Source organism: Dermacentor albipictus, chromosome 5, assembly GCF_038994185.2.
Source record: "Dermacentor albipictus isolate Rhodes 1998 colony chromosome 5, USDA_Dalb.pri_finalv2, whole genome shotgun sequence".
Taxonomy (NCBI): Eukaryota; Metazoa; Arthropoda; class Arachnida; order Ixodida; family Ixodidae; genus Dermacentor; species Dermacentor albipictus.
The window spans coordinates 26,277,868-26,422,046 of NC_091825.1; the positions used below are offsets into that span (position 1 = coordinate 26,277,868).

The window sequence follows — 144,179 nt, forward strand, 5'->3', positions numbered from 1 at the left end:
ATATTTGGCAAGCAGAAATGAGTTGATCGCAAAGATGTACCTCCCAGTGAGATGCATATGAACCCAAGTTTATCCTCTCTTGGCTATTTAATGTGCATACAACAATTTTAAGTAAATACAGCTGTATTTGGCTTAGTCGCTGCAGCATATTTTGTAAAAGTAGAAGGCTATTTATTATTTCACTGCTTCCATGCAGGAATACCTTTTTTTTATACCAAGAAACACTGACAGCATCGAATGAAATGAAGTGTAGTGTATTTTTCTTAAGAAAGGAAATTTTGTATGCCATGTATCAGATATTAATTTGCCCTCTTGCGCCAAACAATGCGTTATCTCCTCTACTAATGCTGTTGTTCTGTGTATTTTTGCACTTCTCAAACGTATTTTATTTCTGGTTTAAAGAAATGGCAACAGCCAGAAGAATTTGCCATCTTATCCAACACGTTATGAGTGAGACAACTCGCAGCACTTTCGCGTATCTCATTAGCATGTGATGCTATTTGTTGTAATTTTTGTGTCCACTTTCCTGTCTTTATTCATGTTAGTGCTATTTTGCAAAGGTAATACTTTTACATCGAGACAGAGTAGTTCCCGAAAGGCGTGACATGGCTGGAGGCGACAACACACACAAGCTTTCTTTGTCCATATCTCACTGTTGCGCAGTTACTCTGTCATTATCTGCCAACAAGTCTAAGTTCCTCATCAGCTACATTTACTAATTATCTGTTATTACAATTCCATTGACACAGCATTCAAAGTACAAAGGTACACGGGAAGACCGAGGTTTGAAATGATGAAGAGCCGTAGAACCATTAGCTTTGCTGGAGCCAATGTTTCAACAAAGAGAAGGAGATGAGTTTTCTTGTCATGATGGTGGCTCCAGTGAAATTTCCTGTTCTATCACTATTTGCGGTTAAAAAAAGCATCATTGCTCTTGCTGAAGTATTACGCATTATGCCATAAAAAATAGCAGGCTGAAGTTCCAAGAATGTCAAAATTCTGGTGCATTCTAATGCTAGAGCAAAAGCAAAAAAAAACAAGAAGTAGAGAACCACATTGTCATTTTTCACTACACAGTTTGGACAGCGTCATTCCGAGCTTGTACTTTGTTGAATAACCACCACTGGAATTCGTTAATTGAATTATACCTCTGTCACACAAGCACGCAAAAACTCTTTTACCTAAGCGGTCCTTTACCGAGTTGAAAGACCTCTAATTAAAAGGAGTTGCGCTGCAGACACACGGCGCGGGCGATCTCCTTTTATCGTTTCCTTCCGAACACGCTATGGAAAGCATGGCGCTAGATTCTGAAACAAAACCAGTTAGAATAAACCAACGTATTTCAATATAGAAATTAGAAACGTACTATAATATGCTTGTTTTAGTGAATTTAGATACAGTTTATTCGAAAAGGTTAAATTAAAGAAGATTTAATAAGGTAGCTTCAAGAGTCTTCGCAGAAGTAGCAAATTTTACATGTTCGTCTAGCAACCTTGGGCCACTGTTTACATCGGAGTCAACATGGAGGTCGAGAATATGGGGGACTGCACGGACACGAAGGAAAAAGTCGAAATAGCATGCATTTTGGCAAGGATTCTTGCTGCAGAGAGCGAAGCAGACGCCGCAAAGGCAGTCAAAGACCGTATTAAGCGGCAGTTGCTACTCAACGGGTGTACATTTTATGCCTTGGCGCTTCCCACGAGAGTCTGCAACCGATCGACGTGGGCTTTCATCCGCCACGAAAAGTGGTTCGAGGAGACTGTGCCTCACCTCGGTGGCCACAACTTCAAGCAGTCGTTTCGAGTGAACCCCTCAACGTTCCGGTTTCTCGTGGAAAGTCTGCGCCATGTGCTCGAAAAACAAGTTACCAACATGCGTGACCCGATCACTGCGGAAAAGCGTGTCGCCATTGGCCTCTACAAATTGTGCTCTTCTGCCGAAGATAGAACTGTGGCAAACCTCTTCGGCGTTGGGCGCTCATCCGTCAACGTCATTTACAGAGAGTTTTGCGCAGCTGTTGTCTCTGTGCTCGAAAGTGACTGGATCAGAATGATTACTGAAGAGGAAATGCCTAGGCACATCCAAGAGTTCGAAGCCGTGTGCGATTTCCCTCAAGCTGTCGGTGCCCTTGATGGCTGCCATTTCCCTATTTCGCCTCCAAAGAAGTACGCCACCGACTACTACAACTACAAGGGTTGGTAAGTGGCCACGATTTAACTTATTTCATGTAAGTGTTCTGTTTGGGCCCATTTTTATAGTAGTAAAAAAAAGTAACTGACTGACCCATATTTTATTGCTAAGTAAAATGTTATTCAATTTTACCAGCAGCTCTTAAGAAAACGCGTAATTTGGTTCGCAGTCTTGCAGTGTTTAGCAGCGACAATTTTAATGCGACGACGAAAAGAGTTCTCCGCAGGACTGCAACTCCTATACGATGTAGAGTACGCTAACAGCGACCGGTTGTGGCATTATGTGAAATAATGTAATCCGAGCTGCACTCACAGCTATTAATAAAAGCAAACTGTAAAATCGCATCACAGTAACTAAAGGCAGTGAACTCAGCAGTGCCATGCTGCACTAACCTTTATTCACTTTGCACTTTGTTTTTTCTTGCAGGCACAGTATTATCCTACTAGCATTGGTCGACCACAAGTATCGATTCAGATACTGCAATGTCGGTGCCCCAGGACGCTGCCACGACGCACATGTGTTTGGTGTTTCACGGCTGTCGAAGATTGTCAACAGTCCCCTTTTCAAAGCACCTGTTGCCGCAGTGGGTACCACAGCAGTCCCACCGATAATATTATGCGATCAAGCATTTCCACTAACCCCAAACCTCATGAAGCCATTTGGACACCGAACTGTCATCAGTGAAGCTGAAAGGAATTTCAACTGTCATTTATCTGGAGCAAGGAGGATAGTTGAAAACGCATTCGGAAGGCTAAAGGCCCGGTTCCGTTTCATTGCGAAAAGAATGGAGTGTTCTGTTGGCAATGCCCGTTTGGCTATACGAGCATGCTGCGTGCTCAATAACATTTGCGAGCACTTCAACGACAGTGTCCACCCACAGTGGTTAAGTGAGGTGCAGCAGTCCAATGCTACATTTCCACAGCCATCACGCAGAACAGAAGCTGAAATTGGAAATGCATCCGCCATCAGGACAGCACTTGTGGAATATTACAAGCGAAGGAACTGAACGCAAGAGTCCCAAGAATCAGCAACAATTGTGGAACACCATGTCAGTTTTTACTAAAAAACTTCAACATTGCATCTACAAGTTTCTCTTGCAACTTGAGCCCCTCTTTACGGAGATCCATTTCCATTTTGTGCGCATCAGCAAACTGCTCTCTCTGCCGTCGCTGCTCCTCAAGCATCCTTTCTTGAAAGTCGCCAGCCGGTTGCCTTCTCTTCCTGCGGGCACATTCGGAACTGCCACTTGCGAGGTTCCTGGATTCAACCTGTTGTACTGGCGACTCGGAAGGTGAACAATCTTCGGCGACGTCTTCACAAGAAGCAGAGCCGGAATCAAGCATGTCGAAGATCAGCTGCGTTTGAAGAAGGGATCCGAAATACATTGACCACATTAGTTGATGTGTGAAGCGGTAAACAATTAGTTCAGGGTTTTTACTTGCAAGAGAGCTGCCTCTCCTTGCGTGTATGTATTCACGTTTTTTTATTTTAGAGTCTGCATTTTTTTTATTCTCCAAACAGCGCACTGCCAAGCTTGCAAAATGAACAGCGCGTGAGCACAAGCAGAAATGAACCACAGTATTAACAAGAGCAGTCCGCTACACTGCAGGGTTGTGCAGATTATGGGCTTGGCAGCACAGCTGATGCTACATTATGTCTTGAAATTTAGTTGACTGTAATAAAGCATATATAGTCTCCACTATGCATTTCTTTCTTCTTCGACGGAGGCAGTGCTGCTTGTTGTGCTCTCGCTGCACCCAGCCTCTTCCATTAAAGATGTATCGTGAACAGGCAGGGATCCTAGAAACCTATGGACTTCGGAGAAGAATGGCCAGCTCGGCGGTGATGACCCTGTTGTCATGTGTTTCAGGCAGCTCCTGGATAAGAAAACGAAAGAACTAAAATTTTATATACTCAAAATGTAAAGATATACACAGAGCAAAACGTTTGCCGATAGATACAAACGCGACTTGATGGTACAGAAAGCCTGAGAAGCGAAGGTAACCCTTTTTACTCGAAAAAATTTAAAGTTTCTCATGTTTTCTTGTCTGAGAACAACGCTTGCGCATGGTCCGAGAAAAATGCAAACCGTAGTCACATCTGCAGAAATGAAAACATGCAGACGACTTCCTGCTTCGTATTATATGTTGCCGTGAGAAGGCGTACAATATAATGTGAAATGCGCCTGTCCATAAGTTAAGGTTCCCGTTATCTTGTGACGAACGAAATCATGCTATTGACGACCTGCGCGGGTTGTCATTCTTCGCCGCATGTGAAGGCGAATTTGCGTTTACTCAGACCGACTCGCACTGTAAAGGAATTGCAGAAACAGCCTTTAGCGCGTCGTCGACTTTCGTGTGTGCAGGGCGCAGTTCAGCCCTGCAAAATTCGACGCTAGCTGAAATGAAGGGTCTCTGCCTTAAAACCTTCGTTACTACGGCTCCGTCCGCTAGATTAGGGTTCCGTCGCTGCCTACTACGGAAACAACGTTCGATGCTGAGGTCGCGACACCACAAATGAGAGCTTGCAGCTTGCGACCACAGCCTGAAGCCGCTTCAAGGTAAATTTAGCGCTCACAGCTTACTGCTGTGCTTTGTCTTACCTGTAGGTCTGTCCCAGGTTCTCTATCTTGCTGTGCACTTGCGCCTTTGTGCGAGGTACACCCATGCTCGTCAATGCTTGTGCAATGCCATCGTAAACGCCTCCGTTGTGCTTCTGCGCACGCAGCGAGGGCAGGTTGTCTTCCCATAACTTGATTAACGCCCAGGTGTCTCTCTCCGACCACTGTACCCGCGGTTTTCTTTGGCGTGCCGGAGGCTGTTCGTCGGTACCGCTCGCCGTAGCCATGGTCGCAGAAAATGGCGCGAATTTGCATCGTCTGTTAGCGTCACGTGATATTTTCGAACTGCTTACGAGAGTGCCGTGCAAAAAGTGCAAAACTGCGCCTACTTAAGGTTCAACGAAAGACAAAACCCTTTTTTGTGATGTGTACACTTGAAATAAAAATGCACTTTTGCTTCGTTTCTTTATTGCATGATAATTACTGGTGCCCACTGCGTTGGAGGCTACGCCTTTCCAGCCGTAAAAGAGATCGGTGATCTCCGGTTTCGGAAAAGACCGCTTCTGAAAAAGAGATTAAACTTTGGCGTGTGTCTGCGGATGCAACTCCTTTGTGTGAGATGTCTTTTTCTTCAAATGCCTTTAAAGTGCTCGTGTGACAGGGGTATTAGCTTAGTGATTTACTTATGTTAAGAGATGTAGTTGTATTATTGCAGCTTAGAATAATGCATGTAAAAACATACAATGACATTTTAGGATGGCAGACTTCCAGTTGGCTAGCAGATCACTTGATGGTATGAGCGCAGGCTTCAACCGAGCTTCCATGCACAAATCGGTTGCACATTCTTTTTTGTCATTGCTTGGATTTTCATAAACATAAGAACTGTTTTTCTTTGTCGGGGTTCTGTTTGTGTTGTAGGACCTAACTGTTTACGCTTATTTGTATTTGTAGCCATGTTACACAGACAGCTAAATTTTTATTGTGAATCGTGACATGGTAGGACTAAGAACATTTGTGCAGAATTGTTGCAGGTACACTCTGGCGGCTTCTACTCCTGTGTCCTACCACAACCCTGTTCTGCCCAAGGTTACTAGACTAGCTTCAGTTTTAAAACTCGGCGCTGTTGCGCGGAACCGCCATCCACCCGCGCCTTCATGGCGCTGCCGTCGCGCCTGGCTTTGCCGAACACGGGGTCAACGAAAGCTGCCTCAAGTACTGTATGGCTAATAGATTCTCGGGCTATCCTTTAATGAACAGATAAGTGTCACATCAGCCATGCTAACAGCCGTTGGTGTTCTCTGATTCCCGTGTTATTCTCCACCTCGAGGACCAAACCGTTCCCTTGAAATGTGCTTCTCAGACAGAATATTTGGGCTTGCTTGTTGACGTTTCTGTCCATTTTCCCATCACAGATATTCGTTGGTTAAGACTGGCTCCCAGCAGTCCTATTTTCAATGTTATCTGTAGGTGCGTCTGTTCAAAAACACCCGAACATTCTTGTCCCCCACCGCCTCCTTGAAGCGTGCTCTCTTTTCTCCCTCCTCTAGTGCTCTCTAAAGCTCCGCATGCTCTTGTCATGGTGCATCTTCTGTGTTTTTATAGCTTTAGTTCCTTTGACTTTCAGTCAGGTTCGTGGGGCTTGCTACCATCGCCGCTCCACTCAGTTGCGGCGTGTCGCGATGTCTTGTCCGCCTGACAAACTCTACTCGTATATATCACGAGACAGGGACCTTGTGCTCGACGGACTGTTTGGCCACGAGACACTCGGGCCTACAGGGGCTGAAAGTGACTGTTTTGTTTTTGAATGTGGGTGTGCTCTCTCTCGACCTATTTCTCTCCCGCTTCCGCAGAAGAAGTGACGCTGCCTTCACTTTCCGCCTGCAATCTTTTCTCGTCATTGCACTTACGAAGGCGGCAGTTTTCACTTCGGTTAGCAGTTGTGCTCGGGTTTAGGGCTTCATTCTCCGCACTTGTTACAGAGGTATCTGCACAGAATTGCGCTTAAATCTTGGCGGTGGCCGAGCCATGCGCAGGCTTGGCAATATTGGATAGATATTGTGCGGAGCTCGTTACCTTCAACTCGATTGCAACATAAGCCTCTTCCTACGTGATAGCGGCTGACGTCGACTTACCCAGAATATGATGGGTAAAAAGCCGCAGTTATTTCTGCTAGTAGTTCGGCGATTTTTTGTAGGGAAGTGCCTGATGCTATTCTGTATACCACAAAATGGCCGCTGCCTTGGATGGGGTTTGTTCATTGCATGTGGTCAAACACGGTTCCTTCTAGCCGCATATTGTTTATCACTGCCAGATTTGGGGCATAGTCTTCTCTAGCTCTCCTTAACACGATTAGGTATCGCCTGCAGTGCGTCTTTTAGTGATGTTTGCAAAAGTATCGCGGAAGGAACAGTTGCACGCTCTGGGCTTGTGTTCTGTTGCCTTGTCGTCGGACTAGTTTAAAGCTAGCTTTACGCTTGCTGTAGGCTTAGTTGCTGGTTCTTGCGGCGAGTGTCTGTGGCGGTGGCAGCATAACCGAGCTAACGCCTATAGAGTCAAACTCCCTACTAGCTCATCCCGCTTAAGAAATGGCTCATGCCCCCATGAACATGGCTCATATGTTCATAGTTTTGCACACGTACGTAATGAAACGCTGGAAGCAAGCCTAAGACACCTCCGCTGTAATCGGGAATGGAAGACGATGAACGGAGCGAGCGGACGCATCTCACCTGGGCTCCGTGTGTTTTTTCTTTGAACTGCCGGATGTTTGAGTCGCGCCTTAAAGAAAGTGCATCGAACGGATGTATGAACTTCTGTAGACCACCGGAAACCCAAATTCCGAGGTAGGCGACAACTTTTTTCGAATTGAGAGCACTTTTGTGTTCCGAGAGGAGCGTCCGTCGCTGGGCCTAACGTCGACGTCGGCCTCGGCTGGGGTAGCGGTAGGCCCAGCCAGAGCCTCGGTTAAGCCGCAAGCGGAACACCGCACCATCGGTGATTACGCTAATGAGCATGGACCTAAATTGATTGCCGCTGTGTGTGTAGAGGTGGACGGCATCGAAATTTCGCTGGACCAGCGCACAAGATCGGAAGGCTCCATACTGCCGGTGAGAGAGTCAGGCACAAAAGCACGCGTAAGCTAGGCCTAAATCGCGTACTTAAAATAAACCAAGATGACGCCAAGGCCACAACTGATGTCAAAAGCCGGAGTACCAAGCTCGGCGGTGGCACTACAGGCAGCGATAGACGTCAATCAAGGGTAAACCTATAAACAAGGGCAAATTGTTGAAGTGGGTGCGCATGCCAGATTTGCCGCGTGGTGACAAAGATCGTGTTACGACCACGAGGCGGGCTTCACGTGAGCGACGTGATTCGCGCTGAACTAAGTCGTGAAAGTGCAGCGGCCGCACAGATCCCCGCTAATGAAGCAAGTAAAGACGTCGTTTGCCACAATCTCCAGCAAAATATTGTCGTGGTGAGCACCTCCAAGAGAGAGCACGCCGATAGATACGCTGCAGTAGGAAGGATCCACATACGCGGCACGGCGCACGAAGTAAGTACCTACGATGCGCCCCCCCCCCATTCATGGTGAAGATCTCTACAAGGGCCATCCCGCTCGAGGATACGACCCAGGAGATTCAGGACAACGTTGTGCACAAGCATAGCCGAACGGCACCACAGGCAAACTGAATGGATAAGACGTGATAAGTCGACATTGCCTTCGATGGGCACAAAGTAGTTAATTACGTGATATACGGTAACCTGCTTGTGGAGCATACGTTGCACAGAAAACAAATCGATGTATGCTATGCGTGCAAAAGAGTGGGCCACATAATGGACGTGTGGTCACATCCTTCGAACACGATCTGCTGAGGGTGCGGAATCTCCAACTCCGCCGAAAACCACAGATATGTCCCGAAGTGTGGCCTGCGCGGAGGCAAACACCTGACCGCAGACAAGGCCTGCAATACCCGCTTCAAGAAGCCCAACGTCTTCCGCCTGCGACGTTGGGAACGGTGCCGAGCAAAGGAAGATGGCGCCGGGAGAAGGAGCCGAGACAAGAGAGGTCCTGAAGGCCCTCCCAAGCGCATCCAAGCAATGGGGCCGGTCACACATGCCAGGCTGCAGCAGCTACAAGAATGGCGGCGGAAACAGCCACCGGAGTCCCTCCCGATCGAAGATACCATCCGGGGGCGGCAACGGTGGCGGCAGGCGCCTCTCGCCAGTTCAAGGTCCCGTAGTGAGTCAACCGGACGCCGAGGGATCGCTGAGAAAAAGGTAAGCTGGACCAACAGGTCTCCCGTCGCTCGAACCAGCGAAACCGAATTACCACCCTTCACCACCTCCAGAACCCTTAACTCACAAGCAAATCCGCAAAATGACAGTAGGGAAGTGATAGAACTTAAAAGGATCATAGAGCGCAATAACGCTGAGATCCTGGAGCAGAACGCCCAAATAGGGGCGCTTATAAATAAGATCGTAATGCTCGCGAATAACGGCAGCTCGCAAATGCAAGCCCCCAAACCAACAGCACGGCAGAAAACAACGCCGCAGACTTGCACAGGTTGCTGCGAAGGGACCCCCCCCCTCGCCCCGCCTAGGGCCTGCGGCGGGAAAGTGCTGGGGCCACGCAACATGCAGAAATAATCAAGAGACGATGGACGCTGAAAGAGCACCGCGAGCGGAGAGGAAGCACGACCGCAGAGAGCGCGACCACGGCAAGGACACAGATTCCGCGAGAAGGAGAGCTGACGGCCATTTTGGCCGCAGTTTCCCAAATTAACTAAAGGATAGGCAAAATGGACTCCCGCCTCGAATCTGTCGACAGTCAGCCTCACACGCCATCAGAGAAGCACAAGCGCCTAGCGCCGTAATTACCCTCAACATCGGTGAGGAACAGCTTCGCGTCTTTGAAACAGCAGCGGGCCGAAAAAATCAAAGGCGCGATTTACTCGAGACGTCCGGAACGGACGATGCAGAAACCAAGTAAGAAGCGCAAGAAGAAGACTGGAGGGGACACCACCATTATTTACCAATGGAACTGTCGTGGTACTCGTAACAAAGAAGCGGAACTGATGTTACACATTGATGGACAAGAAAACAAGCCTGATGTAATTGATCTACAGGAAACAAACGGGAAACCAAGACTCCGGGGTACGTCACTTACAAGGACCCCACGAAGAACGGAACGACGTTGCTCGTCCGCAGCAGCGTGGCGGCATCCCAGCATGTCACGGCGCAGGGCGGGTACGAGCGCACGCTGATCGAAATTCATGCGAGAGAAATTGGCAACCCGGGCAATTATTCTGTAATGAGCGCATACTGCGGGTCGTCAGGACCGCAGTACGAATTTGACCGTTTCGCGAGCCGGGTGAAAAGGTTGGCGGGAACCAGGCCGCTCCTGATCCTCAGCGACTTTAACGCACCTCGCACTACGGGGGGCTATAAGTTCCAGTCTAAGAGAGGAAAATCATTGGCCAAAGCAATGGAGGATCACGAGATGGCCCTCCTGAACTAGCCGGGCGTTACCACCAGAAGAGGAAACAGTGCCGCGAGGGACACCATGCCAGACCTGCCGTGGTTATCGGGCACGCTAGACGTCTCCTGGCAAAGCAAAAAAGTGGACCTGGGGTGTGACCACAGCGTGATCGGCATCACGATCCGAGACTCCCTATATCGGGCTGTTCTGCGGACGGTGCAGATCACGGATTGGGACAAGATGAGAAAGTTTACCCGAGAACAAGAAGAGGCTTCTGAGAAAGAATAGGGGCAAGCTGAAACACAATGGATCTGCAGCGACTGGGCAAGGGACCAGAATAAGGCCTTGGATAAATTGACCCAAGAAATCTCAACGACGTCGCACACCTTACGTGGACGCCAGACTGAATGGGTGGCCCGACACTCGATAACGCGGCGGTGGAAACGTCAGAGACACAACACAAAGCTGTTCATGCGCATAGCAGTTTTGAACAAAAAGATTGCCGAGCGCGAGGCCAAATTTCGTAAGGAATATTGGCTCATGACCTGCGACGGCCTGCAGGGCAAGCTCTCGACGTGGAAGACGTGGTGTCTCTTCAGGAATCTGAATGACCCGCTGAGTAGCAAAGTGCGACAGATCGCAAACTCACCAAGGATTGAGCACGTGCAAGGGAGATGGCCCCAGGCTCCTGGAAGACTTGAAGGCGAAGTACCTAAAAACCGAGAAGGGCCAGTATCTGGTGCCCGAGAGGCATGAAGGACCCGACAACGAAGAAGTGAACCAGCCGTTTACCAAGACGGAACTGTGGACAGCGATAGATGACAGTACCAAGAGAAGTGCATCCGGCAAGGATGCCATATTTTACAAATTACTCGGCAACATGAGTGGTGCAGTGGCGCGCGGCCTCTTAGAGCACATCAACGAAGCCTGGGAGAGCTCGCATTTGCCGATGGAAAGGAAGGACGCCGAGGTCCGCTTCATTCCAAAGCCCGGCAAGGGCATCCCGATAGACACCATGCGGCCCATCTCTCTCACATCCTGCGTGGCGAAGATATTGGAGCGCATGGTCATTCGCCGGCTGCAGAAGCACCTCGAAGAAACGGATCAGTTACCGGAGACCATGCATGGCTTCAGGGAACATCTCAGCACCCAAGATGTGATGAACCAACTCCACGAACTGGTCATCAAGCCGGCAACGAGGCACGTGCTGCGCGGGATACTCGCCCTCGACCTGAAGAGCGTTTGACAACGTGTCCCACACGAGCGTGTTGCAGAATCTGAACGAGACCAGGTGTGGCCGAAAAACATTAGGCTACGTAAAAGATTTTCTGTCAAACCGAACGACGACCATCAGGATAGGGCAGAATAAATCGCACCCTGTCGAGCTCGATGATAGGGGCCCTCCACAGGGATTGGTCTTGTCGCCCCTGCTCTTCACTGTGGCCCTCCTGCCCACGCCCGATCTACTTAAGCAAATCGAAGGCGTGGACCACGCGTTCTACACCGACGATATTACTGTGTGGACGGCCCGAGCCGGGTCCAATGCCTAGTCGTAGGAAGTCTTGCAGCAGGCGGCAACGACCGTGTACGAGTACGCAAAGTCGTGCGGACCAGCAATCAGAGCTGCTCAATATCCAACCGGGAAAATCTGAGAAGGAGCTGTCGCCGAACGTGATAATCACCATCGATGGAACAATCATCGAGCCAACACAGCAGATTAGGATTCTCGGCGTTCTACTTCAGAGCGACGGGAAGGCACACGCTGCCATCACAACGTTCAAGACTGCCACGGAACAGGTACTTGGTATGATTCGGAGGGTATCTAACAGAAACCGCGTCCTTAAAGAGAATGATGTCATGCACCTGGTACGCACTTTCTTCGTGTCGCGGGTTACCTATTCCGCCCCGTATCTATTGCTAACGAAAGCGAATAGGGACACCCTAAACACGATGCATCGTAAGGCAAAGAAGCAAGCACTGGGCATGCCAATGTACTCGTCCACCCAAAGGCTGCTAGACATGGGTGTGCGCAACACGGTGGAGGAATAAAGTTCACGAGGGTTGCAATGTGGGCTTGTTGGTAATGCATCTTCAAGGGGAGTATGGTAGCGTGATTCAAAGACGGGACAAGAGAAGACACAAAGCGACACACACAGCGCTAACTTGTGTGTGTCCCTTTGTGTCTTCTCTTGTCCCGTCTTTGAATCGCGCTACCATACTCCCCTTCACGGTGGAGGAGCTCATCGAAGCCCACCTCTCTAATCAAAGAATCCGGCTCAGTCACCCGGAACGAGCCGTCCTACGCAAGATAGGATGGCGGATCGAGCCAGTACCCATAGGCGGCCCTTCCGGAAGGCTGGAAGACAACCATTCAGACCAAATTACTTCCCCCGGAACATGACGCCAGGCAAGGACGACGAGAGGCGCACAGCGTGCGCCAAAGCCATAGCCCGGAAGCTGGAAGGGAACGCCAGGCTCCTCTCTGCGGACGCCTTGCTCCGAAAACACAGTGACCGTGCAGCGGTGGTGGTTACGTAAAAAAACTGGCTGATCGTCAGCGGAACCCTGAAGACAACAGACCCCGCAGTTGCCGAAGAAGCGGCCATCGACCTCGCTCTCGCACAGCCGACCGTGGACACCGTAGTCACCAACTCATAGATAGCCTGTGGAAGTTTCCGCAGGGGGGTAATCTGCTCCATTGCCCGAGCCATTTCATCCAAGCGCAAGCCTCCGGGAAGAGCCATAGAGCTCGTGTGGGTCCCGGCTCACCAGGGGCCGTATTCTGTAGCGGTTCCTTTGGGAACCGGTTCCTTTTGGCTGTTGCCATTGGTCGGCGCGTCGATGTCGTCATCTTTGGTGGGCGCGACAAATTTTGATGACGTCACACAGGTTGCCAATCATCTGGAAAGGAACCGCTTCCCTGCTAGGAGTGGAACCGCGGAGAAGTGGTTCGTTTGAGAGTCGCGCACGGGGGCGAGCATGATGTCGAGGGTTGCTAGGGCAACCGTGGCTGCCGGCTAATCTCGCGCCAGCTGACGAGCCGGCACCTAGACGAGACGAGACAGAGATGGCAATGGCGGCTCCTTTGGTTGTGCTGCTGGCGAGTGCCGAAAGAGAATGACGCGACGAGAGGCAACGACGCGAAGCGTTCGGCATGGCCGAATAAGCGTTTCGAAGGCATTTTAGGCTCTCCAAAGACATAAGGTCCGTTCGATTTATCTGCACTACCTGAACTAGTTCATGTAGTGCCACACTCGGCCATTCGTTTTGGCAGTGCAACGTGGCGCCCTCTGAACTACGGCGTTCGTTTTAAACAAGTGCAGGCGTCGTGCAGGGCTATTTCAGGCAGACCCTGCACCGTGTTGCGAGGTGGTGCCGGTCGTGCACAAGCGCTGCAGCCATGGCAGCAGACGACGGCAGCATTTGCGTTGCAATAGGCGGCGTGGCAACGAAGCTGACGCCGATCGTCAATGAAGATGGGAACCGTGTTTGGCGATAGGCGTGCTTGGGAACCGTGTTTGGGAACCGTGCGATTGGCGGAAAAGTATTTTAAATTCAAAATCAAAGTAGCGACTCACGACTTCTTCACAGTACTTAGGAATTCTATTGCGTTGCAACCTAGTTAGCTTCAGCGCTAGAATTGTGACAACATCGTCGAAATCCTCGTCTTCACTGTCCGAGTCCATCAGCTCAATAACTGTTTGAACGATGGCTGCAGATGATGCGCCGCAATCCATAGCGGTTTCCACCATATATCAACCAGCCTGTACGCCCTTCAATACACTTTCGCCTAACCGCGGGCAGGCTGGATCAATCCATGAACAAAAGTCGACGTGCAGCTGGCGAAGCGCCAAGACCAGCAGAAGGCCTGCACTGCACTTCAGCATTTGTTTCAGTTTGGCGCTAGTGTCGCGCTATGCCTGCACTGCTGAACTGGCGCTGCATGAGTGTGACACTTTTTCTGAACTGCCAGGAACTAGTTCACGTAGTGCAAGGTAAATCGAACGGACCTGGAAGGACATCTCGGACATCAAAGATTGCGTGCTGTCGACACTACGATGAAAGTGCTGTGCGCGCTGCGGTTTTTTGCCACCGCGAGCTTCAACAGTGCGTCGGGAATGAAGAAGCGATTGCACTGTCGTAGCCTTCGGTCAGCCGGACCATTACAACCGTCGCCAAGGCCATTACGGTTGTGGGCAAGGAAAATGGATGGGTTAGATTCCCATCCACGGCGCAACAGAAAGCCGCCGTCAAGGAAGGCTTTCTTAGCCGTGGAAAAATTCCAGGAGTTCTAGGATGTGTGGACGGGAGTCTGATAGCCATCGTTCGCCCTAAGAAGCTCGGTCCCGGCGAAACGGAATCGTACTGGAGCCGTAAAGGGTATTACGCCCTCAACTGCATGGTCGTGAGTATTGTTCAATGACAAATATTTTCGATATGTGTTTGCGCGAGTGCACGTTGTAAAAAACTTCGTTTCGTTATTTTTCATCAATTGCCGGTAATACTTGCGTTCCTTTTAGAGAAAGTAGCGTTTGTGTTGTATGTGTAATGATGACTTTGAACTTTGCATAGAACACGGCCGCACTTTTTCAGTACTCTTCAATCACAGTTGAATACAGCCTTTTCGATGCTACAATGTAAACACATTACGCGCGACTTAAACCGGAATAGACGCCGTAGCAGTGAAGGGAGTCTTCGTCTGCGAGCGATCCTAACAGAAGACGAGCCCTTGCGATTCTTATTCGACGTAAAACTAAAGCACTGTGGCCGACAGACTGTAAACGTGAAAAGGAGCATCCCATCAATGAAAATGGTGTAAGGGAGAATGAGAATGTGTGGACACCCATTTGCTCTAACTGTTAATACGGCACATGCTGTTTCCGCGTTTTTTCGCTTGTAATAGGCACTTCGTCTGAAAAAAAAAAACACAGGTGGCACTCTTTAGCAGAATCTTATACAATATGGACGGAAGAAACCAAGGGAATTATTTTGCACATTGTGTTGTTACCGCATGCCATACATGAGCATGTGAACACATGCCAACATTGCATTTGTAGGTTAAGATGACATTGTTATGCCGATCAATAGTTCAACTGCCTACTGCGTATGTTGATATCTCCTTTTCTGTAATTGTGTTCACTGACTGAACAGTAACTGATTGGCAAGTAGTGTTGTAAGCAAAAGGTTGTGCCAGATATTTGTTGCCGTGGCACTGACGCCTTCTCTTTGCTTTCCCTTATGAGGTGTGCGAAGCGAAGCTGAATATCCTGGAAATTGACCCACAGTTTCCGGGATCGTGCCACGATTCTTTCGTCTGGAGGCATTCTGCATTTCGCCGCCGCCTCACTCGTGGCCTGTTACTTCATAGAGAAGTCTTGCTTGGTAAGTGCACCTAAAGTAACAGTGCTTCTTCCACATGTAAAACATACACAGTGAAATAGCTTTGCATCCTAGCAAGCTTTAAGAAAGCGTGATTTCCTAGAAATGTGTTGTGAATGCAGCAGTACCTAATGAACCTGCAGCGACTATTGGGAGAAACAAGGCTCTCTTCAAAGGCAGATATTTGCACCAGCATGTATACAACAGCTGACATGTTATGCTGTTTATTTATTAATTTCAATACACTGAATGCCACGTGGAGCGCTACAGGCAGGGGTGGAATTCTACAGAACACGTCGAAATGGCAGTTCTCAAGTATGGTGGAAAAGGGTTGGTGATAATGGACTCGGGGACCTGGTCCCTGTCCTTGGAACAAAGGAATAAGCGTGTGCGTGAAACTTTCGGCATCGACGTTAGTGATCGGTGTAGTATATATTGTAGAACGGTGCAAGTTGCGCTATTTTGCTTTGTGTTGCAATGTGTACGATTTTTTTGTTGCAGCGACATGAGGTGCTGGAGTGATTAGAAAGGATCAAACGGGTAGCTCGATTTTGGGTACCTTCATGAGAAGAGGTACGAAAGGTACAGCAAGGATCCCAGATACTGGCAGCATATTCGAGAGTAGGCCTTAGAAGTGTTTTATAAAATAACACTTCTGAAGAGAGAAGAGCTAATAAGTTTTAGTGGAAGATGTACATTTAGGGAGGGGCAAATGGGATGAACGGAGCAGAAAACCACGAGTATGAAATAAATATTACATGTCCAACTTAACCTGAAAATGAGATTTGCAGCCAAGACAACAGGTGAAATTGGGCTTTTCTTTAAAATCAGTTGAACTTTCTTTACAACTTTCCGGGAAGGTCAATGTTTGATAGATATTGCAACAATAAATCCAAGACCCGCTCCTGATGTTAAAGGGCCCTGGCGTAGACTGTGTTCTTGCATTGTGCCTTAATGTATCCATTTCGTTCACTGACATGCAACACTTTACAGGGGACTCTGGGTACCCGCTAGAGCCATGGATCATGACTCCTGTGCCTGGTCACCCAAATCGCCTCACGGCAGAGGGGCGCTATAATGAGGCACACGCATCAATGCGAAATGCCGTTGAGCGGTGCATAGGAGTCGTCAAGAGCAGCTTCCGATGCCTGCAGAGGTATCGGGTGCTCCACTACTCGCCTCAGAAAGCAGCCAGTATTGTTGCAGCTTGTGCAGCACTGCAGAACCTCGGCCTTGCAGCAGGCGTGCCTCTGCCAGACGACCCAGATGACGACGGTGCACATGACGACAGCGCACAGGGGCCAGCCCAGGCACAAGTGCCGCTTCAAGTACAGGTGCCACCGCAGGCGCACCCTGTACAGCCTTCTCGAGCTTTGTTTCAAAGAGGCCGTGCGGTGCGCGAATCCATAGTTGGTGTGTTTCGGCTGCCCAGAAATTTGCGCATTGCCTACCTGCAAAGTGTGCGCCGGCGCATTCGCTGGCAAATGAGGCGGAGACATGTGCTGGTGTAACATGTTTTATTTTTCTTTTCATGAAGTAAATAGGCCGTGCACTTCAACATAACACATTGCGTGTGGTCACATGTGGCTAATCGTAGTATGCTGCATAGTGCGGTAGTGAAAAGCACATGATTTGTCTATGTTGAGCATGACAGATACACATGCAGTGACAAATAACCATGTGCCATTATGTTACTCCTTTGCTTTGTTCACTGTGCTTTTGAATATTGTCTCGCAAGGGAATTTTCTTTAAATAAATGTTATTTCCAAGGTGAATGGCAACCAATCTTGCATTGTTGAATATTGCTTTGCGATGCCTATTTTACTGTGCAGTATGCATCGTTCCAAAGCTGAAGGTGTCTGTTCATGTGTGACACACAAGCACAGCACAAGTTACACAGCAACTGAAATGTCGTTCAGAGCAATCTGTATAGCACATATTGAAACGTATAGCAACAAACGAGACATGCCACCACTTTTTGGAGCAGGATTTCTTTAAATAACAGACACTCATGCTTACTACTGCTTTGCTTAAACTCAAGAGTTGCTTCAACATTGCATTTCTTGCACACGTGATTTCACATAATGCACGTAATTGCTGCTTAACAAGGTGCAACTACGCTATAAAACAATATAAACAAAATCATGACAATGAAACATTATTTTATTCATTGGGTACCTGCTTCGCCATTCAGGCATTACAGCAGGGCAGCTGCAACTCATATAAATGAACACTCAAAATTACATTCATAAAGCTTGGAAGAAATCATCATTTGAACAAATACAGACGGTGTCAGGTGGTAGAGTATTTCAATCCCTTACAGTACGAACATAGAAAGAGTAGCGGAAAGCGTCGCTTTTAACCCTCTATTGCATGGCGTCCCATATTTGGCAAATACCAGTTACCATTCTGTTTCGTGTGTGTGAGATTCCCAGTGGAGAATGTGATACCATCAGAGTAAATCTCATAGTTATGTGCACTTTTAATGGGCAAGTGCTGCAATCTCTTGAGTGAAACGCAAAGCAGAGGTGAAGTAGATATTGGGATGCGACGTGAAACTCGGAGGGGGCAAGCACGAGCAATTGGTTTTTTTTCTCTGAAAATTTCGACCGCAGAAACATAGAAAAATTATTTTGGCATATTTCTTTGTCTTGTCAATTCAAGGCAGTTACTATTTTTCTCAATTTTGCCTGCAACTACAGCAGAGAAACCGAAATCGGTGTGTGCCATATTTGGCACAGTATGAACTTGACATACAAAATATGGTAACGTTCAATAGCCCGAAGTTGCAGGTCACTCTATCACAAGATGGAATTTTGACGATCGGTACGGTAAGGGCGAATTGTCTACCAAACAGCCGCCTGAAAAGCGAAAAGGAACTGAAATGTAAAGGACGTGGTGGTGCTTCAGAGGCACTCACAAGCGCGATAGATGACGTGGAGTTATCGTGTGTGCGTTGATACGATAACCGCGCCGTGACATTTCTGTCGAGCTTTGTTAGGAGAGATCCAGTCCAAAAGACTAAGCGCTGGTTTACCTCCGCCAAGGTGTTTCGCGAAATTGATTGCCCCAGCGAAGTAAAGGTCCATAACAGGCACATGGGTGGTGTTGACCTGCTGCACTCACTGTTTGGACTTTACTGCATACATATTAGAGGTCGAAGAAATGGCACTTTCGAAGTTTCGCGCCTATGCTATGCAACTATGCCTATGCAACCAGTGGGCATGGCAGCGGCACATCAGACATGTTGACGAACCCGTTTCGCTACGCTGTGCAGGTTCTCGCAGTGGCTCTGGGCATGCAGTCCATAATGCTGGGCTTTGCGACGACAAGGCTGCCTACAAATGATCTTCAATCCAGCGGCTTAGACGGAACGGCACGTGTGGACCAGTGTTTCATCACGGAAATCAACGTTGCACCCGTGACAGCATCTGCGACTGCGCCAAAGCTAGTCACATCTCATCACGTGAACGTTCGAGACGGTATAAAAGGCTTCGACGCAGCGACTGCAACCAGTGGGCATGGCAGCGGCACATCAGACATGTTGACGAACCCGTTTCGCTACGCTGTGCAGGTTCTCGCAGTGGCTCTGGGCATGCAGTCCATAATGCTGGGCTTTGCGACGACAAGGCTGCCTACAAATGATCTTCAATCCAGCGGCTTAGACGGAACGGCACGTGTGGACCAGTGTTTCATCACGGAAATCAACGTTGCACCCGTGACAGCATCTGCGACTGCGCCAAAGCTAGTCACATCTCATCACGTGAACGTTCGAGACGGTATAAAAGGCTTCGACGCAGCGACTGCAACCAGTGGGCATGACAGCGGCACATCAGACATGTTGACGAACCCGTTTCGCTACGCTGTGCAGGTTGGTGTTTACTTACCTACACAAGGCTACCGTAATGATGACCGCTTTTTGGTGTTGCTGCCGTGCCTGCCCAATATTGGTGATTTCTTTTCATGTATTTTGTCATTTAAACATATTCTTTTGCTATGTGGTGACGTTGAGGCCAACCCAGGCCCAACTCAGCGTGAAATGTTGATGGAACTTCTTCAGGGGCAGAGTAACATGACTGCATCTATCAATGATGTTCTGGCAAAACAGGGGAAAATGGAAGCTGACATTGTAAGCGTGTCCGAGAGAATCAATGGTTTAGAAGCACAGATGAACGTAATAGCTGAGTTAAAGGCAGAAATGAAGGAATTGAAATCTACAGTAGTGAAACTTGAAAGTAACGTGTCATTCTTGACATTCAAGGTCGACGAACTAGAAAACAGAAGTCGAAGGAATAATTTAGTTATATTTGGCATACTAGAAGAAACCACTGAAAGCCCTGATGAACTTACAAATACAATAAGAAACGACATTTTTTTGGCGAAGCTCGGCCTCACTGTTAACAATATTGAAAGGTGTCATAGAATTGGGAAAAAGAAGGGAAAGGCTCGTCCAGTTATAATCAAACTGCTCGACCACCGAGATAAAGTGTCGATACTGAAGGCGTGTCCAAAGCTGAAAGGAAGTAAGGATTCAATATCGGAGGATTTTTCGAAAAACGTGCGCGAAACAAGAAAGAAACTTTGGCTGAGCTCAGCACAAGAACGAGCAGAAGGCGCGAAAGCTAAGCTGGTCTTTGACAAGCTAATCGTAAACGGCACACTGTACGGGTGGAATGAGGAGAAGGGAGGGCGTTTCAATATAGCAAAAAATAAGAAGTGACCTATAATATTAGATAGGCGGAACATCACCATCCTTAATGTTAACTGCCGCAGCATCATGAATAAGATCGAGTCCTTTGAAGCGCTGTTGGTCTGCCACGATCCTGATTTAGTTGTGCTCACAGAAACGTGGCTGAACGAAGACGTTTTTGACAGTGAGTTCGTTCCAAGAAACTACAACGTTTTTCGAAAAGATCGTGATCGAAGAGGAGGAGGCGTAGCGGTTCCTTTCAAATCTTCATTACATGTTATAGCAATGCCTGACGTAACAGGCGTGGAAAGCCTATTTTGCAAACTTTACATAAATAAAGTCTGCTACCTTTTAGGAGCAGTTTACAGGCCTCCGAATTCACCTGCCACAATATTTGAACAGCTTAACCAGTATATGCATCGCCACGTAAAGCCTGAAGACAAACTGATTCTGGCAGGTGATTTTAACCTTCCCAATCTGCCCTGGAACACCTTTTCGATAACCAGTGCCAAAAGTGTCGAGAATGAAATGTTAAACATTGTGTTCAACTTCGACCTCTTGCAAGTTGTAAATGAGGCAACCAGAGTTCAGAATGGCTCTGAGTCAGTCCTTGATCTGTTCCTTATAAGTGGGAATATTAAAGACAAAGTGATCTGCAGCGTTACCTCCGGCATTTCAGATCACAAAGCAGTAGTCTTGACGTTAGAGGGCGTCGCATTGAAGCAGCGAGGCAATGTCAAGTTGTTTCCTAATTTTTCTAAAGCAGAAGACGAGTCGATTCTTGATACTCTCAGTTTTAATTATGACTCTTTCAGAAACAGCACTTGTTCGGTAAATGATTTGTGGCTTTTCTTCAAGGGGGTAATTCACGAATGCATTCAGCGTTTCGTGCCAAGGATAGCTAAAAAACATAACTTTCGAAATCCATGGATAAGTCGAGTAACGCTGCAGCTGCAGCGAAAATTCAAACGCCTAAAGAAGAGGGCGAGAACGACAAACAGGTCTGACTTGAAACTAATGGTCGAACAGATATCGGAGGAGGTGAAGAACAAGATTGCGCATGATAAGAAAAACTATTTCGATATAACACTGCCATCCATTATCAAAAGGTCACCTGAAAAATTTTGGAGATTGGTGAGCCCGAAGTCTCGCTCTAACGACGGACGTGTAGTTTATGGTGGCTGCGTGCAGGATGGCGCAGGGGCTACGATGGCATTCAATAAAAATTTCAGAGACATATTTACGCAAGATGACGGCCGTCTTCTGCCTTTTGAAGTGTCCATACCTCCTATTCCTGATGTTGTAATAAGTGAACATGGCATTTTAAACCTGCTGTTGAACCTTGAAGTAAAAAAATCTCCTGGACCAGACAATATTCCAAATGCTTTCCTGAAACGTTATGCTGAGTGGTGTGCAAAATACTTACATGTTCTGTACACTAGGTCTTTAAACGAAGCTGCAGTACCTGATGATTGGCGGGATGCCAGAATCGTGCCTTTGCACAAATCTGGTGACAAAACACTCATTCAGAATTACCGTCCAATTTCGCTAACCTCGACAGCTTGTAAAATATTAGAGCATATTATTCACAAACATATAACTGCTTTTATTGAAGAACATAAGTTACTTACCTGCATGCAGCACGGCTTTAGGCGAGGATTTTCAACTAATACTCAACTTGCAGAAATCATTCATGACTTTGCAGCAGCCATAAACGAGGGTAAACAAACAGACGTAATCTTCATAGATTTCCGTAAGGCGTTTGATAAAGTCTCGCATAACAAATTGTTGCATAAGCTAAGCTACGTTCTGCAAAATAACAAACTACTCGCCTGGATAAAGAGTTATTTGACTAACCGACGTCAGTTTGTAACACTAAATTCAGCCAGTTCAGATAAGGTGCCCGTTGATTCCGGCGTCCCCCAAGGATCAGTTCTTGGTCCGCTTCTGTTTTTACTTTACATAAATGACATTGTGGATCACATTTCTGTGGGTATTAGGTTGTACGCTGATGACTGTGTTCTGTACGAAAAAATTTCCTCTGTTGACGATCAAATTAGACTGAATGATGCCTTTAAAAGCATAGTAACATGGTGCAATGATTGGCAAATGGAAATTAACTTCGATAAAACTGTCTTTATGAGAATATCGTTAAAAAACAAGCCTTTATTGTACAACTACAATACCGAAAACATCATGCTTTCTGAAGTAACCGCATATAAATACCTTGGCCTCTGGATTACTAACACTCTCTCGTGGAACAAACATGTTGACATTGTCACGGCAAACTGCCTTGGAAAACTATTTTTCCTAAGACGCTCTCTAAAATTCGCTACGCCTCCTGTGCGGTTTCTTTCTTACAATGCCATCATTCGACCAATGTTGGAATACGCAATTGTCATATGGGATCCCTTTACTAAAAGAAACATTACTAAACTAGAAAAAGTTCAAAAAAGGGCAGTACGATTCATATATAATTCGTATGGTCGCACTTCAGTTACGGAGCTTCTCAGGAGAAGTGGATTGCCACCTGTAACACAAAGGAGCCAAACATGCCGTTTAAAGTTTTTATTTCAGCTCATAAAGGGGCACTACAACATTGATACATCACGATTTATCACTTTCTCTACTGGTTATGCTACACGTCATCGACACTCACGGACAATAACACCGTTAATTACTAAAAAGAATTGCTTCAAATTTTCCTTTTTCCCCAGAACTATTGTTGAATGGAATAATCTTACTAATGACGTTGTAACTCAATGCTCATTGCCATTATTTGAATCGCACCTATGTTTATGTAGCGAGTGATTTACTGTGTTATTCAGTAACTGCTTGCATTTGTACATCGCGAGTGACCTATGTTATGTATCGCTGTATATTTACTTGGATGTTTTTCACTTTGTATCCACCCTGCTAAGGTCCTGGTAACAGGACCGCAGTATCAATAAATAAATAAATAAATAAATAAAATGCTAGACTTATCGGAAGTAACAGCATGGGTATTGTACAGGAGGGTGCAGGAGCAGCTTAGAAGACAAGTACTACCGCTGGCTCATTTAAAAGCAGAAATTGCAGAATGCCTTACCTCGCATAACAAGTGCCTACCCAACTAGGGACCAGGAAGGACTTCTAGGCAGGACATCTAATTCCAGGTTCAAGTCAAAAAAGCACAGGGACCAGCGGCCGCAAAGCCACCCAAAGACGACCGATCTGACCAAGTCGGCCACTGGCCAGAATTTGACGAGAAGAAACCAAGATATAAGCGGCCACCTTGCACAAACAAGTCGTTGGTAAGATAAAGGAAGTGCAACATTCATCTGTGCCTGAACGCAGCAAACAACTGTTTCATTTCATTCCCCACATCGCACTAAAAAGACCACGATCGAATGCTTTCGAGAAATTCTAAAAGATGCAGTCCATTTGTTTATTACTGTTGATATGAAAGTGTAAGTCTGACGTGAATTCTAGTAGTTGGGTTTCGCAAGCAAATCCTTTTTGGAAACCATGCTGTAAATGATGATGTAATGCCCGAAGTGGTGCCATGAATGTGACTTCTGGGGTAACCCAGAAGTCACAGGTACCTATTCAGAGGAACATCCGTTGAGAGCCACAGACATCTGTCTTGAGCGAAGATACTCGGCAATTCATGCGATAACCTTCTCATCCAATTTGTAAAGTCGAAGTTTAGCGATCAGTAGACTATGCGTAACGACGTCAAAAGCTTTTTTGAAATCCACAAATATACAATCAACAATTTGTTTCTTGTCGACTGCTGAGACTAGCTCATGAGTGAATGCAACCACTTGTGTCGTACACGAAAAACCCTGCCGAAACCCATGCTGACTAGGATGAAGAAGGTTATTGTTATCAAGATGAGACATGATGCAGGTATACACATGTGCCATAACCTTACATACATAAAATGCTAGTTAAGGATACTGGTCCGTAATTCTCAACTCTGTCCCTCTGTCCACTCTTATGAATTGGCACCACTCGCGCTAGTTTCCGATCACCAGGAACAACGCTGCTATTTAAGAAATTTTGAAATAAGCGACAGAAGTACAAAGATGCCCGAGCAATTTATAAGGAATGATGTAGGGATATCATCCGGACCACACGCTTTTGTTCGTTTCAAACTCTGTAATAATCGCTCGATGCTCGTCACACTGAATACAACCTCAGACATTTCGCCGGCTCTGACCGGAAAATCAACTCTATTAACCCCACTAATGTTTGAATGAGTAGCCTGAAATACTGATGAAAGGTATTTAACAAAAATGTCGACCTTACTTGACGCAAGCGATAGTAAATAGCTTGACGATTTCCGCTCAAGCTCGGGCCATCTTCTGAGCGGCAACACAAGCGCGCGACCACACATCAGCCATAACGGCGGTGACTGAGCGAATCGCGACAGCACGTCGACTTGGCGTTGACCTATTGAAACCCATGCGCCTGATGTTCACCTCTTCGTCGGGCTCAAAGAACGGCGGGCAGACCCCGATGGCGCTCGCCCGCCCTCGCGGTCCGGGCAGGCTGCCTCCTCCGGTTCCTCTGTGATTAACACGTTTGTTAGAATATGGTGCGCAAAAGCTCCGTCAACGAGTGTGCTTACCTGGCTGCATCACGGCGAGCCTTATACACGTCTTTCTTCTACACACCGCGCCATTGGGCTGCAGTTTTCACTGCCGGGCCCTCAGCGTTCACCAAGGCAGTCACTTGCTGCCAGAGCTCCTCCTTGCGCGCTGCCATCAGCTGTTGACCCAGCACACACGACGCCTTCGCAAGGTAGGGGTGCTCTTCAACAAATGACACGAGTATATCGCTTTGCCTCGCTGAAACATGAGGACCCAGCCGCGTAACCTTCTTCGAGCACATCGTTTTGGATCCGCGGCACGCAAACTGGCAAGTCCAAAACGTAAACAAGGCGAGGCAACTTGTTTGCATAACTTATGGCACACCACCTAGCGACTGAATAAGAAAACAACACAAATAAACTTACAACTCCCAGTAGCGGTCTGTGCCGCAAGCTCACATTTATTACTGAAAATATATTTGCACGTGTTCTATACAAACCAATGTTTTTTTTATCAAACCAGCATCATCCTTCAATTGCTATAGCATCCCCCAAGTACAAACAAAAATGATGACGTGATCTTCCGGCAGACCGCCGCTCGTTGATTGGTTCCCCTCACGCCGCCCCGTTCCACTCTTTCTCCGAGTTACGTAATCCAGACGTAACAGCCAAAAGGAACCGGTTCCCAAAGGAACCGCTACAGAACACGGCCCCAGGAAACTCCATCGCCGACTACCATGCCCGAGAAATGTCGATCCAGGCCAAGAACGAGCCAGAAGAGCAACTGCACCCGGTTATCAGCTTTCGGGATATTACCCGGATGTACCAAGAGGAAAGGTGCAGACTGCCAGAACCGCACTCCAAGCTCACCAGGCAACAACAGACGATCCTGCGACGAGCGCAAGCGGTATCGCTTGCGCATCCTGTACTGATGAACCTCATGTACCCTGCGGAGCACGATGGGCTCCGTCCTTTTTGCTAAAGAGAAAAGGGCACCCTGCTACTCGTCTTGGCAGAGTGCACAAAACTCAACCCCCCCCCCCCCACCCTCCTCCCGTTCCCACCAACATCCCCAATCTCCAACCCTTTGAGCGATGGGAGACCTTGTTGTACAGCCTCGCCCTATTGATTCAACTCGCACTGACGGAGAGGGGCCAGGAGCTGCTAGGAACCCATGGGTGCGGTAATTAGGGAACCACCCCGCCTGGTGCCTGCGTGCACCAACGATTTATTTCAGTCCCAGTAAATGCTGCTTCGTCATCATCCGCTGTGATAATGTAGACATTGCTTATACCCCCGTAAACGTGGCCCATATGATCATAGTTTCGCACACGTACATAATGAAACGCTAGAAGCAAGCCTAAGACAGCTCCGCTGCAATAATGTCGATATAGATTAGAACGGGATATCTCTACATTGCAAAGGTCGAGGGCACGAGCATTAGCCGCCCGTCAGCGACGCTCACCGAAAAAGAGTTTTCGAATGAGATAGATAGGTCATGATGCCACGGTGGTGCTATTCTAGGCTGTATCTATATAAAATCATGTTTCAAGAAAACATTTAGTTCGAAGTAGCACCCTGTGCGTTGTGCATGCTCTTCCTTTAGTCCGCCTCTTCGTAGCGCTTGTTTCTTCAAGTGTGCAAAACCAGCTCGTCCACATCAGGCTTCTGCTGCAATAACCAGCCTGACCCCTTGAAAATGTTCTTTGAGCTCTACAATGGATGTGGCTTATAATAGTGTTAAAAAATATTACCTGGCACTTGTAGCTATGCGGTACCTAATGGTGGCTTCAGGTTAGAATGCGGCACTTTTATACCATACTCAGTCTCCTGACGCGCTAGCGACTATTAGTGGGCTGAAAGTTATGCCTGCGGAAAAGGAATTGGACCAGTATGGATAAAAAGATATTACGATATAGTTCTTCATAAAGCTTATTTCAGCCAGTTATGATGCTTAACATAATATTGACGAACGCGAGTTGAAGAATAACGAAAGCGTCCTGATAATGCCTAAGACCACAGAATGACAAAAAGTATGTTGAATTATAAGCAATGGTTAGGTGCGGTTATTGAAGGGGCTTGGCTTTTGTGGCTGTTGCAAAATGCGCTGGTGCAGCTGACTGCTAAAGAATTTCGAATATAAAATTTTGGACGCCTGAGGTCGACAAGGCAATGGAAGGCCTCATGTTGCCCTGGAAGGCGCAGGCAAGCAATTCTATCCAAACAAGAGAAAGGCATAATGGTTATTCGCCTGTTCACCAACGCTTTCTATTCGTTTATATTATTACTGCGGAGTCCCATCAGGCATTGACGTGATGACCGGCTTTGAAAATAGAACAAAGACTCGTGCGATTCCAGGAATGTGTGTTTAAAGAAAAGGATCTGAATCACACGCCTGTTTTGCAATTCTGCGCACCCGCGATAGACACCAAGAAGGCGGGCGCGTGCTTCCTTTCCAAATCACTCTTAGCGACAAGTTATTTAAAAAGCTGGTAATTCCTGCATTGTAGGATACCAACTTCAGAGTACTGGTCCCTTCTGGATGAAAAGCAGGTGCACTTCACAATTGATTATAGAGCGAGGCATACTTTGCGTTAAAGTCCGCGATTTGACCTGCCGTCGGCGTGGTCATCTTCATAGGTTGTCTCTGTGAGTACACTGCTCAAGTTACAAGAACGGCTTGTGTCACGTTGACATGTGCGCTTTTGCCAATGACAGTACTTTTCAGTCACTTGACGTGGTGGTGCGAAGTTTCGTCCACTGTCAATATTGTGGAGCGATCACTTTCGGTGATACTATATTCTATGCGAGAGTTCGCATGCCTCCGTATCAAATGCGTTGGAGTACAGGGCCTAATGCAACGCTTGCGTATAAAAAAAATTAAATCATGGGCTTTAACGTGCCAAAACATCTTTCTGATTATGAGGCATGCCGCAGTGTAGGAGTCCGGAAATTTCGACTACCTGGGGTTCTTTAACGTGCACCTCAATCTAAGCACATGGGTGTTTTCGCATTTCGCCTGCATCGAAATCCGGCCGCCGTGGCCAGGACTCGATCCCCCGACCTCGTGCTCAGCAGCCAAACACCACAGCCACTGAGCAACCACGGCGGGTAAAGCCACTTTCTGATTTCGAGGCACGCCGTAGTGGAGGACTCCGGAAATTTTGACCACTTCAGGTTTTTTACCGTGCACCTAAATCTAAGTACACGTCTGTATTCGGATTTCGCCCCCAACGAAATGCGGCCGCCGTGGCCGGCATTCAATCCCGCGACCTGGGGTTCTTTAATGTGCACCTAAATCTAAGTACACGAGTGTTTTCGCATCTCGCTCCCATGAAATGGGGCCACCGCGGCCGGCATCGTTGGCGTTGTGCGAAGACAGCAAGCTTTGCGCAGAGCGACAATTGCTGCCCGCTGTATTACCGCATGACTTATTGGTCGCTGAGGATAGCAATATGGGCTTGTTTGTACGGCATGTCTTATTTTGTTAAAGCCAAAGCTTGACAAGGAAACAGAAGGCACATCTGACACACACAGCGCTAACTTTCAAAAACAGATTTATTTCTTGTTCTCGTCGCTATATATACACACTCGAACGGTCATACAGCACGTTTAATATGCTGGAACAATCAACAAAACATATAAACTTGGAACCACACGTAGGCAGTTTCTTGACTCACATATTCACAAACATGTACATGTTTAACGCGAACAAAGATAATTAAGCTCTTCTGAGGATAATGAAATGGATGGTTTGCTGACGCATGCGTTGCCGAATGTTGATATATACCTGGCTTCTATTATCAAGCGCGTCATTTCACACTTGCTTCTACTCATGATGACTGTTTCTTTAAATCTTGGTTTGCATTTGCATCTCTGACAATGGATGGCAAGAAAGTCGTCAGCGGCTTTCTTGCCATCCATTGCCAGAGAAGGCAGTATTCTCGAGGCTCTAGGGAGACATGAGTAAGCCTCGCCATTCCCAATGTGGTTTCAGCTGTCTGATGCGAGCAGGGCACCATTATTTAGTGATCTTGCAGGGAACCAACATTTGCATCATGAACTTTGATGTCACGGTCTCTGTGCGATGAAAATAATGCCAGTACTGCATGGTAGCTTTGTTGTCATCAAGTAGAGCACAACAATGGCAAGCGTAGCATTTGGTGCGGCCGCTTTTAGTGTTAACCAAAATATTTTGCAGATAACTGAATATCCGCCATTGTTTGGTGCTCTTTGAAAAGTTGCAAGAGGACCAACATATTTAAGTAAAGAAAGTATTTGTCATTGAAGGGAGCATGTGTATTTTTCGGGGAAAAATGGGACAACTGCCTCCGTTATGAGCTGGACCGATTTTGATGGCAGTATATTATTCGGAAGCGTCATCATGACCTTGTTTGACAGGAAAAAAAGCGGTTGGAGGGGGGGGAGGGGGAGGTATTGTGGGCCCATCCCACAGCAGCGGACTCTACCAGGCAAAAAATTTAACAAACCAGCATGCTCCTACTTTTACAGGGGGGGGGGGGGGGGGTCAAATCTGTGTCTGCGTCAGGAGTATGATTCCACCATAGCATACTTTGGCATTTATATTTTTGTATGAGCTGAGGTGAAACCGGAACCTACTTGCCTACCACAGCATGCCTCCTTGGAGCCAACGAATGCTTTGCATGAAAATGAAATGACACAACAGAACCCTATAACGTAAAGCTATTACGATCTGTTATTCCAATCTTCTGGCGCGAAATTTACGTAAGCGGCGGCGCAAGCATCGGGCGGTGATTTGCAGCGTTGTTTGAACAGGCCAGTGAGGCACTCCTTTTGTTTACAGGAGGTAAGGTTTGTTTGCTTTCAAAGCGAATAGATCGCCCTACTTCATAGGTTTTCCATATCTAGTTGGCTAACCAGAGGCTGCGTTGGTTGTCCAGAGGCGACATGCATTGTAACCATGTGCCCAAGCATACGGTTGAAGCGGTCGTCAACCCTTTGGTTATAGAGGGATAGACAGTAGTTATGTGATGAACAACGTGCCACTGATCAAGTCTGGCCTGAATAATTTTGGAGAAGATGAGATGCCAGCGATCACTGAGCAGTTCTGGGGTGGACCATTAGCCGCAACAAAAAATACACGCAGAATCTCATGAGCCAGATATCGAAATGATAAGTACACATTTCCTACTAATCAGTTGCGGTTCCGTTGTCGTATGCTACTCTGTTTGGTATAATTGCGACAAACACCACGAAATAATTCTGAAACAGAAAAGCATGGTTGCAACACCCAAATGTTAACTCAGACCAGCATGTGAGGACGAAAAGGAAGCGAGTAGTAGTAATGTTAAGTCACGTTAGAAAGAACTCGCGGTGTATGTGCAGGTGGGATCAAGTGACGAGATAGATTTTGCAAATAAACAAATATATCTAACATTTGTTACATACAGTGTATCTTGTTCGGTGGTTCTTGTCGCGTTTCTTATTTACCTTTAAATTGGATGATGGTGTGTTTGTATGGTGCCGCCGCTTCGTGGAAGACGAGCACTGGCCGATGCGTGCTGTAGTACGTGACGTAATTAAGCACTCACGTTTGGTAGAACTCGCGCGTAGACGTGGTCGATGACGCTGCCTCCGCTCGATCCGCATCATTGTCAACCGTGATAAGCCATACCTGGGTGGCAGTTGCGTACGGCGCCGGCGACTCTCGGCTACTAGTGGGTTGAAGATTTGCGGCGTCGGCAATTGTAGCAAGAATGAAAGTACTTTCAGACGTAGTTGGACTTCCCACACCAGTGGTACGGCTCTCGAAATGGTTGGAAAATTTCGACAGGTCCTGAGTATGTGCACTGCAGACCACTGTTGAAGTATGCGCGTCTTTCGGAACGCCGACTTTGAGGTATTACTCATGACGACTGATGGCCGTCTGAGTAATAATTGTATCGATGCAATCGGTCATCGCAAATAGCGATGGGGCGCGCTTGATGTCGCAACGTGCGAGTTTTCGGTTGTGTCTGGTCTGGGTGAGAAAGTCTAGAAGGAAGGCAACACATGGGCTCAGAAGCAATGAAGTAAAAGTCAATGGAGGGAATCGTAGCCGTAAGATTCACCGGCCGTGATATTGGGCATTTCTGTGATACCTTTGACTGGTAGCCTCCAGCCTCCAATCAGAGTCGGGCCGATGCGGCGTTCCGCGATCTCAGAGGCAGAGGAAAAGCACGCAAGCAGAACATGCGACTCGTTCTCGTAGGACAAAACGACAGAGGTTAAACCACGCCGCTGCAGGAAACGTCTGATTTCGCAAACTTGAAGATTGCGGCACCAATGGGAAAAACGACTGACGCTTTTTGGGACGAACGTCCACTGGGTCGCCAGCAAGCAGTGGCCTAAATTATGGCGGACCGTTCCCAACAGCGGCGATGCATTACTGTGGGGACGCGTGGAAATGCTTTGATGCTAGGCGATTGCTCCGTCGAGCGGATTCGGAACGCCTCAGAGCGCGCGACACATGAGGAGAGTGATCGAAAACTAGCTGAAAGGAAGGCGCGCTGCCTCTTTCGACCAGACAAGTACAACGCGTCTCGCGAGAGCGCTCTTTGGCAGCTGAAGCAAACGAATATCTCTAACCATTTGGCAGCGAAATTAGTTACTGGGTAATCGATATTCTAATGAGTGGAGAATTGGGTTGCTGTGCTGAGGCAATTCGAAAGCAACGGTTCGATCGATTTGGGTCCCTGAGTAGGTGACAGTGATTATATGCTTTTCCGTCATTTTAAAAATGAGATAATTAGAAAAAAAGAGTTTATGTAGATACCACAGACTAAGGGTACCTATGCGAGCGAAGGTTTCTGTGCTGTTTGCGTCGATTGACGGTAATTGTAGGTGACCTATATGACGAATGTTTGAGTTCTGAGCGCTTATCGCGATGCTAGAGCGGTGAGTTGTTGTCAAACATTGCCTTGCGAGCACTACTTGTGCTTCTTTACGCAGGAAACAGAACACATAGCGATACGAATTTGGTTAAAATGATGTGCGCGATTGTTGATAACCTGTGAAGGTTAGTACTGACATTGCCTCACACGGCGCATCGGATCATTGCAGAAGGGGTAAACTTTAATTAAAATATGGTGATTTACGTGACAAAAGCACAATCTTATTTTCAGGCTTACCGTAGTCATGACTTGAGAATAATTTCGACTACTTGGGATTCTTTTGCGTGTTACCTAAATCTAAGTGCCCAAGCGTACTCGGATTTCCCCTGTTTGGAATGCGGCTGTCGTTGTCGTCATCAAACTCATGGCCTCGATCAAAGCCTTATGGCTCGCAACATCACGTTTGCGAGACATACGCCTGCTCCACTTCTTCTCCTGGCAGTGGGCGGCGTCTCCACGTACCAGGTCGCCGGCCCTGTGAGACGAACGCGATGCCCGCGATGTTCGCAAAACTCCTCCTCTCATCGCCCTTGCTTCGCGATGGTTAGGCAGTCGGATAGCCAAGGCTCCTTGCATTGTGGCGCGGTGAACTGCCATAACAGTGCCGGAGACACTCGGAGCCTGCAGCCGCTTCTCAAGTCCGATAGTTTTCCAGGTGAATAGTAGGTAAATGAAGGGAGTAGTCATGCATAGCCGCCATCCGCAGAATAATGTAAGACGGAATGCGAAGTTTGCAATGTCAGGTAATGCTTCCTAATTCGGGGCAGCGTTGTTGGTTCGTCTTGTGTCTCAGTCACAACAATGTTCTCGTGACGACGAGAATATAACTGCCACTCTACTTCGAGTTGCTTGCATACTTCGAGACGCTTAAGCAGCCGGTATTCCGAAACGCTTTCGCTATAACCAAGCGATAGTACTTGGCATGATGGTTGGCTGCGTTGCACAATTGTTCGTCTATAAAGAATTCTGCAACAACGGATGTTTTTCCTTGAAAAGAGAGAGACATATGGAAAGTCAGACCTACAAATGTAGTGTGCCAGTTGAGATTTGTGCCCTTTGAACACAAGAACGGATAGTCACTCTATCCAAAATGACTGAGGCTATACGCACGACGTCGTGTTTCTTACCCGGAAGTGGCTATACGCACGACGCGATTCGCGCGCCATCAGACGGCGTGCGCTGGAACCGTCTGGAACCGTCGCCCATAGCCGTCGCCAGCCGTCGCCACTCACGTCAAGCACGCGAAGGCGACGCAACGTGTTTTGTTCGAGCTTTACGCACGTGTGCTTTCTTGCGGTAGCATGGAAGTCGGCTCGAGATTTGACAGCTTCTTGGAATTTGAACGGGCATTTCGCGAGTAAAGTGGCTACACGCACCCGCGCCATCGGACGACAGACGCTGGAACCGTCGCCGGAGCTTGAAAACCAAGTGACCGCGGCTGACGCTGCGTCACATCTCGCCGTGCTGCTCTTCCGAAGACAACACCGTTTTACTAGATACTCGGTGCTGAAACGGAAGTGGTTCGCCTTCGTACGAATGGCTCGACGCTTAACCTTCGAGCGGCGGGAAAGGATCAGTGCAGCGATGAGCAGTAACTGTTCAGGCTGCTGCCAGTAAATCACGCCGGCAACGACATTCTTGGCAGTGTCAATTCCCTGTACATCGCCGCTTCTGGTTAACTCGCGCCGAAACCGATTTAGCGCTTTAGCGCTGCAGTAGCAAACTCGGCTGTAGTGCGCAACCGCCAGTCGGTCTCGGGAGTTCCCGATCCACAACAGCTACTAATTTTAGGCCCCGATTGCTACCTCATTAAAATACCAGCTCAACCTCCCCTCCCGTCTATTGTAGTGACGTGCAAGCTTGCGCTATGAATGAAGGCAGAATAGATGGTAATGCAAATTACAACCTAAAGCCGGACTCTTTGTTATGCAGCTTGGAAACCGATCTAGATAAGCTTTTTCCAGCCATGCATGCGTAGTGTGACAGGCTACTTAGGTCTATTTTTTTCCAAAGATGAAACAATGACAGGTCAAACACTCCTTTATTTAAAGGAAATGCTGTCTTTACACTGACAGTGAGCAGTCTGGGCAAAACCAGAGTCTTCCTATGTCCTGCTTCTTGACTTGGACGCAAGGCCTGCTGAACAGGTCAAACACTCCTTTATTTAAGTGAAATGCTGTCTTTACACGGACAGTGAGCAGCCTGGGCAAAACCAGAGTCTTCCTATGTCCTGCTTCTTGACTTGGACGCAAGGCCTGTTGAAGGACAAAAAAAAGAAAAGTAAGATAATGCATGTGGCAGGTTTAAGGTTCAACATTACCAGTGAAACCATTCCAGGCAACGGTCGCAAGAAATCATTTTGATTTCTCCATCGTCTTTTCTCTTGCACTGGCCACAGAGCCATAGCTCTTCCTGCTTCTTTGTTGCAACTGAAAATATGCAAATACCATTGAGAACTGAAGTATAAGAAAAAAAAAGAATGCAGCACTTACTTGATGACATTAGTGAAAGCCATGCATCCGGAGTGAAAAACTTTTTGATCTTAGGCAGGCACACGTTGCAGTCAAGGAGGGCACTAGGCAACAGCTCAGGGCGAACTTCAACCTCACTTTCATCTAAACGACAGCCTTTTTCAAGCACCCGTCTTGTAGCATCCTGGACGGCAATACCAGTCAAAAGCACTGCAGAATGAAAAAAAAGTACACATAGATGCACGTACTGACCACAGATTCTTGGAGCTACAAAAAACTTGGCTTTAAGACAGGCGAAGAGGAATGTAACTGCATTGGCTTTTAAAGACTATAGTCTTTCTTGGGCTACTTAAACACAAAAATTTGTCGGTCCCTTGATGCGTGCTGTTCCAACAGATGGTGCGGGAGCAGTGCAAAGTCAGGAAAATTGAATTGCATTGAACAGTCCATCTGTTGAATTCATCATGAGAGAAGTGAGAGGGGAGGGGAAGAGCGTGATAGGTGGAAGCGGAGAATGAGTTACATGGTAGGGGTGGCAGAAGACCATCTTTCCACATTTGCAGTGAAGCAAGCAGATATGCGACCAAATTAAAGAAAAAAATTGCTGTTTTCTTACACTGCTCTTGTGACCTTGGGGACAACTCTTTAAAAGGCACTGGCTGGTGTTCCTTCCTGTCCCTTTTCAGCTTCCGTTGACGAAGCCTTTTCGCTGGACGTCCTCTGCTCTTGACTACAGGAAGCTTAAATAGGCACCCATCTTTGTCGTCCTGCTGTGCATCTTCCTGGTTTTCTGGCATTTCCTCTTGCTGCTCGCCACAAGAATCCTCTTCACGAATTCTTTTTGTGCAACCATCTTCTTCCTCAAGCATATTGTGCCGGTTTTTCAGCATTTCCTCTTGCTGCTCTTCACAAGCATCCTCTTCATAAGCCCTTTCTTCAGGCAGGGAACTTGTTCGAGGAAGCTTGTCTGTGCTGTCTGATGATGCACCACGGTGTGTCATTCGCGGAGAGTTCTTACTAGAGCTACCACTGCACGCATTGGCTTCTGGAGAGCCCACAGTGACATCACTGCCCTGCAGCCAAGCCTTGTTCACGTCTTCAAGGACTTTGAGCCGACTTGCAAATACTTCAGGATGGCAGTCTGCAAGAGTGTCGGCAATGGCTTTTAACGTCTGCATAGCGAAGTTGAAACGCTGGTTTCGATTCATTTTTTTTAAACATGGTCCAGGTATCGACAAAACTTCAAGACTTTCAGAAGCATGGCTGTCTTGATTACTAGTCTGGGCACAATGAACAAAATTTGTTTGATATGATTTAAACCATCGCTTATGTACAGCTTTTTCAATGTCAGGCTGAACACTCAACTTTGTACAAACGGCTAGAAAATGCCGGCAAAATAGAGCCATCTTTGAAAAGGTGGTACAAATGCATGTTTGATTTTTCAAACAAACTTCATGCGAAGTGTCACCACTTGCAGATGCAACATGGTACTTTGCTGGTGACACCTCCTTTACCTCCGGGTTAGTGTCCCGCATTTTTGAAAACTCTTTGCTGACAAGAGCACATGCATATGGTGTAAGAACTTGTGCGCATTGCTTTTCGACCTCTGAAATTTTATATGAGTAAAACTGACATGTCTTCAAAAGAGTGGCTGTATGCAATGTCTTTTGCTGTGTGGCGGCTGCAAGGTTTACCAGCTTGCTGAGAGCTTCACTAAGCTTGGTAGATGATGTCAGGACTGTTTTAATGATGCCATTGTGTGCTTCGACCCGATTTGTAGTGTTATTTCCTGATGTGAACTCCTGGTCACATAGGTGACGAACCCACATCTCGCGTATATTGTCCCAGTTCTTCATGTAGTAGTCAAGTGCTTCTTTGTTTGCGTACCTCTCAAACTCTATCCTCGCCTCTTCAAACTGAGCAGTTGTTGGGGCGTGAAGCATTTTCTTGAAGCTTCTTACAATGCTTTTCCGTTCATCGGCTGATTTTGCAAGCTGATTTGCTGCAGTTTGAAAAGCCTTGACAACATGAAATTGACAAAGCTGTATTGCTGGCTTGCTGGAAAACGCACTCCGGATTGCACTGATGGCTGTAAAGTCTTTGTCAACCACAACCACCTTTGTTTGCTCAGCACTTGAGTTTTCCCTTACAAAGATATCGAGCATTGCTGACACATTATGGTATTGCTCGGAAGCAACAAATGCGTATGCAACAACTTGACTGTTGCCACATCCATCCTGTACAAGGAACACAAATAGTGGCATCTTTAGCTTGTTGGTCTTGTAAGTTGCATCCAGCAAAAGCACCTCTGGAAATGACTGGTATGCATGCTGCATGAGAGGGGTCTGGATGAACATGACTTGAAGCTCCTTGTTTTCATCCGTCACAAGCACAACCTTTGCATTATGCTTGCTACGGCAATTCTCAATTTCTTCGACAAGTTGCTTGGCTTCGTCGGTACCTTGAATGCTTGCCCGCACATTGTGCAAGTCCTTCGGCAGCACTGTTTTCCCTGCAATATCACGTTCTGGTTAGAACTCATTCATAGCTCCAAAACAAAGCAAGTAATTTAGCTTCAATCCGTTAGAAGCCAAACAAAGTTAAAAGCTCTGAAAACACTTAGTCGAAAAAATTTTTCCAAAGTATGAAACTGGGCTTGTCAGCTGCCTAGCACAAAGCAAGAAATGTGCTCTACATTCAACACTTTTGCCCTAATTATTTTAAGATAAGACGCGCAGTATGAGAACAAAACGAAGCATAACATTACTATAAACGACAAAAACAAATTTTACCTGTCTTCTCATTCAGCTTCCCCGCAATCACGCTTGGCAACACATTGAGCTCCATGAGCGGCAGCGCGTAGTTCTTTTCTTCGTCTGTAAGACGGCGGTTCTCTGGATATGATTGAAAGAGCTCGTTGCTTACTTCATGACTGTGATTGCAGTCGACTTTTGTGACTTCGAGCTGCTGGGTCTCGCGACGTGCGGCAATGACGACTGTCGCAGGGCAGTTCTGCTTCATCGTCCTGCGCACGAAACACGTGTTTAAGCGACATGCACGCAACGGCACTTCGATAACTGGCGTGCTTCACTACGATACTTGCCTTTGCCGAGGTCGTATGCCTGTCCCCGTGCACCGTAGCTCCCCTCCATGCTTGCACACGTACGTGGCATTCGCGAACTTGAGCTTGGGGTCCAGTCGTTTTAAACCGCTAGACAGGCGCGCGTTTACTACTTCGGTCTTTTTGGAAGCTTTAGTGACGAAGAGAGCATTGTTTCGTACCTGAAACTCGCGAAATGCCCGTTCAAATTCCAAGAAGCTGTCAAATCTCGAGCCGACTTCCATGCTACCGCAAGAAAGCACACGTGCGTAAAGCTCGAACAAAACACGTTGCGTCGCCTTCGCGTGCTTGACGTGAGTGGCGACGGCTGGCGACGGCTATGGGCGACGGTTCCAGACGGTTCCAGCGCACGCCGTCTGATGGCGCGCGAATCGCGTCGTGCGTATAGCCACTTCCGGGTGAGAAACACGACGTCGTGCGTATAGCCTCAGTCATCCAAAATAGCAGCAGTGGCGTGAACAGCACTGGATCATCCGCATGGACTGACAGCAATATCTTTTTGCTGCAGGTTCGGTAATCCGTTCATTCTGATTATCCGTCTTCTATCTACATCCTGGGTGTACCTCTGACGTGCGGTCAAGTTTCGCCCTTCTGCCGCTATCCCCAGCGAAGCGCCGACCCCAAGATGACACGTCCAGACTGTTCCTAGCTGTTCGTTTGCTGAAACATTTTGACGTCATTAGCGAAAAGGCTACAAATACCGGGACCTTGTCGGACACCGACCAAATGGCAGCAGTGGCGTGAACAGCACTGGATCATCCGCATGGACTGACAGCAATATCTTTTTGCTGCAGGTTCGGTAATCCGTTCATTCTGATTATCCGTCTTCTATCTACGTCCTGGGTCTACCTGTCACGTGCGGTCAAGTTTCGCCCTTCTGCCGCTATCCCCAGCAAAGCGCCGACCCAAAGATGACACGTCCAGACTGTTCCTAGCTGTTCGTTTGCTGAAACATTTTGACGTCATTAGCGAAAAGGCTACAAATACCGGGACCTTGTCGGACACCGACCAAATGGCAGCAGTGGCGTGAACAGCACTGGATCATCCGCATGGACTGACAGCAATATCTTTTTGCTGCAGGTTCGGTAATCCGTTCATTCTGATTATCCGTCTTCTATCTACGTCCTGGGTCTACCTGTCACGTGCGGTCAAGTTTCGCCCTTCTGCCGCTATCCCCAGCAAAGCGCCGACCCAAAGATGACACGTCCAGACTGTTCCTAGCTGTTCGTTTGCTGAAACATTTTGACGTCATTAGCGAAAAGGCTACAAATACCGGGACCTTGTCGGACACCGACCAAATGGCAGCAGTGGCGTGAACAGCACTGGATCATCCGCATGGACTGACAGCAATATCTTTTTGCTGCAGGTTCGGTAATCCGTTCATTCTGATTATCCGTCTTCTATCTACGTCCTGGGTCTACCTGTCACGTGCGGTCAAGTTTCGCCCTTCTGCCGCTATCCCCAGCAAAGCGCCGACCCAAAGATGACACGTCCAGACTGTTCCTAGCTGTTCGTTTGCTGAAACATTTTGACGTCATTAGCGAAAAGGCTACAAATACCGGGACCTTGTCGGACACCGACCAAATGGCAGCAGTGGCGTGAACAGCACTGGATCATCCGCATGGACTGACAGCAATATCTTTTTGCTGCAGGTTCGGTAATCCGTTCATTCTGATTATCCGTCTTCTATCTACGTCCTGGGCCTACCAGCCACGTGCGGTCAAGTTTCGCCCTTCGGCCGCTATCCCCAGCAAAGCGCCGACCCAAAGACGACACGTGCGGACTGTTCCTAGCTTTCGGTTTGCAGAAACATCTTGACGTCATTAGCGAAAAGGCTACAAATACCGGGACCTTGTCCGACACCGACCAAATGGCAGCAGTGGCGTGAACAGCACTGGATCATCCGCATGGACTGACAGCAATATCTTTTTGCTGCAGGTTTGTGACATCTGTTTACTCCTTTTGTAACTTCGTCACTACACTTGAAATTATGCCACACCACTGCTGCCATACGATAGCATACCAGTGTTTGTTGCAACTTACAGTTGGTCATCATGGCAAAAATAAGCAAAGAATTGGTATGTGCCCTTGAGGACCTGAAGAGAGAAATTATGATCGACCTCAAGAATTTGGAAGATTCTCTGGAACGAGACTTTCGAAATGAACTCAGAGAAACAAACGCTAATCTAAAGTTTACTGATGACAAATGTGATGATATGGTAACTAATCTGAAAGCAGTTCTAGAAGAAAATAAACGCTTGCGCACTGAAAATGACAACCTAATGTCACGTAGTGATTAAATAGGAAGTCAAGCGAAATCGAACGAGTCTCGAATCGGTGACTGCGAACAGTACTCGCGAAACGCCAATATAGAAATAAAAGGTATACCAGTGAATGGTAATGAAAAACTGACGGAAATCATGATGAAGCTTGGTGACTGTATTGGGGAACCCATATCACCGTCTGATATTGACGTGTGCCACCGGGTTTCAATACCAGGAAGCCTAACTGCAAAGAGCATTATTGTCCAATTTGCACTCCGAAGGAAACGAAATGCTGTGCTGGAGAATGGAAGACGAAAGCGCCTAATGGCTAATAAACTTGGGTTTTCTGAATCTTCCCATTTACGTCAATGAGCACCAGCGTCCTGAAAGAAAGCGCCTCCTTGCGCAGTCCATTGCCAAAAAGCGTGAAACGAACTGGAAGTTTGTTTGGGTGCATGACGGACACATTTATGCCCGCAAGTCTGAAAACAGTGCCAGACTAAGGATCACTAGCTCGAATGATTTGAATAAAATGAGCTAAAAACATAGATGCCCTCATGAGATGCCTCGAACTTCCTCCTATCGCAGATCTAGATAGCGTTTACTGTGAAAATAGCATTGCTCTTTTTAAAATGAACTGTCGTTCTGTATGCAACAAGGCCGATGAAATACATAGCCTGTTTACTTCCCTTAATTTTACGTTTCATGCAATATTTTTTACTGAAACCTGGTACCACGATGATTCAACATACTTTGTGCTAGACAATTACACTCACTTTGCTAATAGCAGGGAAACTCGAAGAGGTGGTGGTGTATCCCTGCTAATTGTGAATTCGCTTCCTGCAACAATACTTGAGAAATTCACGTTCTGCGCTCCGGACTGTGAGGTGTTTACCGTTCAGAGTGACAAAAATATATTTTGTGTTGTCTACCGCCCTCCAGACGGAAAACATGAAAATTTTTTTTCATCGTTAGAAGCACTTTTTCATTGTGTGTCTGTAAATGAGCACGTGCAATACCTTTCCAGTGAACAAAGAACTACGTCAAGCCAAGTACGAATACTTCAGCTATTCGTTCTCAGATAATTCTAGCACGAACCCTCAGCACCGATGGCATCGACTAGGTAAACTGATTGGTGTCAAAGATTGGTGGTGAGGGAATTCGCACTCTCCGGACCGGAGGGGATGGGGCGACAACAAACCCACCCCACGTGCGTTCAGTGAGGGTTCGACTGCTGACCGGCGATAAGGTCCACACCTGATCGACCCTGAACCAGAGGCATGAGACGGAGGGCGACGTACAACACACACATTCAGTTTAATAAATTAAAATCATGCGCGAGACATAATGAAAGAAAAAGAACATACAACTACAAGTGGTCGGTCCTAGCTCGCGGAAGGCGTGCGGGTCACACAACGCACGCCCTGATGCCACTCGCGCGACACTAAGTCCACCACGTGGGAGCTCCTAAGACTCGCGAATAAACAAAACATACGCGACACAAATGAAAAATACAAGTGACAATAAATGCGGCAAAGACTAAACTAACAGGACATATAAGCATAAACAAGCGATGAGTAAATAAATGAAAGATTAAACATGATTACCAAAATACAGTCCGGCGGAAAGTTCTGAGAGCTGCTGAACACGTGGCGTAGGCTTATCTGCGGAGTGTCGAGTAGGACGTCCGAGCTCGGGAGGCGCCGGGCTGCTGCGTCCGCCGTCACCGCACTTCGCTGCCGAAGATCGAAACGGACTCGGGGTCGCGTCTACGGAGGCTACGGCTACGGGAACTCAGGCCGCCGTCCTCACGCCTGCCTGACGTCCAATTCACGTGCCGCTAGCCTCGCTGGTCCAACAACTCTGTCCGCTTGTCGTAGGTCGCTCCACGCTCGTTCTCTCTCCTCCTCTCCCTCTCTCTCGCCGCGCGCCGACTGTGATGTGAGGAACCGGTCTGGGTGCCAGCGGCATCTAGGGAGAGCGCTCCCCGCGCCGGGCACGCCGCGGCGGGGACTGTTGGCGGCGGTGGGGTGACGCCGAGGAGTACACGCACTTTGTGACAATTGGACATCGCTACAACACTGGTCCAAAGTGCATTATGCGTATGCCCGATGGTGCTGTGCTGACAGGCAGGATCTCTCAAATGCTCTTAACGATTTCTTTGTGAATATCACAGATACAGCAAGCTGTCCTAGTAATTCAATGAACACGTCAATTCACAAAGCACGAGGAGTCTCGATGTCGATGTTTATGTCCCGTACAACCGAAAATGAAATAATTTCTGTATTCACAATGCTTAAAAACAGTAGCGCTTTAGCTATTCACCGCTTTCAAATAAAACATCTCAAGCATGTAATTGATTTGTTGGCCCCAATATTAACATGTATATTCAGCCTTTGTCTCAATAGTGGAGTATTTCCTAAGCAGATGCAGATTGCAGAAGTTATCGTGATACACAAAAGGGGCGATACCTCTGAATTGTCAAATTAAATGCCAATTTGTATTCTACCGGTAAGTTCTAAAAGCATAGAAAAATTATTCACACAAGAATAACTAATTTTTTTAGATAAGCATTCCGTTTTGTCAAATGATCAGTTCGGGTTCATACCAAAAAGATTCACTCAGTTGGCACTGCTCAAGCAAAAGGAAGTCATCACAAATGCATTTGAAGACAAGCTCCTTGTCCTCGGAATTTATATAGATTTTTCCAAAGCCTTTGATTTAATGAACAATGACTTGTTAGTAAATAAACTAAACCACTATGGTATAAGAGGGACTCCTAATTCTTTGATATGGTCATACCTTCAACATCGTAAACAAATTATAGCACACAATGATGCTCTGTCTGATGGCCAATACATAAAATCGGGTATGCCGCGAGGCAGCATCTTAGGCCCTTTGTTGTTTTAGAGCGCAGCTCTTTGGCGTCCGTTCCTGGGTTTCGCGTCGTCGTCGGCGTTGCGGCCTCGTAACCAGCTCCACCCCCCTTCGCTGGAGTGGGAGACGAAGGACGCGAGCCGCGAATGGCGGAGACCAATGAGAGCGGCCCCTTCAGAGATAGTGATCTAGGGAAAGGAAGGACGCTTGGTTCTGCAACCCGTCAGGGAGCACGGCGAAGCGTCATCAGGGGAGAGGGAATGGGTAGTGAAAGATGATAGAGAAAGAGGGAGGATGTGGCCTAATAGACTCCACTATACGCGACAGGTGGCAGTCCTCAGTAAAGTTGCCAGCGTTCTAGCGGGCGCTTATAGGGTGTCTATTCCCGTGGAACTTATAAACTCCAGCAGGCTTCGCAGCGCAGGGAGCTGTGGACACACTGGGAACAGCAGGTCAGTCTCTGTGGCCGCTGGAAGGCCGTGGCGTCTGTAGGTGTTGATCACTGTGGAGCGTTCCTGCGCCAAGGATGGGCAAGCACAGAGAAGGTGCTCCAGAGTCTCGGGGTCCCCGCACCTCTTGCAGGCAGGCGACGTGGCGCGGCCCTTGGCGTACAGCCGGGCCGCAGTCCAGGTGCAGCCAGTCCGCAAGCGCAGGAGTGTGGAACGGTCTCTTCTGGAGAGGCCGTTCTCTGGAAGTGGCTTGGGGGCTTTGCCACTAGCCACTCGGGGGTCCGGGTGAATGGAGGTGAGCAGGCACCGTAGCCGATGTCTTGTGTAGTCCGAAGCCGCTACCGCTCTGGTGACAGGGACTACATCATGATGGGCAGCTTTGGCGTAGTTATCTGCCTCCTCGTTACCGGCTACCCCGACATGTGAGGGCAGCCAGTGGAAGGATATTGGGAGTCCGGCGGTGGCTAGAGCCGTTAACTTGGCAAGCAGCAGCACCACTGTAAGTCCTGCCCGCCGAGGGTTGACGAGGGCCTGGAGCGCTGGCTTGGAGTCGCACACGACCGCCACCGGCTGCTGGGGAAGGTGCTCAGCAAGGAGGTCGGCAGCCAGGTGCAGCCCCGCGAGCTCAGCTGCAGTAGAGCTTGCTGCAAACGGGAGCCTACACTGCCTGTGACAGGCGAGAGTTGGAACTGTGCATGCCGCTGCAGCCGACCCGCTGGGGAGGACTGAACCATCCGTGAACACCAGCAGGTGTCCTTCCAACTCCTCCTGGAGCTTGCAGGCTGCCGCCTGCTGCAGGGCTGCGGCTGGTGCTCTCCGCTTGGCTAACCCCCTGAGGGAGAGGTGCACATCCGGAGGTCCGTGATGGGGAGGAGGAAGAGCCACTGCCACAGGTAGTTGAGGAACTGTCTCCTCATAGAGGCGACACAGGTTGCCCATACGTGAAGCCGGCAGGCTCCGGAGCCGGTCTAGAAGAGCCTGGCCGTCTGGTGCGCGATGTAGCCTGTCAATATGCCCCAGTCCCCGTTGCAACATGAGCAGTGACAGTGGCCATTCACCGGCCTCAGCCAGTGTTGCGGCGATCTTGGAGTGCCTTGGAAGCCCCAGGACATTTCTGATGGCCGTCCTGTGCAGAACCTCTAGTTGTGCTTTTCTGGCATGCGTCAGGGAAACCAGCGGCAGGGCGTACAACAAGGACGATGTTGCTGCAGCCTTGTTCAGGCGCAGGGCCCACTTCGTGGAGCATCCTCGGCCTCGTTGAAGGAGTCGGCCAACGGCTGCATGAACACGGCGCACCTTGGCGCTGAGGGCTTTAGTTGCCGGGATCCATGTCAGCCGGTGGTCTATGGTGAGGCCAAGGTACGTCACTGTCTGCTTCCACGGAAGGGGGTCGGCGCCGATTCTCAACTGGTGGACGCTGAGGCGGGAGGCAGCCCTCGGGTGCATCAGTAGGGCCTCCGTCTTTGCAGGAGAGACGGTTAAGCCGATGCTCCCGAGGAATGTCGTCACTGCGTCCAGGGCCCCCTGCAGTGATTTCCGGACGGCTGGAAGGCACCGCCTTGGTCCCCGGACCCAGAGCGCCACATCATCAGCGTAGATGGAGCATTGCGTGTGGTGCCGGGTGTCTGCCGGTAGAGCGGCTGGCAGACCTGCCAGGGCTGCATTGAACAGAAACGGGCTCAGCACCGATCCCTGCGGCACGCCGGTGGTGATGACTCGAGGGGTGCTGAGCGCCTGGCCCACTCGTACTCGGAACGTTCTTCCCGCAAGAAAGGCAGAGACAAAGCGCCTGAGGCTGCCAGTGATGCCGAGGTTATCTAAAGAGCCCTCGATGACTTCGTGGGGCAGGCTGTCAAAGGCGCTCTGCACGTCAAGCAGCACGAGAAGAACCACGTCACCACTGTTCTTTGCATCCTCCAGGGTGGCCACGACATCGGCGATGGAGTCGGCAGTGCAGCGGTGGCGCCTGAAGCCCGTCTGCTGCTCCGGGAAGTAGTGCACCTGCGCGGCGATCCACTCCATGCGTGCCAGGACAATCCTCTCCATCACCTTACAGGCGGCAGAGGTGAGGGACACCGGCCTGTACGAGGAGGGTGCCGCCGCAGGTTTCCGTGGCTTAAGGACTGGTGCCACCACCGCGGTGAGCCAGCTGTCTGGGAGAGCCCCAGTGCTCCAAATGGTGTTGAAGTACTCCAGGAGACGGTCTTGCTCTGCATCTTGCAGGTTCCGAAGCATCTGGAACGTGATTCCATCCGCTCCTGGAGCGCTCCGTCGCTTGCTTTGTCCTAGGGCAGCCTTCAGCTCGTGCACCCGGATGGGCTCGCAGCAAAGAGCATTAATCTGCTCGAGCACCCATTCCGGATGGTGACAGGTGGGGGGAAGGTGCCGAGGCCCAGTTTCTGGCGGAGGCAGGACCCGCTGTACCAGGGGCCGGGCGGTAAACCGGTCGGCTAGTAACTCCGCCAGAGTAGATGCGGAGATGCCCAGGGAAATGGCTGCTGACAGCACCTGTCGTTGTACACGAGGTCCTATCAGCAAGGCCCTCAGCAGGCGCCAGGCACGAGCTCCATCCGGCGCCCTGATGATCGTGGCACAGATGCCCTGCCAGCTTTGGCGCCTGCGTTGCCGGGAGTGTCGTCTGCAGGCGGCGTCGATGCGACGATGTTCCGTCCAGTGCTCCGCCTGATTGGTTCGCAGTGCTCTACGTTCAGCCCTGCGCCTGGCAGCTCGTAGCTGGAGGTGCCGAATGTCTGGTGCTGGTTGGCCCTCCTGCGCAGTGGACCAGACTGTGGCTGCCCGGCCACTCTCCGCAACGAGCTGCAGGAAGTCCGCGGTACTGGTGTCCTGCTGGCACAGCTTACGGAAAGCACTCCAATCGACAGTGGCGTACACGCGCATCCTGGGTGTCTTGCCCCTGAACGGGGCCAGCACGATAGGGAAGTGGTCGGACCCCCAGGTGTCCGGTTGCGGTGTCCAAGTGTATCGGCAGCCCTCAGTGGCCAGGCTCACGTCAATTGCCGTGCTGATGGCACGGGATGTGCGCCGGATGAAAGTGGGAGCCCCGGTGTTTAGAACCTTCAGACCCAGCTGATTAACAACGTCCACAACTCTGCTACCTCGCCCGCAGCAGCGGCGACTGCCCCAGATGGTGTGGTGAGCATTGATGTCTCCGCAGAGAACGAACTCTCTGCCGAGACGACGGGCTAGCTGCAGGAGGCACGAGGGATCCCAGGGCCGGCACGGTCGGATATACACGCTGGCCACAGTGGTGTCAACGTCTCCAAGACGCACACGAACAGCACAGCATTCGAGTGGTCCTCCAGTCAGATCCGCCACATCGACCTCAGCTTGCAGCACACCCGCCCGCACGTACACCGCACAGCGGGGAGGTCCCTGTGGATGTTCTTTGTTGAGACATGGGGTCGCCGTACAGGGTTGCAGCGTGCACGAAGTGCGGCTGCTGTAGCCTACGTAGCCAGGTAGACGCAAATCATCTGCAGTCGCGTACACCTCCTGCAAAGCAAGTACGTCGTAGTCGCTCTGCAGGAGGTGCAAGGAGAGGTCGGCTTGTCGCCGCCGCAACGAGTGCGCGTTCCACTGAAGCACGCTCGGCCTGCGGCGGTGGTTCCCAGCTGGGGCGTTAGCCATGATGGCTCTGCTGAGGAGGCAGCCCACCTGCCTGGAGGCAGATTGAGCGTAACTTGTTGTCGGCTGGCAGTATGTCAGCAACGGCCCGCAGTAGGAGCCTCAGGCTGGTGGCCTCCGACTGCTGCTCAGAAGTGTGACTGGACGGCGCCATGTCAGTTGCGGCTGGGGGTGCGCCTGCTGCATTTGCCAGGGCCGCCTTGCGCCCCAACTTCTCGTGACCTCGCCGGGTTCCTCTCGACGAGGTGCTTTTGGCGGAGCCGGTGGCCACAGCTGCATAGCTGGGGCGCGCCGCCGTCTCCAGTGCATGGACTCCCGAAGCGATGGGAGAGGCTTGTGTCTTGGCGGAGGCACACATTGCTCGAGCTTCACGATGAGGCATGTGGGTCGGCGCTGTAGCCTTTATCGTGGCTATGCGCCTCTCAGCCTGCCACAGCTTGCATGTAGGGGCGTCGGCAGCGTGTGCCCCTCCACAGTGGAAGCACTTTGGCTTGGCTGTGCACTGGTAATCCCTCGCATGCTGACCGCCACAGCGCCGGCACCGCTCCGGCCATTTGCACGTCGCCGTCGCGTGGCCATAGCGCCCACACCGCCGGCACTGCAAGGGCCGAGGCCGCGACGGCCGCACATCAAAAGGCAACCGGAACAGGAGGATGCGGGCCGGTGGGCTCGGGGCGGCAAAGCGCAGGGTCAGGGTGCGACCGCTCCGCTTGACCGCAGTCACCGGCACGACTGAGGTCACTGCCGCCAACAGTGCCTCGTCGGAGAAGTCACCATCGACGCCATGTACCGTGCCCGTGCTCTGGGAACGGTCTGCAGGAAGACGAGCAGTGACAGCGAGCCCGGCCAGCTCGGTCGTAGCAAGCAGGAACTGTAGCCGCGCGGGTGTTGCGGCGTCAGCCGCCACAATGTTCTTTTTCGTATTCACGCGCACCTCCTTGACTCCAGGTAACGCGGAGAGCGCTTGCGCGATGGCGTGGCGAGATGTTCGGTGAAACGAAGCTGCCGCGGATGCCGGCTTGAAGAGGACCGTGCCAGCGACGCTGGGTGCAGACGCGCCAGACCCTTTGGTCCCAGCAGCAGCAGGAACTGTCGGTAGGCAGGAACCAGCGTCGGCAGCGGGCATTGGTGCCGCAGCGGGTCCCGGGAGGTGGGCGGCAGGGGCCACACTAGCGGCAATCCCCTCTCGTGTTGATGCAAGCAGGCGGCGTTTTTGCTTGCGTGAGATCACATTTGTGAAGATCTCTTCATCGTGGAGCTCCGTGGCACGTGGTCTGCTCTGGTTCTGCGTTGTGTTGGCCGTGCCGTCGTCTGAATTCTCTGCAGAGTCCGCCGCCTGCATCACGGCGTTGTCGCAGACGGGCGTCACAGGAGGGGGCGATGATTGGTCAGAACCTGTCGCCGCTAGCTTGCGCGGGGCTTCATCGTCGCTGCAGGACTCGCTCGGGCGCGAGCGCTTGCGCGAGGACGAGGTGTCCATCGTGGCGTTATCGTCATCCGAATCCGGGAGTGGAGCGCTCGATAGCTCGCCGATTTCCGCAGCTGGGTAAGCGCTAACGGTAGCACTCACGATGGCGGCGGAAGTTACGGAGTTCGGCAGAACAACTGGAGTGTTCCGCGTCTCACGTGATGCGAGAACCGACGCAGCAGCGGGCGGGACCAGCGAGGCCGCGTTTGCACCGGCGTCCGCGGCCGCGTTGTGGGAGCTGGCGTCCGGTGGTGAAGCTTGACACACGGTCGTGGCTGGCGTCTCTCGTGCCACGGTGTCGTAAGCCATCGACGCAGCCAGAGCTGACTGCGGCATCGCCCCGGTAATATCATCGGTAGCGGGTGATCCGCGTGGATGCCTGGGCCAGTTGGCGGCCGCGCAGAACCGCCGTGCCTGCTCCTGGCGTTGAAGGGTCTCCTCGCACTGGGGAATCATGTGCCGAAGAGACCGCGGGCACGCGAGGCTCACCGAGCGCTTGTGCTGCGGGGAACGCGTGCCGGACCGCCGTGTTCCTGCAGCAGTTGATATCGGCGGGGTGGACGTGTCCGGCTCCATCGCTGTGACCGAAAGGGTGGCACTATGCGCTAGCGTCGATCAAAAAGCAACAGTTCGCATGTGGTCGACTGTTCCACCAGTTGGCAGCTCCTAAGACACAAGAGCACAGGCAAAGCATCCCTACGGCGTCCGCCCCTTCAGTGACGTGCGCGCGCGATGCTGGTGTCATGCGGACCCTCCTTACGGCTCGATGCGCACTCGTGTCTGGTCTCAGCCGATCCGCTCGTTTCGTACTATCGTCTGCTCGCGCCAAAGCTCTCGCCCGCGCCTGTTTGGTTCTGTTGGGTCGGTCTCGTTCGCGCTTGTTTTAACGCGATAGCGTTAAGGAGCTCGTGTCGCAGAAAAGCCGGTGTCGTCGGCGTCGGGTGTCGGCGTCGGTGTCGGCGTCGGGTGTCGGCGGCGTTGACCGTGAGCGATAAATCACGGCAGGCGCTTCATAAATAAAAAGCAACTTCCAAGATTGGCCCGGCGGGAATCGAACCAGGGTCTCCGGAGTGTGAGACGGAGACGCTACCACTCAGCCACGAGTTCGATGCTTCCAAGCGGTGCAACGCGCCTCTAGTGAATGCGGTGTTGCCTTCGAAACGAGCCGTGGAAAGTTATACTGCGGTGTATATCGGTAATTATGAACATGTAACGTACAGAAGTCACAATTACACGAGTTGCGAAGTGCGTTTCCGCTGAATTTCTTCTGCGCTTTCCGCACACGCAGAGCCATCTTGCGGCAAACACAGAAGACCCCCTCCTCTCAATGTACGGCGCTGCCCCGACAGGAGGCGCGCCGCGCGCGCATTGGGACCGCTGCCAGGCGCGTCGCGGGACTCCCTCTCCCCTGACGACGCTTCGCCGTGCTCCCGGTTTAGATCACTATCTATCTCTCTGCCCGTGCCGATCACGACGTTTGGCTGGCGTAGATCGTTTCCCCTCCGAGACACCGAGTTCTTTGGTTCGTTCCGTTCGCTCAGGCGCACGTTTCGTTGCCGCGCCGAACGCTGCGTTGCTCGACGCTCACCGCGTGATAGGTGGGCGCTAAGTCCGATGCGGGGCGCATCGTAAGTGATCGCTGTGCCGTAGCGCATTGTCGACCCCTTGGCGGGTCGACGGGAACGCTGTCGCGTCCCACTCTTGAAGGCGAAGCTTAAGCGTCCTCCAATTTTTTGGTTGTTACTGTGTGAGATTGTTTCTTAATCTGATTGTATGCGCTATGCGAATTGTATAGTACTTTCTGGAAGCCATGCGGCACCAGCGATCACACTGGAACCTTTGACGAGTCATGTATAAACGCCGGCTCGCTTGATCCGCAGATCAGATTTTCGACCATTACCGACTCTGCTACATGTCTCTCTCAAATTCTTTGCTTCAAAATATCGCGAAATGGAAACACGTATAGAGCTGCGCTCAAATTTCGCATTAGGGAGTATCGTAATCGTCGGATAAATTTTTAGTTTACTTAAATGATATATTTTACACTAAGCTACCGGTGAACCTTACTGCCTACGCTGGTGACCTAACGGTGCTCATTACGGGTAGTAGAGAAAATGACTTATCCTCTACAGGTAATGAGTTTTTGCAATATATGTGTCAGTGGTCGCAGGAAAATTGCCTAAAGGTGAACACAAGCGAAACTAAAGCCACGGTATTTCGAGCGAAAAACAAAGTTGTCAAAGATATTATGCTTAGATTTCGGAACAACTATATTGAAATCGTGCGTATTATCAAGTGTCTGGGAGAAGGCTTCTCGGAATCGCCTAATTGGGATGCCCAAATTAATAACATACGGTCAAAAATGAACTAAGTGAATGGGGTGCTATCTGGTCAACGGTATGTGCTATCAACAAGAATTAAACTGTTAATCTACAACGTTTTCTTAGTTCCAAAACTTAACTATTGCCACACTGTCTGGGGCACAAGTACGAAGCACAATTTATCGAACATTATTGTTACTCAGAAACGTGCGATAAGATTAATTGCTAACATACCATGGTATGTCCACACAGAAAGCTATTATTCCGAGTTTAACATCATTCAAGTGCCCAATCTTTATGCCTTCAGATCAAGTCTTATGCAAAAAAAATTCTATTAGAACGAACAATGCAGATATGTTGACACTATTGAACCTTCACAGCCACGTGCCAATGTACAATGTACGCTGTTGCACCGCTTGGTCTACACCATTTGGTCGGACTGTGTAGCGATTTAATTCAAGCGCCTACAAACTTCCCTGTTACTTTAACACACTTCAACGTAATAACACCTCGCTGGAATAAATATCGAAAAATAAGTTAATTAGTGTTTTGCTTCTCCTGCACTAATGCATGGTGTTTCATTGTGTTTTTTTATGTCGCGCTATTTTTCCTTACATCACACAATGTTAACAAATGCACTAAGGCTGTTCCCAATTTTGTACGTATACTTTCTTGCTGATCCGTACTGTATTTTTGCCCTTGTAAGTTCACAAATTTCGCAATGTATTACAATGTTTCTAGTAATTCTCTCCGTTTGTCATGACTAAGCTGTTGCCTCGTTGTACTGTCACGTGGGGCGTAATAGGGTTTATTTTTCAAGCCACCGCACGCGGCTTTTACCCTTACGTCCGCTCTCATTCTGTATTCTGTGGAAAGAGAGAAATAAAGATTATAATAGAAACAGCGCCCAGCAGAGAGGATGGAAGTGAGCGGAAATACAGAGGTAGCAGCACAACAGCCAACAATATCATTGCCGGAGAGAAAAGGTCTCTGACTGTTGGTTCAGTATCCGGCCAGCTGCATTGCAGGAACACACATCTGTTAGAATAGCATGGCAAGCACTTAAGGTGAATGACTGATTAGAGCAACGTCCTGATCGGTCGATAGAACACGACTTTGCTTTCTTGCTCGCATCGGAAGTACTAGGAGAAAACAATATACACATACTGCCCAACAAATGACCATGATAACCTAAAGTCATCATTTTTATCCTAAATATATTCTAATTTATGGGGAAGCACTTCCAGTACATTTCAAATGTTATTTCACAAACAGTATCCGAAAAGCCCATGGTTAAAATAAAGCGCCATCTTTGTGTTTTAGTCGCGCCAAAGCAGCGGCTACAATGTGAGAGGGGTTCCCGACCGAACGTGTTCTCTCTCTTTTTCACAATTGGCGGATATTTTCGCACAAAGCGCTTTGTGAAATGCTGAAGCCCAAGTGCGTAGGTATGTAATGTTTCGAATAATATATAATATCAAGAAATCTGAAGCCTAAATAGCTACGTAGGAAGTCTGCTACGGGAAAACAAAGCTCGCAATGAATGACACTCATGACTGACGCGAGGATTTTCCGAAATTGGGGACAAACTCTCAACCCCTGCAACACGCTTTCCACCGTATACGTCACGTTTCCCTCCCCCTGACTTCCGAGAGGTATCACACTGCTCGCCCGTGCAGCTGCAGTCAATGCTGATGTTTAACAGGCTAGCGGCTCGCAAAAAGCCTGTTCGTTCGTCATAAGTGAAAGTACTTCGTAAATGTCATATATCCATCGGTCTCTGCAAGCAAGGTGCCATTCCGTAAGCTTCTTTCTGGGCCGCGTACAACATCTTACGTGGAACACTACCAGCACCATGATACTGTCAGCGGTGAAAATTCTCGCTCTGATGCTTCTGGCTACAGCGGCATGGAAGGCAGAATCTGCTCCCACTAATGATGTGCCCCTTTCCGAGATACCCGAAGGTAAAGCTGTGGCGTTGTAATACAGTCGGCTTTCGTCACGTTTTCATTGTTGAATCAATCGTTCAATCGTTTCCGCGTGTTTGATCCATTGTGTTAAGTGTTTATTTGCTGTACATTGACAATTTTTCAGAAGTTACAAGAAAAATTATTTTACGAAGATTTGCACGTACCCTCCGACAACAAAAGTGGTGTGTTTTGGCGTAATGTTCAGAGAAGGCGAGAAGGTAGAGCTGTGTCGAGGTCTCGAGTAGGAACTTAGAGATAGAAGTTTTGAAATGATCATTCAATCCGTTGACAGTCTCAACGTCATTGCGCACGTCACTGGATTTATCGTCGCAAAGTACGCGGTCTATGAGAAAGGCTGTATAGTATAGACGGTACCCGAAGCTCGGCACATGTTTTGGGCACAGGCAAAAAAAAATGGGGGGGGGGGGGGGGAGGTTGCAGTCTGCTCCCATGGGGATGGAACCACCGCGAGACGGGATGCATTGGTACTCCGAAGCCATGGCGGGGGATCGTGACATGTCCGGTGGATTTAATTTGAGATCGAATAGAGAATAACGAGTGGCCCCAGTTGACCGTCATCGTGTGCTATATGGCATGTTGAAGTGCCCTAATTATGGTCACAGAAATAATATGGAAATATTTTTTTCATTTTCTTTTGAGCCATATTTAGCCAGTCACAGGTGTTCCGCGGCAGTGCGGTACTGCTTAGCGCATTGACACCATACACCATCGTTCTGGTCCACCTTCTGCCTCAGAGTAGCATTAGATGAACATTTCGAAAAATATTGCAGGCAAGTAGACGCTGTACCATGTGTCGCAGCTAACGTTAGCCAAGCTGTTCAAAGAAAAAGAATGATTAAAATATCGCGATGGAAGTTACGATTTCAAGATCTGCGGTGAGCGGTTTTCCGAGGCCCGGCGACCGAACACCGTAGCTCTTAACATCGCATCTTCCACTGCAATTTTCGTATCTCGTAACATCGTATCTCATAACATCGTAAAATCGTATCTTCCAATGTAACAGCTTGGCCAACGTCACCTTTCACACCCAATGTATTCACAAAACGGGGCCTTTCAGTGCATAGCCACTGATTGTACTTTCAACATGAGCCCTTCGACAATGAAATCCCGTAACGGTCTCCCAGAACGTTTTGCCCCTGCCGTCTCCCGCATTGAAATTACCTTTTTTTGCCTTCTGCACATGTCTCCGCCTTGCAAAAACACGTTCATCACACCAGCCCACCGCCTCGTCAGCACCAGCGTGAACTACTCGTCCTGCTCTTGCTAAACCGCGTTTCTACTGACAGTTTCAGACTTAATGCTAGTTCGACTGTCATGGCCACATCTAGCTTCGTTCTTTCAAATTTCTTGTCCGATTAGCAAGCACTACGACCAAGTTAGCCTTTATCATCGGGAGCCTATTTTTGAAACCTTTGTAGTTTGGTATTCGTAAGGATAAAGAAGTCACAGTCCTGCCCTAAAGTGGAGCAACGGTTGCAATACCAAATCATTGTACGAAGTAAGGATAGTAGGTTTACCGGCCGCATAAAATTTAAACATTCACGTCTTAATAGTTAACGAGCCTGGTGTCACGTGCGAACACGCAAACAAGAACGCATCTCATCTCAAGTATGACCACTGGCGTGAAGAAGATAGGCAGTGGCAGCGAGCGAATAGACCTTCGCGCTGCCTCTCGCTCTAACGATAAATAAGTGGTGAGAATAGAGCGCACGCGAAGCTATCAACTCTCGGCGCGCCTACAGTTCGTACCCATCGCAGATCGCTTTCAAGTATGACGTGGGCGGTGGCGTCATGCCACGCCGGAGTAGAACCCTCCTTCACCCGCGCGAAATCTTACGCGAGGCGGAAGACGGCGAGCCGAGCTTCCTAACTGCCTGACTCCCTTGCGCGCACGACGTCGAGCCACGAACCTCGGCTCACCCTCGCAGACCTTCACTCGCACCCACAGTATAGGGCGCGACACCACGATACTATCGCACTTGGACTTTCTTTGGAACATAAGGGTGACGCCGGGGACGGAAATGCACCTGGAGTGTCCATGTAACTGTTATCGCATAAAAAATTATCCGGGGATAATTGACTTAGTTATGATGACATAACTAAGAAGTATAGTGTAAAAGGTGCCCTAACTGTGCATGGTTTGATTTGGGCAGGGACCGCTGCATCCTGCCTAGCCTTAGCACGACACCTTCTTGCATATTGATGTTGCTGTTCCTGACGCCGCTGATCATGTTCACGGTGCTCTTCGGAAGTCCTGTTATGCATGCATTGCCGTAGCGCTATCACAAAACAGACGAAATCAGTTGCTATACGTGTTCTTCGTTGATAGGGGAAAGTGTAATGACATCACTCACTGGGGTCAGTTGCCGCTAACTGGCAAGTGAACCTTAAACTTTACTAGGAAACGCAAGAGGTGAACGCTGCATGCTTCGCATTCCATGAACGCGCCTTATCGACAGGAAGGATGCGCCTGTCTGTCGCCAAAAAGTTTTGTCCGAAGGGAAGGAATTTTCTCATTAGTAAAAATTTGCCTGTTATTCTCGAATTATATTCTTCAAATAATAATGAATCCGTTGCCATAGCACGATTTAATATTGACATGATTTCTGCACACAGGGGTTCGTGCGATGCAAGCTGGGTACTTTGAAGGAGACATGAACATGGAAGGGCTCCACGAGACTGACGTGAGCCTATTTATTAGAACGTTTATTAAGCAGCCGTACCAGAATGTTCGCCTTCATTATTTGGCGTGCGTGAAGTGTTCCTTCAAGGGCTTGGCTACTCCAAAATTATTTAATGGGGAGACATAAAATAAGCGTGTATATTTAAAACATATAATGGTCTCCAACTCACGCAATGAAAGTGGTTGGGCAGTGAAACTGTAAAGGACAAGTAGGACGATTACCAATTGGGACATAAGCTTAAAATGTTCATGTGGCGATTCACCTAATCATTATCCTAAGATGTTTTGCCGGCCTGCGACTTGGCTTGCGCCACTACGCCATGCAACCACAGACCAGAGAGAAGAGAAATTCGCAATGTCTCGTAGGCACCCCGTTTTTCAGGCGTCCTCACTACACGTCGCCTTGCCATAGCACTGTTACAACCCTGTTGTTAGGCGGGTTCCTCTTTTACGCACGAAAGTGTAGTTACGTCACCCTCTGCTTCGTATAGCACAGTTAAGCTGCCACCGTCGTGGCAGCGTCCACAACAGCAAATATTTCCGGGAAATATATGTGGACAGCACCATATACTTCGCATTGCATGTAGGCGCAGGAACACCTTATCATCAAATATGCGGTTTGGACGCTTATTTTGGCTTTGATCTTTAATTAAACCTATGTTCTTCTGTATGTTGTATGCGTGATTCCAAAGAATATATGCACTATTCGCTTCACTTTGCTGAGTGCTTGTCGCCTCTGCCTTACGTGGGTCTCAGCTATTGCATTTAGGGTAGGAGCTATTGATGATGATAGCTTTTGTCGACGTTACGCCAAGAAGAAATCCCGGTTATTCTAGCCATAGACAGCTTCCCTGTAAAAGAAACGGCGAGTAGCTATGCAAATGACACGGTGGTACTTGCTTTGTAGCGTTTATGCATCCTACCTTGGTGTACCTATTTATTGGTGTATATATACTCGCATCGTCAGCACGAGACCACCACCAGGCACCTTACTGAGATGTGGGGAGCTTCGCGGCCGGAACGAAGCCTCCCTTCGCCGCCGGCCAAGAGGGGAAAACGCGCTTTCCGATCGCTCAAGGTTGCGCGGACATAGTAGTATAGCTCTAGCGTATAGGAAAAGCTTAAACAGGTGCGAGGGCGGCACGCATAGCGTGGGAAGCTAGCCGCCAGAATAGCTATCACAAGGACTGCTGCTGACGAGGGCGAAATAGCTTCGTGTAATTATAATAACCCTAATAGGACTACTTTCGAAAGAACAAAAGAAAAGAAAGGAAACGGCCCAGAATGCTATACCACGAGAGCTATGGCTGATAATTTTCTACATATATATGTATTCATCTCATCTATGGGCTCTAATGCACGCGCTGTTGCTTTGTCTCTGCGTGTAGCAGTTAAGAGAGCCAGTTTAAGGGCGGAGAAGAATGAAGGAAAGGAAAGCAAAAATAGCAGCGATGTGGTTTTAAAGCACACCCGTGGTAGAGAAACGGAAGGCGATATAAGCGTGCGTGGCTATGATACGCACACAAAAAACTGCCTTAAAATAGTTAGACTTGAGGGAAATCTTCGTTAATAAACGATAGCACAGCAATCAGCATTCGAATATAATTATAACCCTAATAATAATTGTAAATATTCATCTCATCTATGGGATCTAATGCGTGCGCTGTTGCTTTGTCTCTGCGTGTAGTAGTTAAAAGAGCCAGTTTAAGGGCGGAGAAGAACGAAGGAAAGGAAAGTCTCTAAAGTAAAATTGCAGCGCCGTGGTTTTAAAGCGCAACCGCGGTAGAGAAACGGAAGGCGATATAAGTGTGCGTGGCCATGATACGCACACGACAAACTGCCTTAAAATATTTAGACTTGAGGGGAAAGCTTCGTTAACAAACTATAACACGGCTGTGTGTTACCAGTACTCACATATGGGGCAGAAACGTGGAGGCTTACGAAAAGGGTTCTTCTGAAATTGAGGATGACGCAACGAGCTATGGAAAGAAGAATGATCGGTGTAACGTTAAGGGATGAGAAAAGAGCAGATTGGGTGAGGCAACGAACGCGGGTAAATTGAAATCAAGAAAAAGAAATGGGCATGGGCTGGACATGTAATGAGGAGGGAAGATAATCGATGGTCATTAAGGGTGACGGACTGGATTCCAAGGGAAGGGAAGCGTAGCAGGGGGCGGCAGGAAGTTAGGTGGGCGGATGACATTAAGACGTTTGCAGGGACAAGATGGCCACAATTAGTACATGACCGGGGTAGTTGGAGAAGTATGGGAGAGGCCTTTGCCCTGCAGTGGGCGTAACTAGGCTGATGATGATGATGATGATACTCAATGTGTTTTTGCTGAAACATTTCGTGAATAAACGCCTATATTGAGATCCTCGACACCAGAGATAAATTTGCTGTTTGAGGTCAAGGGAACGAATGAAACTATCGAATCTGTGCAGCGGACTGCAACCACTGACAGTACGAGACTGTGGCCTGGGGGAATCATACCGTACACTGTGGATTCCACCCTGGGTGAGTGCGTTCCGTCACCCTCTATGCATGCGATAAGGTCTAGGTCATGTATAACATGCTTGTGCTGTGACCTTAGCATCGAGTGTTTCGGTCAATAAGATCCATTTTAATAACAAGAAAAGACACTACTTTTTCATTATATAAGACTTGCATTTAAACATTTGCATATTAAATGTTTTTGCAGTTACACGTATAAACAGAACAGATCAAACCCAATGCTGGAAGCTACATGACGTGAGGAATGCTTGAGTTAGTGGTGTAGCAGCGGTTGAGAATGACACGAGCAAAACATCGTCGTCTGTGTATTAGCTGAGTTAGCTGTTTTTGCCACGAAGAAGGAGGCGATGTATGCCCGTGGAAAGAAGAATCTTGATGATATGTGTATGCACAGAGAAGTACGACAGATGTGAATACATATAGCTTGCTTATGGGCACATGTGGAATTGTCAAAGTAGTCAATTCGGGCGCACATGCCGTGCCATATATAGAGAGATAATCAGCTTTTATTGAGCCCTTAGTAAAGGTTGGTGCGCGCTGGCACCAGACGGGGTGGAACCTTCTTCTCAGGTCCCATATGCGTCCAGCAGTTCGTGGCTCTTAGCCGCCAGTGCGAGCTGGTTCGGTAGGTCGGCGCTGGCAACAAGTTCTCCCATCGCACGAGGCGGGGGGGGGGGGGAGGGGGGGGGGACTGTGGAGAGTGGAGGGTAGGGATGGTGGGGGGGGGGTTCTTGAGTTTAGTGCACTCTGCAAGGATGTGGGAGACAGTGCCTTCTGATCGTCTGCAAAACGGCCATGAAGTGTCGTAATCTGTTCGGAACATCTTGTGCAAGAGCACGGGATACGCCAGCGACCCCGCTTGCGTGCGTCGCGCGATCGTTTGCTGCCTTCGGCTGAGTTGCGGATGTGGACGGGGAAGATTTGATCAGCCGCCCCTGTACATTTCAGGGATGTCTGTAATTTGTCACGGGGTGCGGTAGCTCTGACTCGTCCTCAGTCCTGATTGACAGTTCTCGGGCATAGTGGTTGGCGAGTGCATTGCCTTCTACTTGCGAGTGAGCCGGGACCCACACGAGCTCAACGGCCCGTCCCGGTGAATTGCGTTTGATGAGGATCGCTATTGCCGCGGGAGAGATGTTCCCCTTGCGGTAGCTTGCGTAGGCGTTTTCGGAGTCTGTGACCACGGTGCTCACTCCCGGTTGCGCGAGTGCGAGGGCCACGGCCAGTTCTTCTGCTTCGGTTGTATTCGTCTTCCGTATCGACGCGCCTGTGACCAGTTTATCGATGGTGGTGGCGGCCATCGTTGCTCTTGTGCCGTGCTTGGCAAGCGAGGCGTCCGCGTAGAGAACCTCGGGGCCCTCTTCCAGCTGTCAAGCCAGTGCCTTGGCCCGCGCAGAGCGTCTCTCGTCGTTCCTACGCGGCTGCATGTTCCGGGGGAGGGTCTTGGTCTTAATAATGTCTATCCACGTTGTGGGGAGCGGCTCAGTTATCGGTTGCTTTTCATTTTGCAATCCTATCTTGTTTAGGACGGCCCGGCCGTGCTCTTCCCGGCTCAGCCTCACTCTCTGGTGGGATAGGTGTGTTTCCAGCAGCTCTTCCACCGTGTTGTGGGCGCCCATGTCCAGCAGCTTCTGCGTTGACGAGTAGACTGGGATGCCCATGGCGAGTTTTACTGCTTTTCTTATCGCCGTGTTCAGCGTCTCGTGGTTCGTGCGCCTTGCCGTCGCTGCTAACTACTCAATCCGATCGAATGCGTGAACCACGCATTCTATGCCGAAGATATAACGGTGTGGACGAACCGCCCGGGGTCCGATGGCTCGGCGGAGGAAGCCCTGAAGAGAGCGGCAACGTCCGTCCACGAGTATGCCTGAGCTGCGCTCCACCGAAATCGGACCTGCTCAGGGTACAGCCCGGAAGACCAAAGAAAGAGCCGCCACCGAACATAATTATCACCATCGACGCCACAGAGATCAAGCCAACGCAGCAGATCCGTGCCATATACGTAGTGGACTAAACTTGTGTCTACTCGGCAAGATTGCACCCGAATAGTGGGAAAAAGACGGAAACAAAGCTTCACTTTAAACAAATCGTATACGCATTAGAAGCTGTTATTACAAAACCTAATGGTGTATCAGGTCACTGACCCGACGGAAATGCGTGATCATGGTAGCGTTTACATTCCTTTCTGCACCCATAACCATTCGAATAACTATGACTTCACTTGGTGTTTTCTGTATTCAGTGTATGACAGCTTATTCCAAGCACTAGCGCGTCGTATATGACATCGGTGGTGATTTGCATTCACTGTATACGAGTTGACTTTTCCATGCATTCTGCGTTGTCTTTGCGATATTTATGTAATATGGACATATGTCGAAATGTGTTTTATATGTGATCTGTGTGGTTAACTGTTTTGGTGCATTTATGTTACCGGGCCTCTTTACTTTTTTGTTTTAAACTTTCTCTTGTTAAGTGTCTGCTTTTTATGCCACATTTAGTATACGGGCTCCTTCTACGAAGTAATAGTTAAAAATACCCACATTGAAATAAGAAAACAGTTCTTCCAGAGGCATGCCGTCAGTGCTAGCGGTCAAGGGTTGACGGCTGATACAGGGTGAATGGTGGGCATTTAGGAAGACATAAAATAATTACATTTTAAGTGTTTAGTTTCAGTGGCCTCATCGTAATAGGAAATTGAACGGAGCTCTTCGTGCACGTCGTATCTACTATTGGATCTGGAAAAATGTGATAACACGCGGAACTGTGGCCCGACGAGCTAAAGCTATCAGAGCGCCCGCCGCCAAAACTGGGAGGCTGCACCCAGCGCAAAGACGCGCCCCTTCAGGCGATGTTCTGGTTACGTCACCCTGTAGCGGTTAGGGAGCGCGCTGCGTCTTCTTGCTCCTCGCTGTCATCGGGGTGCGTACTGTGAGCGCTCCGGCTACCGATGTTCATCCTCCGGTCTGATGACGGAAGTGTTCTTGCGACTTGTACTTGTGCAATGGGGAAGTCTCGCCAAATGAAGTTCAGTGCTTGGCAAAACGTTCTTTCAAATGGGCGAGGAACGCCGTCTATGACGAGACGTCCAGTCGAGAAGAACACCTCGGGTCGGCAGGACACGAACAATTTCGGCCCATTTCCTAACTCCGAAACAAAATACGTTCGAGTTCCGTTCATCCCAATGCGAAATTGTATCAGTGAGGTATTTGTCGGGCGGGTGCTCCCTATAGAGTGTTGCTGCATTTCTGCGTCAGTTTAGGGAGAAAAATTTCAGAACTGCACTACGAAGATGTATTGTGTAAGTTAGAACTTATCCGTGACAGCAGCGCACTGTGTGTATGTGTTTGTGCATAACATGAATATCGAGGTTCGCTTGCAAGAAAATGTAGTTTGCGAGACAGCGGTTGTCCTTTTCGTCTTTCGGTGTCTTCCTTTAGCACTCCGTGCTAACATGGAACTCGGAACAGGCGGCAGTTTCAGGAATGGTTATAAGGTGCGTTTTGACTTTGTTTGGTTTAAAATATCGATTTTCTGTGTTTGCATTCTTTTGCTAGCGCATGCCATTCGCCTTCCAAAAAATATTTAACACTTGGGTATGCACGACTTCAAAATAGTTATCTAACTCATTTTAGTTGTCACCTCTATTGAAAATTGATGAAGCCCTGTCATTGAGTCCCGATTTCAAATCAAGCTTTCATCAGAAAAATTAACTTGTGCTCGACTCAAGTTTGCTTTTGGTTTTAGGACTCTGCATTTTCACGCAGTGCATCTTACAGTCAGCAAGGAAGTCTCTGTAGCTCTCGTGCGCTCTCTTTTCTTGGTGGTGGCGGGCGCTCTTTAGGAAGCACCTTGTGGCTGTCAAGAACCTATTTCGTGCCTTTTTCAGTATTTTCATTGAGGAGAACGCAAGGAGTTAGACAAATAGCGGAAGTGTAATGAACACCACTGCAATGCAAGCGTGATAAAGCACCTAGGGGTCACATTTGTACCTATGTGTGTTTCTTCGGGGACACTATCGAATGGCTCGCGGTAGGGAAAAAAGCTTCTTCTAGCTGAACACATAGGTAAAGCAGCCAAAGTAGTTGCGCAAAAACAGAAACAAATGCTACACGGTAATTTTAGCCATGACAAAGACTAATCCTGGGATGTCTCCATAAATGGAGCAGTTTGACAGCACTTTATTTCTATTTTTCCGAAAATGCAATTTTACTGACATTTGCTCTTAAAAAATAGACTCTAAGGTTTACGTGACCAAATACTGTCAACACATAAGTTAGGGCCTCGTATATTTTCGGAACCAAATGCTATTTTGGCAGCTAATAGAATTTTAGCTAACAAATAAAGAGCTTGTAACAGTGGCAGAAGAACTACATCAGAAAAAAAGTTCCGTTTATGTTTAGGTAACTATATATTTCTACAGCTCTATGTGTAATGTTCCATTGCTCTTTTTGCAAAGTACCAACGCTCTGCGAGTAAATGTCTATAAAAATTGCATTTATGTTAAAAATGTTCCCAAAACTTGCATACGATTTGTAACCATTTTAAGCTTTATAGAAAGGCCAACTGTAACTGATACCATTTGAGTAATTTAAAAAGCACAACCATGGGTGCTATAGCATAAAACTATTCCAAACTTTTCTATTCCAATTCTGCTATCAGCCCTCCACGATTGGTCGAAAACGTTTCTAGACCACCCCCACTTCACCTGTCTGTCACGCGACGTCACGAAAACCGCGATACCTCCCCATCTGATATGATGTGTACACACTGATTATGCATGATTTGAGAGAAAAAAGAAAAACAGTTATTTCTGATTCGACACTTTTCGCCATTAGCCCTCGGCTATTGGTAAAAAGTTTTCGGGCTGCACCCACTTCACCTGCCTGTCACGCGACGTCACAAAACCGCAAGAACTCACCGCGTCAAAGTGACGTGTACGCGATAAAGATGCATTAACCCATTAAGGACCAGCGTGACCATATGGTCACGGTAGCCTGCACAGTGGATTTCAATTAATTAACATTAACAAAATGGCACCAAAATGGCCTTTGACGTGCAGTTTGACAGATTAGAGTTCCCTTTATGGATACCAAGTGGCAGCAGCTGTCAGTCGTTTTGTGGGAGCCCCTCGCAACGGCGGGAATAAGTGTTGCTCTGGGAGTAGCGTTGCCATACATTGCTCCAAGGGGTAAGCGTGTTTTTTTTTTCACTACTTCTTTGGGAAATAGTCAGATATCCTTACCTCCGTATTGTTCTTTGAATATGTGACCTTCGATGAGCATTTGTGAAGGACACATGTTTGATTTATCCATGAACAAGCGTGTTATCTTACGCGTTGCCATATGGTCACGCTGGGCCTTTAGGCTACCTCACTTTTTTTTAAACTGCATTCTCATCTCTTGCACGGCTGCTGGCGCGTTCTCGAAGTGGTTATTTCTTATTTTATTGTCTGAATAGGTTGATATTGGAAGAAATAGCGAGGATAGTCGGAGAGGAAGATGACTAAGTGTCAGTGATTTATATCGAGCCGCCAGAAGCTCGATATAAATGCGCGGAAAGCCTATCCACTTCGAGAATAAAGTATGGTGCCTAAATGCCAAGAACAGATACCTTGTAAACTTCAAAGTGTATCAAGGCAAGCAGGGGATCCCGGGACATAAGAAATATATGAAAAGGACTTCGGAAAAGCAGCGGCGCCACTTCTTCAAATGGTGGCAGAACTCGCAGCAGAGACGCACGACTTTCCTTTCGTTTTCTATTTTGATAATTTATTCACAATCATGCAGCTACTCAGGCATCTCAAGGGACAGGGCTGCGAAGGCAGAGGCACACTGAAGCAGAACCGTGTTCCCAAAGAGTGCCCTATCGCTCGACCACAATTCATCAAGCGCCAACCTAGCGGGTACGAAGAGCCCGTGCTGAGCGACAATGGGATTATTGTTGTCCGCTGGATGGACAATTCTGTAGTAACGATCGTAAGCACCATTCACGGCGTAGAGCCAATGTCATCTGCAGACAGCTACTCTCGTGTTGAGAGGAAGTGAATCAAGGTGGTCCATTCAAACACTGCTGCTCAGCACAAGTTTTATAGGAGGTACAGACCAGATGGATGCAAATGTAGGCGCCTGTAGGATTTCAATCCGTGGCAAAAAGTTGTGGTGGCCTATTTTCACTTGACTTTGTGATGTATCTATCAGCAAAGCTTGGGCCCTAATTCGTAGCACAGGGTTCAACGTCACGCAGGTGGAATTCCGCAAGCAAATTGCACAAAGCTACCTGATGCGATGGGACAATGAGCCTAGACGACCTGGTCAACGCAGAATACCAAGGACTGGTGATGTCCTGAATGGTACGCGGTATGACCAAGTGGCCCTCTTTGTTGCACCAATACCTAATGGCAAGTGGTGGAGGTGTCCATGAGATAATTGCAACAGCGTGGTACGCACACAATTCACAAAGTATGATGTCGGCATGTGTATTCCATGATTTAAGCCATATCACACTAAATAAGCGCTCGACTATTCGCTATGTATGTTTCTTGTGACGTTTTATGGCTTGAAAGAAATGTTTTTAACTTCGCGTATTTTGCTGTAGCGTAAGGGCCCAGTGTGACCATGTGGTCACGGGCTATATTTCGAAAACTAATTAGGCAAGAGTAATAATTTCTTGCACGTGAATTATTAGTATAAAGGTAAGTTAATATATTAGATCTATTTCAAGATAGCAAGAAAAAAAGAAACCGGTCCCTAATGGGTTAATATGCCGAACAAAACTGAATTTTCTTCGGAATAGCCGCAGACTGCCCTGTTCCGAAAGGAATAAAAGATGGCTGCCGCCGATCGCTCAGACGCTGGCTACTCGCACCTGCCGGGGAGCATGGGTGTATTTGCGTATAATAAAGCTTCTTGCGTGGCCGTGTAACGTTTTCGAGCACTCTCTGCACGTCTACCCCCTCATTCTGAGAACTCTTCTTTGCTGAGGGTCCATTTTAGCGTCATTCTTGAGCTTCCGTTGCATGCCTCTGCGATTTTCGACCAGCCACCACAAGCTAAGTACGGGAAAGCCGACCATTCGTAGACGCCGGCACCACCCTCTTCATCCGGTTATCGACTTTCAGTGCAGTGGCTCGGCCCCATCGAATCCCTCTCCACTTGAGCGTTCTCCTCGCCTCTTGTCAGCCAATTACATACGACAAGCCGCTCAGTGTAGGCAATGTTATTCGTTTTTCAAGCAAATGAAAGTGACCTCCTATGAACGAGGAAAGCGTTTGATTGGTCGGTTCAGACAACCCTGCGTGTGACCACCTGGTGCTTGCGTTGGTGGTTACGCAAATTTGACGTCAGGAAATTGGAATAGAAATATATTGGAATAGTTTTACGTTACAGGGCCCCATATTCATAACACCTCTATTTGTAATTGCTCCATGCAACCTCTCAAGGTCTGAGCCTATCTTGTTGCGTGCACCGCAAATGAAATGAAGATTTATTTGAAATCGTATGTACATAAGTACAGAAAGTGGGCGAACAAAAGGGAAAAGAGCAACATCTCAGCTCTAATTGTCTTCAATTCTCCCCTCCTCAAAATTAGCAGACCGTAGTGAGCGAGTGCGTTACTTGAGACGAACAATAAAAGACAATGAGGGAACAAGAAAGTAGTTGGTGCGGAGCGGCGAGAAGTTCTTCTTTACAAGTAGGTTGTTTTGCAGCGAGAACAAAGAATATCCGCATGTAAATTCCCTGTGGAAAACGTTAGGGTTCCCTTCCAAACACTCGACGAGGCTTTTAAGCACCGGGTCTACTCGTTGCTGTTCAGCAGTATTGCGCGCTTGTTATTGCAAAGAAGGCGTTGTCACGCTCATCATCTTTCGACGGCGGGTGAGTGAGGGCGCGTCCTAGGGAATCGGCATCTTACTGTTTTCGTCTGGACTTGTAGATTACAATGATGTGACATTCTTGCCGTCTGCGGCTCCACCGCACAAGGCTTCATGAAGGGTCCTTTAAGCTCACTAGCCAACATAACGCATGATCGTCGCTGATGACTTTGAGCGGCCTGCCATAGAAGAAAGGGCAGAATTTTGCTGTAGCCCAAATGATTGGGAGGCATTCCTCTTCAGTTGTATAAAACTTGCCTTTCACTTGTGACAGTTAGCTGCTAGCATAAGCCATACCCGTTCAAGTCTCTGTTTCCTCTGGACTAGAAAGGCTCTGATGCCTAGGCTGCTGGCGTCAGTATGAATTCCACTATCGGTGGTCTCGTCAAAGTGCGCAAGTTTTGGTGGCTACTGCATGCGCCGTTTGATTTCTTGAAATGCCTTGGCCGTTGGCACTTCTCGCTCAAACTACAGGTGACACTCAGATGGGTCAGCGGCTCAGCGATGCGTGAGAAGTCCTTGACAAAGCGTCTGAAGTAGGCACACATGCCAAAGAATGTACGCACAGCCTTCTTGTCGATGGGCTGCAGGAACTTTGCAATCGCAGCTGTCTTTTGTGGGTCGGAGCGGACTCCAGATTTGCTGATGATCTGGCCCAACAACAGCAGCTCGTCGTAAGCGAAGCGGCACACTTCCGGCATCAGAATAGGCCCATATGACTTGATGGCCCCTAGTACTTTCGCTAGCCGCCTCAGGTGATCGTCGAAATTTTCCGGCCATCCAATCAAACAAGACAGTTCTGCCGCTTCAATCCTTCTAAGACCGAGTCCATGACGCACTCGAACGTTGTAGGTCCCGAGTACAGTCCGAATGGTATGACCTTGAATTCGCAGAGGCCGTCAGGCGTGATGAAGGCGGTCTTTTCGCGATCTCTCTCGTCGACTTCGTTTTGCCAGTATCCAGACTTGAGATCCATCGACGAGAAGTATTCAGCGTTGCAGAGCCGATTCAGTGGGTTGTCTATCCGTAGGAGTTGGTCTACGTCCTTCTTCGTGATCTCGTTCAGTCGACGATAATCGATAGAAATACACATGGTTCGGCCCTTTTTCTTGGCCATGACTACAGAGTGCAGCGGTGGCGTAGAGGTAGAACACCCGCCTCGCGTGCAAGAGGTCCGTGGTTCGAATCCCGGGGCCGGCAATTTCCTACCGGATAAAAAAAATCCGCGTGTTGATAAAATTGCACACGCAGGCCTGGATGTGGCCTGATCCCGGTGGCCGGAACCGGTAACGCACACCCTCACCAGAGCAGGATTGGCCACCCTGGTGCAGTACTTGGCCACAGCCTCCTATATGAACACAACAATGAAACTCCGGCCCTCAGTCCCCAGCAGCTGCGAAGCAACTGACCACGGTGGCGGTCAGACCTGCGACGCAGCAGAGGGTGCTAAGAATCACTAGCTCCGGACAGGCCGCCATTTGAATATGAACATGGCAACGTCCTACGCTAGAACGTTATCTAGTGAGGCGAGTCTAGCAGTGCTATTGGAGGAAATAGAGGGCAGTAAATGGGATATAATAGGGCTCAGTGAAGTTCGGAGGCCAAAAGAAGCATATACAGTGCTAAAAAGCGGGCACGTCCTGTGCTACCAAGGCTTAGCGCAGAGAAGAGAACTAGGTGTCGGATTCCTGATTAATAAGAATATAGCTGGTAACACAAAGGAATTTTATAGCATTAACGAGAGGGTGGCAGGTCTTGTTGTGAAACTTAATAAGAGGTACAAAATGAAGGTTGTACAGGTCCCTACATCCAGTCATGATGATAAGGAAGTCGAAAGCTTCTACGAAGACGTGGAATCGGCGATGGGTAGAGTGAAAACTAATTACACTATACTAATGGGGGACTTCATTGCCAAGGTAGGCAAGAAGCAGGCTGGAGACAAGGCAGTGGGGGAATATGGCATAGGCACTAGGAATAGCAGGGGAGAGTTTTTAGTAGAGTTTGCGGAACAAAATAATATGAGGATAATGGATACCTTCTTCCGCAAGCGGGATAGCCGAAAGTCGACGTGGAGGAGCCCGAACGGTGAGAATAGAAATGAAATGGACCTCATACTCTGCGCTAACCCTGGCATCATACAATATGTGGACGTGCTCGGCAAGGTGCGCTGCAGTGACCACAGGGTGGTAAGAACTCAAATTAGCCTAGACCTGGGGAGGGAAAGGAAGAAACTAGTACATAAGAAGCCGATCAATGAGTTAGCGGTAAGAGGGAAAATAGAGGAATTCCAGATCAAGCTTCAGAACAGGTATTCGGCTTTAACTTAGGAAGAGGACCTTAGTGTTGAAGCAATGAACGACAATCTTGTGGGCATCATTAAGGAGTGTGCAATGGAAGTCGGTGGTAACTCCATTAGGCAGGATACCAGCAAACTATCGCAGGAGACGAAAAATCTGCTCAAGAAACGTCAATGTATGAAAGCCTCTAACCCTACAGCTACAATAGAACTGGCAGAACTTTCGAAGGTAATCAACAAGCGTAAGACAGCTGACATAAGGAAGTATAATATGGATAGAATTGAACATGCTTTCAGGAATGGAGGAAGCCTAAAAAAGTGAAGAAGAAACCAGGAATTGGCAAGACTCAGATGTATGCGTTAAGAGACAAAGCCGGCAATATCATTACTAATATGGATGAGATAGTTCAAGTGGCTGAGGAGTTCTATAGAGATTTATACAGTACCAGTGGCACCCACGACGATAATGGAAGAGAAAATAGTCTAGAAGAATTCGAAATATCAAAGTTAACGCCGGAAGTAGTAAAGAAAGCCTTGGGAGATATCCAAAGGGGTAAGGCAGCTGGCGACGATCAGGTAACAGCAGATTTGTTGAAGGACGGTGGACAGATTGTTCTAGAGAAACTGGCCACCCTGTATACGCAATGCTTCATGACCTCGAGCGTACCGGAATCTTGGAAGAACGCTAACATAATCCTAATCCATAAGAAAGGGGACACCAAAGACATGAAAAAGTATAGACGGATCAGCTTACTGTCATTTGCCTACAAAGTATTTACTAAAGTAATCGCAAATAGAATCAGGAACACGTTAGACTTCTGTCAATCAAAGGACCAAGCAGGATTCCGTAAAGGCTACTCAACATTAGACCATATTCACACTATCAATCAGGTCATAGAGAAATGTGCGGAATATAACAAACCCTTATATATAGCTTTCATTGATTACGAGAAAGCGTTTGATTCTGTCGAAACCTAAGCAGTCTTGGAGGCATTACGGAACCAGGGTATAGACGAGCAGTATGTAAAAATACTGAAAGATTTCAATAGCGGCTCCACAGCCACCGTAGTCCTCCATAAAGAAAGCAACAAAATCCCAATAAAGAAAGGCGTCAGGAGGGGAGATACGATCTCTCCAATGCTATTCACAGCGTGTTAATAGGAGGTATTCAGAGACCTGGATTGGAAAGAATTGGGGACAAAAGTTAATGGAGAATACCTTAGTAACTTGCGATTCGCTGCTGATATTGCCTTGCTTAGTAACTCAGGGGACCAATTGCAATGCATGCTCACTGACCCGGAAAGGCAAAACAGAAGAGTGGGTCTAAAAATAATCTGCAGAAAACTAAAGTAATGTTCAACAGTCTCGGAAGAGAAGAGCAATTTACAATAGGTAGCGAGGCACTGGAAGTGGTAAGGGAATACAACTACTTAGGCCAGGAGGTGGCGGCGGATCCGGATCATGAGACGGAAATAATCAGAAGAATAAGATTGGGCTGGGGTGCGTTTGGCAGGCATTCTCAGATCATGAACAGCAGGTTGCCATTATCCATCAAGAGAAAAGTATATAATAGCTGTGTCTTACCAGTACCCACCTATGGGGCAGAAACCTGGAGGCTTACGAAAAGGGTTCTACTCAAATTGAGGACGACGCAGCGAGCTATAGAAAGAAGAATGATAGGTGTAACGTTAAGCGATAAGAAAAGAGCAGATTGAGTGAGGGAACAAACGAGAGTTAATGACACCTCAGTTGATATCAAGAAAAAGAAATGGGCACGGGCAGGACGTGTAATGAGGAGGGAATATAACCAATGGTCATTAAGGGTGACGGACTGGATTCCAAGGGAAGGGCAGCGTAGCAGGGGCGGCAGAACGTTAGGTGGGCGGATGAGATTAAGAAGTTAGCAGGCACGACATGGCCACAATTAATACATGACCGGGGTTGTTGGAGTAGTATGGGAGAGGCCTTTGCCCTGCAGTGGGCGTAACCAGGCTGATGATGATGATGACGATGATGATGATGATGATGATGATGATGATGCGGACGTGATAATGCCATACGCTCCTGCGTTAGAGATGACCATGGACCAGACCAACGTTACGGAGCTCAAGGCCAGAACCTTTCCGAGGAACGCGGTGAGCCCTCCTGTTCGGCTATCGCTGTCGGCCTCCCACAGTACTGGGACCAGCATCTTTTGTCGTGGTTTCTTCAGGCCTAATCGCAATTTCAAGCCGCTGGTATCCGCACTCCAACCTCAAAGCTTTATTACGCCGTTGCAGCACTCTGTCCCGCCACCATTGACGAAGTAGCAGATTTGTTGAACTCTCCTTTGTCTACTGCTGCCTTTGACGATATCGAGGCAGCCCTTCTACAGTGCACAGCAGCTTCACAGTGTTCTCGCATGCAGTAGCTTGTGTTCGTTGATGATGAAAAGCTTTATTTGTCCCTCTTGAATGGGAAGGGGCCAATGGAATAGAGGGTGGGGCAGGAACTACTTGAAGTACGCCTCCTTTATCCTCTCAGCCCACTCCAGGATTCCCTCCTGAAGATCGGGCCTGGAGCTGCGCATGGCAGCCTCCCACTGCTCCTCACTAGATATTAATTGCTTGAGGAAAGAGGGAAGGGGGTGCTAGGGCACCCCCAAGCGATGTGGTTGAAGTCTGCTTTGGCAGAGACGCATAACTTACAAGAGGGAGAAAGGTAAATGGCGGGATGGAGGATGGAGGTAAAGGAGGTAAGGGGACGTGTAGGTGCGAGTCTGCAGCTGTCGCCACAGAACTTCACACCTACGCGGGAATTTTCCCATAAGTGGCGGAAAGGTTAAGCGGTCTAATCGGTAGTGTGTGCACATGTCGTGGTAAGCAATAAGACGATCCCGCGCTGTAAACGGCGCCTCCTCCATGGCGAGGTCCGACACATCTGATGCCTGAGCCCGGACTGTAAATCCTCGGGCGCTGGCATGAGCCGCCTCATTTCCGGCAAGGCCCGCATGCGCGGGAGTCCAGATAAAGGCCACAGTTTGCTGGAAAGGATGGGTCAAGAGGATAGAAAGGGCTGGCTTAGAGACCCTACCCACTCCGAAGTTATGCATGGCTGCTTTGGAGTCGGTAACGATAACTGATGAATATGGGATTGTGAGGGCCAGGGTTATGGCCGCTTCCTAGCCTCCTCCGAAGAAGAGCGAGGAATGGAGGCGGCCGCAGCGACGTGGCCGTGAGAGTTAATGACTGATATTGCGTAATGATTTCTGTTCCCATATTCCGCGGCATCAACATAGAGCACGTATTTTGAGGTGGAGAATAGTTTTTGGAGAGCCTTTGCCCGCTGCCTCCTGCGCTGCTTGTGGTGACAGGGTGCATGTTTTTACGAAGTGGGGGATGCAGAGGTTCTCGTGTACGTAATTTGTAATGGTGTGTTTAGTTTTGATGACGGGTGCCGGAGTGATAGAAAGAGTTTGTAGAATGTGTCGACCTGTTGCGGTGTTAGAAAGTCTGCTATATTCGGATGTGAGGAGGGCTTCTGTGAGTTGAGTAGGTGTGTTCAAAGTTCCAGTAAGCATTAGCCTCTCAGTGGAGGTACGTGTGGGGTCCCCCAGAGCGAATTTATATATTTTGCGTAAAAGAGTGTCCATCTTATCTCATTCTGATTTAAGGAAATGTAGATATGGTGTTGCGAATGTAATCTTACTGATAACGAAGGCCTGGATCAAGCGGAGAGGTTCGGCCTCCTTTTGTCCGCCATGTTTATTGGAGACTCGTCCTTGAAGGTGCAGGGTGTGATCGACAGTGGTGTGGAGTGTATGTAGGGTATATATGTTGAGCCGGTTGCTTTGAATGTGTAAACCGAGCACCCGGAGCCTGTCCACTCTAGTAACGGCATTGTGGTTTAGGATGACCTGTATACTAGACATGTGTTTTCCGTCCCCCCGGTGGGATGGCAGAAGAAGTAGCTCGGATTTTTGAGGGGAGCATGTGAGATTTATTGCCCCGGCATGAGCCACGACGGCGTCTGCTGCGGCCTGTAGATTGTCTTGAATCTCTCCATCCGAGCCGCCAGTCGTCCAAAGAGTGATGTCATCGGCGTAGAGTGAAAACTTTAGATAGGGAATAGACCGGAATGCTTGCGCCATCGGCTTCATATATAGTAAAAAGAAAAGGGGACAGCACTGAGCTGTGGGGCGTGCCGTAGCTACCTAAAGCGTACGAAAGGGATTGCTCTGTGCCTATGTCTATTGCGGTACGGTTGGATAAGAAGGTAAGTATGTAGTCATATGTCTTTCTGCCAACCCCAATGAGATTAAGCTCTCGCAGGATGGCGGAATGTGAAACGTTATTGAAGGCTTCGTGGAGGTCCAGACTGCGAATTGTTTGCGTATCTAGACTGCTATTGGGTGCAATGATGTCATGCTTCATTCGAAGCATGATATCTTGGCCTGAGAGAGATTTTCTAAAACCTACCATTTCTGATGGATAAAGATTGTTGTATTCCATGCATTTACTGAATTGGTTGAGGATGACGTGTTCGAGTGTTTTACCTAGGCAAGAGGTTAGTGATATAGGCCTGAGATCAGAACTGTTGAGTGGTTTGTTTGGCTTTGCGATAAAAATTACCCTGGCATCTTTCCGCGAACTAGGGAGGTTGCCAGTGTCAAAGCAGTGATTGAAGTACGCCGTGGTGGCTGTGACAGAGTTGTCGTCTAGATTGCGGAGTATTTTATTGTTAATAAGGTCTGGGCCTGGGGCTCACTTTGTGCGCAGGGCGGCGAGGGCATGGCGAACATCTGCTTCCGTGATAGCGGCTCTATGTAGCTCGTTGGGTTCGCCGGTATATTTTTGCATGTCATACTGTTGAGTGAGATGCAGATGTTTATGGCGGAGGTCGTCAAACAATCCATTGAGATTGTTCTGGTGTGCATGTAGCAGTTTGTTAATGCTATGGTTGTGGTGTGCGCGCGATGTGGTAGGGTCTAGCAAGTATAAGCAATTGTCGTGTCAAGCAATCAAGTGTCGCAAGAGTTGCCATGTGCGCTTGTTATCGAGGTTGTCATGCATGCTTTCACATACCTGGCCCCACTGCTGGCAGGCCAGTTGTGTGACGTACTCCTGGATCTGGAGGTCTAATTTGGCGATTAATTTCTTAATTTTCGGTTGAACCGTTGCCTCCTCCACCGTTTGAGAAGAGGCTGTCTTGCTTCATGCATGTGTAGAAGCTTGGAATCAACGGTTGTGAGAGCGGTTTCGGGGGCACAGTGGTAGTGTGCGTCTGGGCGTCTGAGTGTAGTTGCTGAACCCATTCTGGAATGTCTTGAGTGTTTGTGGGAGCTGATACCTGGCGGGCGTCTCGAAAATTGTCCCAATTGGTAAGGCTGAGGCGTTTGGGTGTAAAGAGTTTGTGTTTGAATTGTAGTGTGATGGTGATGATGTAATGGCCGCTACCGTGGTTAAATTGTGAGTTGTGCCATGTGAAGTGTTGGATTCTGTGTGCAAGCGCAAGATCGGGGGAGGTGCCCTTAGCTACGCTGTCGCCTAGCCTGGTTGGTGCATCGATGTCACTATGTAATGTGAGTCGGTGGTCTTCTATGTGGATCCATAGGGCTCCGCCCTTAGGAGTAGAAATGGAGTGACCCCACAAATGGTTGGGTGCGTAGAAATCTCCAAGAATTAGGAGGGGGTGGTGCGTGGCAGCGGCATTAGCTTGAGCGAAAAGGGAGTCAAAGCGGTGATGTTTGTCTTGTAGATGACTATAGTTATTGAGAATGTAAAGGCCAGATGCATTATTTTTGCGCGGAATGTTTACTAGAAAATAGTGCTCTATATAGACGCTGTCAAATTGGGAGTGATTGGCAGTGGGGTGCTATTGCGTAAGAATTGCCGTATCGGGCCGGGAGACCTTATTGTCTGATAGACATCATAACCTGGAAAGCTGATTAGTCCGTGAGTTTCCTGAAGCGCAATGACAGCTGGCAGATTCGAAGAGGAGGCTAGAAACTGCTGGAGGTGTGCTTTCTTTATTCGAAACCCCCTACAGTTCCACTGCCACACTTCAAACTCGGAGCGTGTCTGGTTATTGGCCATTGTTACGCGGAGTTGGTGGGGAGACGGATCGAGCAGGTGCAACTATGTTACGATGATTCGTGGTGACTCCAGCTATCCAACTTGTAGTTTGTTGGATGTGTGCTTGTACGAATTCAATAAATTTGTGGAGCTTTTCACTCCTGGCTGTGTAATCTGTATTGATTTTCTCAATTGCAGTGAGTATATTATAGAATTTAGTCTCCAAAGCGGTTAGCCTGTCGTTATAATTTAAGATTGTCTCGTCCAGGGTGTCCTCTTATCGCGGAGTGCTCGGAGTTTTACGTTTACTGGGGGAAGTATGAAGCGTTTCCCGTTCAGTGGAGGTGCTAGTGCGCATGGGGCGGTGTGAAGAGGTTTCAGGTAGGGCTAATGGATGATGAGTCGAAAGGCTCGTGTTCGAGAGAGGGGCTTCAGAGGTTGAAATAGACGGGTGACGAGATTGGAGTTCAAGTTTAAGTCTTTGAATTTCGGCTTTTAGAATTCTATTTTCTGCAAGGAGGGATTCATTATTAGCAGTCTGGTTTGAGGAGCAGCTGGAAGAGGCTGCCTTAGCCCAGCTTACCTGGGGTGTGTTGCGCGAGGAGTTGGCGAGAGTAGTGCTTGATGATAAAGCTGGCCAGGCGATGTCTTGGGTTGCATAGCCAGGCCCATGGTCCTTGCTATTGCTGCGACTTCTTCGCCGGCTTGAGTCGCGAGTGCGGTCGAGACTGGGAGTTCGGCTGGTGGGTGAAGTGTCTTCTTTATGCCAGGGACGTGTAGGGCGCGGTTTGAACCTGTGTTTGCACAGTGAGGAGCCGGTTTGATGGTTTCCGTTGCACACAACACATAGCGGGTCACATTCGTGGTCCATGGGTGCGTCTTTCATTCCACACTTGGGGCAGAATGCGTCGGTGGCATTAATGCAGACGTCCTGGCAATGACCAATCCCGCATCATCGGGTGCAGACATCTACCTTCTGCCTGAAAGGGCGGGATCGAAGTGAACAGCCGTCGTAGTTGACGTAGAAAGGGTTGATTTTGCCTTGGAATATGACCATGATGGTTTCAGTATTGCCCAGGCGTCTTGCACCCTCAATAATAAATGTTGGGTTGCATCTGCGGAGGGTTGAGGCGATGTCATCTTCTGAGTAATCTGGGGGCAAGTGAATGCATCCTCTGCAGGTATTGATGGAATCGGCCACATGGGTGGCGACTTCGTAACGCAAGGGTTATCATTGAATTGCAGACTCTGGATGTTGTGGCACAGACCTGCCCGTCCCATGTCTGGTGGGCTGATTAGAACGGTATTGCTGATGGTGTTGACACGAATTTGGTCAGAACTGGTGCGGTCGGTGATGGGGAGCCCCACAGCCTTGAGGATGACTTGTCTGAGGATGCATGGATGTATTCCAACGCAGCTGAGGCCCCGACGAACTCTTAGGATGATTTTATAATCGCTGTGCGGCAGCGGGGGGGGGGGGGGGGGGGGCTTCGGTTCTGATCTTGATTGAGTCCTATGAGCCACTGTGGGGCATGCAGGTGGCGAAGGATGCAGACGCTGTTTTGAGAGGTTATCCTGGATCTCGGGCCAGGTGCGCGCGCCATTGATGCCAGTGGCATCGCGCTCCGTACCTGCGCCCATGCTAGGCTGATATAGGTCCAGCAGCGAGACGGTCAGCCGAGAGCCCTAAAAAGGGCTACGGCTCGCGTAAGGGACGTCGAAGTTGCTGAAAGAAATGTCAAGAAGTGCCGATACCACTCATATAGGTCCAGGCAGGAAATCAGGCTCCTGAAGTGATCGAGTAGGCACCGAAAAAATGCAGGAGCCGAGGCAACATCCTGTCCGTTCAAGAACTCGGGGACCGACATCCTAGTCAACTTTTTTGCGCAATGAGGTAACTGCTCGGAAAGAACGCAATATCGATCGAGAATGCGCTGTTGCGCGAATTGTTTTTACCCTGACTCCCGGCTAACGTGCTGATGGTCCTGATGACCGCCTCTACCAAGGACCTTACCAGACTTGTAGCTTTGGCCGACAGACTCATGTAAGTAGCTACCACAACCATCGCAGCCACGGCATCGTCTCCGGGTAACAATACAACCACGCTGCAAACCCTTCCCCGTACTTCAGCAGCGCAATCTCCGCTCGACTCCTTGTGTGAGCGCCTGGAACGCATCATCTCTAGAGCGGAATATCGCCGCACGTCGTCTCGTCCCTCACGCCGCCGTAGTTCCAGCACATCAAGACGCACGGGCACCGAAAATGAAACATCAACTCATGTTCGGTATGTTTCCGCGGCAGCAACGAAAAAGTTATGGTTAATTAAGCACCGTTTAAGAAACTGCACTAGTGCTACTAAATTAACAGAATATAAGACAGTTATTAGGCCAATACTCGAGTGTGGCGATATAGTGTGGGACCCTCACACAAAGGCTGGTATAGACATTGTCGAAAGAGTACAAAAAAGCTCTTAGATTCATCTACAATGCTTATGGTTGGCGCATTTCAGTCACCTCTTTAAGACAGCGATTTGACCTCCAGACAATAGAAACTCGTCGCAAAATGCACCATCTACAAACAATGTATAACATAGTTAACAACCACACTAAAATGAGATTTGACAACCGCGTGCAATTTAATAAATTGTGACTGACCAGAGGTAAGCACTATCAAGCAATATTATTGCCGCGTGATAGAACAAACGCATATCTTTCTTCCTTCCTGCCCAAGACAATTCGCGAATGGAACGCCCTTCCGCAAAGCGTGGTCAACTCAGCCACTCCAGATTCCTTCTTATCTGCAGTACAGACGTGCTTGTAATATCATGCATTCATAATATCATGCTGGTTACATATTCTGATGTCTGTTTTATTACGCCTTTCCTATTGGCAGCAGTGTGAAAGCATCATCGTATTTATTTTGTGCATTTGCATGTTTTCCTTGCCCATTAGGCTGTCTTTTTATCTATTTTTTGTATCCCCTAGAGGAAAGGTTTGAAATCACGTGAAGTTTGTACCACTCCTGCCTGGGCTTCCAAATGGAAGCTGTCAGTATTGGGAAATAAATAAATAAATAAATAAATAAATAAATAAATAAATAAATAAATAAATAAATAAATAAATAAATAAATTGTAATGGGTGCACTGAACAGTTCCGATGGTAACGTATCTTCGTAACCGAGGATGCAGGAGACGCTGAGCAGGAACAGCTGGTAGCTCGAACGGCTCACACTCGTGCCAAGCACTGGCAATCCAGCTGGCCCACTGGTTGCACAGCAGGCATGGAAGATACGATCTGGCTAGCCTTGTTCCTGTGCTCTTCTTCTGCATTACAATTACCCCCGGTGCAAAAGCGGAGCCATCCTGGCGACTTACGACGTGGAGACGAGCGGGTCATAGAATTGTTTTAGGCGGCGCACGTGAACAACGTCCCGTCCACGGCGGCGCTTGTCGGATGTCGATGTAAGCGGCTCTATGACATAGTTGACGGGAGAGGTCCGTTCGACGATGCGGTATGGTCCATCATACTGCGAGAGAAGTTTTGTCGAAAGTCCAGGCGTGGTAGAAGGCACGGACAACAAGACAAGGATGCCAGGAGCGAAGTTCGGATCCGTAGCGTCGCCATCACGATTGGCTTTTTGTCGTTGTTGGTCAGCGGAGGTGAACTTTATGGCTAATTGACGGCATTCCTCGGCGTATCGGGCGACGGCTGAAATGGGAGCACATTCTGACGCGTCTGGTGTATAAGGCAAAACCGTATCGATTGTATGGGAAGGATCGCGACCGTAGAGAAGAAAGCATGGAGAAAATCCTGTGGTACTTTGTGTAGCCCTATTATATGCGTACGTGACAAATGGGAGGATGATGTCCCAGTTTGTATGTTCCGATGAAACGTACATGGCGAGCATATCACCAAGGGTGCGATTGAAACGCTCTGTAAGTCCGTTAGTTTGGGGATGGTACGCCGTGGTGGTCCGGTGAACTGTGCGGCATTGAGCAAGCAGATCTTCAACCACCTGCGACAGAAACACACGGCCTCTATCACTCAGCAGCTCCCGAGGTGGTCCATGACGAAGAATGAAACGATGGAGCAGAAAGGATGCAACGTCACTGGCGGTCGCTGCAGGTAGAGCAGCGGTTTCGGCATAGCGTGTAAGGTGATCAACTGCGACAATAATACATCGTTTTCCAGCAGGTGTTAGTGGTAGTGGCCCGTACAGGTCAATTCCCACACGGCCGAAGGCACGAGCACTACACGGAAGCGGCTGCAATAATCCGTGGGCTGGATGAGGCGGAGATTTGCGGCGTTGGCATTGCGGGCACGAGCGGACAAACTTTTGCACAAAAGTAAACATTCCGCGCCAGTAGTAACGTTGCCCCAGGCGCTCATACGTCTTCAAAACGCCTGTGTGTGTACATTGTGGGTCAGTATGGAAAGACGCGCACATGTCAGAACGCAAAGTCTTAGGGATAACCAGGAGCCACTTGCGACCATCGGGCTGGTAGTTCCGTCGATACAAGAGTTTATCCCGGACAGCAAAATGGGCAGCCTGGCGACGCAAGGAGCGCGAGATGGGAGATGCAGGCGAGCCAGAAAGGAAATCCAAAAGAGAGGCCACCCAAGGATCCTTGCGCTGTGCTGATGCGAACGTGTCGATGTCGACCGAGGATACCGCCTCAATGGTGGAGAGGGAGGCCGCGTCGGCTGGCAGCGGAGAGCGGGACAGAGCGTCAGCGTCAATGTGCTTGCGACCTGAGCGATATATGACGTGTATGTCGTATTCTTGAACGCACAGAGCCCAGCGGGCAAGGCGTCCAGACGGGTCTTTTAAAGAGCATAACCAACAAAGGGCGTGATGGTCAGTAACCACATTGAAAGGCCTGCCATATAAATAGGGGCGAAAATTCCCGAGTGCCCAAACGATGGCCAGGCATTTTTTTTCTGTGACGCTGTAATTGCGTTCCGCGTTGGTCAGCGCACGACTGGCGTAAGCAGCGACGTACTCGGAGTAGCCAGACTTGCGCTGCGCAAGGACAGCGCCAAGGCCAATGCGGTATCGGTATGCACTTCAGTTGAGGCGGTAGGGTCGTAGTGTCGCAGTATAGGCGGAGACGTCAGGAGGCGGCGTAAGGTCACGAACGCGGTGTCGCATGCAGGAGACCAGGAGTATAGGTCGTTGGCGCCACTTAACAGTTGTGTCAGAGGTGATATTATCTAGGCAAAATTGCGAACAAAGCGTCGGAAGTAAGAACAGAGGCCGATGAAGGCGCGGAGTTCTTTGAGTGTCTTAGGTTTCGGAAATTCTGCCATGGCGCGAAGTTTGGATGGGTTGGGGCAAATGCTGTCTTGTGATACGACGTGACCCAGAATCATGAGCTTGCGCGCGGCGAACTGGCACTTTTTCAGGTTCAGCTGCAGGCCTGCGTTGGTCAAGGACGTCAACACTTGCCTAAGGCGAAGAAGATGCGTGCTGAAATCAGGGGCGAACACAACGATGCCATCGAGATAGTACAAACACGTGCTCCATTTTAGGCCGCGCAAGATATTGTCCATCATTCATTCAAAGGTAGCAGGCGCATTGCATAGGCCAAATGGCATCACAATAAATTCGTATAAACCATCTGGCGTAACGAATGCAGTTTTAGGGCGATCAACTGCTGACATCGGGACCTGCCAGCAGCCCGAGCGTAAGTCCAACGAAGAGAAGAATTTATCGCCTTGCAAGCTGTCCAGAGCGTCGTCAATGCGCGGTAGCGGGTAGACGTCTTTGCGTGTTATCTTGTTGAGACGGCCATAATCGACGCAGAACCGAATGGAACCATCTTTTTTTTGTAACGAGAACCACCGCTGATGCCCACGGGCTATTGGAAGGTCGAATGACGCTACGCTGAAGCATGTCGTCCACGTGCTCACTGATCACCTGACGCTCCTTGGCGGATACGCGGTACGGGCGCTGCCGCAATGGCGCGTTGGAGCCAGTGTCGATGTGGTGGCTGACGGTTGACGACCGACCCAGAGTAGGCTGAGCGACATCAAAAGAAGAGCGGAACTCGGCAAGTAGGTGAAGAAGCTGGGAGCGCTGCTCGGAAGTAAGGTCATCCGCAATGAAAGGTGTGAATAAGTCAGGCGATTCCGGAGCAGAAGTGGAAAGTGCACAGAAGTCGGTGAGCTCTGCATACGAAGCATCCGGCACGTCGGTTATAGACATGTCATCAATAGGCTTTACATGGCCAAGTGGTTCGCCGCGAAAAGCCATCAGGGCTGTAGGAAGCGGATTGCAGACAACGATGGCGCTGAGACAACGATGGCGCTGAAACCGGCTGAAATGTGAAGCGCGGCGAAAGGCAGGGGAACATCTTTTCAGGTCATGAAGTGTTCTGAAGGAGTGAAGAGGACAGCGCCTTCATAGACAGCGCCACAGAAGACGGGAACAACGGCAGACAAGTACGGCGGTATGGCGATGTCTTCTCGAAGAACTAGCTTAGCGCAAAGAGAAGTGGCGCCGACGAGGGGCACGTCACAGAGAGGTGATAATTCGCCTTCAGCACGTGCACAATTGATGACGGCGTTGTTTCGCGAAAGAAAGTCCCACCCAAGTATCACGTCGTGAGAACAGGACTGGAGAACCACAAACTCCACAATACAGAGAACGCCCTGAATAAGAACTCTCGCTGTGAATGCTGCTAAAGGCTGAACTGGCTGCGCGCTTGCTGTGCGAAGACAAACCCAGAAAGTGGCGTCGTGACTTTTCGTAAAGCGGGAGAGAGGCGTTCGTTCAGAACAGACACGGCTGCTCCAGTATCAATTAGCGCAACGGTAGGGATGCCGTCAACAGTAATATCGACAACGTTCGAAGGCGACAGTGGAGGACTTGTACAGATCGATGGTGACGCAGTTCTTGCCTCCCGAACTGCGGCGCTTAGTTTTCCTCTTGCGTGGGTGAAGGGCGCCGACGCACGGGGGACAATGAGCGGCGACGCGGGGAAGGTGAACGACGTGTAAGGACCGGGCGCTCGGCTGGTGGCCTGTTCGACTGCCGACTAAAATAAGTGTCATGGAAAGGCTGCACGTTGGCGTAGGAAGGCGACTGCACAAACTCATCAGAGTGCAGCATGTGGTGGTGGCAGAGTCGTGCAACGTGGCCGGGAATACCGCAGGCATAACATAAGAGCCTGTTGTCTTGCGTGCGCCAAGGATTAGTAAAGGCAGGAGCAGGTCGATGAACGGGACTATGAACGGGTGGTGGCGGCCGAGGATGTAGGGCAACGAGTGGTTGACGAGGGGGCTGCGCGGCGACGGATGCGTAAGTAAGTGGCGCGGCGGCAGGGTACTGCTGGTGCTGCATTGGTAGAGCCTCAGCAACTTGGTCTTCAATAACCCGCCGGAGCATAGGAGTGAGCTGTGTAGGAGGCTGTTGCTGCAGCGGCTGCTGTAGCTCAGCGAAGGGTAGCAATGAAAGCTGACGTGCAACTTCCTCCCTCACGAAAGCTTGGATTTGTGTGAGCAAGGAGGAACGATCACAGAAGGCCGTCATGGAAGAGAGGGCCTCGTCAGCCACAGAGGGGCGCCTAGTCAACTCGCGCTGCCCCCTCAACTCGTCGTAGCTTTGGCACAAGTTTATGAGCTCGTCTACGGTGCGCGGGCTCTTGGCGATCAACATTTGGAAAATTTCATCGGCGATGCCCTTCAAAATGTGCTTCAATTTGTCATTTTCCGACATAGACGCATCCACACGTTTGCATAGGTCGAGAACCTCTTCAATATAACAGGCGAATGTTTCACAGGGTTGTTTCGCTCGCTCTCGTAACCGCTGCTCGGCGCGCAACTTGTGGACGGCAGGGTGACCGAAAACTGCAGCGCAACTGGTCTTGAACGCGGACCAGGACTGAAAGTCGGCTTCGTGATTCTTAAACTACAGGTGAGCCACTCCCGCTAGGTAGAATATGTCGGCATTTAACTTGGCGGTATCATCCCATCGATTGTGAAAGCTCACCCGTTCGTACGTAGCCAACCAGTCATTGACGTCCTGTTCGTCCGTACCGCTGAAAACTGCTGGGTGGCGTTGCGGGGCAGCGCCAGAGCAGGCAACGGGGGGTGGCGTTGGTGTCGGCTGAAGAGAGTCAGGCATGACGGGAGGCAGAGTCCGAGACTGGAGTTCCAGGGCGTAGATGTTCTTGAGTACCCCGCCCCTTCCACCACATTTAATGGGTGCACTGAACAGTTCCCATGGTAAAGTCTCTTCGTAACCGAGGATGCAGGTGACGCAGAGCAGGAACAGCTGGTAGCTCGAACGGCTTACACTCGTGCCAAGCACTGGCGATCCGGCTGGCCCACTGGTTGCACAGCAGGCATGGAAGAGACGATCGTGCTGGCCTTGTTCCTGTGCTTTTCTTCTTCATTACAAAATAAATAAATAAATAAATAAATAAACCATAACGTCTAGCGTTTGCTACTACCCCCTCCGTTTTGGAAACGACGCTCGTCACTGTCGGCGTAGCTGCGCTTGGCAGGAAAGCTGGCCGGCCGAACTCTAATGGTGACGAGTGGTCCGGCCCAACACACAAGTCGCCTTTTCTACCTTACGAACAGAATTACAAGACAGCGGTTCATAGACGGCATAGGAGCTGACATCAGCATTCTACCCACCCACCACTGCGACCAAAAAGCGACTCTTGTGTCGTTTTTGCAAGCCATCAACGGCACCATGATTCCAGTTTTCTGGTCACGCTCGCTTATGCTAAACGTTTGACGAGCGGCCTTTGACGAACGTTCCGCTGAAGGTTCCTGGTTGCAGATGCCCGTCGTGCAGTCATTGGAGCAGACTTTCTGCACGACTACAGACTCCTTGCCGACATCCAACGACGCCCTCTCATCGGCTCCGTAACCCAGCTATTCGTTCCCGGCGTCCCATCATCAGGAATATCGCCGATCGCGCCTGTTTCTGCTTTGTTGGGCGAACCTTTCGCCGCGCTCCTACGAGATTTTCCTGTTTGATCCGCCTCCCGGACTGTACGCAACCGGTCCAACATGACGTCTACCATCACATCGTGACCTCGGGCCCACCAGTCTATTTCCGACCCCGGTGTTCGTCCCCGGAGAAACTGGAGATCACTTGCGCAGAGTTCCTCCAGTAATTGGGCATCGCCACTTCACATGGCGTCTAAGAAGACGGGAAGCTGGTGCCCATGCGGTGATTACCGGTACTAAACAACGTAACAGTTCCTGGTCGCTACTCTCTACCAAAAATTCAGGACTTCGTAGCAGCGTTGCACGGTGCGACGGTCTTTCTAAGATCGATCTCCTTCGCACCAATCATCAACTAACGGCCGCTGAAGAAGACATTCCCAAGCCCGCCATTACCACACCCTTCAGTCTTTTTGAATTTCTTCGCATGCCTTTCGGCTTACGGATCGCAGGTCAATCCTTTAAGCGTTTCATCGATTCCATCACCGGAGGCCTGCCTTTCGTTTTGCCTACATTGGCGACCTTCTTGTCGCTAGCTATTCCGCAGAAGAACATCTTCACCATTGCGGTTCTTGGTTTCTCGCCTTGCCAGTAAAGGAGTCGTCATCAATGCCACCAAGAGCAAATTCAGTCAAACCGAACTCGAGTTCTCCGGTCATATCGTCGACGCTAAGGGCATTCAACCAGTGCCACCCAAGATTCGCGTCACTGAAAAACTTTCCCGAGCGACCACACTTTCTAAGCTTCACCAATTTCTCGGATCCGTCATATTCTACCGCCTATACATTCCCGACTGTGCACGACTTCTGGCTCCACTAGGCGCTCTGCTGGTAAACAAACGTAAACAAGTGCTTCAGTTCAATGAAGAGGCCACCGACGCTTTCACAAGAGTCAAGGCAGCCCTCGCCGACGCCACGCTGCTTGGACACCCGAAGCCAGACACGCCCACTGCCATCACGGCAAATGCTTACAACACCATCGTTGATGCCGTTCTGCAGCAATTCATCGACAATGCGTGGAATCCATTCACCTTTTTCTCCAAGAAACTGAAGCCTGCGCAATCATGTTACAGCGTATTCGGCCGTGGATTACTCGCCGTTGACCTGGCTATCACACATTATCGCCAATTTCTAGAAGGCCGTGCATTAAATGCCTTGACTGACCACAAGCCCGTTTTGCATGCAGTGAACCGTTCGGCATGCTGTTACTGGCCCCGGGAGAGTCAACACCTTTCCTACATCTCCGAGTTTACAACAACGTTCCGCCACAGTAAGGCAACCGACAACATTCCAGCTGACGTTCTGAGTCGCGTCAATGCTGTTTCCACGTTAACGCCGGAACTTTTCATCATCTATGTCGACTTACTCACCAGTAAACAGCGCGACGAGAGCGAACTCCGTACTCTATGGAATTCGCCAACGTCCCTGAAATCTGAAGAAGTCGTTCTGACTCAAGTAAGTACGTCCTTCGTCTGCGACACTTCTACCGACACACCTATAGCATACATTCCGGTATTCATTCCCAGACGTCTATTCGAAACCATGCACAAGCTGTCGCATCCTGGCATACAAACGACACAGAAACTTTTTCCAGTCGTTTCGTATGGCCTCGGCTGAACGCTTAAGTTCGCGATTGGGTTCGCTGCTGTTTGTCGTGTCAATGTTCTATGATCCAGAGTCACCCCATTCCACCTGCCAAGTCTTTTCTTCCACCGGATGCTCGTTTGATCCAGTACACCTTGATCTAGTCAGCCGTATCGCACCTTCGAAAGGTTACTGCTGCATACTGACATGCATCGACCGCTATTCACGGTGGCCGGCAGCCACACATATATATATCAGCGCCCACTATTGCATCAGCTTTCGTGTCTGCATGCATGGGAAGGTTGCCAGCTCATCCTCCCTAGTCACGGATCGTCGTCTGCAGTTTGACTCAGCACTCTTCAACGAGCTACTCGAACTACTCGGAACGAGTCGTTTTCGCACGACTGCTTACCACCCGCAGTCCAGTGGACTAGCTGAATATTTTCACCGGCATCTTCAGGCCTCCGTTATGGCGCATGAATCGCCGGAGAAGTGGGTTCTACATTTTCCTCTCGTCTTACTAGGCATCAAAGCCGTACTTAAGAGCGACCAAGGTCGCTCTAGTGCTGAACTAGTATACGGCAATAACCTACGCTTTTCATGCGATTTCTTCGTTGCCACCACCAAAACACCTATGCCATCACCTGGCGACTACGTTGCCGAACTTCAAGCTTTTTTTAGTCAGATACGATCCGTGCCTACATATTCGCAAGAAGCAAGGTCTCTGTACGTTTCACCTCTGCTACCCACGTTTTGGTGCGTAACTGTGCCGTGCGGAAGCCTTTGCAGCCGCGCTACTCCAGGCCCTATTGTGTTCTCGAGCGTCGTCCGACGACCTTTGTCGTGAATGTCAACGACCGATCAGACAAAATATCCCTGGAATGTCTCAAACCCGCCTACATTGAAGCACCCGCACCGTCGGCTATATCAATGTGCTAAGCAACCCTGCAGCATCTTTCACATAGCCTCCGTACGTGGCACCCAAGACCTACAACTTTCATGCCACGTCACGTGCACTTTCTATCGTTTCGTCAAATTTTCCTCCTCTCTAGGGCGGTGGGGGGAGGGGCTCTGTAGCGGCTCCAGTATCGGCGTCACAAGAGAATTATGTAGAAGCTCGCTTCTACACGAAGCACGAGCGGCTGGCACGCTCGGGCACGGTCTAGAGTTCCGAAAGGGATTAAAAGAATGTTACGCTGATAGAGCGAGTGTTGGTCTTTCCTCTCCCGCGAGAGCCTGAGACGTTACCGGTCCACGTGGTCACTCGTCACCACAGTCTCATTGGGCAGCTGCACTCTGGTTTCTTAAAGAGCTTGGGCGCTCTCTTTGCAGATGCCGCTTGTGAATGGCTGCAGGAAGCCGCTTCGGAACATTTCCCACGTTGTTAGGGTGACATCTTGATTCTCGAAGCACGCCTTGGCGGAGTCTTCCAATGCGAAACAGATATGGCACAGCTTGTCGTCGCTGTGCGAGCGACGACATATGTTGCGACCCTCTTATACGTCTCCTCCCAGCTTTCGTCGTCCTCGAATATGGAAACGCGGAACGTCGATAGCTCCCTGGGCTGCTGCAGCACGACCGGTGTTGGCGACCCTGCGGTTGTTATTCTAGCTCCTGTCGTGGCCTTGCACTTCCTGGTCTTCTCAGGCAAATGTCCGTGCTGCGGGCGCAGTCCTTGCAGCCAACGGCTAGCTCGATGGTCCTTGGCGACGTTCGTGTTGTCTTTGTGGCTCTGGCTTGAATCAGGGCTTTGAGTTGGCGTTCGGTACATGAACGCACTAGTACCCCCACCGGATGTCACGCAGTTGTGACGGGGAATATTACAGCTTTAAAACTGCGAATGACAAAACTGTCCTTGTATTGGGCAAACTTGTGACCATAAAATGAAGTTACACTCAAAGCACAGCAAATGCGGCGAACACGGTCGCGATTGTCGAATTCTGACCTGCCGTATAAGCGCGTTGGCATTTATAGAGGAGTCATCGAAAGCTCCAGAGTAGTCGGTGGTGCCCACGAGTCCTACAGAATGTTCTACACAATTCGAGCCGAACTTGCAATCAGATTGCACAATCTTCGGTGACAACAGTACCATCAATAAGATTCGAGATACTTCAGATACATGCGTGCGCGTCCCGCGCTGAGCGAAAACATATATTAGACGGTGAAAATCGGTAACCCGTAAAATGTAAGCAAGTCCACGTGTCAATATTATCAACGATCCAATAATACGTCAAAATGGGGGTAATAATTTAAGTAGCGAAGCAATAAACGAGAACTTGGATATATGTTCTTCACAATACCGAGAAAGCATCAGTGAAGTAATGAACTGTCCATTAAATCTTCTGGTCGTGCGGTTCGGGTCAGCGTTTTATTGAGCAGCGTTGGAAGTGTGTAGGATAATCTCTGTTTGCTGTAGCTGGTCCGCGAAAATTGCACGTGCCATTGTCCGAGGTACCACATTGCATGAATAATTTTTTTTTTTGCTACGGAAAGATGTAATAGTGTTGGGCGGCTACCCAGCAATTTCTTCCGACATTCGAGAAATAATGTCAGTTGGCATATGTTTGTGCGTAGAATGCCTGAACGTGAAAAAGAAGGACGTTGTTTATTTGCAGGGCCAGATCATTGTTAGCCCTTATAGCTAGTTTTTTTCGCGGCATATATAATAATTTATTTTGAGTGTGCGTCGTTGTTCCCTAGACCTGGTGACGATCATTAAGAACAGATAAGAATAAGACATGTAATATCAATAGCTTTACGCGAGGTGGAGCTGTGTACCGAATATGGGGAAGTTCCAACCTCAGATGAGAGTGTTGCAGCTATGTACTGAATGTGATGAAAAAATGCTCGCTATTGCAATATCAGTGATGACTTCGTAACTCGATGCTCTGGAATTATCTCCAAGCACTTGCACATCTACTCGATTTGGAAACTGGTTGATCATATTCCATACACAATTAGTTTCTATACAATAAGTGAAGAGGTTAATGCATTTCCTTTTTCTTCTCCTTCAGATAGTTCTAAAGTTTGTTCTCACCTTTTGAACTCGTGCAATGTGCTAATATTGTTGGCAGCAATAGACTTTTTGAACAGGCAATGCTTTTTTTTTCGAACTTTTGCGAAGCTTGTCTTCAATGATTGATATGTACCTGGTTTATTTTTTGTTTTGCTTTGCACACAGTTTTGTACGGACATGAAGCACATAATAGACAGGTCTTTCAACACGTTAAAAACGCCAACTGTAGGCATTCTCGACAGCAATACTCTCATAAACATATTAGTGGTCTACCTCAGAAATCATTACGCTAAACCACGCTAAAGTTCATGGTGTTACATTGTGCACTAAGGGTTTATCGCATTTATTTAATATCAGAGTCAACCATGATAATTCAATAAAAATTAATATTTCTAGACAGAAAGCGCCAGAGATTAGAAGAAAGCAATGCTTAAGCTATTCTCCGTTCCATACATAGTAGTCAACGTTGTGGAGGATGGAGATGCACTCCTGCACTGGCTTCGTTCAGACCAGAATATAGTTCGATATTTCACGCCCGAATTTGTTGGCAACTATTTTTACACCAGCTCAATATACACGGAACAAGTTTTCATCCTTAGAAACAAACAAATTGTGGTATACAGCCACTGATGCGTTATTTTAGATCATTTCTATTTTTGTTGTTCGTTTGCGTTTTTACTTGAAAGCCGTCGCGGGGATTCGCACGTGCATGCTCGCGCGGAGCGATCGCTTTCCCTGACAGAATTTCTAGCGTATCTACCACCGCGTCAACTGCTATGTACGGAACGGAGTATAGTGATTAGAAGGCCGCTTTTTGATTTGGCGCGCTTGAAAGTGCAGACGTAGAAATGTCCAGGGGGGCGGGATGCGATCTGCATTGTAGGCGCATACGTATAGAAACTGCTTCAACGCTGCCGAAGGAAACATCGGTGCGTCTATACTTCAACGTTGCTGTTTGCGCAGCGGTAAGGCGCCCTCTAGCGTACGGAAAATTACAAGGTCTCTTTAGATCTTTCTTAAGAAGTGAAAGGGAAAAGCCTCTTCTTCCTCCTCTTAACATTCGCCTCTTTCTGCTTGCCTCTACTCTTCCTTTTCTTTCTTTTAGTCGTTACTGCTCACTATATACTAAGCATTTTTAGTGATTTGTTATCAATTATGGTCTCTACAAGCCATTGTTCGACATGTTGCTCATATGATAGTCATTAGCATTCATTATGAATAATTTCAGTTATTATTAGTCAATACTGGTCATTACTAAGCATTTTAGTTGATTCAAACAATTGTCGTTACAAGTTGTCGTTAGACATATTTGTCATTTCGTAGTCATTACTAGTCATTACAAGTTATTTCAGTCATTAATAGTCATAATTGCTCACTACTAAGCATTTTCAGTCATTTGGAATTAATTGTGGTCATTAGACACCGTCGTGAGACATGTTGGTCATATCGTAGTCATCAGTAGTCATTACAAGTGATTTCGGTCATTATTAGTCAAAGGCGGTCATTACTGAGCATTTTTAGTCATTTGCAATCGATTATAGTCGTTACAATTCGCGGTTAGACGCATTGGTCGTTTCATAGTGATTAGTAGTCATTACAAGTAATCTCAGTCATTATTAGTCATTGCTATTCACTAGTAAGTTTTACTAGAAATTTGTAATCAATTGTGGTCTTTGCAGCCCGTCGTAAGATATATTGGTCATTCCGTAATCATTATTAGTCACTGCAAGTCAATAGTGGTCACTTTAGTCATCACCAGTCACCATCAGACATTTCTAATCATTTATAATCTATTGTGGTCCTTACAAGCCGTCTTTCGAAATATTGGTAATTTTGGAGTCAATAATAGTCATCACAAGTCATTAGCAGTCATTATTAGTTATTAGTAGTCATTATTAACCTCTAACAATATCTGTTATAAGGTTATCATTCCCTACAGGTCACTAGGAATCATTTTTGATTCTTTACATATGGCGTGATGATGCTTCGGTTGAGACTCTGGCCGTTAAGTCTGCTGACCCAAACTTCACCATGAGCTTAGAAAGCCTTCCGCCTTAAGAGGCAGCTTTCGATCGGGTCCTCCTATCTAAATACATGCAAAAGGACAATTCCTTTTCATCGGCAACCAATGCATCATATTTGAAAAGGTTGGTCGCATAAAAAAAAGAAAACGCAAAAATCTAGTTACTTTTTCTTTCAAATTGTTGTTTATACGTCAAAGGATGCTAACGAATAACTCTAACTCTCGCTTGAATGCTCATTGATCCTCGTTTTTCGACGCTGTATAGCAAACGTCTGTTAATGTTTATTGATGTACCTAAGCAAATTAGTTATAATAGAACTGTGACATGATTTGCCGGGGCAATCACCTTTGCGGCTTGCGTAGGTCCTGGACATCCTGACCTGTTCCAAACAAAACAGTGTAAAGCTGCGCGAAGCGAGTTCTTAGTTATAACTGGCACATGCAAACTGTCTCCTCTCTCACAGATTCAAGCAGAATTATGAGAATAATCAGGCGTTCTATGGATTGGATCGAGGAGAAGACCTGTCTACGTTTCGTTAAGCGGGCCCGCCAGAAAGACTATGTACGCATTGTATCCAAAAAAGGGTAAGCGCCGACATCACTTGTTTAAATCAGTCCGACATTAAATAACACAAAGAAAAGAGGTCTGCCTTGAGTTTTTGCTATATTAAAAACTGCACCTATAACACGACAAAATTTAGTAGTGATTCACCTATACTCATTGACCACCGCGTAGTGATGAGGGAACCGCATTGCTTTGTATAATGCGCACTTATCCATCTTGCCACCCACAGCCATGACGGTGTGCCGTAGCAGGCCGTTATTACACAGGTTAGAAATTCCACATATGTGCCTCAATATAAGCGGGTAGTCTACCGACGCCAAATCGCAGCATGTGCTGTTGAAAACTGGTTCCTGCGCTTGCTATGCTGTTTGTTGTATGGCGTTGCTGCAGGAAAGCTGTACATTAGCGCTGGATGCCCATACAGGTTTCGGTTTCCCAGTGACATGGCGCAGCAAGAAGCCTGCATAATGCGTCAAATTTCTTTGTTTGGAGCCCTGTAAGCCTTTTACATTTTTCTGCATAAGAGGGCTTGAACGTGCGGATATATCTACACGGACAAGTAAGAAAGGATGGTGGTAATGCAAGCAAAACAAGAAGAAACGAACATAGAGAATCACGATGATGGTCTGGTTAACTGTTTTAATGATGATGCCTAATATTTCTATTCTGAATGGGGCGGTGACAAATCGTTACTAGCCTACGTAGGCTATGATCATGTATTGCATACAGAAAAAGCAGTGTAGCAATCTACATATCGCTCTTTGGTATGTTTCTCCTAATATCAACCTCTATTTCCGTACCATATGCCTGTGACGACGCCGGTTTTATCAATCTCCGCCCCCCCCCCCCCCGGTGCTCTAAACTATTGTTTATCTAGACTACCCACGAGTTGACGCTTCTGTTGGCTCTGAATGCCAGCGCTTCTAAAAGGTGCATGTTCTCTAGGGCGCTTGATGGTTGAATATCAGGACAGTTCATTGCGATGTGCCTATTAGTTTCTTTACCTTTGCTGCAGCAGATCCATGCCTGACCTTCCTAAGAACATTTGCGGCTGTATGTTTTTTTCCCTAGGAAGAAGCTGGGCCCTCAAATGCCGAGGCACTGCCTTCTTTGTTATCGTGCCGATGTTCTCTCGCGATTTCTTTTTCGCCGCATTTGTAAATTTGCAATCATGTTTTCGTCATTTGAAGCCAATACACTGCACTTGTTCCTCTAAATTTCTATTTGATGGCCTCGGGTTATTTATTTACACTTTGAGTTGCTCTGCAGTTTGTTGTGAACTTTCTTGACCACTTCTCATATTTCAGCGCCTTAAACTCTGCTCTCAAGACCCGTCGTATTATTGATCGAACAGGCACTTTGTACCACACATTAAAAACATGGTTCACTTTAAACATATTATTTAATGTGCAAGCCACAACAAGAAGTCTGCCTAAGGCAAAAAACAGGAGACAAAAGAACAAACCACCCCACAGGGGCGTCTGCGTCAGCAGGCGTTTGGTGTGTTGCGACACCACGTACCCGAGCACACGAGGGTTGGACCCTCCCGTGTGTAGCCGTGCGCGGCTTAGCCGTGTCCGGGGAAAAGAAGATCCTGGGGGTTGAGCCAATGCCGGGTGTTTGGACCTTTATGGCCCCTCGGCGGCGGCAACACACCCCTTTGGCCTCGGCTTCACGTAGACGGCACCCCCGGACTGACCCACCCGGGGGAAATCGGTAGTTGCCTTTTCCTGTCTCTTGCTCTCCCTCCAACCTTCGTCTTTCTCTCACTTTCCATCTTTCCTGTCTTCTCCTAGCTTCCGCTCACTTCTAATTTTCCAGGCAGCAAGGATTAACCTTGTGTGAATAACCAAACTAGGTTATCTCATATTTGGTTATAGTGATAACGTACAGCTAGCGTTTGCAGGACCTGCTCTTACAGTCTCTGTAGCGTCCCCTTGTAGGACTCCACGGTGGGTGGCTGGCGTTGTTGCCGAAAATTCAATCCCTTTATGGCAACCTCTTTCCCTCCGCTTCCTGATCGCCCTCACAAAAGAGCGCGCACCGATGAAGTTTTCCAGTTCCTTGGACGTCAAAGACCAAACTTCCCACGTTACCATGTGATCCATTCAAAGAATCCGATAGACAAGTACGAAACATTTCCCCTTTTCTAGTTTCCAAGTCCTTAACTGATGTCCTCGGCCCAGGCTACAAGGTATCAAGGCTGGCAAGTGGTGATCTCCTATTAGAACTGCATGATCAGAAACAGTACAAAAGTTGCCCAGTCTAGTATCATTAGGAGATGTTCCACTAGCAGTAACTGCACACCGCACTCTCAACACCACCCGCGGCGTTGTCTAGGATGACGATTTGCTCCAGCTGACAGAGGCTGAGCTCCTGGGGGGCTTCAGTGATCAATATGTTGTCAATGTGAGAAGAATTAAGATGAGAAGAGATGGAAAAGAAATTCAAACAAAGCACCTAATACTCACATTTGGTTCAAGTATTCTGCCCGAGTCTGTAGAGGCGGGGTACATCAAGCTCCGTGTCAGACCATATGTGCCAAATCCCCTAAGATGTTTCAAATGTCAGCATTTTGGCCACAGTTCACAGAGCTGCCGGGGCCGCCAACCATGTGCGAAATGTAGTGCCCTTGAACACGCCACTGAAGATTGTAAGAACTCTTGCCACTGTGTAAACTGTAACGGGGATCACGCCGCGTACTCGTGGTCATGCCCCTCCTGAAAGAAGGAAAAAGAAATCGTAACCATCAAAGTAAAAGAGACTATATCGTTCAAAGAGGCACGAAGGCTGGTAGCATGCCTGCCATAGAAAAGCTTTGCCGAAGTGGCGCGTCAGGGGGCAGTGCCACAGCGGCCTCCGGCGACTGTCCGACCCACAAATAGTGAGTCGGCAGTCACGCCATCTGCCCCCACGGTGGTCGCAGCTAGCGCTGCTCCACCAACCGAGCAGAAGGGACTACCAAACCCGAAGGTGGGCGCAGCCGAGACTGCCCCAACCTCCCCGGCCCCTTCCAGCACTGGCAACAGCCGGCGCAGCCAAATCCCTCAGGGAGCCCCATCGACCTCCGGGCTGGTGGGCGCAGGGGTCTTGCCCTCCGAGGCGGGACTCTCTCGGGAAACATCTCGCTCGCAAGAGCACGTGTCCAGCGCCTCACAAGAGGCAATGGACACCACTTATTGACAAGGCGCACCAAGCGCCTAAGGAGTGGCGAGGCTCCCTCGAACGCTCCAGAAAGGGTAGAACCCCAGTTACAGGGCCTCGAAAGAGCTCTGTAACCTAAGGCATCACCTCCGTTTCCGTAAACACAGCACCAATTTTTCTTTAATATGGGCACACAAATCATTCAATGGAATGTCAAAGGTCTTCTTAGGAATCTCGATGATGTGCGAGAACTTATCCATAAACACAATCCAAAAGTGATGTGTTTATAGGAAACACACTTAAAATCAAAATACACAAACTTTCTCCGACAGTATGTTACTTTTCGCAAAGATCGCGATGATGTTGTCGTATCATCAGGCAGTGTTGCCATTTTGATTCATAAAACTATATACTGTCAGCGTTTACAGCTACAAACGCCCCTTGAAACAGTGGCGGTTCGAGCTGTTCTGGATAAACTCGTCACCATTTGCTCGCTTTACGTACCCCCACACTACAAATTAAACAACCATGAATTTCAGTCATTTATAGACGAATTTCCAGAACCTTATGTTGTCCTTGGCGATTTCAATGCGCACAGCTCCCTGTGGGGAGACACTCGTACAGACGCGCGAGGTCGTCTTGTTGAACAGTTCTATTTTTCTTCAGGTGCGTGCTTGCTGAATAAGAAGGAACCCACGTATTACTCCCGAGCAATCAGAACCTTTCTTCAATAGATCTTAGCATAGTTTCCCCGTCCATACTGCCCGAACTCGAATAGACACAGCCGAAGATAGACACAGCCGACTGGGAGAAATTTCGAACTCTCACTAACATCTCATGGGCCGACCGGTCTTCTCTCGAAATTGATGCTGCTGTGTATTATCTTACATCATTCATAATAGATGCCGCATCAAAATGCATATCCGAAGTGAGTGGTCTGGCATGCAAATGACGTGTACCGTGGTGGAACAGCGAATGTAGGAACGCCCGTAAGAATCAGAACAAGGTGTGGGGGTTGCTACGCGTTTCTCCCACTGCAGAAATCTTATGAACTTTAAAAAAGTAAAGTCCCGAGGGAGGCGAATCCGCCGACAGGCCAAAAGAGAAAGTTGGCACAAGTTTTTATCTAGTATCAACTCGTTCAGAGATGAGGCCAAAGCCTGGAACAGGGTTAATAGGATTAGAGGGCGGCAAACATATTCACTCCCTCTGGTAAACACACAGGGTGATACACTGCAACACCAGGCAGACTCACTTGGGGAGTGTTTTGAGAGTGTGTCAAGTTCAACAAATTATTCACAATCCTTTCTCAAATACAAACAAATAGAAGAATGTGCGCCTTTCATCAGAAAATGTCGTCAGAATCAACCATACAACCATCCTTTTAGTATTGCGGAGTTTAGAGCTGCCTTGAGCGCATGCAATACCTCTGCACATGGATCTGACAGAATAATGTATGAAGTGATCAAAAACCTACACAATGACACGCAAGTTACACTACTCGCACTTTTTAACACTATTTGGGCTGTGGGATACCTTCCAACCGCATGGAAACAAGCCATTGTGGTCCCTGTTTTGAAACAAGGCAAAGACCCTTCCTCAGTGGCAAGTTACCGCCCGATAGCCCTTACAAGTTGCCTTTGTAAGGTATTTGAAGAAATGATTAATCGCAGACTTATACATTACCTTGAACTGAACATGCTTGATCGCAATCAGTGTGGTTTCAGAGAAGGGCGCTCCACAACTGACCAGTTTGTGCGCATCGAAGGAAACATCCGTGACGCATTTGTGCACAAACAGTTTTTCCTATCCATATTCCTCGATATGGAGAAAGCATACGACACAACGTGGCGCTACGGAATCTTAAGAGACTTGGCAGAAATGGGCATTCATGGTAATATGCTAAACCTCATAGAAAGCTACTTGTCCAATCGCACATTCCGTGTAAAAGTCGGCAATGTACTGTCACGTCCTTTTACACAAGAAACTGGTGTACCCCAGGGAGGCGTGCTAGCTGCACGCTCTTTATAGTGAAGATGAACACGCTTCGTGCTTCATTACAACCGGCCATTTTTTACTCTATCTATGTGGACGACATTCAAATAGCTTTTAAGTCCTGTAACTTCGCAGTGTGCGAGAGACAGGTACAGCATGGTTTGAACAAAGTTTCAAAATGGGCAGAGAAAAATGGATTTAAAATCAATCCTCACAAAAGTTCTTGTGTACTTTTTAAACGAAAGAGAGACCTGGTCCCGGATCCTTGCTTAGAACTGTGTGGACAAGAAATTCCTATCAACAAAGAGCACAAATTTCTAGGTATTATACTTGATGATAAACTCACTTTCATTCCACACATCAAATATCTGAAAGAAAAATGTCTAAAAACAATGAACCTAATGAAACTTCTATCTAAGGCTACGTGGGGTACTGACAGAAAGTGTCTAATGAATCTCTACAAGAGCCTAATATGGTCGCGATTGGATGATGGGGCCGTAGAGTATAACTCTGCCACCCCGAGCGCGCTAAGAATGCTGGATCCTGTCCATCATCTAGGTATCCACCTAGCCACTGGTGCTTTCAGAACAAGCCCGATCGAAAGCCTATATGCCGAATCGAATGAGTGGCCGCTCCACTTACAGAGATCATACGTCAGCCTTACTTATTTCCTTAAAGTGCATTCCATTCCTGAACACCCATGTTTTAATACCATTACCGATATGACGTATGCTACACTTTTCCGCAACCGTCCGCCTATAAGACAACCTTTCTCGCTGCGTATGAAGGAGCTTAGCGATGAAATGCATGTCCCACTCCTGGAGCACCGCTTAATGCGTCCAACCAAGCTATTATCTCCTTGGGACTGGTAGGTCACAGAATGTGACGTATCCTTTCTAAAAGTTTCAAAGCATGCTGCAGAGGTAAAAATTCGAATGCATTTTCTAGAACTTCAGTACAAGCACTCATGCACAGAGTTCTACACAGACGCTGCCAAGTCACATGCCGGAGTATCCTATGCAGCCCTCGGTCCTTCTTTTTCGGAATCCGATGTACTACATCCAGAAACAAGTATCTTTACGGCAGAGGCCTACGCTATATGGTCGGCTGTAAAGCATATAAAGAAATCAAAACTCCAAAAAGCCGTTATATATACGGACTCCCTAAGTGTGGTGAACGCCTTAATGTCACCCTACAAACATAAACATCCTGTACTTACTGAGGTCTATTCCGGCCTGTGCAAACCTTATCTATCTAACAAGCAAATCATCATATGCTGGGTACCCGGTGACAGGGGAATCGAAGATAACGTTTTGGCAGACCAGATGGCTTCGTCAATTGCACTCTCTGCTGTTAACAATACTGCTTTGGTGCCTCTCACAGATCTGAAACCTTACATACGAAAGAAACTGCGAAACCACTGGCAACGCATGTCGGACGCAGAGATAAACAATAAACGGCACGTTATAAAGCCACAGTTAGGTTTTTGGCCCTCCCCAACAAAATCTCGGCGAACAGATGTCCTATTCTGTCGCCTCAGAATAGGACACACATTTGGCACCCATAATTATCTGCTTACTCCAAGTGAACCTCCAATCTGTGGTAGATGCGGTGAGAGGCTTACCATCCTCCACGTGCTCCTGGAGTGTCGGGAAGCCGAAACAGAGAGAAAGAAACATTTTCCGCTTGCTTACAAACATCACATCCCTCTACACCCGGCTATGTTTCTTGGTAAGGAACCGCTTTTTGACACCAAGGCACTCCTCAGCTTCCTAAATGATGTCGTACTACACGTTATATGCCCATTAAATTCGTAGAGCATCCTCGCTCCAGAGGATGCCGCTGCGATAACAGTTTTGCATAGCACATGTCTCCAGGCCCTCGTTTTTCAAGGGCTCTAAGGAGGCAGTTGTGCTCTAGCATATCTCATAACCTTATATATTTTTACGCATCGTATCATTCTATTTAAATGCATTTTAATGTCCATAGTACACGCAATAATTCATCGCCATAATCTTATTATACAGATTTTGCGCACTTTAGCGCGACCATTTTTTGGGCCCCTCTAAAGCCACGTCACAGCAACTTCATCGAACTCATGATTTCACTGCAAACTCATTAAAACGGACATGGCGCTCTTTGGCCATACTTGGCCCTTGCGCCATAAAACATCAAACATTCATTCATTCATTCAATTCAAATAACAAACAATAAAATTATCTGGAGCAATGACCGAGGTATAGAAGGCGTTTTGAATAATCGCGCAGTAGAAAAATTTAACCCGCCGATATCACAATTTATGGTACAAAAGATTACGGCAGGCGTCACGGTGATCACCCGTACTCGCTGCGAATCTTGTGACGCTGAAAACAAGATGTTATCGCAAACTGTTATTTCAATAAGGAGTGTTATAAATAGCCGCGGATGGATGCCGCGGATGGCAAAATAATAAAGTATTGAACGGAGAGGATTCTTCCTCAAGTGAGCGGCAGTGCAAACGCAAAATTTTTCTTACATATTGTAGTTTGGCAACGCGCCAACAGGTATCACCACCAGCGTTGCACCACGAGCTCTCTATTCCGGTGTTTCGTTATCTTTAAACGGCGATCCATGCACATGCAGGCTTCTGAACTCTCGAGGGCAGCCGCGGAAACTTCCAGGCGAGCCTCTTTTTTCTTGTCTTTAGGCGTAGGCCAACTGCATGCCTTTGTACTACGTCACTCTCCGCAGTGACGCAATGACTGGGCTGAGCCAGCTGGTTTTCCTGTCTAGTAATAGACATATGCATGTACACAATTTCATTTCAATCTGATCACATAAGGAGAAACATTTTTGATCGTTACAGTCAACGATCTTTATAGAAGCACGCACAAACCTTGGAGCCAAATCCCCAGTCGGGCCCGGTGCCCAAAAAAGCGTGGACGCACAAAACGGTTACTGCAATAGAAAGCGTGGAATCCCGGTCTCTTGCCTCGATATAAGTACCCCTATCCTTGCATAAAGCTTTCCCATGCACGTAGGATTGGGTAACAGAGAGTGCAAAGCTGAGGTTTCTCGTGGTATGATGACAAATAAGGTTTAGCAATTTTGGAACTGAGATCGGCTTCTCGCATGCAAAACATCTGCTGTTGTGAGTCGGATGACAAAGAGCTGCATGCTAGAGTGCATTCGTAATCTACTTTGCAATATGGTTCCCCTTTTCGCGGCTAGGTTACATGTGGTCATCGTCGTGGAAACGAAAACTTGCTTCACTGCCGACCGTTAACTGTGGTCACTGTGCGGAGCGGGGACTAGATGGCGCTACTGCTTCCAACGCCACAACAAAGCGTTATCTGTGCAGCACAATGCCTGAATGATCACGAAAGGGAAATGGGCTTCTGATCATTCTTTTTCGGCGGGATGTCATGAGATATCGCGCATATGAATCTACGTGCCGCGTGATACACTCCTACGTGTCATTGCGATGTTAGCGTACCCTGCCGTACCAATAAGGAGAAACGCGAGTTCACTAGATGTGTACACATTGCCTTTCATGAAATAAATTATTGTCCGTCATAGATGAAGCAGTATTTTCACTCATTAGGCTGCTGAGATCTGAAAAAGACATGTTTAGCTCCGATATGAACGCAAACAGCCGCGAGCGTTTAGCTATAAGAATATTTTAATGTCCCTTCATACACCTTTGGTGTCGCGGCATTGCCCAGCTTCTTCACGAATATTAGATATCCTTTAATGCGTATTTAAATAACAGGACGAGACGTCACAGCTCGTATGTAGACGTAATTGCAGTGGATTGGGCATGCAGTCATGACGACAAACCTAGAACATCTCCTTTGTAAACATACATTTCTACGTTGTGAAAGGTACATATATGAAGTAAGTTTTGTTTCGCTGCAAGCAAGCTCCGCTAAAAGCTACCATTTCATTTTATTTAGAACTGTGAAAATATTTTGACAATAATGAAAATTATTCATGAAAATGAAAATTTAAAAAATAAAAAAATGAAAATAAAAAATGAAAATAAAAAAATGAAAATAAAAAAATTTTATTTCACTGATGCGGTAGACGCAAACGCACAAAAGTATAGCGTCAGCCTATGTTTATGCCATAGTCCGGCGTAAGTCCAGCGTAGAAGAATTCGGGAGACAAGGTATATGTGTGTTCTAACTATTCACTTCGATGCCGTACCCGTAATTTGTTTTGCGAACTGGAATGATAGTGTCAAGGCAGAGTGATCGCACTAAGCGGAAGCACTGCCCGCGCACGTGCTTGTTTTCGTATTAGCACGCCTGCCTGCAGGGCTCTCTTGCACCGTTAAAATGTTGCAGTTCCTCCACCTTTATTGCTAGATGAAGCGCGATGCATATCACGTTACTCAATCTAAGCGCTCAATTTGTTATCATCCTTGCCATTGCCACCTGCCTGTCTGCAAATGTGCTGCACCATACGCAGGTGCTACTCGTACATAGGCCGCAATGGCGGTCAGCAAGAGTTGTCCTTGGGAAGCGGCTGCCACTTCGTTGGCACAGTGACGCACGAGCTGCTGCATGCGGTGGGCTTCTTCCACGAGCACTCACGTCCCGACAGGGACCACTACATCAACATCTTCCCAGAAAATATTATAGAGGGTGAGCGTATATTTTGGTTAAACTTTGAAATGGGCTTTACACCCCCACACGTTTACATTGTTGAATGATCTAGATTCCTCTTTGAGGCACCTGGCCCCAGTGAGCTGCTGCCGTTATCGACGCGCTTCAAAAACTTGTTCGCTTTATTCATATGTCGGCTACGCCTACTTGTATGCAGTGATGTCGAGCCTACCCAGGGCCACGTCTACTGGATAACGTGCTTCCAACTTTGCGACGTATTGAATCCGGCTAGTATGATATTCGCAATGACTTGCGTGCAATATATAGTTGGCAGGCATCAGCTCATGTCGAGGTAAATCAATGTCCGCCTGTGCTTCGTACGGTTGATCTAGATATTGTGTCAGCGAAAAATTTCCTCACAAATACATCGCCGGAATCACTGAACATATCTAACTGAATTTCCACCCAGGAGAAGGCAATAGAATCGCGCTGTGAAGATACAGAAACTAGATTTCCCCACTGCAACTTGCTCTTTTATTGAATCCCTGACGAAAAAGCGAATCAAGGTGAACATCAGAATCAAAGGTAATTGACATATGTAACCATCACATTGGCAGAACAGTCAATCCAGGCCAAATAGATAGGACGCATCGCTTCTGTCCGTACACCAGTGAGAAATAAAAGGACAATCAAGTTCACTTTTTCAATGGCAAGCAGCCTTAAACAGATAAAGGCTACAAGATCACAAACATCAATTTTGCTGTTCATGAGGAATTGTCTTTGCATACGCGCTTCACTCAACGCGAGCTCATTCACTTCCGATTAACCATACATGCACAATTTAAGCTAACCCTCGATGGACTTTTAATTGATCGCATTGTGTACTCACACGACGCAGCGTCCGTCTCTGTAGTTATCTCAGACATATCGCATACACATTAAAATTGTGTACACATTTTGGGGTGTATATCTGGTACAGAACAATAAACGTCATCTACCTTGCTTGCGTTACCTTTTTTGAAAACGGCACGCCCACTACATCGCTGTCGGCAATGCTATGTCATGCTGATAACGCGCATGCGGTTCGTTACTGGGAAGTACCATGCTCACAGCATTAAAGAAAGGAAATCAGGACTAGACAGATGACGTTTATCGTGGTTTTTTGGCGAGGTACGACTCAAAGGATGTAAACTTTTCTTTGAGTGTAGACCTACCTTGGAAACACGTGCATCTAAGAAAAAAGTCGTCGTTTCAATCGAAAAGCGAAGCATGGATTGGGATAGAAAATTAGCAGGCAGCCATATGATGTAAGGATAGTACTTTTATAGGCCATGCAAATTTTTAAACATTTGCTTGCTAATTAAACTAACAAGCTTGGTATCAGCGTCCACAGCCGATATGAGCACACCGTACTCGACGAACGCAGTCAGAACGCGGCATTAGAAAGCGTGGCAGCAGTAGCGAGTGAATTGACCTTCGTGCTGTGTGTCGCTTCAACGTAAATGCTGCGCCGACAACGAACATCACGCGCAAATCTACGACGCACCACCGCACCTAGACTGTGCACCCAACGCAGATCGCTTTCAAGATATGGTGGCGTGAGTGGGCGCAGCCGCCACATGCGTAATTGTATTCGGGAGCAGAAAGCAACCCGCCTCCCCCCCTCGGCGCTTCGCAACATTGGTTGCTTCGAGTGCGACGGAAGACGGCGCGCTTCGTCCCGCTTTCTTGCCTGTCGCAAGGGTGAATTGGAACCGCGATCGGCCGCTCCCCTCGCAAGCTTTCATTCGCACGTAGAGCGCAGGGTGCGTGGCGACGGTGTTGCCACCGTTGGATATTACGCGGAATATGACGGCGAGGCCGACGAAAACAATGTGCCTTGAGTGTCCACATACGTGATGTCGCAATGAAAACCTAATATTATTCACTCGCACCTATCCATATCATTCAATACTGTTTGTATTATTGTTCCATAAATCCATTGAAGTTTCGTCCTACTGAGATTACGCTAAATGCGACCTATTGTCTCTTAAGGAAACATTGCTGAGCTCTTAAATTACGCATGAAGAAATCCTATTCTGTTCCGGCGATTACACTATCTATCACAGAGATAGTGTGTACGACTGAAAGGGAGGTTGGCTATTGCTGTCCATAAAAGGGTTATTACGTCGCTTCTTGTGCTCATGCCTTGGAATATCGAAATTCTTTGGTTTTGCATACCGTTGCACCAATCGAATTCAAGTTATGATAAATGCTACACACAGCCCAATAGCTCCTCCAGTTTCATTTACGAATTTAACAATAACTTTAACTGTATACCATCGCAATATAACAAAACTGCAATTTCCTTCTTGGTGACTGACTTTCCGGATACTGGTAGGCGAAACTTGCGAAGGCAATCACTTGTATACTGTGAGTTCATTCAACTAACACTTGGTTTCTCAACTTTGCTATTTACCAACCAACCAACTTGTATTATAATAGTTTTGTTCTTTTCTCTCTTATACCACGAAGATTAAGATTATCACATTTACGGATGGTGTCAGCGGCCAATGGTTATTAGAATTCGCAGTTCCTACGCCTTCCGGCTCACGCCACCTAAAGAGAAAACAAGTACTTGATTTCAAAAGAGCAGACGCCAATGCTCATATTGGTTTGAAAAGTTTCGTGTCACTCTTGGCAACTTTTTCGGAGCCAACAACGCACTAGAATCGGTGCCTGTACAAAGAAAGGTTGATGGAGCTAGCACATATGGATATACCGAATGTTTCATCTCGCGTAAAGGAAACGAAACCATGGTTCAATAATACCCTTCGCTCTATAATATATATAAAAAGCGTTTCTACAGGACAGGCAAACGAAGGACACATGTGAATCTTGGAGCGAACATAAAACGTGAGATTAAGCCTATTGCAACCATCTGCGTCATCCTAGGGATAACTGTAATTGTAACATGCAATCTCTGCTTCAAAATAACAAGAAAAAAAGTTTAGAAAGCGATCTCCCCTGCCCGAGGTCCCACCATTTCACCACTGCTGGATAGTTCTAGCTTGCCGATGGCGCAGATATTATTCCATCTGTTTCTTGCAATTACGTAATTATCGCAATTACAAAGAACAACATTCGCAAATGCCACCACCCTTCGAACACAACTAACTATACAAGCCCCCTAAAAATATAACAACCAATTGTATTGCTGAGTTGATTGAAAACTTCAACACGTCAATTCTCCCGGCATAGATAGCATTAACGCAAAAATGTTAAAATATACAGTAGTTCCCTCTTGCACAGCCCTTTCTCGCTTGTCTCAAAAGACCCTATAAATCGGGGAAGTTCCTTGTGGCTATATGATCGGTAAAGATACAACATTTATATATAGTCCTCTCATAAGATATATATAGTGCTCTCATAAGAGCGCTCTTATCAATTACCACCCAATATCACTAAAATGTTTTCCCGGGAAACAACAAGAACTGTAGCACATCACTTGGAAATTAGCAGCTTCTTCCAACATCAGCACGGTTTTAGTAAAAAAAATATCATGTGATGCACAGCTAAATGCATTATCTACAGATATTTTCCTAAACATGGATACAGCCCACAGATATATTCTATATTCAATGATTTCACTAAGTGGTTTGAAAGCATTGATCACTGCTGTTTCGTAGCTTTAATTTCGTTCTTGAACATAGATTCCTTAACAGTATATTTTGCAGAAGAATTTGCTTGTCATTCCGTAAACAATTATCCGTTGTCGCTAACTACATATCCAGTATTAGTGGTGTAATATCAAGTGTACCTCAAGGATGAAACTCATATCAGCACTCTTTCATATTTATATAAGCCACCTTCCACCCAAAATAATGTCAACCACTCGCTTGTTTGCGGACGACAACGTGACCCATTAAAAGCAGCTCACCATCCGGTCACATCGCTCTTCAAGGAGATCTTGACCGTGTTAGTAACTGGTGCTCTTCGTGGTAAATAATACTAAACTTTGACAAATGCAAAGTGATAGCATTCACGCAAAAAGCCACACTTTCTGCTATCGGTTACTCATTGGATAAGAACCCCGTTACACGCACTAGCACATACAAGTGGCTAGGGAATCTCTTTACACCTAAACTGTCATGATCTCCCCACATCGAAAATTAAGTGCTAAAAATTCTTGTATGCTGGGTTCCCTCAAACATAACCTTCGCAGTACGCCTGCCCTCACAACACAAATTGCCCGTCAGATATTGGCGAGGTTTCAACTCTAATTTGCGGCACCTGTCTGGTCACCTCATCAACCTTCCCTAATCACGGCAATCGAGTTAGTTCAAAACCGCGCCGCCCGCTTCATTGTGTGAGATTATCCCCTGGGAGTCTAGCGTGAGTAACATTGACAATTTCATCCCTCTCATCTCTTGAATCGCGATTAACCATAGCATTGCTTTACGTGTTTCACAAAATTATCTTTAGCGCGCCCGTCCACACTGATGCTCACGCCTACATAGTCACATCAGTGTGCCACGGATTTTGGTCTTAACCAACGCTTTCAATTCATCTGCGTTGGTATGCGCGATGTAGAATTGAAATAACCTACCAAACGACATAGTTGACATTCATTAACTTATTTCCTTAAGAGCATACTTAAACATAATACCTCTATAAGTTAACACAACTAAACCTACTGCGCATCTCTGGCTACGTTGTGTACAATACTTCTTGCTTCAAGTATTGTGTTATTTATATTTGGTACAGACTTGTTCATTCACCTTTACCCTCTAATATTTGTGTAATTTATTTTTACTCCTTTTTTTCTACCCTATAAAATCATATTGTTTCCTTTATTTCCTTATCTAGATATGTTAGAGACTTCTTGTTTCATGGTTACCCGCTAACATTGTATAATTTCCTTGCCCTTTTCTTTTCTTGCGAACATTGCGTGTGCTTTATTGTTTTAGCAGAACCACTTATTGCTCACAGGTGAGAGCTATCGCGCTCCCCTATTGAAGTACTGTAAGAAATGTGAGTGACAGTCGATATGAGCCTCTTATCACCTTGTACTGCAAGACGCAGAGTTACAGCATAAAATGGTTTATTGCATGCGTGAGTTTCGCGTGGGCACATACGTCTAAGCGGTGCAATACAGCAAGGCTACAGTATTTGCATAATTTATTTAAATTAATGGGCGGAACAGTATGAGAAAGAGAGGTAATAAAGAAAGAAAGAACAAACATTTATTGTCGGTATCAATGTCCTGACTTTGACACCTAAGCATTCTTTAACGAGAATTCCCTTGATCATCTCAAAGTTCTGTTCATTGATGAAGTTGGCTGACGATTTCCAGAGCTCGTGCTCCCTATTTCTGGCTCACCACCTCATCCTCAGGTAATCGAGGAAATAAAAAAAAAGCAGTGCTTCAGTTTGATAAAAAAAAGAAGAATTGGAAGGCACGTAAGCACTTAATTTTCTTATACAAGCGCAAAAACATTATAAAAGAAGAGCCGAACTCGCACTGTCTATGATCTGTGCAAGTCACTTGCCTTGCACATCAATGCAAAAAAAAAAATATTCACTTTCGAAAATAGCATTCAGAAGCTCTAGTGGCCTACACAAAAACGTGTAGAGATAATGTACCGATTCCAACAAAACTGCATTGAAGGAGAAATAAGAAAGGAAATAGGAGGAAATAAACAAATGAAAAACAGTGAGAAACACAGGCGCAAAGGCATAAATATATTACATGATTTACATCGACTCATTTTCTAATAAAACAATGTTAACGCCCCATTAGGGCGTGAAGTATGAGGAAGGGCAGAGCAAAACTAAACCAATATTAGAAAGAAAAAATATCGCACCTTAGGATTTCTTATCGCACTGTTGTGCGAAAAACATTTTTGCGACATGGTCAACACGTCAATGGAAACATGTAAAGGAAATAACGACAGGCAGAACGACTGACAGGAAAGTCATGGCGCTCGTCGTGTCTGCTGTTATGTCTTGTATTTTTATCTGCTCGCCTCTATTGTCCATGTACCGAAACGGAAAACCTTTTTTTTTTCATTCAGGCTGGAACTTTCGGAAAAGGGAAGAAATTCAGACACACTTCCAAAAAAGGGTGTTTCATTGTATTTCGTGTCGATAACCCGGCATTGATACAATAACAATGTCTTAATAAATAAGTGTGCATTTATTGTTAGATTTGAAACGTTTTTGAAATGAGCTTGAAGTTGGCTTATCTGGTAACCACTTGTATTTCTTGCCCAAAGAACTGCCTTTCTTCCTTTGCCTTGCAGGGTTCCTGTCAAGCTTCGACAAGCTGGAGCCTAGTGAGGTCCGCTACCTGACAAATTTCGACTACCAGTCGGTGATGCTGTATGGCTCGGACGCATTTTCCCGTGGCCCCGGTCTCCCTTCCATGCTGGCAAAGGACGGCAGAAAGCTCAGGGATGTCTACGACAAAATAGGGCTAAGCCAGATTGATATTATTCGCATCATTGGTCTGTACAATTGTACGCAGACATAACTGAACTTTGTGTGCCTGAGGTCATTTAACATTTGTATATCTTGCCCAAGGAGCGAAGAATTCATACTAACGTGCCTTTAAGAAGATGTCACACGAAGTAAACGATGTGAATATGCATAGAGAAGGAAATAGCTACCGGTAGAAAAAACTGCGGCACTTTTGGACCTCACTCGACGGTCCACTCCTGAACGATAAGAGGTGCTACCCAACAATGCGAATACAGTGTGTTATGCCCTCGTAGAATAAATGTTATTGACTCACCTGTTTCCGGTTTACCTGCCTCTGGTTATTTTGTTGCGTACGTGTACCATTTGTTATGTTTTTGCGCATGCAAGCGTTCATTTCGATCAACTCCACCTACATGAGGGAATCAGCTCAGACTGAGAATCCGCGCCCGGTACAGGGGGCACCTTTGGAACCAGGACAGTGCAATACACCACATGTAGGCTGGATTATCAAGCATATTTAGTATATTGACATCCCAACTTCTTTCGTAGACACGCGGAAAACAGCAACGGTTGCGTGCAGGAGCTTCTCCTTCGAGCATTTTTGTAGGACTTTTCGCATCGCCGACGCATGACCATCGATGGGTACTATGTTGTCATAGCAGGGCAGAAACGAAGGCATCTCCGCCAAACAATTCTGCCACATTTTCTTACGATTGTTAAACGTACGCAGGAAGAAACATACGCGCACACGCACACACGCATACTCACGTACCACCCGCCACGGTTGATTAGCCGTTATGGTGTCGCGCTGGATAGCACGAGGTCGTGGGATGACATTACTGCCGAGGTGGTCCCATATCGATGCACGCGAAATGCAAAGGCGCCCGTGCCCCGTACATTGTGGGCACGCTAAAGATCCCCTGGTGGTTGAAATGAATCTGGAGTACCCCCATTGCGCAGCCTCAAAATAAGCTCGGAGTTGTGCCACGTACAACCCAATGATTCAATTCAATTAACACCCGCGCGCGCGCACGCACACACACACACACACACACACACACACACACACACACACACACACACACACACACACACACAATCCATATATCTGCGTTGCCGAAGCTCTGTGTCCTCTCGATACGTGCTCTGCTATCTGAGCGTCTAATCAATCGAACTATAACGCATCCTAACACTTGGTAGAGGTGCGCGGCCCTTCCCAAACCTGGATCTCCGCAGCCGGACGCTCCCCACCGTTTCTGCTATGCCTCAGGACGCTACGCAGCCCGATCCTCCCATGGCATCGCCTGTCGTCTGCTCCGGTGCTCTACGCCAACGAGATCCTCCGGTCTTCAGCGGCAACGACGACCATGACGTGGAGGATTGCCTGTCGTCATACGATTGCGTGAGTGCGCATAACAAGTGGGATGACAAAGCTAAACTGACTAACGTCATCTTCTATCTTTCTGGAGTCACGAATCTCTGGTTCCGGAATCATGAATCCAGCCTTTCCACCTGGACAACATTTACCCATTCTTTCAAAAAAGTCTTCGGTTGCCCTGCTGTGCGCAAGCTTCGCGCAGAACAACGCTTGCGCGGTCGCGCTCAGCAAAAGGATGAAAACTTCACCAGCTATATTGACGACGTAGTTAACCTTTGCCGGCGCATTAATGCCGCCATACCCGACTCTGAAAAGATCAAGAATGTCATGAAGGGCATAGACGACGACGCCTTTCAAATGCTTTTGGCGAAAAATCCTCAAACGATCGACCAGGTCATTACAGTGTGCCAGAGCTACGATGAGCTCCGCAAACAACGACTTACCACGCGCCAAGCTGTCGCGCCAGGCGACACGGCTGCTGCTTCAACTGACTGTTCTAGTGCTGCTTCCGCCCACTCTTCGTTCCTCGACCAAATCAAGCAATTCGTTCGCGAAGAAGTCGCGCGCCAACTGTCACTGCTGCCTGCTACCCAGTCGTCTAAGTCCTCTTTGTCCCCGGAACTGCGACGCGTCATCCATGAACAAGTCAGCGACGCACTACGTCTCGCCAATCAGCCACCTTCAGCGACAGTCCCACTCACTTACGCTGCCGTCGTTGCCAGGCCAATACCTCCGCCTGAAGTTGCGCATTACACGCCCACAAGTGGCTTCTACGCCTCGCCTTCTGCAGCTGCGAACTACGTGCCCAGAAGCCGCTTCTGCGCGCCTCGGCAGCCCCTACGCCCAGCTCCAAACTGTGCTCCGCTACCTAGACCCCCTGTTGATAATCCGTGGCGTACCCAAGACCATCGGCCGATCTGCTTCGCGTGTGGCATTGCTGGACACGTCGCCGGCCAGGTTGGTATCCTCTATATACTGCGAGGCATCAAGGGAATGCTCCTAACTCCCAGTCCCGCTATTCATTACCAGTTCCACACTTCGCTCCTTCATCTCCTGTTCCCCAAAGCTTCAACACTCGTTGGTCTCTATCTCGCCGTCGACGTTCCCTGTCCCCCATCATCCGCCGTCCTCCGGCTGTGGAGAAAAACTAAAAGGCGCTGTTCCTGAGGCAAGAACTGCGCGCTCTTCGAACTGCTCAAGCCCTCGTTTATTCCCAACGAACGTCATTGAAGTTTTTGCCGAAGGTGTTGCCGTTCACGCGCTTGTCGACACGGGTGTCGCAGTGTCCGTGATTGCCCACCAGCCTCGCCGTACGCTCCAAAATGTCCCCATGCCGTTTTCTGCTATTTCGCTACGCACAGCAAGCGCTGATCCTATTGAGCTCTTAGGAACATGTACCGTCCATGTCGCCATACAAGACAGTTTATATCTAATTGAATTTGTTGTTCTTCCCCGCTGCTCTCATGCCATCATTCTAGGATGGGATCTCATCACGCTATTATTGATTGTGCCCGTGCAGAACTTGCGCTAACTCCATTCTGCGGCAGTCTTTCTGAAGATTTGCCTCCACCTTCTGCTCGAGTGTTCGTTGCCACCGCCACTGATATCCCTCCTTCCTCTTCCACCCTTGTACCCGTTTCCTGTGCTGCTTTCTACGATTCCACAGTTCTTTTCACGCCATCTCAACTTGCTGCACGCCATCATCCCTTCTTGCTTCCCTTTGCCCTCCTTCCGTTTTGCTAGGGCTCCAGCGCATTTTACGTTTCGAATCCGTTTTCGCATCCATCAAGCTTACATCAAGGCGAGTGCCTCGGTTGTGCTGATGAATTCGACACGAGCTCTGTTTACGATGTGCCTGAAGACTTGAGTCCTCTTCACGTTGACGCCATGACTCTCCCTGTCTCTACGCCTGCGCTTGCATGTGACCGAGAGTTTGCTCCGTCTATTGACCCCAACATCACTCCGAGTCAGCGCACGCAGATCATCGACCTACTTAACCGATTTCGATCTTCTTTTCACCTCCAGAAACAATGTTTAGGCCGCACCTCCCCAGTCGTTCATCACATCGACACCAGCAGCCATGCGCCGGTACGCCAACGTCCTTACCGTGTGTCCGCGACGGAGCGTCGTGTCATCGATGAGCCCGTAGGAGACATGCTCCGACGCGGCGTGATACAGCCATCACACTGTACTTGGGCTTCTCCGGTAGTGCTGGCCAAAAAGAAAGACGGGACGATTCGTTTTTGTGCGGACTATCGACAGCTCAACAAGATAACGCGCAAAGATATCTATCCTCTTCACCGTATCGACGACGCACTGGACTGCCTCCAAGGCGCTGAATTCGTTTCGTCCTTAGACTTATGATCCGGTTATTGGCAGGTCCCGGTGGCTGATGCAGACCATCCGAAAACGGCATTTGGGACGCCTGACGGCTTATATGAATTTCCCGTGATGCCCTTTGGCCTCTGTAATTCGCCTGCAACTTTTGAAAGAATGATGGATAACATACCCCGCGGCCTCAAATGGCAGACATGCCTTTGTTATCTCGATGACATTATCATTGTTTCCACGGACTTTTCTTCTCACCTGTTCCGACTCAAACGCACGCTCACTTGCCTTGCCGATGCTGGATTCCAGCTCAACTTGAAGAAGTGCCGCTTCGCCACCCGTAAGATAGTCATCCTTGGCCATGCTGTTTTGAAAGATGGTGTGCTCCCAGATCCAGCCAAACTCCAAGCCGTTGCCGAATTTCCAAGAACAAAAACCACAAAATAACTACGCAGCTTCATCGGATTATGCTCCTATTTTCGTCGTTTCATCCGCGAATTCGCCACCATATTAGCGCCTTTGACGCAGCTTCTCGCGGGTAACCACGACCTCTAGGCTTGGCCGCGAGCTTGCGATGCCGCATTCACGACGCTGCGACGTCTCCTAACCTCACCCCCCGTACTTTGACATTTTGACACAAGTGCACCGACAGAAATACACACGGTTGCCAGTGGCGTCGGCATTGGCGCTGTTCTTCCACAACAAAAGACTGGCTTCGATGAATACGTTATTGTGTTCGCTAACCGCGCACTCACTAAAGCGGAAGCAACCTATTCCGTTACAGAAAAAATTACTGACGATTACGTTACTTCCTAATGCGAAATTTGAGCGCAGCAAATAAGCTGTTTCACCTTTTCGATAGATTGAGGCAAAGAAATCGAGCAACACATGTATGCGCTATCACAGAATTTTTTTTTTTATTTTTCACACGTATTCCTTTAACAAAGACTCCACTAACAGTTTTTGACAGTCATGAAGGAAGCTTTGTGGTCGGAGAAATAGACTGATATATGTTCGACTTGGTACACCAATGCTTGATTCTCAAAGACGAGATCTATACAAGTGCCTCGCGAGGTTGTCACAGCCGTGGGACGCGTTACGAGCGAGAGGAACGGGATGTTCTCCCGCATAAGTGTTAGGAAATTGCTGTTTGTCTAACGGCAGCGGCAATTTCGGCTCGGGCGGTGCACATATACAGATCCGCGGCCACCGATCTGGCTCTCTGATTGCCACCGCACAGGGCGAACGGCAGCGGCAATTTCGGCTGGGGCGGTCTACACATATACAGATCCGCCACCACCGATCTGGCTCTCTGATTGCCACCGCACAGGGGTTGCATTGGAGCAGGAGCGAAGAAAGGAATTAAGTTCGAGCCAGCGCTTTGACAACCGGAGACTCGCAGGAAGAGGGGGAAGGGGGCGGCGTGTACACCCAGCGGCAAACGATGGGGGCAGAAGCGCGCGCAGCAAGCCCCCTATGAAAATGGCCATTGCCTTTATGTTTCCTTTATGTTTCCTTCTTGTGTCCTATGTGACCTTTATGTTTCCTTGTCCTTTGTGTGACCTCCAGGATGTGAACTTTGTGTGTACTACGTGTTTACTCATCCTAACGTATACCTCGAGGAAGTTACCTTTATTATGCCTCTAGGATGTGTCCTTTATGTTTACGGCAGGATGTTAACTGGATGTGCACTATGTGTTACCTGAGTGTACACTTGAGTGCACATGTAGGTAACATAGAGTGCACATAACAACTGTCTTTACATATAATATAGGCAGATCTATCTGTACTGTGTGACAGGCATTGATACACTCAGCAGAGTCATTGTAAGTACTAAATCTTGACTTATGCTTTCATTTGGTCCAAGAAAACAACCCTTATTATAATTCTTGTAGGATGTGTCCTTTGTGTTTACGGCAGGATGTTACCTAGGTGTGCACTTCAGTACACACGTAGGTAACATAGAGCATATAGTGGGCGAGTTGGTTACGATTCATCGTACCTTTAGCAACAGCGCAAAAGCAACGCGGAAACAAGGAACACTCCGAAGAAACAGCGCCGTCTTGTTGTGTTTCTTCCTTTTGTCCGTGTCGCTTTCGCGCTGACCACAAGTACGAGTAACTGCTGTGTCGATATTAGCACGCGTAGAAGCAGGGCAGCGCGGATCCCGTAAGTGCTTGCTTGGGCGTACAACTGAACAATTTATAATTGTGAGTTGGCTAAGTATGAAAGTTGTGTGCGGAGTATGGCCGTATTTGATTACGCGAGCATGCAAGCAGTACGCCTGTTTCACTTTGGCCGAAGTTCCGCTGCCGCTGCAAGCCAGCTATCGCCACATTTTGTCGCCTTCATTCCTTACGCTACGAGCAAATATGGTGCCACCTATGCAAGATAAAGCCTGACATTCTCAAAAACACGCCACTGGGCACCATAAGAAGCGTGTATATGTGTTGCAATTCCGAATTTCTGATCGGTAGGCGTCACAGCTCTCGCGGCTGCCCGCACACCGTGCGCCATCCCAAGCGACGGAACAGCACATGATGCGCGCTGATTGGCTCGTGTCCGCCGACAAACCACAGGACAAGCGTTCGCGCATAGTTCGTCTAAAATCTCTGCATATACTTAAAAAAAACAAGGCAGCGCACCAAGACACTTTAAAATCAATAATTTGTGTTTAAATACCAGCCTTCCTTCCAGCAACGACGTTTTTAAATCTCGAAGGCCGTGCTTTTCCAAAATGCACGCCCTAAAGAAAAATGTAGATCTCGGAGGCTAAATTCACGTTTTAACCGCAGTGCGGCGCTGCCGCAGTGTAACGGTTGACGGTGAGCTGGGCCACGTTGTTTTGCTGTGAGCGGTGAGAGTGTTCGTTACACAGTAATTTAATCATATTTTCGAAGTGCCTAAACAAACTGTGATCCGTACCGTGTGCATTAACCATCAGGAAACCTCTGGACTCGTGTAACGCCATTAGTTCGCCTTATGTTTCGTGTGATACGCCAGTGTCTTGTGTACTACAGCGCCCGTCCAAGCGGCCTTTGTTCTCGCCTGTCCGCGTTCGCTCGTGGAATACCTGATACTGTGGCTTCGAATTATGGTGCGTGAAAGAATTTGTTGACAGTTGTGCTTTCGTGCGCTGGTGTTCATCGGCGATTCAACAGTGTTCGCGCTGGAAAGAGTGTCGTCGCGTGGTGCCTGCGAGACGAAGAAGCCGTTTGCTGACCACATTGAAGGTAAGCAGATCTGACGCTTGCGCGCATTCTCGCAGCTTTTGGTTCATGTAGTAAGCTTTGTGGAACGACAACAGAACACTTTCTGAGCGTACGTTGACCATGTTGCTGTGCACATTTAGCAAAGCGTTTCACGAGGGGAGTTTCCGTGAAATGTATCATTTCTTACCGCTAACTTGCTTTATGGAGTGATGTGCTACCACCGCCGATTGTTGGGACTTAATGGGCAAATATTTACGTAAACGCTGAAAGTTACTGTTTTCTCGGTAGTTTCCCGGCAAGAAATTCTTCCGTAGATATGAATTTCCGCAAGTTACGTTTGTAATGCATGTCGATGTGTCACGGGCATCGCGAGTTGGCACGCGACTGCGATGTTTGACACTTGAACAGGTATTAGCTTGTGTGAAGATTACTTTATTGATAGTGTTCAGATTGAAGTGCAGCTTCGCGAGAACTTGTCTGCATTGTTTGTGTTCTTCGACGTGCTCGTGTATTTGTCTTCTATATTGTAGGGCAAATGTAGACCGACATTACAACAGCGAAATTTCTTTTTAATCGAGGCATCTCAGTCAGACGCTCGTTTTCATTAATATTTTCATCCGAAGAACGGGATGTGAGTTCCTGCGATTGTTAAAGACAGTGGTTTGTAGCACTGCCTAATAAGGGATGCGATTTTCTTGCGATGCTTTGCGCTCGATGTTTGCCACTCTTATAACCCACCTTTCACGGCTGGCTGTTATAGTTAATAACGATAGCGGAATGTCGGTCAGATCAATGAGCAAAGGAGTAGCATCGGAAAAGGGATCGCTACAAAATCGCGGTCTAGGTTTTAGACCCTTCGTAATCGATTGTTCATTTGATTTACTAGATCTTTAAGTTTTGGTGATAATTTCCCATGTAGTCTGATGTTTGCGGCTGGTTTTATTCCCGCCTGAATTTTACCATATAACAGTGTAACCACTTGAGATATAACTACGAGACATCTGTACAAGCAGGCACACAAAGATTTGTTGGCCAGTTGCCTACTCCTATAGGTCATGTACTACTTAGCAGCTGCTGCAGAAATGTTTAAAAAAATTTGTGAGCAATTTAATACCTGAGTGGACTGGCAGCTCAGTCTCTTTCAAACAACAATTAGTTAAAAGCTTCTGTGTTGCCCTGATGTTTTTATGATCTGTTTTTGACTTCTCCACGTTTCTTCGCTGTGTGCATACAGGCCAGGCTGTTCTTGCTTAAATGAATATTTTTGAATAAGTGAAAAAGATTGGCTTTTGTTTTGTTTTTCAGGTGCCTTGTGAGCTCTCACCCAAGCAACACATTCCAGAGGTCTGCTGTGAGCAGACGTGGCAAACTGAAGTAACATTCAGATAGTCCAATAAACTGTTCGTAGTTTCAGACAAACTTTTGCAAAGTATAGTCAAAACTTTCTTTTAAAAGTGCAAGCACTGATCCAACCTGATCTTTCCATCCAAACATTACATATTATATTAGTCACAAAGACATAACTAGAACAGCAGCACTGCAGTGAGGAACGTACAGTGGTTCTCCAAGTGTTATACTGAAATAATCTATGAAGGCTAATTAGTTTGCAATTTTAGAACAAATTGTCATGAATTTCTGTGCCATAGCAGAGTTTCAATCCATGCGCTGCATCATGTAGGGAACAGTAACCTTACAATGAAAACCAATGCAAAACTTTTCAACTCAGGAAAAATTTATAAATATAAAATGTGTACACGGAACTCTTCATCTATGCATGTCTACGTAAAATACAGGATTTAGTCACTGCGGCCACATAAAGGATGCATAAAGGTAGGACACACGAAGGAAACATAAAAGCAGTGGCCAAATTTCAACATGGAGGAAACATAAAGTACGGTAACATAAGGGATACATAAAGGGAGGACACACGAAGGAAACATAAAAGCAGTGGCCAAATTTCAACATGGAGGAAACATAAAGTACGGTAACATAAGGGATACATAAAGGGAGGACACACGAAGGAAACATAAAAGCAGTGGCCAAATTTCAACATGGAGGAAACATAAAGGATATTTCCTCATGTGAACTGCGGGAAACATACAGTAAACATAAAGGACATAACCATTTTCATAAGGGGCGGACAACACGATAAAGGGAGGAGGGAAGAGATAGCAGCGACTGACTGATGCCGCTGACGCCGATAGTGAGTCAACCCCAGCTGCGGAGTTGGTTTCAGGGACAACGCCGCCGATGCCGACACAAACAATACGATACCCTCGCTTCCGCAGCGCTAAGAACCAGGTCTAGCCGTGGGAAGGTGGTCACGTATTCGTCGACGTGCCGGGGCCTACGTGAAATAACCGGCGCGTCGGCAACTGAAGAGCACCCTATCCGCCACACAAGAACAGGGGGGGGGGGGACCCTTTCCTCTTCTTTCTGCATGGCGGCGACGGTGTTCTATGCAGTCACGTTATCTTGACTCTCTAGCGGCGTCAGCGGCATCCAGCGGTATCAGTCGGTCGCTGCTAGCACTGGGGGGATGAAAGGGGGGCGGAGCTGGTTACGAGGCCGACGACAACGCCGACGACGACGCGAAACCCAGGAACGGACGCCAAAGAGCTGCGCTCTAAAAGAATGTCTGGCTATCATTTGGGCCATAAATAAGTTCTGTCCTTACCTCTACGGTCGCCCGTTCGACGTCAACATGGACCACCATGCACTCTGCTGGCTGTCGTCCTTGAAAGATCCTTCGGGTCACCTCGCTCGATGGGCGCTTCGCCTCCAAAAGTATGATATTCGAGGGCTGTACCGCTCAGGCCGTAAACACTCGGACGCAGATGCCTTGTCTCGCTCCCCCAGTGTCAGGCCAGCCTAATTATCAGAAGGTACGAATATGCGAGTCCTCCCTCACCGCCACGGATATGCTTTCGGAGCAGCAGAATGATCCATGGATTGTTGCTATGCTGGCTTTTCTGTCACACCCATCAGTGCCTTCTACTGGCCGTGCGTTGCGTCGCCTAGCACACCACTACGTTGTTTGTGACAGGCTCCTATACCGCCATAACTACCTCTCGGACGGGCGCAAATGGTTACTCGTGGTTCCTCGGCATCTACGCTTGGACATATGTGCAGCATTTCACGATGACCCGCAATGCGCACATGCAGGAGTACTAAAAACGTACGCGCGCCTTACAATCCGTTATTACTGGCGCGGGATGTACCGATTCGTCCGCCAATATGTCCGCTCCTTCCTCGCATGCCAACGCCGCAAGAATACCCCTCATGTCTCAGCTGCTCCACTGCAACCATCGCCTTGTCCAGGACAGGCCTTTGACAGGGTCGGAGTTTATCTTTATGGGCGCCTTCCGGGTACTTCAGACGGCAACCGCTGGGTAACAGTGGCGATAGATCATCTCACGCGTTACTCGGAAACTTCGCCTCCGCCCGACGCATCTGCGCGGAATGTTGCCGGGTTGCTTCTGCGTAACATCATACTTCGCCATGGAACTCCCAGAGTGTTGCTGAGCGACAGAGGCCGTGTCTTTCTGTCTGATGTCATAGAAGCCCTGCTCAAGGAATGCAACATAATGCACCGTACTACTACCGCATACCAACCGCAAACTAATAACATGACTGAGTGCTTTAACCGCACTCTTGGCCATATTTTAGCCTTGTACGTCGCATCTGACCAAACACAATTCTACCCTTCGTGACGTACGCTTATAATACCATCACACAGACCACTACAGGATTTCCCCTGTTCTTTCTTCTTTACGGCCGCGAGCCTTCCTGCACAATGGACACCATCCTTCCATATCGCCCTGACACAACGGAGGCTAATACCCTGTCCGGAGCTGCTGCACACGCGGAAGAGTGCCGAAAGCTCGCCCGCACATTTACTTCGGCAGATCGGCAGTGACAGAAGCACCTTCGGGATATTCCCTCCTCTCTGACACCCTATGCCCCTGACTCACTAGCCTGGCTTTAGTTTCCCGTAACCTACCCTGGACTTTCAACAAAGCTTGTTTCCAAGTACCAGGGTCCCTACAGTGTCGTCAGTCAAACGTCACCTGTGAACTACTTGGTAGACCCCTTGAGCCACCTTCCGATGAGCGCCACCGAGGGCACGAAATCGTCCACGTACAGCGGCTCAAACCACACTTTGATCCTCCTGTGCTATCTTGCCCGTAGGTCGCCGGAGACGGCTCCTCTTCTACGGGGAGGCAATTGTACTGGAGAAGCACGCGCAGCAGGCACTGCTTCGAGAAGGAGGACGACAGCGTGTGGTTCGAAGCCTTGTGTCTGTGTTGCCGAAGCTCTGTGTCCTCTGGCTACGTGCTCTGCTATCTCAGCGTCCAATCAATCGAACTATAACGCACGTTAAAATTATATATATATATATATATATATATATATAGCTGCTGTATATATATATAGCAGCTGCACATGTCATCCAATACCTCAAAAGCGAAATCTGAAGGATAGTTTAAATATATTATTTCGAAGCGTAGGCGAACGTTTCTCATAATAAGAAGTGACATTTTTCTTAAATGTTGGACGATCAGTGTTAGTCATATAACGGAGGAGCTATGCTTTCAGCACGCGTGGCTCATGTGCTGCGTGACTCCGGTGGCAACATTGAGAATGGTCTGTAGCCGTTGAGCAACGCTCTTGAGTGCGTACTCCGCTACATGAGGCACTGATTGGCTCCTCGCGCACGCTATAGCTGTTCTCGAGGCCAGCAGTTGCTGGCAGTTGTAACAGTCGGGTATTCTGGCAGAAATAGAAGCAGCCCACTTATGTGCTCGCCCAAAGTTGACACTGGCCCCTATAACGTAAAGCTATTTCAATGTGTTTTTACTCCAATCTCCTGACGTCAAATTTGGATAACCACCGATGCGAGCATCCGGCGGTGACCAGCAGGGTTGTCTGAACAGACCAATCAAATGCTCCCCTCGTTCGTGGGAGGTAACTTCCGTTTGCTTTAAAAACAAATATTATTGCCTACAGTGAGCAGCTTGTCTTATTTAATTGACTGGCAAGAGGCGAGCAGCACGCGTGAGGTGAGAGGGATTCGATGGGGCCGAGCCAGTGCACTGAAAAATTGGAGGACGCTTACGCTTCGCCTTCAAGAGTGGAACGCGATAGCGTTATCGCACCCCGTTCGCACCGCCTACTCAAACGCGCTACGCCAGCCAAACGTCGCGATCGGCACAGATAGCCGGGCCCCGACCGGCCATGAAGGCGGACGCGATCATGGGGCGAGTGGCGCGCCACGTGTCGGGGCAGCGCCGTACATTGCGAGGAGGGGGCCTTCTGTGTTTGCCGCAAGATGGCTCTGTGTGTGCGCAGAAGAAATATAGCGGAAACGTACTTTGCTACTCGTGAAACTGCGACTTCTGTAAGTTACACGGTCATAATTACCGATATACACCACAGTATAACTTTCTACGGCACGTTTCTAAGGTAACACCGCATTCACTAGAGGCGATTTTGTCCCGTTTTGAAGGAACGAACTCGTGGCTGAGCGGTAGCGTCTCCGTCTCGCACTCCGGAGACCCTGGTTCGGTTCCAACCAGCCCATCCTGCAACATGTTTGTATTTATGAAGTGCCTGCTGGGATTTATCGCTCACGGCCAGCGCCGCTGACGCTGATGCTGACGACACCAGCTTTTCTGCGACACGAGCTCCTTAATCTTGTTGCGTTAAAATCGATAACCGGATGAAAAGTGTGGTGCCGGCGTCTGCGATTGGTCCGCTTTCCCTTACTTTACTTGAGGTGGTTGGTCAAAAATAGCAGCGGCATGCAAGGAGGGTAAGAATGCAGCTAAAAATGATTCTCAGCTTGAAAAGTTGGCTGAGCGCGGTCGTAAACGTGCCAAAAGTGCTTGAAAACGTTACACGACCGTGCAAAAAGGTTTATTGTACGCAAATAAACCTATGCTCTGCGGCAGGTGCGAGTAGCCAGTGCCTGAGCGATCGCCGGCAGCAATATTTTGGTCCTTTCGGAACGGGGCAGTAGCAGTTATTAAAAGAAATGCAATTTTGTTCGGCATATTAATGAATATCTAACGCGTACACGTCACCTTGACGTAGTGAGTTTTCGCTGTTTTGTGACGTCGCGTGACAGGCAGGTGAAGTGGGTGCAGCCCGAAAACTTTTGACCGACAGCCGACGGTTAATGGCTAAGAAGTGTCGAATCAGAGATAACTATATTTTTGTTTGGTCCAAAGATGCATAATCAGTCAATACGCGTTATATGAGATGGGGAGCTATCGCGGTTTTCGTGACGTCGCGTGATAGACAGGCGAAGTGGGCGTGGTTCAAAAGGTTATTGACCAAATGCGAAGGGCTGATTGCAGGATTGGAATAGAACAGTTTGGAATAGCTTTACGTTATAGCACCCAATGTCAGGCTTCCTAGTTGCACGCCTGTGACATAGCCATTTACCTTTAAATAGCGGAGCTGTTTAAGCTTTAGTTCCGCAGTGCAACGCTGTCAGAAAGCTCAGCCCAGCTGTGCGCCACCTCGCTTTGTCTAGCCTCCACCTACGAGAGCACCGAGCCATGCGAAGAACGAAGAACGCCCGGACGCCCTAAGAACAAGTGGCTTTCCAGGAAGAGCGCCGTACTGCAAAGCGAGAGGCAATGCGTTGCCGCCGAGCTGATCTGGAACAGCGCCGAAGCTGCGGCTGAGAAGAGGCGACGTGGAGCTGAGGATCCCGAGCTTCAGTCCGGGGAACGTGAGAGTCGACGCCCGAACGCTCGACATCGCCGAGGAAAAGATCTCGGCCTGGACTGCTCGGAAACTTCCAGAGTCAAGACCGCCGAGGCAACAGAGCCTAGCACAAACTCCAAATAACTAGAAACATGTTAGCCAAGCCTACCATAGCCTCTCCCAACCTAGAAGCAACTTAGCCAAGCTTACCAACACTTTAGCAAAAGAAACCCTAGCATAACTTCGCAAAACTTACAAGCAAATAAGGTAAGCCCCGTAAAAGCTTGGTGACCACAAGCCCCGCTGCCGAGTCCAACCTTGCAGCACTAGTGCAAGCTGCACATTTTTTTCATGTCTTTGATACCATGCCCTTTGATTGTTAGCTTTCGATCTGGTACCATGAGCTCTAAATATAAATAGATAATTGGTCTTAGTTAATTGTACACTTCGTATACATAATGTTAGCGGGCGGTGTGTCGGCGAAACAAAATAAATAATTTACGCAAGTCACATTTGTACATATTGCATATAGTGTTTCAAAGAAATATAGGGAAAGCTTAACCGCTCAGCCTCGGTAGTCACTTTCATTTCAATAACGAAAGACGCGCCATATGTTCTAAGCAACTGTAACCTAGAAGCACTGAATTGTAACCTAGCATGTGACTATGTAATATAGCAAAATGATGGACAAGTGGGCTAGTTGGTAACCTAACCCAAAATTGTGGCCTACACAGTAATTCTGCTGCAACACACTGCAGGGGTGCCCGGATGGCGCAAGGCATCACGATGGAACGCCGTTTGCTCACAGTTGTCAGAATGAGAGTATGCTACATATAGCCTGTAATTTGAGGGTGCACAAGCGCTAAGCCCACGGGAAAGCTGCCTCCGCGACTGCAACTCTACCACACGGTCTACAGCTCAGTCCGGTTGCGGCCGCCGTGGGTGTAAATTATTTTCCCACACCCAGTACTTAGTAAATATTGACGTTAACAGACGGCACTTAATGAAAGTTACTTTAGGAACGAACAAATTTTGTGTGGAAGAGGCGATGACGATGGCGTGGGAAGCACTTACGAGGTGCTAGTTAGATAGATCTTCGTATTGCCCCTCATAAAGCCTCCTATCTAATTCCGGTTATACACTGAAAGTGGTGATACACCCTGTAGGGAGCGTTCCGCCACAATAATGTTTCAAATTAGTTCAATGATAACACAGATATAAATATTACAGTGCCGCGAACCCACGATTTCGGGAGGCGAGGCGGGGGGGAGGCGCCGTTCTCTTCACTTGCCCCGGCCTAGCCCCCATCACAAGCGAAATTCCTGCACTGCATTCTCCCATGGCGGATTGACGAACGCGTCATGTACATGCCACACGACCCGCTTTCCTTTTGCTGCGCGATGCACTCCTTCTCAGTCTCACGCACTAGATCTTGCGGTTGTCTCACCTTGTGCAACGCACGATTTTGAGGGGGATGCACAAGAACAGCTGACCAGCGGCATAGGTCAGGGCTACACAAAAAACCCACTCAGGCAAAAGCGGATCACAGCGCTTCGCTCTCTGCGCACACGACTGTAGGACATGGAGCCGAGGATACAAGCCATCCCTTGCTACGCTACGAAGTAAAACAAAAACACGCAGACGTTCCGTTTGTAATTGTTAATAGTCTGTGTTACTTGTCTGTTGAAGCAACCGTCTAAGCAAATAACTGATGTTGCCTTCAATAATTCTCGAGGCCACGTGTCAGCGATAGTGACGTCACAGCATGACCATTTACGTAGTGCACTTGCCTAATTGACCTCACTCTCAGGCTGGAAGCAAGGCACCCGCGAGAAGTAGGGCAAACGACGTCTCATTTGAAATTTCGGCGTTTTCGGCGCTGCGTACGGACCTAATATTTGGCAATGTGCGCTTAATAATAGGCGCCCATCGTGTGCATTGCGCTTGTCAGCTCAAACTAGCCAGACCTAGTGAGCGGCCCTTTAAGCAAAGAAATTCAGTATTCAGGTAAACACATAGGCAAAGTGGAAGAGGGCAAAAAAAGGAAGGGGGGTTTCGGATATTCGTAACCTATACAGGACAAAAATTCACAGGAAGATTAAGGCTTGAATTGGGCTACAGTAATCGAACATGGGAACATTACCGGCGCCAACATTTAGACAATTGGGCACTTGTCTTGGTGAATGAAAACTCTACTTGTCGGAACGCCGGCTTCAACGGTATTTTCTCCTTCGACCACCGGTTGTTCTAGGTTACGTGTGATATCGTTGGCAAAGCAAGAACAAGCGAAGAGAACTGCTAATAAATCACTCGCTCACTCACGCGATGAATTAATCTTTGTTCCTTCACGGGGCTCTGAGTCGTGCTCCCGAAAGGGTTGGTGAAATTAGCTCACCTTTCTCTTCAGAATCACTCCCCGTCTCTTATCATGAGAGGATATGATGACGATCGTGATCCCAAAACCAGGGTGGGATGAGACGCGTCAGACTTCTTGCGACTGACTATCCAGGCAGCGAGCAGTCTCATGCGTTTACTATTAAATGAGACATCTTTGAAGAACAAAGAATTTCATTTCTTAGCAATATTATTGTGAAGTCAGCGTTCGATATTTGATAGAGATGACTAAAACAAGCATATATAGAGGTGCTATGGATACGTAAGCCCAAGCCCAGAGGCCGCTATATTTGGCCGACGAGATTTGAGACTGGAGATTTCGTTTTGGTTAAATAAAAAGTAATCAAAATAAGCAAGCCACAGAATGTCGACTTCCCTGCCATTTTGCATGAAATCGCGAGCCAAGGTGCATGATGAACTTATGATAACTTTTCATCAAACGCAAAGGAATGTTCGCGCCACTTACGCACAGTGATTTGGATGTGAAGTAAAATTTTCATTGTTGTTGTTCTTCCTTCACTATTGCAATATTATTAGTAGTACTATCAGTAGGAATAATGATTATTACCATTGTTGCCTTCATTTTTACATAGTCGTGAAGACAGCAAGTGAATGTTGCTAAGCGAAAATTGTATTCAGAAGACACATGGATAAAGTAACAGAAATGAAACGAATGTCCCCTTTGAGACGAAGACACTGGAGCACATAAATAAGTAAATAGCGAAGATAACTTCGTTCTTTTTTGGGTTAGAGGATCCCGAGGAGCTGCTGCTTTTGTTAGAGATGATTGGGTGAAAAGTACTACAGTTTCAGGAGTGCAAGGTTTTTGCGTTACAAATGTTTTCCTTGCTCCATTTTAACCAGATGGAACACGAAATGAGAGGGCGGCCGCGCAGATTGCAGAAATAGCATGAGCGTAATACTCAACGAGCGTGCACACAACCTCTTACTGCTTGTGTTAAGAGTATTAAATGCGTTTTATATACTAAATAAAGTAAATTCGCTGCCACATGTGGCTCGCAGATTAATGAATTTATTCATATGCATAAGAAGATAAGAGACATAAAACAAGGATAGGAAAGGCAGGGAGGTCAAACAGAGGAGCATCCGATTTGCTACCCTACACTGGGTGGGGGGGAAAGCGAAATAGAAAGAGGAATAAAGGGAGAGAGTAAGCATTGAGTGCATGTGGAAGAGGTACTATACACAGCGACACTATAAACGGTCTCTTAAGTCGGTGCACTTCAAGTATTGCACTAGTGAACAAATCACTTTTTCTGCCAATGACGGATGTGGCCATAGTTCCGCAGAGAGAGGCGTTGGACATCGTAGCGAGGGCGGGCACACAATAGGTTCTCGATGGTTTTCTCGCACTCACAGGAGTCACACATTGGGCTCTCAGCCTTTCCCAAACCATAGGAGTACGCGTTCGTGAAATCCACACCCAGCCACAAGCGGCACAACAAGGTTGTATCACCATGGGAAAGGCTAAATGGCAGTTGTAGCCGTAGCGTGTGGTGCAGTTTACGTAATATGCAATTGAAGGCACTTGAAAACTAGAGAATTTATGACTTCTTGCGTGCAAGTAGGCGAAGTTCTCTGGCAGCGTCTGACCTCGCTAAGGATGTTGGGCGCGTGTGGGTATCTTCGCACGCAGACCGGGCAGCCTTGTCAGCTAGGCTGATGCCAACGATGCCACATTGAGCAGGAATCCACTGAATTATATTGTGGTGTCCTCTTTCCAGAGCATGATGGTGCACTTCCCTGATGTCAGACATCACCTGCTCATAAGTTCTGTGATGTAATGCAGATTTCATATCGTGAAGAGCCGCCTTAGAATCCCAAAATAGGACCCACCTCTCTGTTGGCTCTTTGGTGATGTACGTATAGCGGCATGGAGAGCTGTAAGTTCTGCCGTCGTAGATGTACTAGTGTGTGACAATTTGAGTCTAACTGTAACCTGCCTAGCTGGAACGATGAATGCGGCAGTTGAACTGGTAGGTGCGGTCGAACCATCGGTCAGGGGCGTAGCCAGGGGGGGGGCTTATGGGGCTTCAGCCCCCCCCGAAATTTTTTCGTGCTGTCCATGCACTACCGACCAAAGCGACCCCCGGCGCCGGAAATCACTCTGGATTTTGTCTAGAATGTCTTTTTGACACTCGAAAAGACATTTAACCGCGAAGATTGCAAACTCGGGCTGGATTTAGTGGCAACGCCCATACACCGGGAGTCACATAACGCCAAGCAGTCCCATCCGAGCACAAAGTTTCAAGGGCGCTTTGATGGTGAGCGGGCTCGCCGCGGCATCTCACTGAGGCCACGGAATCTATGGAGCGCATGGATATCAATTGCAAAACTTTATGGGTATATATCTCATAAGCTCTTGATGTGAAAGGTGCATTGACATTTTCAAAGTTGTGCTTTAGATTTTCAATTGCGGAACTTTGTGGGTTTAATGTTGTTATAAACATTTGACGCCAAAGGTCTATTGACTTTTCTAAAGTCTTACATCAGAACATACAACGAGACAAGCCAAATCAACACACTAGCAGACGAGTTGACAAAGCAGGCAGTGAGGTCCAATGAGACGAAGCGTTGGGGTGGTTCATTTGTGCCGTCATGTCGCATAAAAAAATATAAACATTTTTTTTAACCTACGCCAGAACATCCATGTCAAGACACTAAAGCCAGCCAAAGTAACTACGTTCTTATTTACTTTTTCTACTTTGACTTTTATTCGCGAGGACACATTGAGCCTCTTCAATTTTTTTTTGTTCTCGCTAGCCTACCCGCGGGCTGCCAGAGCCAGCAAGAGCGCATACGTTTTTCTCGTATGGCCCCGACCACCGTGCGGTGCACTTCGGTGCGCGTTCGGTTTGCTCTGGCCGAGTGGATTTTCACCGGACAGAGTTTTGGACGCTTTCTGGCTAGCAGACGAGAAAAAAAAAACAATGGTCGCTCGCCGCCATCACTGTGGGGACTCGAAGGATTGCACCGCATTCCTTGAGCGGAACCTTTACGGAAAGTCTTGTTTCGCCGCTGTAGGATACTGAGCAGTATGCGTATGGTTCTCAGTGGACCAAGCATCTCATGTTTTCTTCGGTATTCCTTCCCTAGCCCCATTAGGAGCCCGAAGTAGGCATTAGATTCTGGCCAACATACTTTTCTATGCGCTTTCTTTTTTCATTTCGGTGCCTCCGCCTCACAGAAAAAAAAATACATTGTTGCGGCGCAGTGAATTATCGCATGGTGAAAGTTCCATTTTGGTACTTCTTTTGCGGAAAGTAATGGGCGACGGGACGCTTCAGTTGCCGGATACGTTTATTATATTATTGCGAAAGCAATTATATGGATACTCCAGGCGCATTCCTGCCATCGCCCTCATGTTTCGTATAAAGTCCAAGGGTTATAACATCGTGACCACGCGCTGCATGCTGTATGTGCGAGTGAAAGCGTAGGAGGAGAGGTGGAATGGGTGAGCCGACGATGGTGGCTCAGTCTTGTGTGCGCAACGGGAGAAAAGCGGGGAGCAAGCGCGCCGCCTTCCGTCGCGCGCAATACATCGGGGGGAGTGAATGGAATGGGGGCGGAATCTAGGATTCTGGGAATCTATGATTGTGCAACATGTTTATTTGCCTTGTTTGACGCATTATATACAGTTACTTCTTCTTACATACATAGACTCATTGGAGACTTATGCGCATACTTAAATATCTTGTTGCGAGGTTTTGCGTATACATGCAGTGAACTTTGTTTCCAGTGACACTTTTTTGTCCTTTATCAAGCCGTATTTTCGCATTTGCATATCCCATTGTATCTTTGCATTTCTAATGTACGAGGGCGAGTCAAATGAAAGTGAGCCCACCCAAACCGCGCAATAATGGTTCGGTTCATTATCTGCGAGGCATGCGCGTAGGAGAACGACATGTCTCATTTACAAAAGTGACACGCAGGTGTGAAGATAAATGTTCTTTAATGCTCTCATACACTGGGTTGAATATGGTTGCGTCACATAATGGACACTTCAAAAGTTGAACAGCTCGGTGTCGCGAAGTTTTTGACAGCTGAAGGTGTTTCCAAAACAGAAATTAAGCGCCATATGACTGCCGTGTACGTTGAACACTGCATTTCATTGACCACTGTGAAGCGTTGGAGCAAATGGTTCAAAGGACGTTGCAAAGACATTCCAAGACTGGGCCAGAACCATCGTGCAATCACCCCCCCCCCCCCACACACACACACAATTTCAAAGGTTCATGAGCTGCTGAAACAAGAACGAAGGATAAGCATCGATGAACTGGCAGACAGTCTGAACATCAGTCACGGTTCGGTTCACGCCATAATTCATGAGCTTCTCGGTTATCGGCTCTTTGGTGCGCAATGGATCCCCAAGATATTTATCCATCGCGAGAAGACGGAGAAGTTTCGCGCTGCCTTGACTCATCTGATCGGGTATCACAATGAGCATGACGACTTCTTGTTTGCAACTGTGATCGGGGACGAAACTTGGTGCCACTACTACGAGTCTGAAACATGACGGCAAAGCTTACAGTGGAAACATTCGAATTTACCATGCCCAAAGAACGTAAAGGCCATCATTTCCGCTGGAAAAGTGTTGACTTTTTTTTTCGATCGACAGGGTCCATTACTAATAGAATTTGCTAAATCTTGAGAGGCTATCAATTGTTTCCGATATTGTGAAACGCCAGAACGGCAGCGTGTCGCAATCAAGAACGAACAACGTGGAAAATTGACGAATGGGGTCATCTTGTTCCACGACAATGCCTGTCCCCACGTCGCTTATGTGGTTAATACAAAACTGGCAAAGTTCAAGTGGGAAACGCTGCAACATCCGCCATACAGCTCAGACCTGCCAACTTGCGACTTCTACATTTTAGGGCAACCGAAAAAACAGCTCATGGGAACCAGATACAGACTTTTTGAAGCAGCAACCCAAGGAGTTTCATGAGACGGGAATCACGCGACTGGTTAGTCAATGGGACAAATGTCTAAATTCTCATGAAGACTACTTTTAAATAAAGTACCCCGTTGTTGGCTCATTCATTTGACTTGCCCTCATATATCTTGCAGAACTCCTGCTTTTTATACGTGCTCTCTGTCGCGACTATAACTTCGGTGCAATTACTCACGATACACGACAAGGGACAGCTACTCCTGCGTAATACACTGGAACAAACGACAGCGTCATTGAGATTTTTCACTGGCCATATATACAAGAATGTAAGCACGGTTCTTGAATGACAAAGTTTCATTAGCATATTTGTCTTCAACTTGTTCAGTTCATTGCCTTTTAACTTTCATATCAGCGGCATGCACTGCTTTCCTGGTTCCGAACTGATATAGTTCTAAAGTTCGTGTGATATTTTTTTTACCTAATAAATAGACAAAATCATGGAAGCATTGACATCAGTTATGTTGGGCACAATTTTTGGCACATACGAGTATAATATTTTATGAAAAAATACATATTTTACTTGTATTTACAGAGCGTAGCTTTCAAGAATGCGTTTGCAGCATCTTTGGCAATGACAATGCAGTTATTATTCATGTATTTGATCCCTCGATAAATTGTTTAAGAGGAAGCTTTAGCTCGGGCCCAATCCGACGCGGCCTATTCAAATACTTGTAAAACGCAGAAACGCTTTTCTGATATAATCCTGCTAATCGTTTTTATTGAAATTGGTTGCGTTTGAGAGAGAAAGTTATATCCTAGTGTCTGTTGGAAACAGAACTTCGATTTAGGGCCTGAATTTTGTTTAAAATATTTTGTAAAATTCGAAAGTTTGAAAAAATAGAAGCACGACGTTTACAAACTAATAGCTATGCATGAAGAACAGATATTGTGGTTCTGTAAACGGCATATATTATAACAGTCAAAGCGGACAAGTTTGCTGTGTCAATTTGTATCTTACGTGAATTGGTTACGTTGTGTACAAGGGTTCTGCAAAAGCCGTATTTCCACAATACTTAATTTTTTTGAGATTCATGTGTAACATATCTATTTTGTCCGCTATAGATGTACTATTAGATGCAATTCACAGAATTGTGATATCATTTTTCAATGTTGAGTCACGGAGTTTTAAACTTGATAGTTTCGTTTTCCAAAAATTTTCAATTTTGGCCAATTTTTAATAAATAATTGACCACCTAAATGAAAAATTCGAAGCCAGTAGTCACTAGAATTAAACTTTTTCTGTTAAATGCAACAAACCTCCTCAAATTTGGTGAAGTGGTTGCAGGGAAAAACGAATTCGCCTTCTACATGTACTTAAATAGGAGCACCCGGGCTAAAGCTTCCTCTTAAGGAGGCGGCTGAGCTGCAACGTGCAGCTACACACACACACACACACACACGCATATATATATATATATATATATATATATATATATATATATATATATATATATATATATATATATATATATATATATATATATATATATATTCGGCCAGTGGCGTAGCCCCCCCCGAACAAAATTTCTGGCTACGCCACTGCCATCGGTATATATATATGAATATGGTCATGATACGTCTGGGGCAGTAATAGGAGCGTAAGTTGCTTCAAAGCCGGCGATGGATGATTGGACGTTTTTTGTAATTCTAGGAATAGCGATATTCACTTGAAGCTGTCACAGGCACCACAGGGGAGATGAAAGCTTCGCCGCCGTTGTAAACGATGTTGGTATGCACGCTTGATGACCGCTAATCACTCGTGAAAACGTCGCTTGAGGTCTCTCCGCTGGTAGAGAGGCCAAATGATGGTCGGGGATCCTTGAGAGATGTCGAATGTGCGCTCTGAGAGTCAACAGCTATATGTGTCTGGATTATATGTTCTCCCGCGATGTCAATTGTCGCTGCTGCTGAGGTGCACCGAGACAGCCCTTAACACGTGCGTAGGGCTTGACCTTGTATGCTCTCCAAAGTGCGAAAGGTTGTCTTGCATGCATTTGACAACACTGGTAGACTGTAAATACAATGACATTTCTTTGCGCGTAAAACCAACCAATATGCCCTTTTCAGCAGACACACTGAGACCTTGTTCACGGAGATAAGATGCCGTCGTGGTTGCCGCACGTTGCAGCCTGGCTCTTACCTGAGGGCGAGTCACCGCAGAGGCCCAGATGCAAATTAAGGTAACGACGGAGCATCGCAACCGCCCAGACTACAGCAAGGCATTCTCGTTTCGTAATTGAATAGTTGTGCTCCGATGGTGTGAGGAGGCGGCTCGTACAAGCAATAGCGCGATCCTGGCCACGCTGACGCTGGGCTAAGACGGCACCTACGCCATGACCTCTGGCATCTGTACGCAATTCTGTAGGGGCATCAGGGGCGAAGTGGGCGAGAATGGGTGTTGAGGAGAGAAGAGTAACGAGACGAGAGGAGGCGGTGGCTTCTGCAGTACCCCACGAGAATTGTACGCCTTTCTTAAAAAGATTAGTGAGGGGTCTAGCAATTGCCCCAAAATCTTGAATAAAACGACGAAAGTACGAGCTTAGCCCTACAAAACTTCGAACGTGTGCTCTTCTGAACCGGAAAGTCTTGGACAGCGCGAGTTTTGTCGGGATCAGGCTGTACTCCGGAAGCGTCAGCGAGGTCGCCCAGAACAGTAATTTGGCGGCGGCCAAAACTACATTTGGACGAGTTAAGTTGCAACTTCGCCTTACGAAATACATCAACTATAGCTGTTAGACGCTCAAGGTGAGTGTCGAACGTGGGCGAGAAGACGATGACGTCGTCGAGATACCAGAGACATGTGGACCATTTGAAACCTCAGAGCAAGATGTCCACCCTACGCTCAAAGGTGGCAGGGGCGTTACATAATCCAAACGGCATTACTTTAAATTGGTATAGGCCATCAGGTGTGAGCAACGCGGTTTTTCCTCTGTCCATATCGTCAACAGCAATCTGCCAGTATGCAGAACGAAGATCAATAGAAGAGAAATAGCTGGAACCGTGAAGGCAGTCAAGGGTGTCCTCTATATGTGGGAGCGGGTAGACGTCCTCCTTAGTAATGTTGTTCATATGACGGTAGTCTACACAGAAGCGCAACATGCCATACTTCTTCTTAACCAACACTAAAAGTGACGCCCGGGGACTCGAAGATGGCTCAATGTTATTTTTGTCTAGCATTTTGTTCCCTTTACTTTGAATTACTTGGCTTTCCGACGCAGAAAGTCGATACGTTCGTCGGTGAATAGCAGTAGCATTGCCAGTAAGAATCCGATGTTTGACCGCGAGCGTCTGGCCTAAACGGCAATCGTCGAAGTCGAAAATATCTCTGTAGGACGACAATACTTAGTAAAGGTCTTCAGCCTGCGCAGAAGACAGGTCCGTCGCACCCATATTCTGTATCTTGGTATCGGCGGCCGAGGCTGGCACGATGGGCCTGCTAAGCTCGCAAGAAGCATCGGTTCATATAGTTGCCACGTGATGGTCGCCGAGACAATCAACGTTGGCAAGGCAAATACCTTGCGGTAGAATTTGCTTTGCCAGTCCAAAGTTAAAGATATGCATGAAAGTGCGGTTCGCAGTAATAGTAAGTATACTGTGAGGCACGGCACTGTCATACTGCGGTGGAATTTCGGGCAGAGGAGTGACGTGGTAATCGCCATCAGGGACTGGTGGGGAAGACAAGTGTTAAATAAAGGCTATTGATTTTTGCGGCAGGCGAATAAAGCTGGTGGGCCGTAGGCGGCACTGGGGTGCATCAGAAGGTTCTGCTAGAATCGGCAAATCAAGGCGAAGGGTACTGGCAGAGCAGTCAATAAGAGCAGAATGCGTGGAGAGAAAATCGAGGCCGAGAATGAGGTCATGGGGGCAATGAGCAATCACGGTGAAGAGGACAGGAGTGTGGCGGCTGGCGATGTTAACACGTGCCGTACACATGTCGATGATAGGCACAGTACCGCCATCCGCAACGCGGACGACGCATGCCGACGCTGGGGTGAGGAGCTTGTTCAGTCGTCATCGGAAGCCAGCACTCATAATAGAAAGATGTGCTCCTGTATCGATGAGTGCCGTGACAGGATAGCCATCAACGTCAACGTCAAGAAGGCTTTGGTTCGTGTTTAATGTGAGCAGAGGATTTGAGGGCAGTGTCGACAACGCAGCTTCACCTCCCGAAGCTGCAGTGCCTGGTTTTCCGGCTGGGCCCGGGAGGCGATAGGTGGCGAAGAGAAGCGGCGGGGTTGCGGCGAACGAGACTGATGGCGTCGAGGTGAGGGCGAGCGGCTGTAGCGAAGGTTCGGAGCAGGAGCATCAGCGGCAGTAAGTTCATGGCGAATGGCATAGGGAAAAGAAGGTCCAAAGGTGTGGGAATAAGTGGTGGCGTATGTCAGAGGAGGCGGTGGCCATCGGTTGCGGCTGTGACGAGCGACGTGGCCGATGCGACAGCAGTGGAAGCAGATTAGCCTGTCATCAGGGGTACGCCATTCGGACGGGTTGCGGCGAGATGTGGTAGAAAAGGACTGTCGGGGACGAGGAGGGCTGGTAAAGAACTGGGGAACGCTGAGTTGAGATGTTGAACACACGGAGTTCAGACTGATGTTCTCAAATGCCTGCCTGACTACGGCCTGAATCATGGCAATCGTGGTTGCTGGCGGATAGGGAGGTGTCGCGGAGAAAGCTGGTGAACAGGCGGCCTCGAGGTCACGGCGAACAATACAGGTGACGTTATCACAGGTGGTGGCCTGACGTGGTCGACCCTCACATGTCGACGTAGCAGCAGAGTTGGGTAGCCGCGTGATGTGGTGTGAGATACAGCGGCTCTTGGCTTGTTCAAGGCGATGGCATTCTTTCATGATGGCGTCGATTGTCGAGACGTTGCCGAAAACAAGCAAATTAAAAGCGTCATTGGCGATGCCTTTCAGAACATGTGCCACTTTATCTGATTCAGACATAGCATCGTCTGCTTTGCGGCATAGAGCCAAGACGTCGAAGGTGTATGAAACGTATGGCTGCTTAGATGTCTGAACACGAGACGCAAGAGCCTTCCTTGCAGCAACCTTGCGGCCAACGGGGTCGCCGAACAGTTCTCGTAGCATTTCTTCGAAAGCTTCCGAACTGCTTACCTCGTCGTCATGCGTCTGGTACCACACGCGTGGGGTGCCGCCAAGATAAAAGATGACATTGGCGAGCATAATGGTTGGGTCCCACCTGTTATTAGCGCTGGCATGTTCACAGAGCTTGATCCATTCGTCAACGTCCTGTCCCTCCAGGCCGGAGAACACACCAGGGTCACGATGTTGCGCAACCGTGACGATTGGAGCAGTCGGACCGGCCGAAGCCGTTGCAGAGGCGGGCTCGTCACCAGGAGGCATGGTGGTAAGCTCGATGTACCGACCACTCCGGATTTCCGTGGCGAGGGCGGGGATCGCTGACCTCGACCAGAATGTTACATGTAGAAAGGCGCACACGAAATAGGCTATTTAAAGGCTATTTACAGTGTACTGGAGCCAGAGCGCCAGGCCGACAGTCACTCGCGCCAAGACCACAGAACCACTTCGTCGTCATTCTCGCGGCGGCTCGTCCCTTGAGCATCGCTCGATAATATCGTAATAATATGCATCATGATAAATAGCAGCGCTCAATCCTTTCAGGTTATTTACCAATAACCATGTTTTCTTGCTGTTAAAATGAGCGTCGTTAAACTCAGACCTAAATTGGTTGCGCTAGGCCAAACGGATCATAGCATTAGCACGGTTTCGATCACGTTTAAACTGCACTCGTTGTTCAGACCAGTTTGGGGCACGTCTCGATCGAGCCCAGAGCAAATCTCTCGCTTTAATGGCTTCTAGTATTACAGGTGGAATCCACTTATTGTCTAAATTTCGTTGCTAACGAACACTATGCGTGAAGATTCGGCTTTGTGTGAACGAAAACCCTCGACGAAACTGTCATATAAGTTTGCAGGGGACACAAGGTAAATAAAAGAATCCCAACCATACTTTGCTGTTCTTTCGTAAGGACGCTTATATTGAAGTACTGATACGTCTTCTGGATGCATAAAGGTGCAGGGTGGCTTGAACGATCCGTTGACGAGCAGCAGACGAAATAGTGGCCTGCAAGCTTGACTTCAGCCACAGCAGACCACACCAACAGGCTTTGAGAACGCACGTTTATGTGGTCGATGCAAGAAGAAACCAGCTGCCCAGATAAGTATTCCTAATAAATAATAATATTTGGGGTTTTACGTGCCAAAACCACTTTCTGATTATGAGGCACGCCGTAGTGGAGGACTCCGGAAATTTTGACCACCTGGGGTACTTTAACGTGCACCTAAATCTAAGCACACGGGTGTTTGCGCATTTCGCCCCTATCGAAATGCGGCCGCCGTAGCCGGAATTCGATCCCTCGACCTCGTGCTCAGCAGCCCAACACCATAGCCACTGAGCAACCACGGCGGGTCAGCCAGGGCCAGGGATTTTATTCTCTAGTCCCTACTTTGATAAAGTGTCAAGATAATCTGCGACCGTTGGCACAGTTGGGCGAAGAATATCGATATTGATGATGATGATTTGGGATTTTTATGGCGCAGCAGCCGTGCAGACTCTAATGCGCCAAACACATGTTTTTCGGATTAACTTATTTCTTCAAATGCTGTAAAATTGTGTAAATGGCCAAGTAAAAATATAAAAGCTGAATTTTGCTATAGTTCTTGTAGAATTCCCGTGGCTTTTTAAAAAGTTAAAAGTATCTTCATATGGCACGAGTGGTTCATCACTCAGTAAAAACATGGGATGGATAGGGATTCTTTTCTCGTAAAAGATCTTAAAATACATTTGCCTCCATTTTTCTAAGCCAGGACATGTTATTAAAAAGTGTAGCATGGTTAAAATTTCACCGCAGTGTTTGCATGTTGGTTGTTGTTTGTTATTCAGTAAGTAACTATGTGTCAGCCTTGTGTGACCAATTCTCAAGCGACATGATAAAACCTCATAAAATCTTTGTCTGTGGCGACAACTGCTCCATTCTCGTAAAATAGGTTTAATGCAGTGAAGCTTGTTAAGTTTTTCTTGACCCCACACTTTCTGCCATTGTTTCTGAACTGCTATTCTTAAAGTGGCTTTATAATCTTGACAAGGTATGCCAACATCATGTAGCTCCAAATCTTTGGTACGGGCTGCCATAAAATCTACTCTTTCATTCCCGGGAATTCCTACATGACTAGGAATCCAGCAGAAAGTGACATTTGAAGCTCTCATGTGGAATTTTGTGTATTGATTTTGTATTTTCTTCAGCAGATTATTTCTACATGGTAACCTAGATGCGAGAGCTTGAAGAGAGCTCAAGGATTGATTATTTCCTCTTTTCAGGGTGTCTTCAAGAGCTAACGAAATGGCATGAAGTTCTGCAGTAAAGACAGTAGCCTGACTTGGAAGTCTGATTGGTTTTTCAAATTGATTTGATGTCACTGCAGCGCCTACATTGCCATTGCTTTTCGATCCGTCTGTAAAGTATTTCATGCAAAAATTGTACTCTGATTCGATTTCTAAATATTCGCTTAGTAACGCCTCTCTTGGTGAAAATTGTTTTCTGTTTTTTGTTAACCGAAAGTCGCATTTCGCATGTTTCATCTCCCAAGGAGCAAAAGAAGGTTCATCTTGCAAGAATTTATTTCTTACGTTGTAACATAGGTCCGGATTCAGCTTTTGGTACCTGATAAAAAAGGAAGGAATGATTGCTGGTTTGTTGCTAAAATGCATTTCAAAGAGCGGCCTTGTAAATAGTAGTCTACAAGGATGCGTTGAACAGGACAGTACTCTCATTATGTACATGTTTCCAAGAAATAGTCTTCTGTGTTCCAAAGACAACTGGTTGGTTTCTGCATACAAGCTTTGTATGGGAGACGTACGAAACGCACCGGAACACAGACGTAGTCCAAGATGATGCACGGGATCAAGAACCTCTCATGCGGACTTTCGAGTGTAGCCGTACACAAAACATCCATAGTCTAATTGTGACCGGACAACTGCATTGTATATGCGAAACAGACATATTCTATCTGAACCCCATGATAGATGGGATAGGAGCTTTATTAAATTTATAGATTTGAGAGATTTCTGTTTTGCATAAGCGATGTGCGCTTTGAAGTTGAGTTTCTTGTCAAAGATTATACCAAGAAATTTGTATTCATTCTTTACTGTGATTTGCTGTCTTTTAATATGTAATGTTGGGTCCGGTGTGAGCCTTCGGTATTGACTGAAAGGCACGCATATTGTTTTTTCTGCGCAAAATTTAAAACCATTTTCGTTTGCCCATCGCACTATAGAGTTTACACCTAACTGCAGTTGGCGTTCGCAAGTAGCCATATTACAAGAGGAGAAACAAAGTTGAATGTCATCGACATACAAAAAATACATTAGGGAAGAAGGAATAACTGTACTTATCGAATTGAGCTTCACTAAAAATAGTGTAACGCTCAATACTCCACCTTGCGGCACTCCATTCTTCTGTATAAAACAGTCGGAGAAAGTTGGCCCAAACATCACCTGAAAAGTTCTGTCCTCCAGATAGCTTCTGATTATACCAAGCATGTGCCCTTTTATTCCGTATCTGTTCAAGTCAATTAAAATCCCATGTCTCCACGTTGTGTCATATGCTTTTGATAAGTCAAAGAAAACGGAGACGCAATGTTGCCTTTGGACGAAAGATTCACGAATTTTTGTTTCTAACCGGACTAATTGGTCGATTGTACTGCGGTTGACTCTAAAGCCGCACTGGTACTGATCAAGTAACCCGTTACTTTCCAAAAGGTGCACAAGCCGCCTGTTAACCATTCTTTCGAAAGTTTTTCCTAAACAACTGGTTAAGGCAATAGGGCGATAACTGTTATGGTCAGAGCGTGGTTTTCCAGGTTTTAGAAATGGTAGAACAAACGCCCTCTTGCATGCTTTTGGAAAATAGCCTTCCTCTCACAACCTGTTGAAAAGGTGAAGGATTGTGTCGTACGTGTTCATGTGTAGGTGTCGCCGCATTTCGTAGTGTATGTTGTCCGGACCTGCTGAATGGCTCTTCCCTAAATATATCGCATCGAAGAGTTCAGTTTTTGTGAAAGGACAGTTATATGGCTCACTACTATTCAGTGATACCCGAAGATCTTTCTTTTCTGCAGTGGCCTTTATCTTAAGAAACTCGGGCGTGTAGTGAGCGTCACTCAAAATTTCAGCAAAGTGCTCGCCAAGTACATTTGCTTGACCTTTAAGGTCCGTTTCCTCGTCAAATATAGGAAGCGTGTATTCTGTATGAATACCGTCTATTTCGCACTTTCTCCCAGACTAATTTACTTGTTGTGCGACTGTTTATAGAGCTCACATATTTCACCCATGATGTTCTTTTTGCTATCCGTCTTTCCCTTCTAGCCTCACTGCGCTTTTGTTTAAAAAACAATAAATTTTCGAAAATTGGGTACCTGTTTAGCCGAGACCATGCACAGTTTTGTTTCCTACGAGCTTTATCACACGCATCATTCCACCACGGTTTTGGTCTACGTGGAAGCTTCCCTTGTGAGAGTGGTATGGAGTTTTCAGCTGCATCTAAAATTTGTTTGGTTATCGCATCACATAAGTCGTCAATATTGAGTGCGATGACATCATCAATCCTTATTTCGGAGCTTTCCAAAAAAAGAGACCAGTCTGCTTTACTCAGCTTCCATCTCTGTCTTCGTGCTGGCATTGTTGGAGGCGCGTCGATCGGCTTGAGTATAATAGGGTAGTGGTCGCTGCCACGTGGGTTTTCCCTGACGTCCCAACTAAAAAACCCAGCAAGTGACGGCGTGCCACAGGAGAGGTCAATGCTTGAAGTAGATTGTGATTGTGCAATAAAATATGTTGGCTTTCCATCATTAAAAAGGTACAAATTGCCGTTGTCTAAAAATTCTTCTACCATTTTGCCCCTTGCGTCAGTGTGGCTACTGCCCCAGATGTTATTATGAGCATTAAAATCACCCAATAAATGGAAAGGTTCTAGAATTTCTTCCACGAGATTTTCTAGTTCTTTTCTTGTGATATTCTTACCTGGTGGTAAGTACAGGGAGCATACTGTTATTGTTTTTTCTGTCTGAACCTTTACTGCAACAGCTTCTAGGTTGGTGTTAAGCTTCACTTCACGTACTGGGACTCCTTGAGCAACCACTATAGCGACTCCTCCAGATGCGACTGAAGACTCTTCCCTATCTTTTCGAAAGATGCCATATCGACGCAGAGGTTGTTTATGGCACCCTTTCAAATGAGTTTCTTGCAAACACATAAGAGAAGCCTCAGCGTCCTCGAAAAGATCGTAAATGTCATCTATATTAGTTATTAAACCACGGCAGTTCCACTGCAAAATAGTAGCCATATTTGATGATGTGCATTATCCAGTACTTCACGAAGAGATTCTATGTAAAATGTCACAAAGATGACATATGTAAATGAGCAAGAAACTTGCTAAAATGCTTTTCAGGTCACGTCTCCTTGGCAGGGGGAATGACCGGAAGTCTACCCCTTTGTGTTTTCCAGGGGGAATACCCGACTTTTTGGTTTGCCTACCAGATGTAGGCTCTTTTGTTTGATTCGTGTCCGGCGGACACACTTCCATCATATCATCGCCCTTTGAGCGTTCATCATTGATGGTGCTTGATGAAGGTGCCGACTTCTTGGAAAGAAAGCGGTCCTTTGGCACCAATGGTGAGACCTTCGTGGCCTCTACCGCGTGCTGACTGACGCCAGCCTCAGCAGAAGCCTCTGGGCCTCTTGGGAGAGGTTTGCTACGAACGTCTGTTTTTTCACTGGGTGAAGAGGGCCGGAGGGCTGAAACTTTGTCCAGCAGCTCAACTTGTGTTCCAACTGACACCATCGGCGGCGCACGCCCTCTATGCACAGCCTGCGCGTAAGTACCTCTATCGGCAAACGCGACTCTCTTTTTGGCTTCAATGTATGATATGTTCTCCCGTACCTTCAATGCAATCACTTCTTTTTCTTTTTTCCACTCAGGACAAGATCTGGAAAACGCCGCGTGCTGGCCCGCGCAGTTTGCACAGCACAACTCGCTTGTGCACGTTTCATCACCATGGTCTGGTTGACCGCATTTAGCACAGGTTGCTCGTCCTCGACATGACTGAGATCCGTGGCCATATTTCTGACACCGAAAGCATCGGCGGGGATTGGGCAAATATGGTCTTATTCTAAGGTACAGGTAAGCGGCCTTAACAGCATTTGGAAGCGTTAAGGAGTTGAAGGTCAGCACAATGTGTTTGGTCGGAGTTTCAATGTTATTTTTTCTAAATTTAATTCGTCTTGCACATAGAACACCCTGATCTCTCAAGGCTTCTTCGATTTCCTCGTCTGTGCACTTTAGGAGTTCTGCATCTGAAATCACACCCTTCGCGTAGTTCAGTGTACGATGTGGGGAGACAGACACACTGTTCTCACCGATCTTATCAAGTTTCTTAATCTGCCTGCTATGCTCAGCCGTCATAACTTCGAGCAAGAGATCTCCAGAATTCATTTTCTTTGCTTTGTAGGTCTCACCAATACACTCGTTAAGTGCCTTGGCGATGATGAAAGGGGACATGTCTTGAATTTTTCGTTCAGTTTCAGACGTAATGACAAAAAATGTTGTGAAGCTATCACTAGGTTTACTGAAGTTCAATACCTCGGTCCGGTGCCTTTTCGGCCTCCGATCAGAATTTGCTGAAGAGGGGGTTCTATCCATGAAATTGTACATACTTTCGGCAGCTAAGCTGGCCGCCCACCATGGAGCCCAACATGGGAGTGTATTCAAAACCACTAGCCATACATAACTGCTATAACCATATAACCATGACCAAGGAAGGCCACGCCCACATAGTTAACCCTCGCCGCCCGGAATCTTGGAAATGAAATGAAGTAAATAGGAGACAGGAAAGGTCAAAAGTGAGAGAGAAAGACGAAGATTTGAGTGGAGAGAGACAGGAAGAGGCGACTGCCGATTTCCTCCAGGTGGGTCAGCCTGGAGGTGCCGTCTATGTGAAGCCGAGGCCAAAGAGGTGTGTTGCCTCCGCCGGGGGGCCTTTAAGGTCCAGACACCCAGCATTGGCTCAACCTTCAGGATCCCCTTTTCCCCAGACACGGCTAAGCCGCGCACGGTTACACGCGGGAGGGTCCAACCCTCGTGTGCTCGGGTCCGTGGTGTGGCAACACACCAAACGCCTGCTGACGCAGACGCCCCTGCGGGGAATATCGATATTCATATCCCCGATAAAGCACATGTGTTCTTCAGTGGAACATGATGATAGTGCAGAATCAAGCTCAGCTAAAGGAAGTGGACCGTTAAAACACGGAGGGCGGCAAATCGTGAGTAGAACCAACGACAACCAAGGTGTACTTAGGCGGAGCGCAACCTTTCCATTTTTGGTTAAGACGAACTCAAAACCCTTTTCTTTGCCACGAGACCTTGCTAGACGAAACAACTCGCGATTAACCTCAGACTGGTTGAAAAGCATCCGAGGAGACTGATCGTCTTGCACCAAATCAGGAAGGCCCTTCTGGGCCCCGAGCCATTTCTGCTTAACAGAAAGAGTGAGTTTGCGCTAGAATCGGTGGAATATAGTCGCCTCTGGATGGCAGCCGATGTACTGCCGAGATATCAACCGATTTTCAACCGGTAATCTTTACCATGCCTGCCTAAGTACTTAAGAAAGAGTCCGTTTTCACCAGATTTGATGGGAACGCCGTGAATGTCGAAGTAACTTTTTCTGCTGTATTGTTCGAGGTCATTCACTTCCCCACTCATCCTGTAAATCACCTGTGCCGGGGAAACTAATGTGGAAGCGAGCGATTGAACTTGTGATCGAAGGTCTGCAAGCTCAGTCTGATTAGTGGGCACTGTAGCAAGCACCGAGTCATACTTTGACAAAAGGAAATCAATAGCGGACTGTATGTCCTCGACAGCCGAAGCAACCTTTTCACTAGTTTCCTTGACCAACAGTAGTTCTTCGAATTTTACCATCAGCGTTGAGACAGTTGTAGTCAAAGAATCTAGTTTCATATTCAGAGCAGACAATTGCTGTGAGAATGAACCATCGCCTGGGTTGGATGCTACGTCTGGTTGCTTAATCGAATCAAGCTTGCATGAGGACACTTCCACGTTACCATTTCCATTCCTTTATTTCAGCATTCAAGATTACATGTACAAATGCTAGGACAGGAGCAAAAAAGCCGCTATATTAAGCGGCTTGACAAAGGCCCCTGCCCCTACAGTATTTGGCAGCAGACAGTTTGGGAACACTTTTTACGCAACAATACACGGGTACATAAAATATATCTTCAAGAACATGTCTAAGGGAATGATAACATGCGTTTTTGAAAACACACTATAACCAACATTTTTTTTTTTTAACCAGCAATACATGCCTTCTCTTAACAGAAAAATACAGATTTATGTAACGTGGTGAAACAATACATTTTTCCAATTACATAACAATATATAAAAGCACTTTCACATACAAGACAAATACAAACACAACTCTATACTTAAGTTACAACCAACAAAAGGAAATGAAAATACAACATACTCTAATCACATGCAGTCGCACGGCTAATGAAATATTCCTTCAAAATTCTACGTGAAACAGTCCTAAGATCTATGTTTTCTTTTTCAAGACTGTTCAGTAATACCGATATGCGGTACGGTAGTCTGTCCTTACCATGATTAGTTCGTGAAAAAGGTACGGCCCAAGTTTCTCGCTCCCGAATGTCGTAGTTGAGTTGATGAGGTTTGCTTAGATTGCAAAGACCAGTAAATCCCGAGTGGCCTCGTTTTACGCTTTCTTTATATTTCATAGCAAGATTAAATTGATAGTTGCAATGAAATGGAAGAACATGAAACTTAGAAAAGAATGTACTTGTATGACTGCCGTAAGAAATACAAGCAACGTGGCGCAATGCTTTTTTTTGTAAAACAGATAATGTCTGAATATTTTTTTGTGACGTTGTCCCCCATACAAGAATACAATAATTTGCATGAGAAATAAATATGGTGTTATACAGCAATAGCCGTAGTTTTAACGGAAGAACATCTCGAAGCCTACAAAGCGCACCGCACGCTTTTGCCATACTTGTTGCCACGCGTTCTACGTGTTTGTCCCAACTTAAATGCTGATCAAAAATCACTCCCAGTGTTTTCACATCCGCGGTGACGTCAATTCGTTCTGATCGATAGAATATATTTAGATTACGATTTACATTTTTTTGGGCGGGTGCAAAAAGAACAGCTTTGGTTTTTTTAGAGTTAATTTGTAAAGAATTTGCCTTGCTCCACCAATATAGTTTATCAAGGACGGTGTTTGCTAGTTGTGACAAGTCATCAGCATTGCATGATTGGAAGAAAAGACTGGTGTCATCTGCGTATATTATATAGTGTGGTAAGTTACTGATGTTTGGTAAATCATTTATATATATGTTAAACAATATAGGTCCTAATATGCTCCCTTGGGGAACACCAGCTTCTAAATTCAAGGGGTCTGAGTATTCTTCTGAGAGGTAAACGCATTGTTTCCTATGGGTTAAGTATGACTTTAGAATGTCCAGGGGTAATCCACGGAATCCGTAATGTTCGAGTTTTTTTTAGTAGAGTAATATGATTGAGCCTGTCAAAGGCTTTGGAAAAATCGATAAATACGCCTAATGTTAATTTTTTTCCTTCATAGCCGTTCAAGATTAAATCCTTCTGTGTTAATAGAGCTAGTTCAGTCGATCGGCCCTTACGAAACCCAAATTGATGCGGAGATAATAACTGATATTTATCACAAAACGACATAACCCTTTTACATATAACCTTCTCTAAGCCTTTTGATATGACAGGGAGCACTGACACCGGCCGATAATTTGACATGTCATTTCTGTCCCCTGATTTGAACAGAGCAGTAACCTTTGCCTGTTGCATTTTTCTAGGGAAAACACCAGTAGCCAAGCAAACATTGAATACGTGGGTGAAAGGGGGCACTAACAAGTCTATTGCAAATTTAATTGGTTTAATCTGGAGACCATCAATGTCACGTGCCTTACTGTTCTTTAAGGATATAAAAACCGAGTAAACCTCGTCCGGTGTCGTAGGCTCAAAAAACGCTGTATTTACACTAGGCGCACCCAAGTAATTGAGAGCATCTGTATTGTAAGCGCTAATAACTAAATTTGTAAAGTGTTCATTGAGACGATTTGCCAATTCTTTACCCTTTAGCTGCTTCCCATTCTCTGTAATCTCGAGCTCTTCATAACGACTTCTGTCGCGATTTAGGAGCTTATTAAGCGCACGCCAAACTAGGTCGCCTTTCGTATCAGCATTACTAAATAGCTTTTCCAGATACTCTTTTTTCGTATCTCGAAGAAACTTAGTTACGTAGTTTCTGTATTTCTTAAATGCAAAAAGATCATCAGGGCTTCTAGACTGCACAAAGTGAGAGTACAGTTGGTTTTTTTTACGAATTAGCTTTAAACACTCATTTGTTAACCAAGGTTTCCGTATCTTCCTAGATTTTTTTACCATTTTTAATTTAAAACAACTAGTGTATGCATTTTTAATGATATGCATGAGCGTATCATAGGCCGTATCAGCATCGTTACACTCGAATACTGGTGCCCAGTTTGCACTTCGAAGTTGGTTTCGAAAGTCAGTCATTGTTCGTGGATTTATTTCCTGCATGATGAAAGATTTACATTGGTTTCGGCTCGCTTTAAGTGAGCTATTTCGCTTAGAAAACATGTATATCGGCAAGTGATCACCTAGATCGGCGGCAATGATACCAGCATTGATATCTAGCATTGGGCTGTTCGTAATAAATAAGTCGATAAGGGATTCAGACAGGCACGTGACTCGAGTGGGTGTTTTTATCACGTTCGTACAACCAAAAGAATCAAGGAGTAAGATCAGATTGCGGGAAACTGTATTTGATTGCAGTAAGTTTATGTTAAAGTCACCGCCTATGTTTATGCACAGTCTATTCTGGTAAGCATAACACAGTAATTGTTCTAAAAAGACAAGAAATCTTTCACTATTACCATCAGGTGGTCGATACAAAACAGCGAAGATATAGGATCCACATTGTACCGTAAGCGCTTCGTAGTCTGGTGTGGTTTTTGAGAGATCTGCAATCAAGTCGCATGAAAGCCTTTCTGATACCATCTGCATCACACCTCCGCCTCGGCGGTTTGGTCTATTCAGAAAGAAACTTTGGTATCCGGGCAAGGAAATGATATCATCTTCCGAATTGTACCATGTCTCACTTATCATTATTATGTCAAACCTGAACGTGAATTCGTTAAGAAATGCTTCTATCTGATCATGTTTATTACGGGCAGACTGAACATTAAAATGCAAAAAGGCAAGAGAGTCGGCGTAACCAGGACGAACAAGGTTTCGTGGCGCGATCATAGCAAAATAAGGTGCAAAAAGTGTTCGTTGCCAATCGCCGCTAGCAGATTTTAGCTAGGTCTGCCTCGCATGTAACTTTAACAACACTAGACTCTTCCGTTTTCCGCGCGAATACTTTTCCGTCCCTCACCCATACAAAGCGCCATTTCATTTCCTTTTTCTTTGCCACAGTCATGCCAAGCAGTTGCTTTAGTTGAGGGCACAAATGCTCGTTCACGAAGACAGACTGCTTGGAAGAAAAACCAATGTCTTCTGCGGTGATCCTTGCTTTTCGCGCTTTTTTGATCACAGCATCACGTTTCGACCGACGATTGAAAGACACTACTATGTTCTTATCAGTATCAGAATTTCGCACAGGAACGCGATGGCAAGCATCAATATCTTGCTCAGATATCGGCACGCCAAGCACTTCCCCGACCTTCTGCAGAACGTTCCCAAGGTTCTCATTCTGCAAGCAAGGAACACCTTTCACCTCAATGTTCCTATTTCTCGAATATTGATCCTGTGTTACTATCTTTGGTGAGTTCTGACACACTTGCTTTCTCAGCTTCTCAACTTCTTGCAGAAGAGGCTCTTGTGCTGCTTTTAGGTTGA

At 47.6% G+C, this 144,179-nt stretch overlaps 3 protein-coding genes and 1 long non-coding RNA gene across 6 annotated transcripts; 3 read left to right on the forward strand and 1 right to left on the reverse strand.

Annotated features, from left to right (window-relative positions):
• The first annotated feature begins 1,235 nt into the window (after positions 1-1,235).
• On the forward strand, positions 1,236-3,890 carry LOC135898282 (uncharacterized). Its single transcript, XM_065427149.2, has 2 exons — positions 1,236-2,198; positions 2,617-3,890. The coding sequence occupies exons 1-2, from the start codon at positions 1,522-1,524 to the stop codon at positions 3,194-3,196; spliced, it is 1,257 nt and encodes a 418-aa protein (XP_065283221.1). The 5' UTR covers positions 1,236-1,521; the 3' UTR covers positions 3,197-3,890.
• A 14,942-nt stretch (positions 3,891-18,832) lies between these two features.
• On the forward strand, positions 18,833-106,463 carry LOC135898252 (zinc metalloproteinase nas-6-like). Of its 2 annotated transcripts, XM_065427097.2 has the most exons (5): positions 18,833-19,476; positions 23,451-23,588; positions 89,857-89,977; positions 99,549-99,724; positions 105,970-106,463. In XM_065427097.2, the coding sequence occupies exons 3-5, from the start codon at positions 89,871-89,873 to the stop codon at positions 106,197-106,199; spliced, it is 513 nt and encodes a 170-aa protein (XP_065283169.2). In that variant the 5' UTR covers positions 18,833-19,476; positions 23,451-23,588; positions 89,857-89,870; the 3' UTR covers positions 106,200-106,463. The 2 variants fall into 2 exon arrangements, 1 of the variants encoding a protein (XP_065283169.2); XR_011514791.1 differs by lacking the exon at positions 105,970-106,463 and having other exon boundaries at positions 99,549-99,673.
• LOC139060406 (zinc finger SWIM domain-containing protein 3-like) lies at positions 33,891-37,603 on the reverse strand. Of its 2 annotated transcripts, XM_070539512.1 has the most exons (6): positions 37,360-37,603; positions 37,049-37,281; positions 34,873-36,768; positions 34,278-34,466; positions 34,106-34,214; positions 33,891-34,040 (listed from the first exon to the last, which is right to left on the reverse strand). In XM_070539512.1, the coding sequence occupies exons 1-6, from the start codon at positions 37,599-37,601 to the stop codon at positions 33,968-33,970; spliced, it is 2,742 nt and encodes a 913-aa protein (XP_070395613.1). In that variant the 5' UTR covers positions 37,602-37,603; the 3' UTR covers positions 33,891-33,967. The 2 variants fall into 2 exon arrangements, with proteins under 2 accessions (XP_070395613.1, XP_070395614.1); XM_070539513.1 differs by lacking the exon at positions 34,873-36,768.
• A 5,015-nt stretch (positions 106,464-111,478) lies between the features above and the next one.
• On the forward strand, positions 111,479-114,484 carry LOC135898224 (uncharacterized). The gene is made up of 2 exons (XR_010563285.2): positions 111,479-113,086; positions 114,371-114,484. It is a non-coding gene; the product is annotated as an uncharacterized lncRNA (long non-coding RNA).
• Positions 114,485-144,179: the final 29,695 nt, after the last annotated feature.

Excerpts from the sequence above, each read along its gene's own strand:
- LOC135898282 (XM_065427149.2), top strand. The coding sequence starts at position 1,522 with ATGGAGGTCGAGAATATGGGGGACTGCACGGACACGAAGGAAAAAGTC. Across the intron at positions 2,199-2,616 it reads TACTACAACTACAAGGGTTG|GCACAGTATTATCCTACTAG; the intron begins GTAAGTGGCCAC and ends TTTTTCTTGCAG.
- LOC139060406 (XM_070539512.1), bottom strand. The coding sequence starts at position 37,601 with ATGGAAGTCGGCTCGAGATTTGACAGCTTCTTGGAATTTGAACGGGCA. Across the intron at positions 36,769-37,048 it reads GAAGCTGAATGAGAAGACAG|GGAAAACAGTGCTGCCGAAG; the intron begins GTAAAATTTGTT and ends GTGATATTGCAG. Across the intron at positions 34,467-34,872 it reads CCCAAGGTCACAAGAGCAGT|TGCTTTTGACTGGTATTGCC; the intron begins GTAAGAAAACAG and ends TTCATTCTGCAG.
- LOC135898252 (XM_065427097.2), top strand. The coding sequence starts at position 89,871 with ATGAGAATAATCAGGCGTTCTATGGATTGGATCGAGGAGAAGACCTGT. Across the intron at positions 89,978-99,548 it reads CGCATTGTATCCAAAAAAGG|GTGCTACTCGTACATAGGCC; the intron begins GTAAGCGCCGAC and ends CACCATACGCAG. Across the intron at positions 99,725-105,969 it reads CCCAGAAAATATTATAGAGG|GGTTCCTGTCAAGCTTCGAC; the intron begins GTGAGCGTATAT and ends TTTGCCTTGCAG.